The 144,179-nt window shown below is 40.1% G+C and overlaps 2 protein-coding genes and 2 pseudogenes across 3 annotated transcripts; 2 read left to right on the top strand and 2 right to left on the bottom strand.

The window, feature by feature from the left end:
* The first annotated feature begins 72,102 nt into the window (after nucleotides 1–72,102).
* cdon (cell adhesion associated, oncogene regulated) lies at nucleotides 72,103–136,467 on the top strand. Of its 2 annotated transcripts, none has more exons than XM_088345950.1 (19): nucleotides 72,103–72,530; nucleotides 94,339–94,471; nucleotides 99,089–99,367; nucleotides 101,734–101,880; nucleotides 101,952–102,095; nucleotides 102,304–102,597; nucleotides 102,663–102,935; nucleotides 116,018–116,274; nucleotides 116,362–116,536; nucleotides 117,486–117,605; nucleotides 119,662–119,865; nucleotides 121,007–121,188; nucleotides 124,971–125,076; nucleotides 127,437–127,559; nucleotides 128,628–128,819; nucleotides 130,065–130,285; nucleotides 130,380–130,459; nucleotides 132,036–132,277; nucleotides 135,822–136,467. In XM_088345950.1, exons 2-19 carry the CDS (start codon nucleotides 94,396–94,398, stop codon nucleotides 135,962–135,964), a joined length of 3,258 nt encoding a protein of 1,085 aa, XP_088202076.1. In that variant the 5' UTR covers nucleotides 72,103–72,530; nucleotides 94,339–94,395; the 3' UTR covers nucleotides 135,965–136,467. The 2 variants fall into 2 exon arrangements, with proteins under 2 accessions (XP_088202076.1, XP_088202075.1); XM_088345949.1 differs by having other exon boundaries at nucleotides 135,819–136,464.
* Nucleotides 84,921–85,070, bottom strand: LOC148357578 (U2 spliceosomal RNA; annotated as a pseudogene).
* On the top strand, nucleotides 123,186–123,275 carry LOC148357577 (U2 spliceosomal RNA; annotated as a pseudogene).
* A 2,296-nt stretch (nucleotides 136,468–138,763) lies between the features above and the next one.
* LOC148357575 (V-set and immunoglobulin domain-containing protein 10-like 2) lies at nucleotides 138,764–141,710 on the bottom strand. Its single transcript, XM_088346094.1, has 2 exons — nucleotides 141,653–141,710; nucleotides 138,764–139,116 (listed from the first exon to the last, which is right to left on the bottom strand). The coding sequence occupies exons 1-2, from the start codon at nucleotides 141,708–141,710 to the stop codon at nucleotides 138,764–138,766; spliced, it is 411 nt and encodes a 136-aa protein (XP_088202220.1).
* Nucleotides 141,711–144,179: the final 2,469 nt, after the last annotated feature.

The following is a 144,179-nucleotide window of genomic DNA, read 5'->3' as shown; positions in this document are numbered from 1 at the left end:
ATAACAAGTGCTTCAAACGTTTTAAAACCAGTAGGGGTATTAGGAGTAAATTTCAACTTACCTTCCGATATAAGAGCAACACCTCCACCTTTTTTGCATGGTCGTGCCAAGTGCGTACTCACAAAGTTAGGGGGAGAAGCCTCATTTAACACTACAAACTCATTTGGTTTTAACCAGGTCTCACAAAGGCCAATAAGGTTAAGATTGTGTTCATTAATAAGGTCATTGACAAGTAAAGCTTTGGAGGCTAGTGATCTAATATTCAGAAGGCCAAGCTTCAGCACTGTGGACTGAGCTGAAACCTTTCGCGAGTTTTGAACCTTAATGGCAACCTTAGTGGTAACCTCCACAGGATTATACTGCCGGTCCCGGGTCTTGTGCCTTGCATGACGGCAGATGCGGCCTGAATTCCATACCACAGGAATATTGTTGACAGGTGGAGTAGCAGGATGACTATTGGTAGAAAATAATGTTATTTCTTCTCCCTCCTCGCCTAACAAGGGATAAACAGAGGTAAGAAGCACAGAAGAAGATGCTATAGAAGAGTACAGATCAGGGTGTGTGGTGCAGCCAATAGAACGCTCTAAACTACAAAAAGTATGTGAATTGCATGAATCTAGCATAGCGCTAGTTAGGTCTAGCGTTACAGACTCCACACCCGTGGTTACAGGTTCACTAATCACCTGTGACCTGGCCTGCACTAGTGTCCCCTGTCATGGAAGGCTTAAACAGTAATCTATATTTTTAGAAAGAGTGACAGCACCTTCCCAGTTAGGGTGAAGGCCGTCTCTCCTCAGCAGGTCAGGTCGGCCCCAGAAAGCAGGCCAGTTATCCACAAACCTAAATCCCTACTGACTGCAAAAACTAGCCAGCCACCTGTTTAGCGAGACTAGTCTGCTAAACCTCTCATCATTGCCTCTCGCAGGCAAGGGTCCAGAGACAATTAATCGATGCCGACTCATCTTTCTGGCGAGATTACAGGTCCTAGCAATATTTTTTTTTGTAATCTCAGATTGCCTCATTTTAGTATCATTAGAGCCAACGTGAATGACTATATCGGTGTAGCTAGCCCTGTCCTGGTGTCTAGATTTGCATGTCAGCTCCCTCAAATTAGCCTCAATGTCAGGTGCTCTGGCCCCAGAAATACACATAACCGTGGCTGGGGTGCTAAGCTTTATGTTACGGGTGATGGAGTCACCTATAACTAGGGTGCGGGAGCCAGTAGACCTGGGTGGAGTGGGACTAGCTAGGGGGCTGAACTTGTTATGCGTCTGAATTGGCTCACCGCAATTAGCATGTCGTTTAGGGCTAGTGCTAACCGGACTAGCAGGTTCGCTACAACCCACGCTAGCAGTGGTGTCCGAGGCACATAACATTTGCCGTTTAAACTGCTCAAGCTCACGGACACGTCCCTCTAGAAGGGCTACTTGCCTACAGAAGCGGGAGCAACCTTTACAGCAGCCCATACTCACTTGTGAGCAGTCGGATGCCGAAAGAGCGTCTTAGCAGCCGTGCGAGGGGATGCCCTTCAACAGCAACCGGCAGCAGCTTCCAACTGTAAAACAATTGTACACGGCACTTACCTTGCGGCAATTGTCCGAGATACTTACCCGAAACTTTTCAACTGTTCGAGATAAAAAGTCTCAGTCCAGAATTCTGCTATAGTAGGATTCTGAATCAATCTCTAAGTCGCGCCACACAAAAACTCCTGCCACTCGAGATGTTTTTCTGATTTGCAGCACGCAAAATAATTCGATATTAATGTCCATGTGCATATATATATATATATATATATATATATATATATATATATATATATATATATATATATATATATATATATATATATATATATATATATATATATTGGGGAAACGGCCTTGAGGCGGGGTTGCTGTAACCCGGGTTGGCACGTGGGATTCTCAGAACTTCCTGCCTTCCATCTGTCACTGCGCCCCCCTCTTCATATTCTTCAACACTCTGCTTTGAAGATGACTACCCAGGAAATTGAAAGCTGTTTTCAAACAAAGCCGAGCACCGTCACAGTGGAGTGGGATCACCTTTGCCCCACCGTCGCTGTTCTCCACTTAAACCAGTCGGAAACCAGTTGGAAACCAGTTAAGCGCCTTTAGTCACGAACCGAGCAGACGGAATCTGAGTTCGTACAAACAAGAACCCGGTGACGAGCAACATGACCTCCGTTCGCAGCCAACGATCAGTCACTTTTTGGGAACGATTTTCCTTTCACGTTCCAGGTTAGCTCACTTTTACACTTTTGACATGAGCGAAAGCCAACGTTGCAAAGCTCGAGCATTTATATTCTTCTTTTTTTTTTTTTTACAAGATGTCAGCGCCTCCAGGAGTGCTCCCATGGCCGACGTTCAACTAATGATCCAACAGAAAAAAGTGAAAACACGTGTTTGCTTTGCTGCCCGACCTTCAATGTACAGCATCGACACCATTAAAAGCGACGAGATCATTCAGTGCCATAGAAGTATTTTTACATCTTTTATGTTTTTATTTTTATTAAAAAAAAGGAAACTAATTTTAACCGCTAATCAGAAAATGTGGCTTTTTTTGTAACCATGCACAATTTCTACTTCAAATAATAACTATTTTTTTAAAACTTACATTTTTATTCATTTTTTTCCACTGGTCATCATGTACAAGGTTCAAATGGCTTTGATAGACAATCGCAAAACAAGAAGGAAAAAAAGGGCAGACAGGAAAAAGGCCGGGGTTTTCTGAGTCTTGTCCCCTTGACAACCAAAACACTTTTCACATTATTCTAGTTATGTATCAGTTTTTTATAACAAGGCACTTTGAGTAACATAAATAACATCTCATCATCACACGAGAGAAATAGTCATATGCTGTATGTAAAACAGCATAATCATATTTAGCATTGTAAGTCGATTTCATGTTTGTCTTGATATATCGCTCTCATTTTTTATTCTTTTCATTTTAATCTATATGAGAAGAGCCAAAAGTCAATCTTAATCGGATGCAACCAATCTAGCTCGTCTGTCAGTCAGTAGTTTTTATTTTGACGTTACCGACCTCCAACATGTTGTTGAACTTGTTGCGGAGGTCAGCTTTCAGCGTTTCCAAGGTGTTTTCGAGCGTGATGGTCTGTTCGGCGAGGTTGTTTTCATCACAGTACTAAAGTAAGACCTCATCTGCATCAGTCTGGTCTCTGATCACTTGGTCAGACATTTTTCTTAGCCGCGTCCACAAACTCCACATAAAAACCCCCACAGAAAAATTCCTCCGATGAGAATGAAGAACGACCGTTCAACCTCCTTAACGTCTTCGATGTCCAGTTGTGTTAAACACAGGGATTTCCAATTATTCTGGGAATCTGGATATTTACTCGCTTTACAACATACATATAATATATATACAGTATATATTTTTCACCCAAATTCATATTCTTACTCCACGGTCGGTAAATGTTGCTCCTTTGACTTTTACGTAATTATACAGTATTTAAACTTTATTTTCTAACTACATTGCACTCACCTTACAAAAATAACTAATTCACTGCGTTTTCAGCAAATGTTGCTTATTTAGTTTTTTTTCTTGTATTATTACTTTAATTTATAACAAAATTAACTTAAATTGCAAAAGAAAATCAATATTCTTACCCCATTGCCATAAAATGTGGCTTTTTTTCTAATTTTGTTATGTATCTACTGAAATATAATAAAATAAAACCCAAGTGCAAAAAAAAAAATCAAATTTCTTACCCTTTTTTTCTGAAAATTACATTTATCATAGATTTTCTTTTCTAAATTACGATAATTTTGCCAGAATTATGACAAAAAAATATGAAAATCTTACAAAATTGCAACAAAATGTCATTATTCAATTTTTTTTATCTTAATGTTATGATATTTTCACTGAATTTAATAATTAATTTATACTGTTTTTTAAGGAAATCATCTCACTCCGTTGTCGGAACATGTCGCTCATATACAGTATATATATATTTTTTTTGATTTTACGATCTTTTTACAAAATTTTACTCAATTATACTTAGAGAAAACATTTTTTTTCTCTTTACCAGATTTTCTATTGAACAATGCATATTTGGATGTTTTGCTTTTTTACATAGAATTTTTTCATTTTGGTAGATTTTTTTCGATGATGAGCAAAATGTCACGTTGCTTATATTAAGTATGATTTTTCTCATTTTAAAATATTTTTACTTTAATTTATAACTCAATTGTACTTTAGAATAGAAAAATTGGCCTATCCTAACATTTAAAACATTTTTGGAGTGTAGGCAGGGAAGGCGTAAATAACGTAAGAATCCGTCTTTCGGACCGAAGGAGATCCATAATTGTGTATCATCTGTCGTCAAGCGGGCACTAAGGATTATAATTGATATTTTTAGTGAGGACTTAGGTGGTTAATGTACGGTGTTCATGACAAATTGAACATTCGTGCATCCTGATTGTTGTCATCTATTGAATAAAGCAGTGTATTTGCAAACTTTTTTGACCAGAAATATCCTTTTTTATTACAAGATCTGGAGGCGCATTGTCCACTAAAAATGTTTGAAAATGTATTCTCGGCACTAGTTTTATGTGTATTTTAAAGCTTCAATTGTAACGCAAGCCAAAATTACAGCAATACATTTTTTTATCATTTCTGGTCACGGTTTTCCTGTAATTTTTGTTTTGTTTTTCATTGAAAAACTAAAATAATATCAAAACCGAGCAAAAGAAAAGATATGCCAGAGTAACAAATCGTTATTTTTAATATGTTCGAGCTTTTTCTTCTTTTTTATTTTAGTTTGAAAGAAATATAAAAAATCCGCAAAAAGTTTTGACTTGATTTGCTTTATCTAATTGTTTTTTGTTATGCAATTTTATTCGGATTCCTCAAACAAAAAAAGTTATTAAATGTTTATGTTTAATACTTAATGAGAAGATACTGTAATTAGTATATAAAAAGAAAACAAATTGTGATACAGATGAATGTGTCTGTTACACGTCAAGAAACTAAACTAATCACACAGTGAACCATATACAGTATAGATATTAAAATACCAAAAAAGAACACAGTAAGTTCTACGTATGTGTATTTTCCGAGCAAATGACTAAATAACAATATAAATAAGGATACATGTAAAGGAAAAATAAAATTGTATTTACCTTTGAGGCAACGTGACTTAAACTGGTTGAGTGGAGTTGCAGGTGGATGGAGAGGAGGTGGATTCAAATTAAAATGGATTTGGAAACTTCTTTTTGCAAGGATTGACATGACCTTCGAAGAATTTGTTGTTTTAATCGCCTCTTTATTTAAATAATGTTCCCAATCGTCCATCAATTACGGCCATACAGTGATTCTTGTGCCTTTTTCGTATTTCTTTCTTCTTCCTTCAGCATCACAGAAAGACTTTGAGCCTACACTGCAAAAAATATTTATTGTATCGCCGACTCGCAGACTTTACGAAGCACACTAGATTCTGAACCGAACGAACAGAAAGGCATTGTGGGAGGTAGTTCGGCCAATAACATATACGCATTTTCATTTGTAGTGGTTAGATCATTTTGATGTGGTCATTTTGTAAGTAGTCGCCATGCTAAAAAGCTGTCCTTAGCCTCTATTATACAAATAAAATGAATTATAAGAAATGAGTACAGGGCTCCCAGTAAGGAAAAACCATGTTCAATACAAATGTTTTTCTTGTATGTCGTCATGGAGATGGTCTGAGCGCCCGTCAAACTCCAGGGCTCCACTTGTGTCGGGGTTTGCTCTGGAATAACATTTTGATGATCCGTGTCTGTGGGGGCAGACGGGCGGTGTGTGGTTTGGCCCCAGAATGGGCTTGCGGGCCCTCGGCCTCCCCCAGGGAAGCCAAACAAATGGTGACGGGCAGGTGGCGGGTCCAAACCGAGGGCGGCACGTTCAGAATGGCATCTTGGCATGGACTTTAGCAGGCACGTGCCAAGAAAAACGTCTCATTACAAGAAGATTGGGTGAATTGGAGCCGCTGTTAGGGATTGTTACCATGCAAATCGCTTTTGTTTTGAGCTCGCATACATTGCAAAAACTGCTTGAAAAGATGTTGAAAGCGTTGGAAACTGGCCATGGTTCCATCCAAAAATTAATGTTCTAAATTAATCACTTTTGTTTTGAGCTTGCTTAGGTAGCAAGAGCTGATCGAAAAAAAATGCTGAAAAGATGTTAAAAAATTACCATGTTCCAATGGGTAAAGTTCCGTGTAAATCACTTTAGTTTTGATCAAACCTACCTAACAAAAATGGCTGAAAATATAAAAAAATTGCCAAGGTTCTGTCTATCTAATGGTTAAGGTTCTGTTTAAATTACCTTTGTTTTCATGTTAGCCTACCTAACTTATTATTAACAAAATTATTCAACCCTTTTACTTTCAATGCAGCAAACTCTGTCCAGAGGTTCAGTGAGGATCTCTAAATGATTCAATGTTGATCTAAATGACTAACGATGATAAATGGAATCCACCTGTGTGTAATCAAGTCTCTGTATAAATGCACCTCCACTGTGATAGTCTCGGAGGTCTGTTTAAAGCGCAGAGAGCATCATGAAGAACGAAGAACACACCAGGCATGTCCGAGATACTGTTGTGGAGAAGTTTAAAGCTGAATTTGGATACAAAAAGATTTCCCAAGCTTCAAACATCCCAAGGAGCACTGTACAAGCAATAATATTGAAATGGAAGGAGTATCAGACCACTGCAAATCTACCAAGATCGGGCCGTCCTCCTAAACTTTCAGCTCATACAAGGGGAAAACTGATCAGAGATGCAGCCAAGAGGCCCATTATCACTCTGGATCAACTGCAGAGGTCTACAGCTGAGGTGGGAGAATCCGTCTATAGGACAACAATCAGACGTATACTGTACAAATATGGCCTTTATGGAAGAGTGGCAAGAAGGAAGCCCTTTCTTAAAGATATCCATAAAAAGTGTTGTTTAAAGTGTACCACAAGCCACCTGGGAGACACACCAAACATGTGGAAGAAGGTGCTCTGGTCAGATGAGACCAAAATCTTTTTGGCAACAATGCGGGACGTTATGTTTGGCGTAAAAGCAGCACAGCTCATCACCCTCAACACACCAACCCCACAATCAAACATGGTGGTGGCAGCATCATGGTTTGGGCTTGCTTTTCTTCAGCAGGGACAGGGAAAATGGTTAAAATTGATGGGAAGATGGATGGAGCCAAATACAGGACCATTCTGGAAGAAAACCAGATGGAGTCAGCAAAAGACCTGAGACTGCGACGGAGATTTGTCTTCCAACAAGACAATGATCCAAAACATAAAATAAAAGCTACAATGAAATGGTATCAAGGTGTTAGAATGGCCAATTAAAATCCCGACCTTAATCCAATTGAGAATCTGTGGAAAGAACTGAAAACTGCTGTTCACAAACGCCTTCCATCCAACCTCACTGAGCTCGAGCTGTATTGCACGTAGGAATGGGCAAAAATATCAGTTTCTCGATGTGCAAAACTGATAGAGACATACCCCAAGCGAGTTGCAGCTGTAATCACAGCGAAAGGTGGCGCTACAAAGTATTAACTCAATGAGGCTGAATAATTTTGCACACCCACATTTTCATTTTTTATTTGTTAAAAAAGTTTAAAATATCTAATAAAATACGTTTCACTTTATGATTCTGTCCCACTTATTGTTGATGGTTCACAATAAATTACAGCTTTATATCTTTATGTTTGAAGAGTGAAATGTGGCAAAAGGTCGCAAAGTTCAAGGGGGCCAAACAGTTTCGCAAGCCACTGTATCTGCGACTGGCTGGCAACTAGTTCAGGGTGTCACCTGTCCAAGATTGCTGGGATGGTCTACAGCACTAAGGATCAGCGGTGCAGGTAATGGATGAACCTCTTTAACAATTTTCATTTGGCCGGCCAGATTAAAAAGTCCATGGACTGCAGTTTTCCCAACCCTGGGCTAAACGCACCACAATTTTAGACTGCTATTCTTGTACCAAACCGTATCTAAAACCAAACAGACCAAATAAAAAGAAATAATGTATAGATTATCCCGCACAATCACATTTTCAGCAGAGCTCCTATAATACATTGTGTTCTTGAAGACCAAAACAAGTGGGGAAAAGAATGTCCAAGTTAGGCCAAAAAATGTCCAGCATTCTTCAATTGTTCCTCCACACCTACTTTAAGATAATAAGGTTGAAATATGTCCTCCTGTCAGATGTTCCAAACGGATACAAATCAACTGGGATCACTACTCAAACTGTCATCTTCTAACCGTTTCAAATGCTAAATTAGATGTTTCTAAAGTATAGCCCGTGCTACGCTGTGCTATGTTAAGGTTTGACCTTTAACGATGCCATTACAGTAAAAAAGCAGGCTGATAAAAGTCAAGAATTCGCTTTTTTCCGTGTTTTTGTCTTTACAGAAATCCTTCAACTCAAGATTTTGATTTGGTTTGTGTTTTGGTAGATTTTTTTTTCCAGAATGGCAATGCGAAGATATTTTCTGCAAGAAAATCAAAATAGATTGAATTCCTAAATAAAATTTCAACGTGAGATAGTAAAAATGATGATGATAATAATAATAACAATAATTATAATAATAATAAAATCTATACATATTATACATTGGTAACAATATAGTATATAGTGAGTAATACCTATGTGTAATAAATGTGCAAATAAATAAAAATATGAATATATATTCATTTAAATAAAAAATGAAATTTGCTTTAGCTCTGATGTGATGTGACTTGAGCTGTCGAATGGAGTAGCGGGTGGATGCAGAGAGTGGAGTAGACTATGAATTACAGTTCAAACTGGTGTTTAAACTTTTAAACTTGTGATTGGTTACGGCCAGGGTTGGGTAGGGTTACTTTAACTTGATTAATTTCAATTACTTTTGATTACTCCAATACCAAATATGCTAATAAAAGACAAAATAAACTAATTATGAATAAAATTACTAAATTTTGTGCAGGCCTGGGGAGTAACGAAATACATGGAACGGCAAAAATGATGTTGGCAAGCTGTTTGGATTTATTTTCATTTTGTTTCTGTCGCATTTTATGTTAGTTTTGCCAGAGGTCAAAGAGATCAAAGCCAGGAGAGAAAGCTTACCACGTGTTGTGAGTCATAATTGTATTCATATTTAGTTTCTTTTGTCTTTTATTAGCATATTTGGTATTGGAGTAATCCAAAAGTAATTGAAAGTAATCAAGTTAAAGTAACCCTACCCAACCCTGGTTACGGCCATATAATGATTCATATCCCTGATTTATATTTCTTGCTTCTCCCTTCAGCATCACTTTAAGACTCGAAGCCCAGAGTTAATAAATATAGCACAAAAATACTATATTGTATTGCTGACTCACTAAGTCTTTACTAATCACACGCGATTGAACTGAATCAACAAAGAAAGGTGACGCAACGATTTAAAAATCTATATCTACTGTATATTAAACATTGTTAGCCAAATTGTATATAGTAAGTGCTACTTTTGTGTAATATATGTCTGTATGGTTAATGAATATGATAAATAAATAAATATACATGTAAAGGAAAAATCAAATTTGATTTACCATACCTTTGGATTGACCTGGCTTTAGCTGGTACAGTGGAGTTCTGGGTTGAGGTAGATGAGGTAAGGAGATAGCAGATTAAAATTGAAATTGATTTTAAAACTTAGACTTATGAGGACTGACATTCCTTTACAAGACTTTGTCGCTTGAATCACCTCCTTATTTTTACTAATCGCCCTGATTGGCAATTGGTTTCGGACATATCCCTTGACAAGGGTAACGATGCATTTGCCCTCTTTGTTTTTCATTATTTTCTCAAGCATTTTTTTCCTGCAATATGTACCGTAATCATACCTGTCAACCTCCACAGCTCCATGACCGTACAAACTGTCGTATTTTCCCGTACAAAGTACAAAATAATCGTACACCATATTTTTTTTTCCGGAATGATGCATGATGGGAAATCCCCAGGCGGCAGACGCATGCGCACAGTAGCATCAAACCGCTCGCTTTGTTTGCAACGCAAAAAAACGATACTGAGATAGAGGCTTCTGAGGCGAACTCCTTTGACTTGATTGATTTGCCCACCTCACGATGATGTTGTATCCATTGGGTATACTGTATTTTTTGGGGGTTGAATATGCTTAAACAGCCTGCAGATTTAAGAAGGTGTGTCATTGATTGTAGGGTGGTAAAAATAAGACAGTTAGCTGGGTGAAGCATCGGAGAAAGAGGGTTCAAAGAGGGGGGAGTCAGGGGTCTCGGCTAATCTCTCCACATCTGGCTTCTATTGGGATGCGGAGGCCGCTAAAATAATGTTTTTCACCCGACAAGCCTTTTTGTGCTATAAATTACCCAGCAGCCACTCAGTGAAAGCCATCGGAGGGGGCCACTTTAAGTTTCTGCTCAAGACAACTCAACCTATCCACCCCAACCCAGATTGAGACCCCGCCGTAACAACCCCCCCATCACCCTGCAGTAAAAACGGGCCTTCCTTCCTGTCGTCTATCAACAGAGCACAATGTGCAGCTGATGCGCGGACTCTTACAATTAATACCTTTATTTATACTCACAAAAATTGGAGTTATTCATGCACGGTTTTAATTAAGATATTTAGTATTCCACTGAACTTGACACTATATGACATTTTGTGCTAAATGTGTTTTTTTTAACTCTATTTCTAATTTTTTAACCTTTCTGATTTTCTAAAACTGTTTTGTACTTTCTAATTATTTTTCTTTCTAAATTTTTTACAAAATATATTTTTCTTTTTTTCAAAGTTTAGTTTTTTTGTAATTTTTTAAATTTCATTATTTTTTTTAGTTTGTGATATACACTTTTCAGTCCGCTTTTATTTTTTTATATTTTACAATATTTTTCATTTTTTGTCGTATTAATCTATTTTTAATGGTTTTTATTGCATATATTTTTTTTAACATTTAATACTATCCAACAGTGTTGTTTTCCTATCTTTTGTTTTTTATTTTATAAAGAACCTTTTATCAATACTATTTAGTTTCTCTTTGAATTTGAATATTAGCTGTGTATTTTAATATGTATTTGTATTTTTTTATTTAAACATTGTTTTTATCATTTGTATATCATATAATAAAATATTTAACATGAACTTAATAAAGGAAGTACACCATATGAGCACCATATGACGTTCAGGATTAAAAGTGGGTTGCATTGACTCAATTCATGTTATTGAGGAATTTTAATAATGGGGACAAAATAAATTGAAAATTACAATAAAAATATTAACCTTTTCTAGGTTTTTTTTACTGTTTTATCATTTTATATAAGTATACAGTATATATCAATAATATATTGTATTTTTGTCATTATGTTTTTATTATATTTTATCTACAGGTTACATGTTATTTTCCAGGTTTTTTAATACACTCTGTGATTTTTTTTAAATACAAAATTTCTACTGAATACCTCATTACGTTATGTGATTGGCGTTTTTCTGTTTTCTTTTTTTGTATTTTTTGTTGTTATTTTATTTTTCTAATGTTTATATCATATTTTTATTTTATTTGTAGACATGTTATGTTTAATTTTTTTTTCAGATTTTGTGATTTTGTTTTATTGTAGATTTTAACTAATTTGGTTGTTGTCTTATTATTTTTTTTTTGTTATTTAAATGTAATATTATTAAACATTTTTTTAAGTTTTTTAAATTGTAATTTACATTTTTTTAAACATTTAGTAGCTCAGGTGGTAGAGCGCTCGTTTTGGAATCAAGGGATCCCAGTTCGAATCCCGTCCGTGTTACATGTCGAAGTGTCCTTGGGTAAGACACTGAACCCTTAATACCTCCAATAAGCAGGTTAGCGCCTTACATGGCTGCAAGGCCGCTATTGGGAAATGTGGAGCACATTGTAAAGCACTTTGGGAAGTCATTGACTTGAAAAGCGCTATATAAATGCAGATCATTTCATTTCATTTCATCTTTATGTCAGGTTTTCAATGTAAATCTCTTGAATTTCTTTCTCAAGGTAATTAGCTTGTTTTTACATTACTAAATATAAAAACAATGTTTCTCATACAAACACACACACGTTTCAACAATGAGTGTAATTATATCTCTTGTACTTTTATCAATCTTGTATTCTTTTATTTTGAAGTCGTGTTCTTGTCTGTACTGATTCCTCTGACGTTAATAAACACTCTCTCTCTCTGTTCGGGACCTCAGCCAAGAAGCCACTAAATAGTTTTAATAATGTCTATCCCTGACACTTTATCCGTAGGTTCACTATATGATGATGTGCTACGTACATATATATATATATATATATATATATATATATATATATATATATATATATATATATATATATACGCTTGTATGAATTGAATGAATGAATTATAAAATTAAGTAACGTTGAGCATTATATATAGTGTATAAAATGAATGAAATATTTATTAATATAAATGACATGACATGATCTGCACTAAATTGCATTATGAAACTGTTTTCAGATGTTAATGTATGTTTTTTCTTTCCGGAACACATGAAGTCAAATCCTGACTAAAACTGTCTATTTCAATCTTCTTTACATTAATACGTCTAGATTTTAGCCATATCTTATTTCTTAATAATTTCAAAATGCACAGATGCAGAGACGTTAGGAATTCCACCAGCAAAGAAGATAAGAGAAACTGAAAGGAGCAGACCTGTTGATTCCCAAAGCATTCTGAGATAAACGCAGAAACTCAAAGCAGATTTATTACGCTTCGTGGAGCTGGTTTTCGTCCCAACAGTGACCCCGCTCAGCCACAAACCATAAACCAGGTCCAGATTCCTCCCCTTGAAAACCTTCCATCTTTACTTTTGGCAGGAGTTGCCTTTTTTTCAAGGATGTGGCCCTAAGGACCGAGAGGTAATTGCTTCATAAAAAAACAAAAAATGGCATCTCTGCCTTTGAGCAAGGCAACAAACTCTCAAAAGTGACAACTTAATATGATAGTATCCTTATTTTCTGTCTATATTTGACAAAATCATAAAAAACAAAATTGGGAGCAAAAGGACAAGCGTGCATGCCATTGAGCGACGATAGAATTATTATGAGATTCCAAAGTCTCTGTCGCTCAGGGCCACGTTTTATGTGAATGTGGACGGGCGCTGCGCATCTGGCCAAACCGACATTATTTGTACCATTTTGCACGTATGCGAGGCCAGGAAGGACGTTTCGTTCAAACTGAAAAACAAGACAAGTACTACAAAAGTTCACTTGTCGGTAAATAAAACACGTTGCTAATAGAATGCAGCACAGTCCTAATCAGAGGCAGATTCAAACAAAAAACGAACCTGGTGACGTTTTCTTTTGGGCTAAAAAATAAATATATTTTTCTGTGCAAGAAAACTGCTTCTCTTTTACCAAAAACGTCGCATTACAACCCAATAACCAGAGGTGGGTAGTAACAGAGTACATTTACTCCGTTACATTTACTTGAGTAAGTTTTGGGACATTTTGTACTTCTAGGAGTATTTTTAAATCTCTATACTTTTACTTGAGTAAAATTTGTGACCAAAAAAACGGTACTTTTACTCCGCTACATTAGGCAACATTGAAGTCGTTACTTAATAAATCCCCTCCACGTAAGTACGCTTCTGTCTTTATTATGACGGAGACCTCCAGCAGGCTCTACCATGTTTAACCAATCAAACGTAGCAGCATTGTAACGTGACCATATTCAATTTTAGCGGGGAAAAAGTTGTCTACGGATGAAACAGATGGAATATATCGCTTAGCAATAACGACTATGAAAAGACATAAGAGGAGGATCACCCCTGTTCTCACCTCAGAAGCATGTTTCCGTTTAAAAGGGTGCCAAACACCGGCTACTATATGCAATGTCTCCTTTTGTTCGAGTTCATGAGCTAACTTGTCGTTCTACTTCAGTTGTGCTTCTTGGTGCTACATCTGCTTAATTCATTTATTTGATTTATATTTTATTTTTTATTAAAGTACTTGAATTGATCATTCGATGATCTGAATAATTGTTTTGAGAAGAATCAATAAATACGACGTTGCTACAGTTACTCGGTACTTGAATAAGTTTTTTTTTTTACTTTTACTCAAGTAAATATTCAGATGTCTACTTTTACTTCTACTTGAGTAATATTATGCTCAAGTAAGTGTACTTTTACTTGAGTAAAATCTTCGGCTACTCTTCCCACCTCTGCCAATAACTAGCTTCTTCTACGTTAAAAATTATCATCATCTTCCTCCACATAAAAAAATAGCTTATTCTACTCCAGAGACCTGCATTTTATTTTTGCTGAAAACTAGCATTTGTTTTTTAGACCTAAAACTAGCTTCTTATTCCAGGCCAAAAACCTTATTCAAAACTATCTACTTCCAGACCCGCACCCTATTCTTGCCATAAACAAGCATTTTCTTCTTCTACACAAAAAAATACCTTTATCCCAAACCATGTATTGCAAGCTAAAAACTAGCTTCCTCCACGCTAAGTATTAACATTATCTTCTTCTACATTGAAAACTATCTGCTTTTACACCAGATACCTGCATCTTGCGCTTGGCAGAAATGAGCATTTTCTTATCCGCTTAAAAATAACTTCTTGTTCATCAAAAACACAGAATCTTCTTTTTCTAACTAAGAAAGACAGTAACTTTCATTTATCCATTGCCTTCTTCTCAAATATCAATTATTCTATTCTTGAAACTAGCAACATCTTGTTTTATGCCAAAATCTAGCATTATCTATTCTGAAAACAAAAATAAGCTTCCCCTACGCTGGAAAGGGGTGTTCCTCCTCTAGACCGAAAACGTCAGTAACAGAAACCAGTGTCTTATTCTTTGCTGGAAACTGGTTGTGTTCTTATTCCAAAAATCTATTATGTCATACATTTTCTATGAACTAGCATTCTCTTTTTTGCCAAAAACTAGCACCGTATTTATCAGTGACAAAGACCAGTGTTGTCTTCTTATTAATCCGAATATATGTTTCCTTGGTTATCATGTTTTTGGCTTCTACTTTTAGCACCACTGTAAGTCCTGGGATTCATTGTGAAGAAAGATAGTACAGAAATACAGTATTGTATTGCTGGCTTTCAAAGTCTTTACAAATAGCATGAGATTGCGAATTGAATGAAGAGAAAGACATTGTGGGAGATAGTACAGTCAATGGCATAATGACATTTTCATGATCTGGGTGAGATTGGGCTGCATCAGGTTTGATAAAAATATGGCACTCTCAAATTTCTTTCACTGAAAACAATCAATAAGATATACGTTAAAAAAACGGAGAATTTGTAAGTATCAATCAATCAATTGGCAAAGAATACATATGAAAGTTACAAATTGAACTGTTCTAATTCAGATTCTACTGTATGTCCTTATCCTTTAAGTTTCTGAACCAGAACTGTTCTTAACATGGTTTCATGCAAAATAAATTACCGTAACATTAAACTTTTGTGATGTTGGACGAAGCAAAAACAGCCACGTTGTGTTGTATGACCACGGTTAAGCAGATAAAGTGTGGCAGAAAACTCACTGTAACTTATTTGCTAGGTGCATCCACTGTCCTTTAAACTTCAGTTCATCAGCGATGACCATCTATTCTCTGAAGGGAAACATCCATATTGAACCCTTACACTGCATGTCTGAGACCCCTGCTGTGAAGTAAAAATATTTTATGATGGGGTCGCCGTATCCTGGGGTCTACTGTATTATGTAGCATTTTTATATTTCACATAGGTAAACGTTTTACAATGTGAAACTGCAGTCACGTTTTAATGTCGCCACAGATGATTATTTTCTCCTAACATTTGGCCTCTTTGTGGACCTTTCATATTTCATCTTAGGCACCTGTAGGAATTTGACCCCGGTCGGGCCCCTGCCCCCCCAGCGGCGTTGCGACGGTCTGCCTGGTCGGGCCTGTCACTGGTGATGAGCCGATGCTCATCAGTGTCGGGGGCCAAGCAGAGTTCAAGCATAAAAGCGCCGCGTGGACGGCTCCGCAGCAGACATGAGGTCTCTGCCTGGGCCGGGGATGGGCGTTTTGCAAGGTCACGCCTCTTCGCCATTAAAACCAATTAGATGAATACGAGCTGACAGGCGGCAGGATGAAAGGAAGAAGATCGACTATTGCGGTGATGTCCCACCGAGCCAACTCGATTTCATAGCCATTAAGCACCTGTCGTGGGCTGACGCAGGTGATTCAACACACACTGGAATTACATCACTGAAACCGAAACCTTGCGGGATTTCGCCCAGCAACTCGATGATGCCATCTGTCCGCACTTGTGGCTAGCCAGAGACATAAATTTGATGTCCGTCCTTTCTTTCATTTCCCCTAGAATGTATTGTCAAGGTCATCGCTCGGATGACAAGGAGAGATTTACACTAGGTGAAAAGAAGTTATTAGTTAAATATGCTTACATATGGAAAATGTGGCGTTCCACAGGGTTCCATTTAAGAGCCCATTATTTTTCAATTGTTATATTTAAGTACAGGCAATGATCTGATGAGAAACAAACTATGGACAGTATTCCATAAATGTAAAGCTGTGTAAAAGTGAGAATGGTTGGGTTAGTTGTTTCATTTTCCCGTTACTCATGCCTTCAAGTGATCAGATTGCTTGTGCACAAAGGCAGTTTGTACATCTGGGGTGTTTTTTGTCGCATAGCACTGTGGAACTTTTGCTGCAGAGATGAATAATACACGCAAACTCTAGTGCACTCGCTAGAAAAGCCTCATGTGTATGGGTTAATTTCTTTGGAATGTTTCAGTTTTATTTTCTACCCCCAATAGGAAAATGCTACAGTCCAAATATATTTGTAAGTCTTACATGTCCATACTTATGGAATGTCGCAATTCCTCAATGTATGCAATATATATATATATATATATATATATATATATATATATATATATATATATATATATATATATATATATACATACATATATACACACACCGTAAATTCCGGACTATAGAGCGCACCTGATTATAAGCAGCAACCACCACATTTTAAGAAGAAAACCGATTTTGTATTCACACTAGCCGCACCTGTATATAAGCCGCATGCGCCCACATTAAAACATTAAACACAATCACAAAATTAGCCCAAACCCGGCTTTGAGTCCCGCGATTGTAACTAATTATAAAGTACACAGTCCAAAGACCACAGCCGGCAAAGTGAAGGAAAATGGTACCGGTACTTAAGGTTTGATGCAGACCTGCAGAGTCCGGGTACCCGTTGAAACTAATCCAAGGAAAAAAAATCTATATTTCCAAAGGTAAGGGTGGGAAAAATGTATATCCACTATTGTCCGCCGCGACAACAGGTCTCACTCACCTTTACCCCACTTCCCGTCAGCCCGCTTTTGCTCCACCCCTCTTTTTTAATTCGCAAAACATATCAGAATAAGTGTCTCAAATAAATACATTATAAAAATATACAGGTGCAAATACATATTATACATCGGTTACACATATTTACAAAGAAAGACGGTACACCGAGAGAGTTTTCAAAGCTTTAATAATAATTTTATAACTTTCATCCCAAACCGTGCCTGTGAAGGGTAGCAAAACGCTACTAGCAACACGCTCGCAACATAGTAAACGACTCTGTTAAAAAAACACACCGTTCATGGCTGTGTTTTGCTGCTGTTGGTGTCGGTGGATTTGTTCAGACCGAGGACAATCGACTTTGGCCTGGACGGATCTATTGACACTAACAAAGATGTTGTATAATGAAATTGTGAATATGTTTGATTTTCGAGAAGGTTTGTTCAAACCTCACCTTGTGTTTGCTGTTAAAAACGTAATATTGGAATATAATATTGTGAATGTGCTTAATTGCTGTTGAGATTGTCATGATTGTTTTCTGTTTTTAGTGTCAATAAATTTGTTCAAACCAAAAAAAATCCACGGTAAACCGTCCTCATCTTCCTCCTAATAACTGACGTCACCAAAGTCGTATTCCCCAGTATGGGAGAGAGAATATGTCATATAGACATCGTCCCACGCTCCCTTATTCAAAAACACGCTGGCAACACAAAGTAAAGTTTACGTGCAGTAGCTCTGTTTCCTTCTTTATCGGACTGATCGATTGCATTTAGCTCGAAAGCTGCGTCATGTACCTTTCTTTTTGCGATTTGCATGGTGAGGATATTTCTACGCTAATTTAGTTTGTGCACAAGCTAAGAAGTTGCAGTCTTTCTCTGCGCATATATTCCACCGGTCTAAATCTTACCTTTTGTACTCAAGCGCCGCTGGCGGCTGTTAGAAAAATTACATAAATGGGCCGCATCACTGAATAAGCCGTAGGGTTGAACGTTTGGGAAACAAGTATATATATATATATATATATATATATATATATATATATATATATATATATATATATATATATATATATATATATATATATATATATATATATACTGTATATATATATATATATATATATATATATATATACTGTATATATATATATATATATATATATATATATATAATATAATAATAATTTCCTTTGTATTGTCATTCTTTGTAAGAACGAAATGTCGATACACCTGACCCGTTGTAGCGAGCCGATGCAGCCGCAGCCAACAGAGGGCGCCGCCATTTTACCAATGTTATAAGTCTTAGGTATGACTCGGCCGAGGCGCGAACCAGCGACCTCCCAGTCTCAAAATATATATATATATACATATATATATATATATATATATATATATATATATATATATATATATATATATATATATATATATATATATATATATATATATATATATATATATATATATATATATATATGTATATATATATATATATATATATATATATATACTTTTTAAAAGTAAAACAAAACAAAAACAACGCAGTGTCAATACTTATTTTATTTATTTTTGTAGTACTACTGTAGTTTTATTTATTTTTTCTATTTTGGTAGAATTTCTGTGGTCACATTTATTTCAGTATTTATGTATTTTCTTGTATTACTGTAGTTACATTTTTATAGTATCTTTGTAATATTTCTCTAATAGTATTTTAGTACAATTTCCATTGTGGAATTTTTGTAATATATTCGTAGTATCTTTGTAATTGTACTGTAGCAGCATTTTAGTAGTATGCCTGTAGTAATATTTAAGTGGCAGTATTTTTTTATCATAGTCTTACTTTAGTGTTTTTTGTGGTATTTCTGCAGAGGTATTTTTGAAGTATTTCCATACTTATAATCTTTGTACTATTTCTTTAGTATTTTTTTAGTATTTATGTAGATAGATAGATACAGTGCATCCGGAAAGTATTCACAGCGCTTCACTTTTTCCACATTTTGTTATGTTACAGCCTCATTCCAAATTGTATTAATTTAATCTCTTATCTCAAAATTCTACACAAAATACTCCATTATGACAATGTGAAAAAGTTTTTTTTTTTTACTTTTTTTAAAATTTATTAAAAATAGACAACTAAGAAATCACATTTACATAAGCATTCACAGTCTTTGCTTAATACTTTGTTGATCCACCTTTGGCAGCAAATACAGCCTCAAGTGTTTTTGAATATGATCCCACAAGTTTAGCACACCTATCTTTAGGCAGTTTTGCCCATTCTTCTTTGCAATAAGTCTCAAACTCAATCAGGTTGGATGGGAGACGTTTGTGCACAGCCATTTTCAGATCTCTCAGGGGGTGTTCGATCGGATTCAAGTCTGGACTCTGGCTGGGCCACTCCAGGACATTCATGGAGTGGTTCTGAAGCCAATCTTTTGAGATCTTGGCTGTGTGCTTTGGGTCGTTGTCCTGCTGAAAAATGAACCTTCGCCCCAGCCTGAGGTCAAGAGCCGTCTGGAGCAGGTTTTCATCCAGGATATCTCTATATATTGCTGCATCCATTTTTCCTTCTATCCTGACTAGTCTGCCAGTTCCTGCTGCTGAAAAACATCCCCACAGCATGATGCTGCCACCACCATGCTTCACTGTAGGGATGGTATTGGCCTGGTGATAAGCGGTGCACACCAAAGAGTTCAATCTTTGTCTCATCAGACCAGATAATTGTGTTTCTCATGGTCTGAGAGTCATTCAGGTGCTTTTTGACAAATTCCAGACGGGCTTCCATGTTCCTTTTACTAAGGAGTGGCTTTCATCTGGCCACTCTACCATACAGGCCTGATTGGTGGATTGCTGCAGAGATGGTGGTCCTTCTGGAAGGCTCTCCTCTCTCCACAGAGGAACGCTGGAGCTCTGACAGAGTGACCATCGGGTTCTTGGTCACCTCCCTGACTAAGGCCCTTCTTCCCCGATTGCTCAGTTTAGAAGGCCGGCCAGCTCTAGGAAGAGTCCTGGTGGTTCCAAATTTCTTCCATTTACGAATAATGGAGGCCACTGTGCTCATTGGGACCTTCAAAGCAGCAGAAATTTTTCTGTATCCTTCCCCAGATTTGTGCCTCAAGACAATCCTGTCTCGCAGGTCTACAGACAGTTCTTTTGACTTCATGCTTGGTGTTTGTGCTCTGACATGCACACTCAACTGTGGGACCTTATATAGACAGGCGTGTGCCTTTCCAAATCATGTCCAATCAACTGAATTTACTGCAGGTGGACTCTAATTAAGCTGTAGAAAGATCTCAAGGATGATCAGTGGAAAAAAGATGCACCTGAGCTCAATTTTGAGCTTCATGGCAAAGGCTGTGAATACTTATGTAAATGTGATTTCTTAGTATTTTATTTTTAATAAATTCAAAAAAAGTAAAAAAAAAAACGTTTTCACATTGTCATAATGGATTATTTTGTGTAGAATTTTCAGATAAGAGATTAAATCAATACAATTTGGAAAGAGGCTGTAACATAACAAAATGTGGAATAAGTGAAGCGCCGTGAATACTTTCCGGATGCACTGTAGATAGATAGATAGATAGATAGATAGATAGATAGATAGATAGATAGATAGATAGATAGATAGATAGATAGATAGATAGATAGATAGATAGATAGATAGATAGATAGATAGATAGATAGATAGATAGATAGATAGATAGATAGATAGATAGATAGATAGGTACTTTATTCATCCCCGCAGGGAAATTCACATGTACTGTATTTTGCACACTATAAGGCGCACCAAAAAGCCTTTATTTTTTTTAAAAGCTGACCATGCGCCTTATAATACAGTGCGCCTTATTTAAGGATCATAGTAAGTCGCAAAGTCTTGCAACTAATGCAGCAGCCGCCGGCTAGATTTTCCCCCGAACGCCAAGTAGTCCGCGGTGTATGCTGGGATTTATTTACCGGCGTTTCATTGGCTAACCAATGTGTCAATCATCATTTGAATCGATCACTATTGGCTAAAGTTATTCTGAGGTAAAGGGGGCGGATCCTTTTTATCATTTACAGGCTGGCATAGGCTAAAGCGGCAAAACAAAGCCTGCAATTGGCCGAAAAAGATGAATGTGAATAGCAAGTGTGGTTTGTTACAGCATAGAGGAAACATGTTTTACCATTCTGTATTTGTAAATATTTTACTCTCCTGGATTTACTACACTTACGCATATAAGAGGACCATGGTTGCACATTATTATTGAACACAACGACTTCGGTGAGCTACTCTGACTATATATTTTCCCAGTATCTTGTTTCAGAGTGATATCGATGTTTCTGTGATGGGTCTTTTTTTTAAATTAAACTTAATTCCAAGTGTTTATTGTCATATGCACAGTAAAGTTGCGAGCGAAAAAGAAAATAGAAACTAAGGAATGGTTGGCATTTCTTGAATCCCAAGACTTTAACCTTCCGAATGATATTTGGAACAATGCATTTGAGTGACATCGTACGGACACCGCATCCGCACGTGTCTACGACACGTATTTGGTTCTTTGCAAGCTTTTGGAATGTTAAGAGGGTAATAAGTTTGACTGAACTATCTGACTGTTTTGTCGACGTTCCCATTGTAGCGCCTTATAATCCGGTGCGTCTTATGTATGTCAAATATAGGACCAAAAACTATTTTTTCAGGGTGCACCCTATAACCCTGTGCGCCTTATAGTGCGGAAAATACGGTAGATGTATTTTGTAGTATTTATGTTGAAATATTTCTGTCATGGTATTTTTTTAATCGTAGTATAACTTAAGTAGTATTTTAGTAGTATTTATGTTGCATTTTTTCTCATCAGAATGAAGACAAAATAATTCCCTGTTTTCAAGCACTAAATTAGTTCTGTAGTATTTTTTTAGTATTTCTGTAGTAGTATTTTTATTGCAGACACACAGAGGGACAATGGTGACAAAGTTGGCATCAAAAGAAATATATTTTTATGAGCAGTACTATATTTGCTATTATACTGTATATATTGTCTTGGCAGCACGGCGGCGCAGTGGTTTGCCCTTGCAGTTCATGTCATAAGAACCTGTCGTGGGTTCAAATCCAGCCCCAGACTTCCTGTGCGGAGTTTGTATGTTCTCCCCGTGCTTGCGTGGGTTTCCTCCGGGCACTCCGGTTCCCTCCCACGTTCCAAAAACATGCATTTCAGGTGAATTGGCCGGTCCAAATTGTCCCTAGGTGTGAATGAGCGAATGAGTTGTCTGTCCCTGTGTGCCCAGCGATTGGCTGGCAACCAGTTCAGGGTGTCCCCTGCCCACTGCACGGAGATGGCTGGGATGGGCTCCGGCCCCCCCGCGACCCTAATGAGGATAAGCGGTACGGCTAATGAGATGAGAGATGAGATATATTGTCTTTATATATTGAACATTCTTTTTTGGCGGGCCTGCTGAGTTTGCCCACTCCTGTTCTGGGTGCTCAGCACCCCCAAGGTTCTGAACCTAAATTCGCCCCTTGTATCGGTCATTGTGAGGTTGAGGTGCCGGGTGAATGCTGTTATATTTCATCACGGTGTAATTCTATCCAGTCTCGGCCCATCTTGTCGTCTTCTTGTCAATAGCGGCCTTTGCCACATATTCGAGACAATCCCCCTACGTCTGTCTCACCGCTACTTCATCCCATAATTATCCCCGGTGCACAAAATCTCGTTCATCATTTGCCAACTGCTATGTTGTCATCGGCCTGTTGAGAAAAGGGCAGATCGGTGGTTGAGCCGCTGTCCAGACGGGTCTTACGGAACCGTCTGGTTTCGTAAACGTACACGGGATTGCTTTACAGAACGGAGAGAGTCGAGTGAACAGTTTGTCTCTACAGGGACCGTGTGTAAGAAAAAAAACACTTTCTTTCAAAACCAGAAACTATTGATTTGAATAATCAGCAAAAATATAGGAACTATCATGTTAATTTGCATGAAAAAATAGAAGGTAGTAAAACATAAGATAATTTTTTATCATTTCAAGTATTATATTCGTTTTTTTTTTTTTCATTTTTGGACTGTTTTTTCATTTTTGCATATTTATCTTTCTATTTTCACCTTTTCCTTCTTCTTTTTCCCCTTTCTTTTTTCCTTTATTTGTACTTTTCTCATAATTTTCTTTTGTTTCCTTTTTCATTTCTTTTCTTTCCCTTTTTTCTTTCAACGCAAAAGGCTAAGCTAACAACGAGACGTTCAATACGTGCTTCTATGGTTAAAATTATCAACAATGTAAACTTTAAAGTCAAGTCAAGTCATGTTTGTTTGTACAGCCACTCCAATTGGCCAGTTAAAGTCATGTCACACAAAAGGTAAATAAAATGTACTTTTTCCTTCACATTTGTATTTAATTATAATGTTATTTAATCTTATTATATATAAGTTGTACTTCGAAACATCTACCTGTGAAAACAAAGTTTATATTTGTCGCTCATTAAACACAACAACATATGCATATTTCCCAATTCCAATGACTAATGTTTCCGTCTTTTTTTTCCCTTCAGTGAACAATTTAGGACAATACACAACCGCAATACATCCATCCGTTATCTGCACTGCTTATCCTCAGTAGGGTCGTGGGGGTGCTGGAATCCATCCCAGGAATCTTCGGCAGTGGGCAGGGGACACCCTGAACTGGTCGCCAGCCAGTAGCAGACTGCAATACAATTCAGAGTTAATATCCTTTAAACTTGGTGCTGCTTTTGACACAGTGCACCACAATATCCTACTAGAACGGTTGGAAAAATGGATTGGTCTCTCAGGAACCGTCCTCTCGTGGTTCAGATCCTACCTCTCAGATAGGACGCACTGTGTTAAATATGGTGAAATGACATCTGAGCCCTTTAATGTTACCTGCGGTGTTCCGCAGGGTTCAGTGCTTGGCCCCCTTCTTTTCAACATTTACATGCTTCCATTAGGTGACATTATTCGCAAGTACAATATCAGCTTCCACTGCTACGCAGACGACACTCAACTCTATCTTCCGTTGGAGGAATCTTCCACACTAAACTGTGGAAATTTGGAGGCCTGCCTCACTGAGATAAAAGAGTGGATGTCACTCAATTTCTTGCGTCTTAACTCTGAAAAGACCGAAATGTTAGTCATTGGTCCATCTAAATGCCGTGACTTATTCTCAAAAACTGCTGTGAACATTGACAAATGTCACATCACACAGAGTGACTCAGTTAAAAATTTAGGTGTCATATTTGACCCTGATCTAACCTTTGAGATGCATGTAAAGAAAATTACTAGAACCGCTTTCTTCCATCTTCGTAACATTGCCAAAATCCGTTCAATACTGTCTCAGTCTGATGCGGAAACTATAATTCATGCATTTGTTACCTCCCGTCTCGATTACTGTAATGCACTACTCTCCGGTCTCCCGAAGTCCAGAATCAAGTCTCTTCAGCTAGTACAAAATGCCGCAGCGAGGCTTTTAACTAGGACAAAAAAGTACGATCACATAACACCGATTTTGGCTAACCTGCATTGGCTCCCAGTTAGCCATAGATGTGACTTCAAGGTTCTCTTAGTATTGTACAAAATCATACATGGACTTGCTCCCTCTTATCTTTCAGATCTGATCTGCCCCTATGTCCCGGTCCGAAGCCTACGATCTGAGAGTGCCGGTCTTCTGGTGATCCCGAGAGCAAAGAAGTGTTCTGCTGGATCGAGAGCGTTCTCCATCCGGGCACCGGTGCTGTGGAATGCTCTTCCCCCTGAGATCCGATCTGCAACCTCAGTGGAAATGTTTAAATCTAAACTTAAAACTCACTTCTACTCCATTGCATATGAATAATAACCTACTCTTCTTGTCGGCTGAAAAATAGTCTGTGTAACATAGTGTACTAATCTGTGAAGCCCTTAGAGACTTATTGTGATTAAGGGCTATACAAATAAAAATGACTTGACTTGACTTGACTAAACTCGGATTCATCGTCAGATACACCAAAGAGTTGTTTCCTTTGTGCTTTTTTACATCTATTTCTATTTTTCAGGACACCTTTTTGTTTTCTCCATTCTGTAACAGTCTCTGGTACAGTGAATAAAAAATTGTGTCACAATCAGATTAAATCTTATGCCTTTTGTATGTCATCTATACAACTGGTGGTCTAGTCATTACGATTCTGCGCTTTCACCGCCTCTGTATATTTGGCATTGCATCCAATGATTTGCATTTGTGGTCGGCGATATTTTTAATTATTGCATGAATACAGTAATATACTACGGTAAAAGCTCGTGTTTAAGTTCGGGTTCTTTTTTTTAAAAAAGAAATTAAAAAAAGGGAGTTATACATGAATAAATACGGTCAGTGAAGCAGTAAAATCTAAGTACAGTAGATCCCCGAGATACAACATTAATCTGTTCCTAGGTGAGGATCGCAAGGTGAAAACGGTGGGGGATAGAAACATATGGTAACTGGCTAATGCATTCTGATCATTGGAATTGTATACAGATATTAAACATGAGTTGTCACGACCGGTATAGGCAGTGGACCCATCTCATCTCATCTCATTAGCCGTACCGCTTATCCTCATTAGGGTCACGGGGGGGCTGGAGCCCATCCCAGCCATCTCCGGGCAGTGGGCAGGGGACACCCTGAACTGGTTGCCAGCCAATCGCAGGGCAGGCAGTGGACCCAAATGCGTTTAACACAATGCTTTATTGAGGGATCGGGGACGTCAGAGCGAGAGGAAAAAAAACGCAATCTGGTGCTCGCTGGGCAGGCGGAGCGGGAAGCTCTCGCGAATAAGGCGTGTTTGGAGATTGTAACAAGTCCGGTAGCCGGGGCGGGAAACCTGAGCATGGATCGGGGATCGGAACAAGTCGGGCAGCCGGGACGTGAGACGGAACGTGGATCGGAGATCGGAACAAGTCGGGCAGCCAGGATGGGTGACGGAGCGTGGCGTAGAGATCGGAACAAGTCGGGCAGCCGGGACGGGAGACGATGCATGGATCAGAGATCAGAACAAGTCAAATAATCAGAGACGATCGGGAAGCCAGGGAAAGGGGATCGATACAGGATACATGACAGGTTGGGAACAGAACGGGAGCCAGAGTCAAAAATGCTTGCGTTGCAAGTGCAGAGGTTTGCTGATGGACCGACCAGGAGAGAACGAGGTTGACGTGCTTAGATAGGAGAATGACTAATTTGGGAACGAGTGGCAGCTGGGGCTGAAACCGTCAGCACAGGGGAGGGCAATTGGCAAATCCTGACATGAGTAACCAAATATTGGACAAAGGGTACTAGTTAAATAAAATATACTGTATGTCTGCGCAAAAAAATAACATTATAAAAAAATAAATAATTACCTTAAATGTGACATTACTTGATCTGGTTCAGTAAGTGGGTGGATGCAAAGGGGAGGAATGGTTGCATTAAAATGTAAACTAATTTAAAACATTTCACTTGCGAAATTTTTCTTATCCTCAGAACAGGGGTGGTCAAACTATGGCCCACGAGCCATATGCAGCCCATCAGGCTCATTCAGTTTCTGGGGGAACGTAAAATTACAACCCCTAGCAAAAAGTATGGAATTACCAGTCTTGGGCAAGCCCTCACTCATTTTTTTTCTCACAAAAAAAAACTCAAATCACAAACGTAAAATAATTGTAAGGTCATTTCAAAGTGCAACTTATTGGCATTCAGAAACACTAAAAGAAATGAAGAAAAAACATTGCAATAGTAAGTAAATATTTATTTTATAGAGCAAGTGCAGAGAAATGAATTTGGAATGATTGTTATTTCTTTCTCTGTTTTTCATGATTGCATATTTTTTTCCTCAGAATGGTGTGATTCCGTATTCATTTCCCTGTGCTTGGTCTATAAAAGAAGCATTTACTACCACTACAAAGTTTTTTATTCGTTTTTTTTTCAGTGTTTCTGAATGCCAAGGAGTTTCACTTTTGGAAAACTTTATTATTTTTCATGCTTATTATCTGAGTTTTTTTTCTACAGAGTTAAATGGCGGAGTGAGTATTTGCCCAAGACCGATGATTCCATATTCTTTGCTAGGGGTTGTATTTGTTGTTGATGTCATATAGTTAGCAAAAAATGCTGTACTGGGGCCTGTATAAAACATCTTATTCCACATTCTGACGTGAAAACATCGTAAGTTAGGGACGCTGTAACCCGGGCGTCTTTTGTATATTAAAAATAAAAATATTCTGTTGTTTTTTGTCAGACTGATTATGGTAAGATTGCATAAACTCTTTAAAATGAAAATCCATTAAAAATAATCACATATGCCCCTGCATTCTATAAGCACTAATCATGGTTAACTACTTTGTGAAGCAGAGCCGTCATTGGTCTTATCTTAAATTTAAAAATGGCCACCCGAAGAGATGGATAAAATCAGGTATATATTCCTTCTTAACTCATATTTTGTGAAAACAAAATGCTATAATCAGACCAATAGCCTGTAAGATTATGGTTTATGATCGGCTATAATTTCTAAAATGTTTTTGTACTGTACATTCCCACATTGATACTCTTTTCTAGTGCCATGCTAGCCCCATCTGTGGAGTTAATCTCAAACAGGGTCAAGCAGATAAGAGGCAACCCTGGAATTCCAAAGAGGGAGCGTCTCCTTTCCGTTGAAGGACGAGCAGTTTTCTTGGAGACGCTGATGTAAACTTTCCATACTCAGCTTTGAGGAAGAGGGAGGCGCTAGCTTCTCCTCAACACAGGGGGCTAACATATCAAAGAACATAGATGCAATAAGAACCTGCGGGGGCGGGTGGACGTGATTTGGCTTTTGTTACCATTTCTTGGGGCAAGATTCCCTGAAAAGATTCCCGAGTGGGCCCGATTGGTCACGGCCAAGATTGCCCCCCTCTGATTGGACACGGCGGACCGGCAGATGTTGGATCTCCGGCAGGGGGGCTCGGATGCCTATGGCTTGTTGAAAACTCGGGAATGAAATTGGCCGTCTTGTTAAACAGGGTGATTGCATGCACAGCTTTCAAAAGCTGCGTTTATTTTCAGGGGTATTATTGGTAGAAGTGATTATTCATTTGAGTATTATATTTTTAGAGTAGGTGCGGATATGTTCAAGTCACGTGTCTGAGAGCATAAAAAAGCATTTTTAGGTTTTACCAGGAAAAAGTTACTGGATCGGTTTAAAATGAACAAGAGCGTAGATTTGATCTCGGCATTGGTGAGGACAAAACAATGATTACTCGATATTGGTGGGGACATGTTTCCTCCGTCCGAGCCACAACTATAAAAGAAAAAAATGTTTGGGCGTATTTTTTTCTTGATAAACCACATACATAAGGCCCTTTTGAGGACAACCATAATGCTTAGGTGACTCTCGGTGAAAATGCGTTTGACACCTTTGTTGTAACGGGAAAATAGGCTAGGGACGTTGTAACCTGGGCATTTACTGTACTGACCCAAAAAGAGTTGCTTGAAGGCTCCCATCGCAGCTCAAGGAGTCTAGATCCCGATCCAAGGGCTTATGACTTAGTCTCACATTGGCTTTGTTTCTGCAAACAATCCAGATACTGTGAACGCTTGTCAAGTAACTACAGATGAGATGTCTGAGATGTCTGTTGATTCTGTTTCCCATCCAGATAAGACGTGGCTAGCGTTTGCACAGTCCACTAAGTAAGTGTAATTGCTTTACTTTGTATCACCAGACGCTCTCCAAAAAAAAAAAAAAAACGAGCCAGAGCAGAAGATAAATTTGAGGCATCTGGCAAGAAGCCTTTTCAACTTCGGCCTGCCTTTGCTTGGCCTGTCCTGCAGAGGAACGAGGCATTTGGACCGCAGTCCTCTTCCTGACATCTAACTGTGCAAAAAAAAAAAAAGATCTGAAGAACTGAAGAACTGAAGAAGAGAAAGTAGGAGATAAGAAACTCTTTAAAGGGCTGCCACGGCCAAACTGAATAGGAACAGCAATGGTCGGACAGAGGTTACTTCGGACGAGGTCAGAACAACAACATGTTGATTTATTTCAATAGTTTCCAGTCAAAGCGTCCATATGCAATGACATAAATCCTTTCTTCACATTTGTGCATCATCCAAAACTGTCATCAAGGGTGGGAGCCTCTTTTTTGAGCTGTGTGGGGAAATACATTTCTCAAGAGGAAACCAATTTTTAAGTGTTGTGCTGTGGATGAGGCAGTAGCGGACCTTACATTTTACACCTAGGCTTCTAGTAGTGTTATCTCGGAATCACTTTAACTTTCAATCACTAATTAATGGCTATAACACATCTACTGGAGCTGAGAGGTAAAATTTTGGGCCCGAACCCCGCCCAGATGTCGCAGTTTTTTTCCCCTTCTTCGTGGAGGATTTGCACAGCATGCACGTTGTTCGATTTTTTTTCAATTTGAACTTGAGTAATATTTTTCTGAAGTAACGGTACTTTTACTTGAGTAACACTCTTTGGCGCTTTACTTCGTCGCAACGCTTACTTTGGTGCCGAAGTGCACGCTTGAGCAGCGCAGAAGCGCTCACTTGAATTGAGAGACCGAGCCCAAAGTAAACCCGAAACTGCACTTCCGCGCAGCACTTTGACACCGTGTGTACTTCTAAGTATTGACCCGTTTTTCAGTGAATAAAGAAGAAAATCCAGGCTGAGTTGACATTTATTCTTCCAAACCACTGTTACAAAGATGTGTGGAAATTATAGCCATGTCAAAAAAAGAAAAAAAAAGTGGTGACCAGAAAGGAATCATCTTTCGGATGTGTTCACCTTCTGGATGCGTCGGTATCCGGACAATATTTTATTTTGAACCAGAAGTCATCAGATTTCTGCTTTTTTCGTCTCCCATTAAATACTTGCCATTTTTTTCTTTTTTTAAACTTCATAAGTCATGACTTTAGTCTGTAAGCGTTATTGAAATCCTTTCGCTTTAGTTATTTGTTTGATCCCAGTCTCATTATGATTCACAATTTTCGCAAAATGTATTTTTAAAAAGTAAACAGTGTGCAAACGTCCATTTTTCTTTCTAAACATATTATTTTTTTATTCCTGGTTTATTTCTTTTGACTTCAATCATGTCGTTAGACAATTGTAATTCTAATTCTAAAGGTCCTTTAAGGCTGGATTTTTAGTCAGGCAGGTTATTGAAAAGCTAAAGGTCCTAAATGTGGAAGTGTAATTGTATGTGAGAAAAATAAATAAAGTACTTGAGGGCACTTTGAGGGTATAAGAGATATTAACAGTAATATTTCAAAAAGTAGCAAAAATAATGTAAAAAAATGAAAATTAACACTTAAAATATGCAAATTAATCCCAGGGACGGATTAGATTTTTAAAATTCCAATTATATTTTATTTTATTTTATGCATCTCATTTCTTTTTGGAGACATTTTACCAAATCTCTATATTATTTTTTGTATACATAAGTAAAAACACACATATGATAATTGGATTTCATGTTTTTTTGGGGGATTGATATTGGCCTACAGAGGCACGATTTTCTCGGCTATCAGTATTTGTAGAAAATATTTTATCCTGCATCCCTGGAATATTGGCGGTTTAATGATGCCTGATTTTGATGAACAGTTGCTCAGAATTCACTGAAACACTCAACCTCTGATCCAGAGTGACACTTTTCAGGAAGTGGATTGGATCAAACGTAAACTAATAAGCATCATTTTCATCATTACCCTCATCATCATCATTATGCCTGAAAATATTCTCAGGTCTGGATGCATTCAACGAGAGGCCTGCACTTCTTCCGCACGTCAGGATTTTGCAGAGGCTCGATGGATGGATAGTGACGGCCGGGCAGTTGGTTCTCATTACGTCCTCCGCACTTCAAAACTACTCTGAGAACCCCCAAGCCCCCCTTTTCCTCCTGCGTCCTGCCCCTGCCCCATTTTTCTTTTTCATCCTGGGGTACGAAATTGTTCCTGAAAGCAAAAACGGTTGCCAGAGGCGACTTTTTTTTTTTTTTACTCCGCTGTATATTTCTAATATCCTCTTCAAACTTGATGCATTCGTCCGTCCAGCATGACTCGTGTTTTTGATTAAGTCCTGGCATATGTCGTCAGAATCTGGCTTCATCATTACTGGGGGCGTTTTTGGAGGGTGAATGCAGCCATTGGGCTGTCTACATGTCAGTCATTTGAAGCTGATTGATTGCTTGTGTAGTAACTAAATGTAGTTCATTCATTAAATCCACTATGTAATCCTGAATTAAAAGATAATCAAATAATTGGGATTAATATGTCAGATTCTGGTATGGCAGGTGAAGGGAATCCCAATAATGTAGACCCTAAACAAAATTTTGGTAAAGGATTTTTTTTCACAGAAAAGGAATTGACAGTCTACAGAGACAGAACAACAAAGTTTACCAGGATCTTCGGAATTTATCTAAATGCATCAAAGCTACTCCAACAGGGTCATCCACACATCCCTGCTACAAAAAAAAACTAGGAGAGGCTTGAAACAGGATGCGTTGAAAAACAAAGTAGCTCTTCCTGAACAAATTATGACAGTATAGGAACCCCGAACACATACTAGGTATAACTTAAAAAAAGGAAGACAGTGCAGAATATGTAAAATACTAACTCGTTCTAAATGAACAAAACATAAAAGAGCAAGACAGTGTGGGATAACTTGGAATACTAGCTAGTTCTAACTAAACACAACATTAAATGGGAGAACTATCTGGAATTTATTGGAATACTAACTATTTTAACTAAACCAAACATGAAACGTGAAGACAACGCATAATATGTTGTAATACTCACAATCCTAACAAACATGAAAGTAAAAGACAATGCAGAATATTTCAATTACTGGCTAGTTCTCAATAAACAACACATAAACAAGGGAGAAAACGCGTAATATGTATGAATACAAGCAAGTTTGAACTAAACAGAATATGTAGGTAAGACAACGCAGAACATGTTGGAATACCAACTATTTCTAACCAAACAAAACAGGAACAAGGAAGAAAATGTGGAATATGATGGAATACAAGAAAGTTTTTACTGAACAAAACATAAAAGTGAGAAAATGCCAACTTTTGGAATACCAACTACTTCTAACGAAACAAAACATGAAGAGAGAATGTGAAATATATTGGAATAATAGCAAGCTTTTACTAAATAAAACATGAAAGAAAGAACCCGTGAACTATGTAGGAATACTAATTTGCCCTAACTAAACAGAACATGAAAAAAGGACGCATAATTTGTTAGAATACCAACTAGTTCTAACTTAACAAAACATAAACAAACAAGACCATGTGGAATATGGTGAAATACTAACTAACTTCTAACTGAACAAGACAATAAATCAAGGTGATGGAGGAACCTAACGTATAGATAGAAGAACTACATAAAATTCCAACACCAACCAGCTCTAAAAGAACAAAACCTGAAAAATAACAACACAAGAAATATTCTGACATGTGGAATGAACAATGATGGACCATGAAATATAATGCAGTGCCACTAACTACAGTAGCTTAGCAGAACAAAAACATGAAAGTAATGCAGTTTGTCGGAAAACTAAAACTGAACAAAACAGGTGCACATTATAGTCTGAATGTAATGCCTGTAAGGTTCACCAATGAACCTTAAAAACCAGCTTACTCAATTACAATGTAAACAAAAGAAGACAACAGTTTTATTGCACATGCAGTAAAAAATAAAATATCACGCAGAAAACAACCTTAAGCTTAAACGTTTATTTCAATGCTAAAATCTGCTTGCTTATTGCTCGCATATTATGCAAAGAAACGTCGGCAGCTTAACATAAAATTACCGTAGTCTACATTTTGTTTAGGGTTAGGGTTAGGTTATGATCTTTTTTCCAGATGAATATAATTATTATTGATGCCACATACGAATACCATTACTACAGAAAATTCCCCATTCGTTGGCCAGAAAAACAGTATCATATACTGTATGTGTGATAGCTAGCTAGATATACTGTATTTTAACATTTGAGGTATTTAATCGAGGTGAACGAAGCTTGCCAGAGGCGCCTTTTTCTTTTTCCTCCGTTGTATTTCTCTAATATCCTCTTCAGACTGAACGTCTCCCCCCTTCTTCATGCCTCTCCGCTTTTAAGTAAAAGGCTGTCATGCAGCCCTGCGGGAGCTCGACCGGAATGCCGCCGCAATATATAGAAGATCCGTACCTCGGCTTGTGTCCGAGTGGGACTCGGATAGCGGGGTGGGGTTTCAGGGGCCCGATGGGGGTCCTGGATATGGAAACAAGATGAAACTGTGCTTTGTTTGTTGGCCCTCTGCGCATAAATTGGAACAGCAACAAAATAAGGCACAGATGTGCTTTCCTGGCTCCTGCTTGCCTTGTCCCCAGTTTGGGGCTCACATGGTTTGGAAAGCAAGATGCTAACCCGGGCAACGTCCATGTGCACACAACCATGTACGCACACAAGTAGCATATTTCTACATGAATAAACATGTGAAGAGACAAATTTATTTGATTTACCTTATGTGTGATCTGACTTGAGCTGGTTCAGTAGAGTAGCAGGTGGAAGCAGAAGAGGTGGAATGGCAAATTAAAAATATAATTTTCATGTGCTTGGAACATTTTTAATCGACTCCTTGTTTTTAATAATAATCCCGAACATCATGTAGTCATGGCCATGAAACTTAGCGAGAGTAATGATGATAATCACAATCTTAGTTTCTACGATTATTATGTTTTTACTTTACCCGTTAGCATAACTGCAAGACTCCCCAAAAAAATACGGTAACAGGCAGTCTTTATGAAGCACACAACATTTAGTTCTGAAGGAAGAGAGCAAGAAAGAGGCATTGTGGGAAGGAGTTTAGCCAATAGCACATGAAAATTTTCATGATAGCATATTAATTTCTTTAGATTTTTTAGTAAAATAAAAAATACTTTGAAAAAGAGCTTGAGGTGTCCTTAAAACTTTCAAATAAAATATTTTCTGAATGACGGCCCTAGTGAGTTCAATGATCCTTTATATTTTGTTTCCCACCGCGTCTATCTGCTTTAAACTTTTTTTTTATCATCAGTGTTTCTGCCACAGAGCACATTACGCTGGAGTAAAGGATTTTACGCGCATGCCCGCGGTTTTCTTTTTTTCTTGGATGAAAGTGGTCAAGTAAATAAAGGACTGTTTGTTTGAGATACAGTCCAAATGCCAACCATGATGATTTCAGGCAAGTACAATATTTTTAACTTACGGACACCAACTCTAAGTATATATTTCTTTTATTTTAGCGAAAAAGAATTGCTTAATTCATTGCACATATTTGGAAACATTGTCTTAATCAGATCATTGATTAATGTTTTAAGAGTTTATTAGTCAAGTCAAGTCAAGTCAAGTCAAGTCATTTTTATTTGTATAGCCCTAAATCACGAAGAGTCTCAAAGGGCTTCACAGATTGTTACACTATATTACACAAACTATTTTCAACCGACAAGAGGAGTAGGTTATTCGTATGCAATGGAGTAGAAGTGAGTTTTAAGTTTAGATTTAAACATTTCCACTGAGGTTGCAGATCGGATCTCAGGGGGAAGAGCATTCCACAGCACCGGTGCCCGGATGGAGAACGCTCTCGAACCAGCAGAAGACTTCTTTGCTCTCGGGGTCATCAGAAGACCAGCACTCTCAGATCGTAGGCTTCGGACCGGGACATAGTGGCAGATCAGATCTGAAAGATAAGAGGGAGCAAGTCCATGTATGATTTTGTACAATACTAAGAGAACTTTGAAGTCACATCTTTGGCTAACTGGGAGCCAATGCAGGTTAGCCAAAATCGGTGTTATGTGATCGTACTTTTTTGTCCTAGTTAAAAGCCTCGCTGCGGCATTTTGTACTAGCTGAAGAGACTTGATTCTGGACTTCGGGAGACCGGAGAGTAGTGCATTACAGTAATCGAGACGGGAGGTAACAAATGCATGAATTATTGTTTCCGCATCAGACTGAGACAGTATTGAACGGATTTTAGCAATGTTGCGAAGACGGAAGAAGGCAGTTCTAGTAATTTGCTTTACATGCATCTCAAAGGATAGATCAGGGTCAAATATGACACCTAAATTTTTAACTGAGTCACTCTGTGTGATGTGACATTTGTCAATGTTCACAGCAGTTTTTGAGAATAAGTCACGGCATTTAGAAGGACCAATGACTAACATTTCGGTCTTTTCAGAGTTAAGACGCAAGAAATTGAGTGACATCCACTCTTTTATCTCAGTGAGACAGGCCTCCAAATTTCCACAGTTTAGTATGGAAGATTCCTCCAACGGAAGATATAGTTGAGTGTCGTCTGCATAGCAGTGGAAGCTGATATTGTACTTGCGAATAATATCACCTAATGGAAGCATGTAAATGTTGAAAAGTAGGGGGCCGAGCACTGAACCCTGCGGAACACCGCAGGTAACATTAAAGGGCTCAGATGTCGTTTCACCATATTTAACACAGTGCGTCCTATCTGAGAGGTAGGATCTGAACCACGAGAGGACGGTTCCTGAGAGACCAATCCATTTTTCCAACCGTTCTAGTAGGATATTGTGGCGCACTGTGTCAAAAGCAGCACTAAGATCCAGCAGCAGCAAAAGTGATGATGCGCCAGAATCCATTGACATTAGGAGATCATTTGTTACCTTGATTACATCCATCCATTCATTATCCGTACGGCTTATCCTCAGTAGGGTCGCGGGGGTGATGGAGATCATCCCAGCTATCCTTGGGCAGTGGGCAGGGGACACCTTCAACTCGTTGCCAGCCAGTCGCAGGGCACACTGAAACAAACAACTCACTTGCTCATTCACACCTAGGGACAATTTGGACCGGCCAATTAACCCGACATGCATGTTTTTGGAATGTGGGAGGAAACCCACACAGGCACGGGTAGAACATACAAACTAAACACTAGGAGGCCAAAAGTAGCTGGACTTGACCCTAACCTCTACACCGTGGGGCTGCGCGCTAAAGACCCAGCCGTCGTGCCGCCGAGTTTATTACATTTTTTTTGTGAAATAGAAAAATGGCAAATTATCAAAATTGTAAGAGATAAGGGTAAATGTCAATTAATATGTATTTATTACGTTTGTAAATGTCACTACCAGAACAGAAGTAGGACCCAGATGCATAACGTTACTCACAAGTTTATTGAAATATAGAGGAAAGGTACCGCAAGCGATCCGTTGCTTGCTGGATGCGGGAAGCAAGCCGCTCACGGGATCGGAGCGAGTTCTGAATGCGGGAGTTGATCTTCCGGTCTAACTACGACCTTCCGAAGCGGGAGGTCGTAGTTGGACGAAAAAACAGGTCGTTAGCCGGGACGGGAGATCAGAACGTGGTCGGGGTCAAAAAACGGGTCGTAGCCGGACACAGACGGGGAAATCGGGAATGGACGGGTGGAAAACGGGTGAAAACGGGATTTACTGGAGTCAGAGTCAAAAATGCTTGCCTTGTGAAAACAGAGTTTCGCTGACGGTCTGACAACAGGCGAGTGAAAGGACTGAGCTTAAGTAGGACCAATCAGGTAGCCAGCAGCAGCTGGCGCAAAACGAGCTGGCACAGGTGAATGTACTCAATCATCATGACAGTGAAAATGAATTGCTCTCTTTATAGGACTATTTTTTTATTTAAACACACAAAATGTCTTCTAACTTAAATATATATTAAACGTGGTAATTACTGTATAAAACTACTAATAACAATGCTATTTAAAATTAGAAAATGCAAACTGTTTCTTTTCGTTATTTTTTTCTGTAAAACAAGAGAAAACTATCTTTAAAATTTGAAAAAATATCTACAGAGAGGCTTTACACTAAAGCCATTAAATAGACCAGTTATTCATACCTCACCATCAATTGTGGGAACCACCGTTCTTTTGGGCCAGCCCTCCATTACAAGGCATGTTTAGTGTGCAAAACACTCCCATCTGCTTTCTAAAATCTTCGTTATTTGAACGGTTCTGATTTGTGGCTGCTTTGAATCAAGGCAGGAGTGGGAATCGCCGGAGAAAGCCAGGGAACACAAACGCGCCCTGGTAGCGTGGCCCTCGGAGACCATGCCAGGCTGCTCTTCATCCACCGAGCGGCACACGGCCAACTTTCTTCTCGCTTGGAAGCTTTTCTTAGCTCGCAGGAGCCCCCCTCTCCCCCTTTTTTTCAATAAAATAAATCCTCCCTGAGGAGCGTGATGGACTTCCATCTGTTTTTTGTCGGTGAAAAAACAGACCTCAGAAGAACATCCATCCCTTGGGATGTCTGACTGCAAATTTTTTGTTTATAACATCATTTCTGAAGAAGTCTGTATCATGGAGGATTTGAATTCACCTTTGTGGCTAGTGACCAGAATTCCTACTTTTTGGGGCCTAAGATAAAACAGGCCATGGTTTTTAAAATGCATATTCGAGATGAAATCTCTGCATTTTCACTGTAAAACACACTTTTGGATAAGTTATTTTCTGTTGACAAGAAGTACTCTTATTTTTATTTTTATTTTCTTTAAAAAAAGAATAAAACATACAATTGGAGTGCTTGAATTGGCTTATACAATACTTCCATTTAGTGACCATGACAATAAAATCCATCCATTCATCCAATATCTGCACCGCTTATCCTTAGCAGGGTCGTGGCGGTGTTGCAGCCCACCCCAGCCGTCTTAGGGCAGTGGCATAATTAGAACAATCGATACCACTTTTGTGTGCACGGATAACAATGCATAAATCTTGGGTTCTCATCATTGTGGATACCGCCGGAATATGAAATCAATCCATTCTGAGGTGGGGTTCGCAAGGTGAAACGGCAGAGATAGAAATGTATGGTTTTAGCTCATGCGTTCCAAGTCTCTGGTACCCCAGGTAAATATATTAAAATTGTATAACCATATAAAACATTAGAGATAAAATAGTATAGTAAGTACTACATATAAGTAATGGTGAATACGTGTATATGGTTAACTAAGTAAACATGTAAAGGAAAAATGACATTTTATTTAACGGTGGTGCAGTGGCATAGTAGGACGGATGCAGTTGGGGGGAGGAAACGATGCCTATGAAAATGCTGTTTGGTCAGAATTGGAACGTGTTCCAAATGCGGATGTGGATCTTCCGGAGCAGGATATTGTAGTGTAGTAGACAGAAAAAACAGATCGATAGCCGGGACAGGAGAGCAGAACGTGGTCGGGTCAAAAAATCGAGTCGTAGCCGGAGACAAACGGGGAAATCAGGAATGGACGGGTGGAAAACGTGTTAAAAAGCGGGACCGACGGCAGTCATTGTCAAAATGCTTGCCTTGTAGAAACAGAGGTTCACTGACGGATTGACAACAGGCGAGTGAAAGGATGGAGCTTAAGTAGGACAGGAAACCAATCAGGAAGCCAGCAGCGGCTGGCGCCAAACGAGCAGGCACAGGTGAAATTAATCAGTCATCATGACACAGAGATAGAAAAACATCTACTTAGCTTGTATTATAGGAGCCTTTTGGAGATAAAATGAAGTGTTTGCAAAAATATGAATAGTTTTGGAAAGCTTTATGAGAATGTTATTACACTGACTTAACTCTCATAAATCCAGTCCAGGCTTCTATACAAATTTTACACCCAGAATAATTGCAAGACTGAGCAATGGCCCTTAATGACTATGTTAGTGTGAAAAAAGGCAACAACAAACAACATTTTGAACACTTTTTAGAAAAAACAAAAATGTTGTAATTCTTGACAACGCTGGGTCTTACAGGACTTTTTATGGTACAGCAAAACAGCCGGCTACAACCATCCCTGAATGAATGAATGAATTAAGTTTTTATGAGTGAGACCTTGGACTAAATTCTGTTGTTTCAAGGCAGGGGTCAGGAACATTTTTGACCCAGCAATGAAAGCAAAATATTTTTATTGAGAGACATACTTTAGATTTTAAGACAAAATTCAATAAACCTGCCAAACCCGCTCTCCAGACAAAAGCTAAGTCTTTAGCGGATTTTATTTCACCGTCTGACGTTTAATAATTTGATAAAGTTCGTGAAATAATAATCATGCCAGAGCCTTTGTCCTACAATAAGAAAATCATACCACCTAAAATTGTCTCCCTTCCACAGTTAACTTAAAGAGTGTTGAGGCTTATTTTGCCATTCATTTTTGTCCTAAATAATGGTTTCAAATTGAGGTGCAAGCAAAGTTCTTTGTAAAAATGTCACAAAATGCTGACGTATTTACCTTCAGCGCTGACGGCGCTGGCCAGAGGGAAGGAAGTGCTTGTGCTTTGTGCTTAGCTCTCCTCGTCCTTCCACTCACAGAATCGAATTGCTTTTGGTGCTTGACTGGCGTTTTGGGGTGTTTACAGTTTGCTCTGTGGGTTTTTATCATAAGGTGTCTCAAAAGTGAACATAAATTGTTAAATGAGCTTCCATATAAGGGATTCCTTGGCTAAGAACAGCCATCTTTTGACACCCTGGCTGTAAACTGTAGTTGAGATTGTGCCCTATATATACTAGACGAAATCTTCAAGAAATTAGTGCTCCTTTGGCTTTGCATGTACAAGAAGATTGAATTGATCTGAATTACCAAGTGAAATATACTCGTGAAAATTATATTGTTTGCTAGCCATAGGTTCCCGACCTCTGTTTTAAGGCTATGTTGTTTTGCTTATTAGCGCACAACATCCATGGCAGGTTTTTCCTCTGTTATTACGTCAAGGCAGAGCTTTTATGACCCCTGCTGCCCTCGGACGTTAGTTAACACTCCATCCAGCTTTTTCCTCCTCATCCGTCATTAGTCGAGTGTGACGGCCTTGTCTTATTAGCCCCCGAACTTCTCGGCGCATGTTCTTCCCGGCCCCTTTAATGAGCACTTGAGACCATCGCACCTCCTCTCGCTGATTTATGACTTTTTTTCCCCTTTTTCCAGATCAGAGGCCCCTGCCAAGTCACCAGCCCTTTTTCCCGACTGGGGCAGCTGCGGGCAACATGGCGAGAGGTGTGAACTACTCCGAGTTTAATGAGCCCGAGTTTAAGGCGGATTACACGGCAGGTCAAAGGTGAGAGGACGCCGGCCAGAGAGGCTGATCCTAACATCCGTCAGCTCGATTAATGCCGGGGAGATTACGTTGTGCCGTGTCCATGAGAATTTCAGACGGCCATCACACCCATCCACAGCCCCCAAAAAATAAAATAAAACTAAAACGGCTTTGCATCACCTGCGTTGAGACACAAAACCATTTTGGGTGGCATTTCCCATTTAGCAGGGTCATTCACATCTGGACTGACCTTCTTGACAGGTGTAAAATATTGTGATACTGGCCAAACCTTTTCTGGCCTGAGAGAGTAGAATGTCGGAAGTAGGCAGTAGCTCAGGAGGTAGAGCGCTCGTCTTGGGATCAAAGGATCCCAGTTCGAATCCCCGCTTGTTCGTGTTACATGTCGAAGTGTCCTTGGGTAAGACACTGAACCCCCAATACCCCCAATAAGCAGGTTAGCGCCTTACATGACTGCACAGATCGCGGCCGCTATTGGGAAATGTGAAGCACAAGGTAAAGCGCTTTGGGAAGTCATTGACTTGAAAAGCGCTATATAAATGCAGATCCTTTCGTTTCATTTCATGTCTTTCTGGAAAAGCTGATGAGCCAGCCAAACCAGAAATATCATGTCAGCTTTTTGGGGCAGTTTTCCCATCTGGGGTAACCCATTTGACTGCCTCTTAAAGATGGTGTTGGTATTCAATGTTGTTCTATGTAAAACCAGATTCTCACATTGTATTTTTATTTCATCATGGTATTTGTATTCTCCAGTTTCAATGAATTGTCCCTTGATAATCTAACACAGATGGTCAGTAGGGCCAAACAAACTACGTGCCTGCTTGATCCGTTTCCAGCTTCACTGGTGAAGGATCTGTTTGAGATCTTAGGACCATCAGTTTTAAATATTATTAATATATCGCTATCCTCGGGTGTTGTTCCTGTAGCCTTCAAGTCTGCCGTCATTAAACCCACGCTTAAGCGACCTAACCTTGACCCAGAAAGCCTAGGTAATTATAGGCCAGTGTCAAATCTGCCATTTCTTGCGAAATTACTCGAAAAGGTCGTTGCACAGCAGCTAAATGACTTCATGTCAGAAAATAACCTTTTTGAAACTGTCCAGTCAGCATTTAGAGCAAATCATTCTACTGAGACAGCCCTTGCAAAAGTAACCAATGATCTCCTTTTAACAATAGATTCTGGTGCCTCATCAATGTTACTGCTGCTGGATCTCAGCGCTGCTTTTGATACGGTCGACCACAACATATTATTGATTCGTCTAGAACGCATTGGTATCTCAGGAACTGTACTCTCGTGGTTTAGGTCCTACCTGTCAGACAGGATGCAATGTGTTAACTATGGCGATATGACCTCTAAACAATCTAATGTCCCTTGTGGTGTTCCTCAAGGCTCTGTACTTGGCCCCCTTCTTTTTAGTATTTATATGAGTATAATATTAGTTTCCATTGCTATGCAGATGACACTCAACTGTATGTGTCACTGGAAAAAACTGGACATTTAAGTTTTAGAAATCTGGAGGATTGCCTTACTGAGATTCAAAGATGGATGTCAAATAATTTTTTACGCCTTAACCCAGAAAAAACTGAAATGTTGATTATTGGTCCAGCTCACTGTCGTCATTTGTTTTCAAACATTACCCTGAACCTAGACAAATGTAATATCACCCATAGTGACTCGGTCAAAAATCTAGGTGTTATATTTGATCCTAATCTGTCGTTTCAGTTACATGTGAAAAATATTACTAGAATAGCTTTCTACCACCTCCGTAATATTGCGAAGATTCGTTCAATGCTGTCCCAATCAGATGCAGAGATTTTAATTCATGCGTTTATTACTTCTCGGCTTGATTACTGTAATGTATTGCTTTCTGGTCTCCCGATGTCTAGCATTAAAAGTTTGCAGCTGTTTCAGAATGCGGCAGCTAGACTTTTGACTAAGACTAAAAAGTTTGAGCATATTACACCTGTATTGGCCAACTTGCACTGGCTCCCAGTCCACTTAAGATGTGACTTTAAGGTTCTCTTATTAACATATAAATGTTTGCATGGGCTTGCACCCTCTTATCTCTCTGATTTGATTTCCCCCTATGTTCCTGCACGGAGTCTGCGCTCGGAAAATGCCGGTCTACTTGTGATTCCGAGAGCCAAGAAGTCTGCGGGCTCGAGAGCGTTCTCCATCCGGGCCCCGGTGTTGTGGAATGCCCTGCCTCTGGAGATAAGATCTGCAACCTCAACGGAAGTTTTTAAATTGAGGCTTAAGACACACTTCTATTCCAAAGCATATGATTGATGCCCACCTCGTATTCTGTTTTGTCCTGTCTTTTTCTGAGGCCTGCCTGGCTGATACGAAGGAGAAGGATGATTTGGGATGGGTCAGCGGACCGGGGTCTGACCTGCAGCATGTCAACCCCTGCATTTACCAGCTGGCGTCGTCGTTGATGTCATGCTCTTTCCGGACATTTTCAACATCTTACCTAGTGTTTACTATTCTGTGTACAGTAATGCTAATTGTAATTCACCCTGTTCAATCCTGGAAGGGGGATTACCACATGTGAGGTCCTTTCTCAAGGTTTCTCTTTTCTCCTCACACTGAGGTTTTTGAGTTTTTCCTTGCCCGCATGCTGGTTTGCTAGTTTAAGATCAGGTAATTGTGTAATTTTGTAACTGTAATCCTGTGCAGTCCTTTGAGACATTTTTGTGATTAAGGGCTATATAAATAAATTTGACTTGACTTGACTTGACTTGACTTGATTTGTACAGTTTTTTTCTGTGTGTTTAAAAAAGAATAATTTGGTATAAAGAAAAATCAATTTTACAACATCTAACGGCCCAGATGAACTCCCCAAATCTCATGAGCAGAACACACAATGCATAAAAGTAAAGACCTTGAAAAACTTTGGTAAGTCAAATTCCCAGAAGAAGGCCGGGAAAAATCATAAATCTGCGCTCGAACGGCCATGAAAGTATAAAGTTTGAAATTAAATTCACCACAAAAGAGCAGAAGGAGCCAACTTTGCTTGTAACTTCTCTTCACTGACCAGGGGCAGCTTTTCCTTTCTTTTTTAATATTGGAATAGCAGTTGCTTTCAAAAGTCAACTGGGAAGGGAGTATTTATTACAGTCATTCATCATTTTGTCTTTTACAGGACACCTCTGGGATACATTTATTCGTTTGAGGTGGTGTTTGTAAAGTAGGATTGCCTTATAGCAGGTGAATTACCTTGAGTCAAAACATTAAAATTGTCTATACACATTAAACATTAGAAATAAACATTTACATATGAAGTACCACTTATGTGTAATAAAGATGTTTAGATTAAGTAACATAATAAATAAGTGTAAAGGAAAAACCTTTATCTACTTTCGGTGTGATGTGACTTGAGCTTGTGGGTGGGTGCAATGGAGCAGGATACAGATGACTTCCCCTTGTGAGAAGAACACTGTTGCTTTAATCGCCTCATTATTCTTGATAATTGTTCTGATTGTCAAACGGTTACAGCCATACTCTTAAGTCAGAGCAGCGAATCATGTGCCTTCTTTGTATTTCTTAATAATTGCAAGCTTCATTTGCGTGGTTATCAAATTTTTGCTACTTTCTTTAGCCTCTCTGCTCGTCTTGTGACCCATAAATACAGTAAACGTCAAAGACATCTTCTTGCACGCTTAAGACTTTTGTTGTCATATTTGGCGCAGAAAGCTAGCACTGTCTATTTTGTGGTGAAAGTTAGCTCAGTTTTGATTTGTTGACAAAATGCAGTTTATATTTTTTGCTACTCTGTAAACGTGTGTCATTTTGTCTGTCGTGTATTAGCATTGTCTCCTTTGCAGTTTTTTCGTTGATGTCAAAGACTAGTGTTTCTTCCATGCCCATAACTAGCATCATCGTTTCTGCAAAGAAAATAAGCATCATCTTTTATGTGCTAAAAGTTACCACAGATTTAATTTTGTTGTGAAAGCACAGTCTGTACTCCAGGGTGATTATCCCAGTTTATTCCCATACTGCTTCTTCATCAAATACACATGCTTCAGATTCTTTCAGATTCAGATTCAGATCTACTTTATTGTCATTCTAGTACACGTGTATACAGAACGAAATGTCGATACATCTGACCCGCACAGTTTCCTTGAATGTACAGATATAAATAAAATGTTGTATTGAGTACTAATAATATACTAAATAATTATGGCTATGAATAGTATTTTACAGTAGCGCAAATAGTGCAAGAGGAGCAGCTAACCAGACGTGCAAAATGGGCAGTCAGGTAAACAAGTCAGGTAAACAGTAACAATAACACTGTAACAATAACGCTGTAAGTACAATAGTGCAGAGAAACAGATGTGCAAGGAGTGGCTAGCTATAAAGAACTGCCAGTAGTGCAAAAAGTCAAACAAAACCAACAGATGTACAGATTAGCAGCAGTTTAGATTTACTATGTGTTCGATTGACCATTTAACAGTCTAATGACCAGGGGGACAAGACTATTGTGGAACCTGGTGGTCCTGCAACGCACACTGCAGTACCTCTTCCCAGAGGCTAGCAGAGTGAACAGTCCATGATGGGGGTGAGAGGGGTCCCTGATAATGTTCTTAGCTTGGGATAGGCAGCGCTTCTGGCCAACTTCCTGAATGGAGGGGAGAGAAGTCCCGATGATTTTCTCTGCTGTCCTCGTCACCCTCCTCACACTACCCCAGTCGGAAGCGCTGCAGCCTCCACACCACACAGAGATACAGCTGGTCAGGATACTCTCTATGGTGCCCCTGTAGAATGTGATGAGGGAGGGTGGGGGCAGGTGGGCTCTCCTCATCCTCCGCAGGAAGTACAGGCGCTGCTGTGCCCTCTTAACCAGTGATGCAGTGTTCACGGACCAGGTGAGTTTGTTTGTGATGTGCACCCCTAGGAACTTGATGCTGCTGACAACCTCCACAGCCTTGTTGTTGATGAAAAGTGGGGCATGGTTGGGCTGGTTTTTCCTGAAGTCGACAATGATCTCTTTAGTTTTGTCAACATTCAGGACCAGGCTGTTGACCCTGCACCAGCCCACCAACTGCTCCACCTCCTCTCTGTAAGCCAGGTCGTTGTCGTCCCTGATGAGGCCCACCACTGTTGTGTCGTCCGCAAACTTCACGATGTGGTTTGTGGCGGACCTAGGGACGCAGTCGTGTGTCATCAGGGTGAACAGCAGGGGGCTCAGGACATAGCCTTGGGGGGAGCCCGTGCTGAGGGTGATGACATCGGAGATGTTCTGACCAATCCGCACTGACTGGGGTCTGTCAGTGAGGAAGTCCAGCAGCCAGTTCCGCAGGGGGGTGTTGAAACCCAGGAGTCTCATTTTGTCTACCAGGTGTTGTGGGATGATGGTGTTGAATGCTGAACTGAAGTCCAGGAACAGCATCCGCACATGGGTGTTCTTCTCAGCTCTGTTCTAAGCTACAATGATCTCTTTTTGCCATTTTTTACACACCATCACTCATATATTTTTCATATTGTTGCTCTTCAGTTATGTCTGTTTGTTTCACATAGTGAGATTTTTTTATTTACAGTAAATACATTGACCTAATTAAATACAAGACAATAAAATAACTAAAAATAAATTGTGATGCTGTTTGTATTTTCAAAGTAAAATAAATATCAATTCATTTTAAAATATAAATATTCATTCATCCATCCATTATCTGCACCGATTATCCTCAGTAGGGTCGCAGGGGTGCTGGAGCCCATCCCAGTTATCTTCAGTGGGCAGGGGACACCCTGAACTGGTTGCCAGCCTGTCGCCCGTGCACACAGGGACAGACAACTCACTCGCTCAGTCACACTTAGGGACAATGTGGACCGGCCAATTAACCTGACATGCATGTTTTTAGAATGTGGGAGGTAACCGGAGAGCCCGGAGGAAACCCCCACAAGCACGGGGAGAACATGCAAACTCCGCACAGGAATGTTCGATCTCATGACCTCAGAACTGTGCCGCACACGCACTCACCACTGTGCTACTGTGCTGCTGTGCTGCCTTAAATATAAATATATTTATGTAAATACTATGAAATAGAAAACAATTCTTGATGCATTTCTGTAAATATTAAGCAATATAAAAATTGTAAATACATTTCTATTTTATTGTGATTTTATATTTTTTTTACTTTGACAAAAATACAAAAAAAACCATAAATATGTTATTATCTAAAAATATTAAATCATCATAACCCTTGAAAAACAGTTCTGAAGCAATTGGGGCCTCAATTTGTTATTTAGTCTTCAGTAAAAGTCTTTTGACTTTCTGCTTTTGTTGCATTTTTTCATTTATTTGCTAAGTTTATTTCTTTTTTAATATTGGACGAATTTAAAAGAGATTTCATACGATGATAGTTCCTTATTTTCACTATTAATGTGTACAGTTGTTTGTTGTTTTGACTAATAAATTGTTGTTGCTATTGACCAATCAAGTTTCTATTCTTTAATACCCGCACCCCCCAGGGCTGATCTGTTTTTGTAACCTTAAAAAATTAAAAACAGAGGTCTCGGAAGAGGGCTTTACATAGGGATGGTATTTTCTTATCTGAAGGCTCCTCCTTGTAGGTTCAAAGTCCATTGGTGTCATAGCTCCTTATTTTGCATGTCTACTGAAGTTTGAATTTAACTTAAGCCTATACAATTTATAAATAGGATAAAAGGCAGTTAAGAATGACTCGCACAGTCAGAATAAAGGTAAGCTGACATGAATAAGATCTAATTGGCTCGTGCCATGCCGTAACAATTCATCGGGCAGATTGTTCCCAGGTGCTGTCGTCGTCTCATTGCCACAAGGACAGACTTTTGTGGGGGAGGGGTGCAACATCATGAAGACATCAGTTGTCTGTGTCTTTACTTCACATCTGCCTCCAAATCTCCCCACAAAGCTCATCCTGTTCCGGGGAGAAAATCACACCTCTGGGAGTAGAAGAGCTGCAGCACATATTTTGTGTCTTGTCACCGATTTCTGCTCTAGCGGATTGTGGGCTGTGTCAAGACGAAGACAAAACACAGAGAGCGCCTTTGCATCACCCGTTCCCACCCCCCCTAAAAGAAAGTGTCTTTCTTTGTTGACATATTCTTGTGGCTCCACGCTGATTATCTGCTGCCGATTACGATTTCCGACTCGTGGCACATCACAAGGAAAGCACAAACAAACTGTTGCACTCAGGGCAAAACAGTCATTGCAAACTTAAAAATAAAGAAATTTAGCCGTCTCCTGGACATAAATCTGTTTCTAATGGAATAGAAAAAAACTACAGTAATCCCTCTTTTTATGCGAGGATGGCATTCCAAAAACGTCCTGCAATAGTCAAAAACATGAGAAGTAAAAAGCTTTATTTAATAAATTAACCCTTTGCAGGTTTCTGACTAGGGCCGCACGGCGGATGCGTGGTTTGCGCGTCCAATTCACAGTTCTAAGGTCATGGGATTAAATCGGGCTACCAGCCTTCCTGTGGGGAGTTTGCATGTTCTCCCTGTGCTTGCGTGGGTTTCCACCAGGCACTCCGGTTTCCATTCCAAAAACATCCATTTTAATTGGCCGTCCATATGTGTAAATGAGCGAGCGAGTTGTCTGTCTTTGTGTGCCCTGGGACTGGCTGGCAACCAGTATATTTATATTTAAGGCAGCACAGCAGCACAGTGGTGAGTGCGTGTGCGGCAGAGTTCTGAGGTCATGAGATCGAACCTTCCTGTGTGGAGTTTGCATGTTCTTCCCGTGCTTGTGTGGGTTTCCACCGGGCTCTCCGGTTTCCTCCCACATTCTAAAAACATGCATGTCAGGTTAATTGGCCGGTCCAAATTGTCTCTAGGTGTGAATGAGCGAGTGAGTTGTCTGTCTCTGTGTGCCCTGCGACTGGCTGGCAACCAGTTAAGGGTGTCCCCTGCCCACTGAAGATAACTGGGATGGGCTCAAGCACCCCTGTGACCCTGCTGAGGATAAGCGGTGCAGATAATGGATGGATGGATGGAGGTTTTTGACTAACCTCTAGTTACTGATTTATCCACAAAAGCGCATCAAAGACCACTCTATATGTTTTTCAAAGGTAGAACAATTACTGTATGCAGTATAATTTAATTGTATTTATTTCCAATGTTATCCACCTTATAGTCCATGATATACTTTAAATGGTTTACAAGAAGACATGGGACTAGAGGATAAACATGTCAGGATTACTGATGCGAGGCACCTGTGCACGTTCCTTGGCGCCAACAGCCCTGGGCGCTGATTGGTTCCCTGCCACGGTCCCCGGTTGCCGGCGTCAGACCATCTGCGAACCTTCAGCTCCCGCTAAGGCAAGCCTTCCGACCCCGACTCCCTCCTGTTTTTGGCTCTCGTACGTTTCCCAGCTTCGACCTGTTTCTGTTTGACCACATCTCTGCTCCTCCGCCCCGGCAACCCGACCTGTTTTCCCGCATTCGACACCGCTATCGCTCGCCACAGAAGTGCCACTTCCGCGTTCCGAGAGATCTGCCCCCCGCAACCAACGATCACTGGCTTGTGGGTGCCAGCCTTCGCCTCCTTCTCAATAAAACTAAGAAACAAACAAAATTGGGTTCTGTCTACGTTTCTGGTGCCTGACAAAACATACTTTGAGGGGTTTATAGCTTAGTAGACACTTAAAAATTTGAAAAAGACAATAATGGATTTTTAACTTGCTAGTAGAACAGGGGGAGAGCCCCAACCTCAGATAAAAAGAATCTGTCTTTAAAAGCCATCCCATCAGCCCTTTCTTTTTATTACAACTTCCTGGTTAGAGAAGCAGATCCCCCAAGGTGTGGAAATCAAACAACAGCAACATGATTGGGTGATCGTGATAATAATGTAAAAAGTGCATAATTATCAAAACAACCAACTACAGTGGGCAATAACAGGCAGAATAATAATCTTTCATCCTATGCATTCGCCTTTGCCGCTGTCTAATATTATACCCAGAATGTATTTACAAGACTTACAAGGATACATAAGTAAGATTTAGCAGTTTTGGCGGCTGTGCTTTTAAAGGGAATCTTGAACACTGGGCACTGTGTTGTGTAGTGCAACTGAAAACAAGTGCTACAAGGCAGAATACAAACTAAGGAGACTCTCAGTGACAAAAAAAGCACTCATTGCCCTTACCTTACCCGCTCGTTTGGCGCCAGCTGCTGCTCGTTGCCTGATTGATTCCCCTCCTATTTATACTCAGTACTCCAGTCACTCCTTGTCAGTCCGTCAGTGAACCTCCGCATAAGCAAGGCAAGCACTTTGACTCTGGATCCCGTCTGTCCCGTCCTCATCTGTATCCTGCTAAACTGCTCCTGATTTCCCGACTGTCTCCGGCTCCCTGATTTTTCCCTTCCTTCGGCACGCTTTGATCTCCTGCTCCGGCTAGCGTTTTGCCTATTGACCACGCTCCAATCTCCTGCCCCGGCAAATCCCCACACTTCCGCATTCCGATCACGCTGTGATCCCGTGAGCTGCTTGCTCCTCCTGTCCAGCAAGCACCAAATCGTTGACGTTTGTTTCCCCGCACTTGACTTCCACAAAATCCCAATAAACTTCTGTGTGAAACATTACGCGTTTGGGTCTACCATCTGTTCTGGCTCTGACAAACAAATATTTTTCTCATTTCTTTGCCCATCCTTTCTCAAGGCTTTGCTTTTCGGGGTACCCTTAGCATTATGATGGCGAACAATCATGTAAGCTCCCTCTAGGTGAAGCCTTAAGTTATGTTAAATAAATAAAAACCTACAAAAATGCACGTTTATATGAGTGGATTATTGTACGAATCAATATATTTTTATTTTGATTAACTATGTTTTTTTGTTACCTCTAAGAGACGCTAAATATACACATTGTCCCTTTAAGTCAAAACTAGGACAGCACAGGTGGGATAAATCTGACTTCCAACCTTCCTCGAGCGCATCATAAAGAGAATGAAGGAAACCATCGTGATTGGCCTTGTTTAAAGTCTTTTATAACCAGTCCCACCGCGGCGCAGCCCTCCCTATTGTAGACCAACTGGCAAGCTCTTGTCTGTGGAATGTAAACATCTTGTTTACTCTTCTAAGAAACACAGAAGACTGGAATCACTTTCTTGTCACAATCTTGCACACCATTTTCCCCCTAGAGGGCACCAGATTGGGGTGGCTGGGTGAAGGGAACCCATCTGCGCTCCGAACCAGTTATTGACTGTTTTTGACAATAAAGGTGGTCAGGTCATTGTTATGGTTACATCCATTTTGTTTCTTATTTTGACACTTTGTTGGTTATTTTGAGACCACTTTTTTATTTTGTACCTTGGTTTTTAAATTTAACACAATCTATTTCCGAGAGCGCCTGCCTTTGTTTTGGTTCGCTGAAAATTCAGTCCACCTCCTAATAGTGATATTTCTTTAAGTGTTGGGTAAAAATAAAACAGAAAAAACATGAAATTTTATTTACCTTTGGTGTAACCTTGCTTGAGCGTTAGAGTGGAGTATTTGGTGGAAGCAGGGAGAGAAGAGACAGCTGATAAAAATTAGAATCGATTTTAAAATCCTTATTTTAAAAAATGGTCTCTATTGTCGATTATTTACAGCCATATTCCCTAGGGAGGATATCAATGCCTTCTTCATTTTTCTGATAGCTGCAAGTTTTGTTTCCGTGGTTATTATGTTTTTGGGATCACTATTAGCTTGGGACCATAGCTAGACAAATTCAAGTTTGTTAATTCCAAACTGAACAAATACAGAGAAAGGCATTGTGGGATGGAGCCAAGCCAATAATATATTGGCATATCCATGATGCCATGAGACAAACCAATAACAGACCAGTACGTTATATGACGTTGACCAATAGCAGGCAAGCAACTAAGAGATGTAGAAGGCACATAATTCACACAGTCATATATACAGTAACACCACAAAGTTTGAATATTGTATATTTTTGGGCATGTGAAATAATCTGTTGTTGATGTCGTATGGAGGGGAAAATTCCATAACAAAGAGGCAAAAAACATCGTATTCTACATTGTCATCTAAAAATATTATGACCTAGGAACTCCGTAACCGGGGTGGTGGTGGTGGTTGGGGACAGGTTGCTAGGAGTGATTTGGGTGGCGGTTGTACTACAATAGTAATAATAGTAATAATACAAATAAAATGTAATTGATCATTTCAACATCCATTGTTTCTAGTGTATATGAAAATTCCTCAAAAGGTTTTTGCTAGTTATTTTGTTCCTAAGAACTAATGCAAACAGTGCAAAACGTAAAGCGACAATGTGTTATATTTAGTCCCTCCTAGAAGTATACGAAACTTTAATTTTGTAAAAAAAACACATTGATTTGAATACTAGGCAAAAGTACAATAAACTATAATGCTAATATTAATTTTTATAAATAATCATAGGTGGGGAAGATTGTAGTTCTTTTACATCGTGGAAACACTACCTAGAAGTCGCTGCAATGTTTATCTGGCATCTTGATGCTACGCTGTGATCTTGGCTCTGGTTTTCCTTTGCATTGGACAGTACATTGCCATTTGGTGGTCAAATATTACACACTGGGGCTTTAAGAAGATGCTCGAACACGAGTTAAGCATCTTAGCAGAGATTTGATCCTCGGCTACGACCTCAACCACAGTAGATGCATTTTCAAGAACCGAACGCGCATCCGCAAATTTTTTATAGTGAGAATATATCTGGTGGTTTTTATTCCTTCTTGTGACAAATATGAGCGGATGTCCAACATTTGGTTTTTCATTTTTGTACGTTTTGGTCTGAGAAGAATGCTGCACTTTTAATGTGACTGAATTTCATCCAGATTGAATCTTAATCATCACTCCTTACATTTTCAAAACGGTTAAAAGAAATAGATTGTTTTCCAATTTGTTTGGTCTAGGAGCTATGTACTGAATAATTGAATGATACATCTACCACGATTCTTTTTTTCTATTCAGGAACCCAAATTGCTTTTTTTAAAGGGACAGTGTTTTATTTGCCCTCTAGATGTAATTTAACTGAAAACAAGTGCTAAAAAGAACAAAGAAAAAAACAACTGAGCAGACTGAAAGTGATCAAAAAACACATTTTTTTCTTTTCTTGGGGGGTGTTCAGTGACCCGTAGTACTAAGATGGCAGACAAATATGTCACCGCCCTTTAGGTGTCGGGCATGTTTTGTAAAATACATGCATTTTTTACGACCCACGTGTACAGTATTTTTTTTTTAAATGCATATTAAAACTACTCTGAAACGACCCAACCTTGATCCATATAGCTTATGTAATTATAGACCTGTGTCAAACCTATCGTTTCTTTCTAAAGTACTTGAAGAAGTTGTGGCACTGCAGCTGAATGATTTTATATTCGAGAACAATCTTTTTGAATTTATGCAATCAGGATTCAGGGCTAACCACTCTACTGAGACAGCACTGATTAAGGACACCAAGGATATTCTACTGGCAATGGAATTCAATGCTTCATCACTCTTGTTGCAGCTGGAACTTAGTGCTGCCTTTGACACAGTGGACTATAATATCTTGCTAGAACGGTTGGAAAAATGGATTGGTCTCTCAGGAACCATCTTCTCATGGTTCAGATCCTACCTCTCAGATAGGACGCACTGTGTTAAATATGGTGAAATGACATCTGAGCCCTTTAAGTGTTAGCTGTGGTGTTCCGCTGGGTTCAGTACTTGGCCCCCTTATGGTCAGCATTTACATGCTTCCACTAGGTGATATTATTCGCAAGTATAATATCAGTTTTCATTGCTACGCGGATGACACTCAACTATATCTTCTGATGGAGGAATCTGCCCCACTAATCTGTGGGAGTTTGTAGGCCTGCCTCACTGAGATAGAGGAATTCTTGCGCCTTAACTCCGAAAAGACCGAAGTGCTAGTTATTGGTTCATCTAAATGCCGTGACTTGTTCTCAAAACGGCTCTGAACATTGACAAATGTGATATCACCCAGAGTGACTCAGTCAAAAATTAAGGTGTCAAACACACGTTATAAATATAACTAGAACAGCTTTTTTCCATCTTCGCAACATTGCTAAAATTCGCCCCATGCTGTCTCAGTCAGGGACAGAGATTATAATTCATGCGTTTGTTACCTCCCGCCTCGATAACTGTAATGCACTACTCTCCAGTCACCCGAAGTCCAAAATCAAGAGCCTTCAGCTGGTACAAAATGCTGCAGCGAGGCTTTTAACTAAGACAAGAAAGTTTGATCACATTACTCAGATTTTAGCTAACCTGCATTTGCTCTCTGTTAGCTTAAGATGTGATTTTAAGGTTCTGTTGGTAGTATACAAAATCATGCATGGACTTGCTTCCTCATATCTTTCAGATTTCATTTCCCCCTATGTTCCAGTCCGGAGCCTTCGCTCTGAAAATGCTGGTCTACTCGTGATCCCAAGAGCCAAGAAGAGATCCACAGGTTCGAGAGCGTTCTCCATTCAGGCCCCGGTGGTGTGGAATGCTATTCCCCCTGAGATTTGATCTGCAACCTCATTGGAAATGTTTAAATCCAAGCTTAAAACACACCTCTATTCCAAAGCATATGAATAAGCTATATTTTATGTTGACAATATTTGTGTATCTGTGTATTATTTGCCCTCATGTAGGTTTTAGATCAGGTGATGGTGTCATAATAGCCTGTATTAATAATCTGTGGTCTGTGCAGCCCTTTGAGACTCTTTGTGATTAAGGGCTATACAAATAAACATGACTTGACTTGACTTGATTTTTGCACATTTTCTAAATCAATATGAATCAACTTTCATTAACAGTAGAAGACGCTAAATTATACACATTGTCCCTTTAATGTTTTTTTTAGAACATAGTTCTACACACATTCTGAATTTCACAAAGAAAATATATGATACTTGAAAAGTTTATTGTTTTGCTCATTCAAGTTTTTTCTTTACTCTTCGTTTCTTGCTCTGAGAAAACACACGAGGGCACAGGGAGAACATGCAAAACTCTCACAGGGACACTGCTGTAGCTGGAATTAAACCCTGGACCTCAGCACCATGGTGCTGTGCGCTAACCACCCATCTGCCGTGCCAAAATTTTGAAACCAATTTGATGGAATAGTCTATTGAAAGGACATTGTGTATTAGCTTGAACCTAAGCAATATTAATTCAAACAATAAGCAAAAATGCATGAAATACAATACAAACACGCATTTTTTTAACAACTCGTAGGCCGAGAATAAGCATTTTATGAATTTGACCTAAAGTAAGCTCACATAATTGTCTGCCATCTTGCTGCTAAGAATACTCAAAAGCTTCAATAGGGCTGGGCAAAAAAGACAAATCAAATGGTGTGTTTTGGTCACTTTGAGTCTTTGTGGCTTTAATTGTTCCTTGTACTTTTATAGCACTCGTTTTAATTTGAACGACATCAAGTGATCAAGTGTCCAGGTGATACACACTGTCCCTTTGAAATAAGAATGACTGCACTTAAAACCAGAAAAATAATCTGCCATTGTAGTAAAATGTTGGTAAATGGTAAATTTTAAATCTGTTGGCTGACTCCGCTATTGGTGTGTGAGTGTGTATGTGAATGGCTAAAGTGTGAAGTTCATTGTAAAGCGCTTTGGAGGTTCTCAGTGAATGGTTAAAGCGCTATATAAATGCAGTCCGTTTACCATATGAAAATTTTTTTTGCTGTGTAGATTTCTCGCACGTGTTTCAAAGTATTGCATGTGGCGTCAAAAATGCGCCAAATCGCTATGGCAACGGGACGCAATGGCCAGGCTCCCAAAATGGCCGCTTGCTAGTGAATGGCAAATTCCTTAACAGTGGGGTGTCTGCTTGTAGGGGTGTTTTGGCCACTGAACAGGGGTGTTGATGGTGGTCGGTAGGGTGTTTACTCCCAAAGGGGACTGTCTAAATAGTAGCCGGTGCTGTTTTAAGGACTTCCTGTCACTCGCTATTCCATAAAAGACTAGTTAAACAAACAATCGCTTTCCCATTGGGGGCCAGGCCGGTGTCTGCGAGGGCTAGGGTTCATTCCAGGACCCTCAACATGTGGCTTTTGGGGGGTGGGGAGGTGGGGAGAAGGACTTACAACACTCTAAATGGTCACCTCACTCTCATACACGTTCATTTGCAACAAGTTACTTGAGACAGAAAGACTTTTCTGCACCTAAACGTAATACGTATTAAAAAAAAAATACACAGATTCTTAACAAAAGTAAGTCAAAAATTACTTTATTTGGGTGCAAAATGGATTGATACACTTTTTGATTTTTTTTTTATTTGTTTGGTAGTTTTTAAGAGAATGACCAATCTTTTATTTTAATAATCCATAATTGTGGGGAGCTTGTCTATAAACACAACCCAATTTTTGGGAGTCAATTTAAAGAAATGTAATTTATCTGGTTGGGGTAATTTAAACATGTTATTTTATTCAAAACAACCTCAAAAGTGTGAACTTTGGGGTTGCTGAGAACCAACTGAACCAGTCTTTGAAGGGCTGTTTTGTACAATATGAAGCCATTTTGAAGGATTTTCAATGCAAGATTTAATAAATAAGATTCTCCAGTTTGGGGTAATTCAAACAAATTGACCTATTTATACTAATAAAAAAAAATAAAGTGTATGAAAAACTAAGGGGCAGCACGGCGGCGCAGTGGTTAGCGCATGTGCGGCACAGTTCTGAGTTCATGGATTCAAATCCAGCAACCAACCTTCCTGTGCGGAGTTTGCATGTTCTCCCCGTGCTTGCGTGGGTTTCCTCCGGGCACTCCGGTTTCCTCCCACATTCCAAAAACATGCATGTCAGGTTAATTGGTCGCTCCAAATTGTCCCTAGGTGTGAATGAGCGAGCGAATTGTCTGTCCCTGTGTGCCCTGCAACCGGCTGGCAACCAGTTCAGGGTGTCCCCTGCCCACTGCCCGAAGATGGCTGGGATGGGCACCAGCACCCCCGCGACCCTACTCAGGATAAGCGGTGCAGATAATGGATGGGTGGATAGATGGATGGATGAAAAACTGACCCAAAAATAGGGTCAAACTGATCCCCAAAAAATGGGTTCACTTTCAGTGAAAATTAACCCAAATTATTCAATTTAACTTAGGGCAGCACAGCGGCTGAGTGGTTAGCGTGCAGTCCCATGCCATGCACATCAGGTAAAGTGGCCGGTCGAAATTGTCCCTGGGTGTGAATGGGTGAGTCAGTTGTCTGTCTCGGGTGCCCCCTGCCTACTGCCCGAAAATCGCTCAGATGGGCTCCAGCATTTTTTCAAAGTAATACATTTTGGGGGTTGAATTTTGTTTTTGATTTTGTAGGTCCTTTTTGGAATTTTTTTTTAAAAGCAATACGATTTTCAGGGTTTGTTTAATACTTAATAGACCAATTTGTTTGCTGATTTTTGGGCATTTTCTATGCAGATACCCCAGACGTAGGGTCGGACAAACCAGAATAATATGTGGGTTCACTGCAGACCCATATCAGGTTGGATATAATTCTTGCCCAATAATTTACAGCAGGGGTAGGGAACCTATGGCTCGGGAGCCATATATGGCTCTTTTCATGAGTACGTATGGCTCCAAAATAAAATGTAACTATTGCACATCTCTATGTGGCACTCCAAAGTCAAGTGATTTTATCCCGATTTTGGTCCATATAAAGCCGAAGCAACTTAATGCAGAAGTTTGATAAGAAACCATTTAAACTGATAAATAAAAACGCTGGCAAACGACTTTGATTGGGTGAGCAGTACAGGTGGGCGGATCCCTGCACACAGCGCAAGGCACTTCCTACTCTCTCTCTCGCTCTGTGCAGTCTACACCGAAAGTGAATATGACGATATGCTTATAATTTGCATTAATTTGTGACATTTTTACAAAAGAACTCTGCATGCACATTGTTTTGAAGCCGTTATTAAGGACAAATTTCATGAAAAAAAATTGCCTCAACACTCTTAACTGAAGGTGGAAGACAAATTGTAAATGGCATATTTACATTGATTTGGGACACAAGATTTAATGTGATTAAAGATTAAAATGTGCTGGAGAATTTGCTTTTGTCTAGAGAGCGTGTTTGCCAGTTTTTTCAATTTTGTCTGAAAATATATGATGTGGCTCTCTCAATTTCTTTTTAAAACATTTTTTACTTTTATGGCTCTTTGGGTCAAAAAGGTTCCTGACCCCTGATTTACAGAGTGAGCTAATACCAAAATATGTTTTCATATTCATGCAGTGGCCACTTTAGTTGATGGGTTTTACATTTCAACTTCTTTTTCACTTCCGATCTGGTACACGGGAGTGAGACGTTTCACACACTGCTAAAATTCCCTGGGAGTTTGCAAAGGATTGTGTGATCCCAACGCTGTGATGGAGAAACCAGATGGGGTGAGGTGCTAGATATAGACACACACACACACACACACACACACACACACACACACACACACACACACACACACACACACACACACACACACACACACACGCACACACTCAAATACCGGTGTGCATTTGATGATATATATATATATATATATATACACGTACACCCTCTGTGTTGAGGGATTTGTTGAGTGAACGCCATAAAAGAGTGACATTTTCACACCACGGCTGTATGTCTTCACCTGCATGGAGTCAAAGGGAAGAAATATGATGTCAGAGACTAAGTTTACATGCAAGCAATATCAAAAGTCCGATTTTTGGAGAATCTTTTACATGCCTAGAGACAAACAAATAACTCCATACACTTTATGAGTATTTCGATTACAAGGGCGAAGCTGGACAGGCATAATCATGCAGATAGAAATAGTTTTAGCACTGACATTAACTAAAGGATGATTTCATTCATGACTCTCGCCAAATTCAACAAAGTACTGTGCTTAATCAGTGTGCTTTATTGCTGTATCTATAATTGTATCTATTTGCAAGTTGTGCTCGTATGAGACTTGCCAGAAATATAAACATACACTGAAATACAGTGCCGTGAAAAAGAATTGCTCTGTTCCTGAATTCAATGTTTTTCCACATTTATCACTCGCAAAGGATCATCAAATCAATTTTAATACCAGAGACAGTGACAAGCCAAGAAAAAAAAAATGGCATTTTGAAATGCTGATTCCATTTATTAAGGGACAAAAAACATTAAAACTCATCTACATAAAACACAGAACTCAGCAACAGGGTAGATACTTTTGCACGGCACTGCATTGGTTGGGTGCAATTCTGGCATCCACTGTTTGTGTATGGCTACAACAATTCTAATCAACATTTTACGTGTTAGACTAACACTTTTCTCACCTTAAAAACGCTTATCAATTGTATTTTTTTGATCTACTGCTAAAAAATAAACAAATTTACCTCAAGACTAGTATTTAAGTCAACGGCAGCTCTATTTTAAAGTATTTGTGCGTGAATAAACCGCTCCATTAGATTTTTGTTTAGGTAAAAGTTTGCCTCGTCCGGTTTTAAACAGGCAAATGGTGTTTTTTTTCTTTTTTTTCTGGAGGCAAATTGTGTTCCGTGTGTTAAGTCTTCCGGCGTCTAATGAGAAAGGACGCTTCTCACACTTGCTCCAAAATTTTTCCTTCTTCACTTCCTTGTAGAGAGGAGAAGAATGGGGAAAAAAATTCTTAGAAATTGTAAAATACTGTACAGAGACCCCTCGTTACTTCGAGCTTCAGTTATTGCTGGTTCACTCCTTTGTGGGCAAAAAACATATAATTAAAAAAAAGATCAAAAAAAAAAAAAAAGACTGTTTCTTGCACTACTGAGGTATTTTTCGGACAGCCAAGAGATCTCCTATGCCGTTTGGCCAATTCATGTCATTACGTCCTTTCTACTGTACTGTCACCGGACACCTGCTCTGTCTGCGTCTTGAATCTCGCTGGGAAGAGTTTATGTTCTGCCCCTTTCGTTTTGTCATGTCGCCTAAGTCGTAAGTCATTCAGTCGGAAAGTAATTTTAATGTAGGAGCACCCAACAATAAACATTGGCTAATCTCTCTCTCTCTCTCTCTCTCTCTCTCTCTCTCTCTCTCTCTCTCTCACCAATACACGTGAGGCTTTTATAGCTATCTTGCCAGAGTTTCTGTGTATTATCCATCTCTGTACTACAAGTCACATAGTGCTCTGCAGCGTAAATATGAGTGAGGTATAGAGGTCAAAATAACGAACTGGCATACTATGCAATTTCCTTTCCATGTGTTTAATATTAAAACTGAATAAAAGTATCAATTGGCAATAGGAAAATAAAAGGACTAACCCAACAATTGCAATTTGAATTCTCACAGTCTAACAAAAACCTTAAATACATTTCGAAGTTTACATGGCTTTACATAATCAAAATACTAAAATAACTGTGCGTATTTGGATTATAACATGCATGTAAAGGAACCTTGATGTGTAAATTGAGAGCTGCAATGGGTAGTGGGTGGAGGTGTTCTGGTTATCTCCTCCTAAGTGTCTTATAATAGTGCGAGAGGTGAGAGAGTCAACATAGGGCCAGTGCTGCATTGCTCAGCTCATAAACACCCGGTTGACGCTCCTTGGCAGCTCGTTATCCTTGTGACAAAGGATGGCCAGGCTCATGAAACCACTGCAGAACACAATAACCTCAGGCACTCTTTACAAAAGGAGAAAAACAAAACCCAACAACATTTTATTACTGATACATTCCAAAAGACGCATTTTCATGTCAGGTACATGTTTGCCCAAGACTGAGTGGTGAAGGTTTGAATTATTATTGCATTATTAATTTTGCTGATATGTAAGGATTAAAATAACTTGGGGTCTTGAGAGATTTTCAAGTAAAATTTTCTTATTGTACTGTTCGGCAATACAATACTGTATTTTTTGCATGGTGTTTATTCCTAACGGGTTCCAAAGCTTTCAGTGATGCTAAGGCAGAAAGCAGAAACGTGATAACCATGTAAATGACGCTTGTGAAAATCAAGAAACAAGAAAGAAGGCATGCAAAATGCTACCCTTGCTAAATTGCATTGTCGTAACCACTCAACGATTGGGATTATTTTAAAAAATGAGACATTTAAAGTATGGAAATCTTTTCAGGACATGACAATCCTCGGAAGTGTAAGTTTTAAAATCAATTTTGATTTTAATCTGCAATCTCTTTCCCCATCTGCATCCACCAATGAACTCCACTGTACCAGCTGAAGTCAAATCACACAAAGATAAATCAAATTTCCTTTCTTTTTCTATTTTTATTCAAAATGCTATTTATCCATATACACTTATATTACACATAGCAAGTACATAATACACATTTTTGGGGGGGATATGAGGGGTTCGGAAGGTATTATCTAACTACCATAGGTTTCTATCCTCGCTATATGGCAATTTCATTTTGTGATGACAACTTGAGAATGGATTAGAGTTGTGTTGCAGGGTCTATTGTACCTTGATTTTCCCTTCATAAAGGTTCGGGAGGCACAGGCCTCACATTATCATAGGTTTCTGTCAACCACTATGCAACAATATGAGTTTATGATCCCCACCTCTGAATGGATTAATATGGTATCCCTGGGTCTACTGTATCTTGAATTTTCTCTCATACTGGTTTGTGGCGCATTAGCTAAATAATTGTCAGAGGTTTGTATTCCCCACCAGGGTTGGGTAGGGTTACTTTAACTGGATTACTTTCAATTACTTTTGGATTACTCCAATACCAAATATGCTATTAAAAGACAAAAGAAACTAAATATGAATAAAATTATGACTCACGACACGTGGTAAGCTTTCTCTCCTGGCTTTGATCTCTTTGATCTCCGGCAAAACTAACATAAAATGCGACAGAAACAAAATGAAAATAAATCCAAACAGCTTGCCAACATCATTTTTGCCATTCCATGTATTCTGTTACTCCCCAAGCCTCCACAAAATTTAGTAATTTTAACCTACCCAACCCTGTTCCCCACTATACGGCAATTTCACTTTGCAATTTCCACCTTAGAATGGTTTAATGTCATATCCCGAGGTTTACTGTATTTTGAATTTTGTCTCATAATGGTCTGGTTTTTCTTTCCTGATCAATTACATTCTCTCCCTGGCATGCACTCATGGTGGACAATGAGGTGCCCAAAACTGGACACACCAACACATCAGTGATGCAATTCAAGGAAAATAGACGGTTCAATTTTATTTTTTTGTACTTTTCAGTGCAGTCCTTAAACACAACATGAGAGCATTGTAATTTATTGACAAGGACCAAACAAGGCTCCTATCAGTTAAATGTGGGTCAGAGGTCCCGGCGCACATACGTGAGTAAATACGGCTGAGATTGTGGGAGGCTGAGTGGAAGGGTGAGGGCGGTGTTTGTGCTGTCAGCTTGGGTTCCCAGCGGTGGCCCCTCCTGCACGGCTGGCCCCTCCCCCGCCCTTTTGTGTGCGGGCCCCCACTTACCCCGTGGGCTCTCTGGCCTTTCACATGCGACTGTGTCCAATCAACGCCAACCTCTTTCGCCCCCACCAAACTTCAGACATCGCCCGTCACCCCAGGAGAAGACGCAAAAAGATGGCGCTCTCATAAAACACGCCCCCCTTGTAAGACACGACAAACTAGCTGATAATGGCCTCTGGTGTTTTGTGGTAACTTCCTTTAATGCATCACACGGAAAAAAAAGTTCTGGGTCACGGGTGAGCTGGAAGTTTATCCCGGCTGACTTTGGGAGAAAGGAATTTGGTTTATCTCTTTTCTCCACGCTGGGCGCACCTGACAATTCATCGATTGAACTGCAACTCAAGTTTTTGCATCATAAAGCAACGTCAAGATCTCTTGGTTGTAACTCTAGCATTAAGAACATGCTTACCAAACTAGTTTTACTTCAAATCATTAAGTCCAATAACATTTTCATCCTCTGTGTCACAGTAGATGATCTTCCGCTTTTGCCTTCCGCTTCTACGTCATTTACGTCATTTATTTCACGGGAGTGGGTGCGTTTTTCGGAACAACACGGCAGGGTTGAAATTATCAATACAGGCCTTCTTGCGTTTTAGTGTAAAAATAACATGTGAAATGATATACCCTGTAATAATGTGGTAGTAATTTCACATACCTAGAGCATAAATCGCACCCCCGCCCAACTATAAAAAAAATTGTGACTTTTAGTCCAGAAAATACAGTAGTGAGTGACACTTTTGTGTGATATATATGCATATGATTAAACCACAGAAATAGATATGGATTTTTTTTCTTAACCTTTGGTGTAATGTGAGCTAAGCTGGTACGGATGAGGTTGATGCAGAGGGGAGAGGAGATGGTAGATAGAAAATAGAACTGTATTTTTGACTTCCATTAGTCAGGATTGTCGTGCCCTTAGAAGATTTCTTTAGTTATCACGTCTTTGCTTCACCCTTTGGCATCACTGCAAAGCTAGGGACCCCTAGCGACTAAATGCAATGCAAAAATTACGGTGTTGTATCACTGACTTGCAAAGTCTTGAAGAAGCACAAGAGTTCCCGAACTGAATGAAAAGACAGAAAGGCATTGTGGGAAGGTAGTTTAGCCAATGGCTTATAGGCATCTTCAAAATATTGAGACGCAAACCAATACCGGATGGGCATCTTAGGACGTAACTCGACATATGCAAACACATGACAAAGTTTGAAAGGTTTTGGGCATGTGAATAAAGCAAAGACGTCATAAAGTGTGAAAAATACCGTAATATGGGAAGCCTCTTATTCCACACGGTAAAGTAAAAACATCGTAAGGCAGGGATGCCGTGTTCCGGTGGTCTATGTGACATTTGCAAAGGCGCACAAAAATACACAAAAGCCTTCATTTTTATTATGTCCCTGTCAATGTTTAGGGGAACATGAAGTCAATTGTTGCTCATGTCATATGATGGTAAAAATACTGTAACAAGGGCAAAAAAAAGTCTTCCACACAATAAAGTTAAAACACCTTAAGGCAGGGATCTACTGAATAAAATTGCAATGACTTTATTTTTTTATTATATCCATATCAATGTTTTTGGGCATGGAATTTTGTTGTTGTTGATGTCATATACTAGGGAAAATGTTGTAACGATTTGATCTGCAACCTCAGTGGAAGTGCTTGAATCTAGGCTTAAAACACACGTATATTCAAGCTTATGAATAACGTTGACCTCAAAAAGCTCTCAACCAGACATTCGGTTATTAACTATAGTTGATCTTCATGATGCCTGTCTGTTGATGCCCTTGCAACATCAATTGCAGCCTGGTCATCCTGGAAATGGGATTACCGCATATGCAGCCCCTTCTCGAGGTTTCTTCATTCTCCTCATCCTAAGATTTTTAGGTTTTTCTTTGCCCTTATGTAGGCTTTAGATCAGGGGATGGTGTAATAGTAGTCTCATACCTCCATTTAAGATTTATTGCGATTAGGTGCTACACACATGCAAAAAAACATGATTTGACATGGCAAAAGTCTTATTGCTCACTGTACAATGTGAAAACGTCTTAAGTCAGGTTAAGTAAGGCAGGGACGCCGTATCCAAGGGGTCAACTGTATTTTCTTAAAATCATTCGAATGACTCTTCAAATTGACATTGGAGGTTTTTACACAAATGATACATTTACAATTTGCACCCAATACAAAAATAAAGCTCAGAACCAAGGTCCCTGGGGTAGATTTGCTAACCCTTCGAGACTGTTTGCTTTAGATAAGGCGGCAAGGGGCCCACGTCAACGGGATTACATGGGCCGAAAACCCATCACTGCTGTTTTCTTTTGTGCAAATTCAGGAAATTGATTGCCATCCAGGCTTTGATTTCCTCCTGTGGCCTTACTGGGAAAGCGTCTTTTTTGCTCAGCTGGAAAAAAGATTTCTGTGTTTTCTAAAGCTGGAGTGCGGGGGCTGTAGGTATACTGTATATGAAAAAAACATAACGGGCCCCAACGTAGAACCCTGTGGGACACCCTTTGAAAGTGGGGCAGCTGGGGACTTTAGCAGATAAAAAATGTTTGAGTGTTATCAGTAATGTGGAGAATGGAAAATGCACTGATTTCGACCAAATATATGACAACCACAAAAATGAACCTAGCTTGGTGTTTGTCAGAGACCAGAACAAGCACTCGGATCCAATCAGGAAAGCGCGTTCCAGCACGCCAGCTGATTACCTCTGGTGGCTCCAGTTAGGTAATCACGACAGGTGTTAACCAATTATTTTCATATTCTACAGAAATCTTGAAGAAGCTTTATATATGAAAATTGAGTAAGTGGACCCCTGCTTTACAACATTTTCACTGTAAAGAGGGTGTGGAATAAGATGTTTTTTTGTTTTTCGTGCATATGAAGAGTCGCGTCCCCAAGACACCTGCCTGCTTTTGGTCTCCATTCTTTCAATTGCTGGTCTGCTATTGTTTTGCGTCACAGCATCATTAAATGCCGATATGCTTATTGGGGAATTACCTCCCACAATGCTATCTTTTTTCATTCAGTTCCGGATCTAGTGTACTTTGTAAAGACTTTTAGAGTCGGCGATACTCTACTTTATTCTTTTGTACTGTATTTATTATATGAAGAAGGCACACAATCACTATACTGGCTAACTAGCATGGCCCAAACCATCTATTATTTAAAATGAAGAGGTGATTAAAGCAAGTACATTTAGTTAGGGCATGAAAATTCTCACAAGTAGAAGTTTTCAAATCAGCATCTACCTACTACTCCACTCAAGCAAAGTGTTATTTAATCCAATGGATATATATTTAATAAACGTAAGAAGTACTAAGTTTTAATGTTCTTGGGGTCCCTATCTGGAACACATTAGCTAATTAGCAGAGGTGTCTTTCTTTTACTATATGGCAATAACACTTTGCTGTAATTGTCTCAGAACGGATTGTCGTTTCCTGGGCGTCCACTGTAATGTGATGTTTGGTTGCCACAGTAACAAAGTTCTGATAGTTTTTTTTTCCTTTTCTGTTCGGTTGCCTTTGTACTGGACCAACCCTAGCATGTCTGCACCTTCCACAGAAAAGTGCCTCGTAATGACCGCTGTGATCATGTTTTTAACTCATGTCCCTATGCACAACACATGCTTGAGTCAGAAACTTCGCCAAACGGCATTCAGTTTTGCACCAGTGCCAAAAAAGTGAGCCCCCCTCGCCACACCCATATAGAGTGTAATGAGGCCGGGCAAGAACACTATTGTGATTGTGTGCTTTGCACTGATGCAAGTGACAGGCGATTTGTTCACTCTTTGCCACTAATTATGCCTTAATAAAAACAACTTGGGAAAACAGCATTCATCCATCCATCCATCCATTGTCTTCCGCTTATCCGAGGTCGGGTCGCGGGGGCAGCATCGTTAAAAGGGAAGCCCAGACGTCCCTATCCCCAGCCACTTCCTCCAGCTCATCCGACGGGACCCCGAGGCGTTCCCAAGCCAGCCGAGAGACATAGTCTCTCCAACGTGTCCTGGGCCGCCCCCGGGGCCTCCTGCCGGTGGGACATGCCCGGAACACCTCCCGAGGGAGGCGTCCAGGAGGCATCCTTATTAGATGCCCGAGCCACCTCAACTGGCTCCTCTCAACGCGGAGGAGCAGTGGCTCTACTCCGAGTCCCTCCCAGATGACTGAGCTTCTCACCCTATCTCTAAGGGAGAACCCAGCCACCCTGCGGAGGAAACTCATTTCGGCCGCTTGTATCCGGGATCGAGTTCTTTCGGTCATGACCCAAAGTTCATGACCATAGGTGAGGGTAGGAACGTAGATCGACTGGTAGATCGAGAGCTTTGCCTTTCGGCTCAGCTCCCTCTTCACCACGACAGACCGGTACAGGGTCCGAATGACGGCAGACGCTGCACCGACCCGTCTGTCGATCTCCCGTTCCATCCTACCCTCACTCGTGAACAAGACCCCAAGATACTTGAACTCCTCCACTTGGGGCAAGACCTCCTCCCCGACACGGAGGGAGCATACCACCCTTTTCCGACTGAGAACCATGGCCTCGGACTTGGAGGTGCTGATCCCCATCCCGGCCGCTTCACACTCGGTTGCGAATCGCTCCAGCGAGAGCTGAAGATCACGGGCTGAGGAAGCCAACAGCACCACGTCATCTGCAAAAAGCAGTGACGCAATGCTGAGGCCCCCAAACCGGACTCCATCCCCGCCAAGGCTGCGCCTAGAAATTCTGTCCATAAAAGTTATGAACAGAATCGGTGACAAAGGGCAGCCCTGGCGGAGCCCAACCCTCACCGGGAACGAATCCGACTTATTGCCGGCAATGCGGACCAGACTCTGGCACCGGGCATACAGGGACCGCACAGCCCGGATAAGACTGTGCGGTACCCCATACTCCCGAAGCACCCCCCACAGGGCCTCCAGAGGAACACGGTCGAATGCCTTCTCCAAGTCCACAAAACACATGTAGACCGGACAGGCAAACTCCCATGCACCCTCAAAGACCCTGAAGAGTGTATAGAGCTGGTCCAGTGTTCCACGGCCAGGACGAAAACCACACTGTTCCTCCTGAATCCGAGATTCGACTTCCTGGCGGACCCTCCTCTCCAGTACCCCTGAATAGACCTTACCAGGGAGGCTGAGAAGTGTGATTCCCCTGTAGTTGGAACACACTCTCCGGTCCCCCTTCTTAAAGACGGGAACCACCACCCCAGTCTGCCAGTCCAGAGGCACTGTCCCCGATGTCCATGCGATGTTGCAGAGGCGCGTCAACCATGACACGCTCACAACATCCAGAGCATTAATGAAGTCTGGGCGGATCTCATCGACCCCCGGGGCCCTGCCACCGGGGAGTTTTTTGACAACCTCGGTGACTTCAACCCCAGTGATACGAGAGCCCAACCCAGAGTCCTCAGGCTCTGCTTCCCCAGAAGAAGACGTGCCGGTGGAATTGAGGAGGTCTTCGAAGTACTCCGCCCACCGATTCACAACGTCCCGGGTCGAGGTCAGCAGCGCCCCATCGGCACTATACACAGTGTCGATGGCACACCGCTTCCTCCCCCTAAGACGTCGGATGGTGGACCAGAATTTCCTCGAAGCCGTTCGGAAGTCGGCTTCCATGGCCTCGCCAAACTCCTCCCATGCCCGAGTTTTTGCCTCGGCAACCGCCAACATGGGCGAAGTTCTGCCGGAGGTGTGAATTGAAACTTCTTCTGACAGGAGATTCTGCCAGCCGTTCCCAACAGACCCTCACAACACGCTTGGGTCTGCCGGGTCGGGCCGGCATCTTCCCCCACCATCGAAGCCAACTCACCACCAGGTGGTGATCAGTTGACAGCTCCGCCCCTCTCTTCACCCGAGTGTCCAGAACATGCGGCCGCAGGTCCGACGAAACGATGACAAAGTCGATCATCGAACTACGGCCTAGGGTGTCCTGGTGCCAAGTGCACATATGGACACCCTTATGTCTGAAAATGGTGTTCATTATGGACAGACCATGACGAGCACAGAAGTCCAATAATGAAACACCACTCGGGTTCAGGTCAGGGGGGCCGTTCTTCCCAATCACGCCCTTCCAGGTCTCACTGTCATTGCCCACGTGAGCGTTGAAGTCTCCCAGCAGTACGAGGGAGTCCCCAGGGGGCGCGCTCTCAAGCACACCCTCTAAGGACCCCAAGAAGGGTGGGTACTCCGAACTGCTATTTGGTGCATAAGCACAAACAACAGTCAGGACCCGTCCCCCCACCCGAAGGCGGAGGGAGGCTACCCTCTCGTCTACCGGGGTGAACCCCAACGTACAGGCGCCGAGCCGTGGAGCAATTAATATGCCCACACCGGCTCTGCGCCTCTCACCACGGGCAACTCCAGAGTGGAAGAGAGTCCAACCCCTCTCGAGAGGACTGGTACCAGAGCCCAAGCCGTGCGTAGAGGTGAGTCCGACTATATCTAGTCGGAATTTCTCAACCTCACGCACCAACTCGGGCTCCTTCCCTGCCAGAGAGGTAACGTTCCATGTCCCAAAAGCCAGTTTCTGTAGCCGGGGATCGTCGCGCCAAGGACCCCTCCCTTGGCTGCTACCCAGCTCTCTGCGCACCCGACCCCTTTGGCCCCTCCTACAGGTGGTGAGCCCATGGGAAGAGGGTCCCACGTCGTCCCTTCGGGCTGTGCCCGGCCGGCCCCCGTGGGTAAGGGTCCGGCCACCAGGCGCTCGCCAGCGGACCCCACCTCCAGGCCTGGCTCCAGAAGGGGGCCCCGGTAACCCGCGTCCGGGCGAGGGAAATCGAGGACCAAAGTTTTCTTTCATCATTAGGGGTCTTCTGATCTGCGTTTTGTCTGGCCACTCACCTAGGACCTGTTTGCCATGGGTGACCCTACCAGGGGCTTAAAGCCCCCGACAACATAGCTCCTAGGATCATTGGGACACACAAACTCCTCCACCACGATAAGGTAGCAGATCAAGGAGGAGTTTTCAGCATTCAGTGTAGTCATAATAATAAAGATGCTAATGATGATTGGCTAGGCAGCACGGCGGCGCAGTGGTCAGCACGTGTGCGGCACAGTTCTAAGGTCCTGGGAACCTCCTGTGTGGGTTCAAATCCAGCTACCGGACTTCCTGTGCGGAGTTTGTATGTTCTCCATGTGCTTGCGTGGGTTTTCTCCGGGCACTCCGGTTTCCTCCCACATTCCAAGGACATACATTTCAGGTGGATTGGCCGGACAAATTGTCCCTAGGTGTGAATGAGCGAGCGAGTTGTATGTCCCTTTGTGCCCTGCGATTGGCTGGCATCCATTTCAGGGTGTCCCCTGCCCAATGCCCGATGATTGCTGGGATGGGCTACAGCATCCCCGCGAACCTACTGAGGATAAGCGGTGCAGCTAATGAGATGAGATGAGATGATTGGCTACGTCAGAAATTCATGTGATACGAAATAATTTGCTGATGTTGTATAAAGGGGAAAATGTTGTAAAGAAGGTAGGGTGGGGGGACCAAGTCAGAACCCACATCTTGTGGGGCTGAAGTTCGTTGACGGGCTACCATTGAAGCAAGAGAGCGCTGAGCCTTATACACACTTAAAGTCAATCTCTAAACGAGCCGCAGCTGCACCACACGGGCGGGGTCAATTGGGCACCATGGCAACCGTGACACACACAAGCGCGGCAAAGTGGGCGCCAAGGCACCCATGACAGTGTACTTTTTAACGCATAAGATTTCATACAATTTTTGGCAAAATAGGTCCGTATTTATTTTCGAATACATTTTCACTTAACATATGATTTTCTTTTTTGCCCAACCTAATAGAATATGAGTTTATTTACTTAAACTAAATTTTATTTCACTATTCTTTACACCTATTCAATTGCATATGAAAATATTTAAATACATTCATATTTCCAAATACCATTTTCATTCAGCTTTCTATATATTTTTGCCTACCTTAGGTAAGAATTCGATTAATTTTTTAGAGGTCGGTGTGTCGTTTCAGGTATCTTTAAAACATTGAAAGTAGAACAATTCTCCCATTAAGTATATATTATCAATGCTCAACCTAGTTTATAGAGCCCAAATCCTTTTTTTCCACCTGTGCCTATCGGGTTTTATCTTACTTTTAGCAGAGCTGTTTGGGATGTTACACATTAGGTAGAGAGAACCTCATCCCCGCAGTTTTTAATTGGTTTCTATTTGTTAGTGTGGCTTAAGAATGATGAAAGTAGGAAATGGCCAGTTTCAAGTATGGTTCAAACGGCAACCCAATCTTGAAGAAAGATGAAACTGGGAAAAAAAATTCAAGCACACCTAAGAAATGCACGTATTTGCACGTGTAACATAAGGAGCTTGACGAAGGCTGCAATGAGGACACAAGCGAAAAGATAGTGTCAGTAAGTTAAAAAAAAATCCATATTCCATACAGCTCCTTTAAACGTCATTTTCGTTGACCATTATTTACAAAAATCGCAGTGTGAGATCAAGCTTCTATCCTAGCAATATTTGGCGCGTGCCTGCGCAATGGTTTTCGTTGGCGCAGATTTTGGAGGTCATGGAAGTCGTAGTTGTTGTAATAAGTGAAACATTAAATATAGATATTTATTTTTTATTTTTTTAGTTTTTTCTTTCAATGTCGATTCATATTCAGCGCGTGACTTTGTCGAATGCGTAATTTTGTTTGGCCGTTGTTTACACATATATCTTAATTTCGGAATCTTGTAGTGACATATCATCACGCTCCCATTTTATCGAGATTTTGCATACGCAAGCGCATTTGTTCACTTTCGACTATAGGTGACGCTTAAGTCAAGTCATGTTTATTCTTATAGCCCTTAATCACAAAGAGTCTCAAAGGGCTGCGCAGGCCACAGATTATTGCAAACCACAGACTATTATTACACCATCTCCTGATCTAAAACCTACATCAGGCCAAGGAAAACCTGCGGAAAATGAAGAAACCTTGAGAAGGGTCAGCACATGAGGTAATCCCCCTTCCAGGATGAGCAGGCTGCAATGGATGTTGCAATAACAAATAATACACAGATATTGTCAACATAAAATATAGGTTATTCATATGCTATAGAATAGAAATGTGTTTTAACCTTAAATTTACACATTTCCACTGAGGTTGCTGATTGATTCACAGGGGGAAGAGCATTCCACAGCACCGGGGATCTTCTTGGCACTTGGGATCACCAGTAGACCAGCATTTTCAGAGCGAAGGCTCCGGACCGGAACTCTGAAAGATACCGTTAACAAAAGTTGATTCATATTGATTTAGAAAATGTGCAAAAATCAAGTCAAGTCAAGTCATGTTTATTTGTATAGCCCTTAATCACAAAGAGTTTCAAAGAGCTGCACAGACCACAGATTAATACAGGCTATTATGACACCATCACCTGATCTAAAACCTACATAAGGGCAAATAATACACAGATACATATACAGTATATTGTCAACATAAATTATAGCTTATTCATATGCTTTAGAATAGAACTGTGTTTTAAGCTTGGATTTAAACATTTCCACTGAGGTTGCAGATCGAATCTCAGGGGGCCTGAATGGAGCGTTCTCCATTCAGGCCACAGCACCGTGGCCTGAATGGAGAACGCTCTCGAACCTGTGGATCTCTTCTTGGCTCTTGGGATCACTAGTAGACCAGCATTTTCAGAGTGAAGGCTCCAGACTGGAACATAGGGGGAACTTAAATCTGTAAGATATGAGGAAGCAAGTCCATGCATTATTTTGTATCCTACCAACAGAACCTTAAAATCACATCTTAAGCTAACAAGGAGCCAATGCAGGTTAGCTAAAATTGGGGTAATGTGGTCAAACTTAGTTAGTCTTAGTTAAAAGCCTCGCTGCAGCATTTTGTACCAGCTGAAGGCTCTTGATTTTGGACTTTGGGAGACTGGAGAGTAATGCATTACAATAATCGAGACGGGAGGTAACAAACGCATGAATTATCATCTCCGCATCCGACTGAGACAGGATAGGGCGAGTTTTAGCAATGTTGCGAAGATGGAAGACAGCTGTTCTAGTAATATTCTTAACGTGTGTTTGGAAGGACAGATTGGGGTCAAATATGACACCTACATTTTTGATTGAGTCACTCTGAGTAATATTACATTTGTCAATTTTCAGAGCAGTTTTTGAGAATAAGTCAAGGCTTAATTTGTACATTGTGCTGGTAAATTACTAGTAGAAAGTTAGCTGATATAAATAAGATAAAGTAAAAGAATGGTAAAATATGTATGTGTTTTACATAATTTGCTTTAAAAGTCAGTTTAGATGCAAGTGACTTTGTCAAACGTGTTCAATTTGGGTTAACAACTCCCCTCTTATTCGTTTTTCAAGATTCGACCTTGTCTCCCAGCCCCACCTCCTTTCCAGCGTACTCCCTCCCTCCCCTCCTACCGCCTCTCCTCTCTTAAGTGTGCTGAGAAGCAAGGCTTGCGTGGGACATTCCAGCCCGGTCGCCGCTGCCACGATCCACGGAGTCACTTCAGTGGAGTGATTCCACACTAGCAGCTTCCAGAGGTGTGAATGTAGCAGGAGAGCACCTTTCCTCAGTGGGTCCTAACAAGCAACCGCGTGTCGCCAATCCACTGGGATTAATTTGCCTTTGAGAAAGAAAATAAACTCTGTGGAATAACGTCACACCTGTAAAAGTTTCACACTGTCCACTGCTGGTCCCTCCCCTACTTCAATTTCTCCGTTCCTCGACCGCACTTTGCCCCCGTAGCCGACGACATTTCCGCGGGGGGCTGAGAGGCGCTTCACGCTTCTCTGGAATGGAGGCCCCCGCGCGGATTTTCCACGGGGGGAATGCGTTTGGCTGTTGAGAGAGCCCACGACAACAAGCGCTCCTGGGATCAAGGTAAGGACACTAGCGAGGGCGGGGAGAAGAAGTTCGTCGAAGCCAGGAAGGCTCGCTAGGAAGCCGAGGAACCTTCCGAAAAGGGACGGGGGGAGTTACGAGGAAAGCAACCGGGGAAGCCTCATCGGAAACCGGGAGAAAAAGTTGTGTGGTTTTGAGTGGAGATTTTTAAACACCAGGCAGCTGGTTAATGTTAGGATAAAAACCCAAGAGAAGGTTGCTAAAGTTTTTTTTAGAGTGGTCGCTTAGTGTCCCGGTAAAGGTGCATTGAATCCTGGGGAAAGATGTCATAAGTATCAGGACAAGGCTGAAGCTTGGTTAGTGATGTGGCTGTATTTTAAATTAAACGGTGTCTGCCTTTAGTTATTTTCTACTACAACTGTTGTTTTGGTAAATCCAGGAAGATAAACTAAGAAGCATCAAAAACAATTTAGGGAATATTATTTAGGATTAGAATTGTCTTTGTCATTCATAACAAAGTAGTAAACATGTTTTACATCGAGATTATACGTGGTACGTCAGTCTTTCGTTGTAATAAGAAACTTAAAATACTGAAATGAGAAAAAAACGAATGTAAGAATAGACAATATTTACAAGGTGGTGCTTGTAGACTGACTTAAATTACAAGTGCATCAGAAAAAAGTAGCACAATAATATTGAGGCATTGACATTAACAGCAAAATGTACAAAGTACAACGGTAAAGAAATAAAATAAAACATTTGCTACCATTAATTATTTTTTTAATATGCATCCTGTTTTGGTAAGATAAAAAACCCTGTTGAACTATCCAGGAAATATTATTTTTAATTCAAAAACGGGGATAAAAATGATCAATTCTTCATTATATGTATATATTCATGTCAACATTTTTGTTGTTGTTTATAACGGAACAAGACAAGATTGAGTTTGAAAAAACAAACTTATTTTTATGTTGCTGATCATATCAAAATAGAATTGCCTTCTGTTCTGGCACAGAGGTAAATAACCACATCTGATGTAGAGTTAATATCTTAACAACTCTTCTTACAATGTTTTTTTTATTGGTAATAGAATAGCGTTATCTTTATTGTCCTTTATATCATTGTAGTGTACGATGTTCACGATCAGACATGGCACTCCATCATAAACATATAATAAAGATTAATAAAAAAAGACATTAGGAAACATATTGCATTTATCTACTTAGAGAGCAGGTCCAGGTGTCTGAGACACAGGAGAAAGTATTTCTGCTCAAGAAAACATGTCTAAAAATGGTGATTATGTCCTAAGTTGGTTTGCTGGTGTCAACAACATGTTAAATAAAAAGCCGCCAAACATGGAGCTTTGAATCATCACATTGTACCAAAAGAAAACTTGGAAGTTACACTTTGGGGAGCCATATTTCCGCCACATTAAATCTGCTGCAGATACATTTTGACTTTTTCTCTCAGCTCATAGACTTGTGATTGTTTTAAATCGAGTGTGTGAGTGCGTTCTGCGTCCAGAGAGCAGTTTTCCTAGCGTTAAATGTGAAATTTGCAGAGTAGAGGATATCTATTATTCATATTTTTGCACAATGTTGCTGCTAATGTCAGTGCACTGTTTCTCATTGTACTATTTTCTGATGTACTAACAATTTAGACTGGTCATGTAAATATTAACTATCCAAATATACCTTTTGTTTTCTTTTTTCCATTTATCACCATATTGATTCGCATATAATTCTTTATTAAAAAATTGTATTGAATTTTGTGTATAACGCTCACCCAACCTTTTAGTTCTTTTTTTGGTTAAAAAAATGTGCGGCATACAAAAAAATGCTAGATATTTATTCTGGAGAGCCACGTCTAATCTAGTTTTAAATAATGTATACCACGTAGTAATCAATGAAAATAAAGACAGTTCTGTTCTATTTACTATAAAAAGTGTAAACAGCATTTGTCAAATATTTACTGTACATCAGATTTTGAATCTTTTCCAAACCAAGGGGCCACTTGTGCCATAATTGTGAAGGAGGAAATAATGTTTAAATCCACTCTTTTTCTTTTCTTGTGGCAGATGATTATGTCACACTCTTATAATTGCTTTTCTGGATTAACTACTTTGCCAGATAATTGATGAATAGCTATCCACATTCATGTTTTCCAAATGGTACACTCTAAACAAGTGATTGGGAACAAAAGAACCAATGGGAGCAGAGCGTCGGCATGACACACATGATCGCCCGTGCATAAAAAACGCCTCAGAGTTCAAACGCTGGCCGCCGCTTTGTGATGTCAATGGGCGACAAGCAGACACTTCCGATGCCTTTCAAATCCTTTTAGGGATTGCTGATATCGGCCAGTTGCTCTTTTGTGTCGCGGAATCACGTAGAAATCACCATGATGACGTTTTTCTGGAGTTTATTCTGTGACTTTATCGTCAAGTAGCACATCTAATTCACCCTGCATATGTGTTACAAAAATAAAAAAGCAAAACAAAACTCATCTGTATGGAGGAAAAAGATAATTTTGTCCTATCCAACTTTTCTCGTTTGCATTTAAGTATTAAAGGATCGTTGGGCCGTACTTGGTACTCCCGCTGTAGTTTGCCCATCCATGCTATTTAAAAACAACAAAAATGCATTTAAGTGCCTAAAACATCCAGTAAGACAACACAGTTATAGAATATTGGGAGATATATAATAAAACAAACAATTTTTCATACTTTTATTAAAGTGGCTGCTTATAATAAAAAATAAATGGCTTTTTACTGTTCCACTGCATAATCTGGCTCAATATTTACATATATTTAGGGTATTTCAATTGTAATGGACAGAAGTGTGAACAGTGACAAGAAAACTGGAGCATGTGCAATTTAAGAATGATGAGAATGATGAGACTGCGCAGTCTCATGCAAAAAACGAGTAAAATAATTAATAATATTGTCGGCGCACATTGCTTAGCGCCAGCCAACTTCAGGGACGGACGTAAAACAATATTTTTCTTAAATGTTGTATAAGTGATTTTAGCGGCACGGTGACTCTGTGGTAAGCGCGGCCGCGGCACAGTTCTGAGGTCATGGGATCAAATCCAGCTACCAACTGTCCGATGCGGATTTTGCATGTTCTCCCCGTGCTTGCTTGGGTTTCCTCCGGGCACTCCAGTTTCTTCCCACATTCAAAAAACATGCATGTCAGGTTAAATTGGTCCCAATTGCCTCGAGGTGTGAATAACCAAGTGAGTTGTCTGTCTCTGTGTGCCCTGCGACTGGCTGGGAAGCCAGCTCAGGGTGTCCCCTACCCGCTGCCCGAGGACAGCTGGGATGGACTCCAGCACCCCTGCGACCCTACTGAGCATAAGCGGTGCAGATAATGGATGGATGAATAGTTATTTTTATTCTATTACCCATAAAGATGTTATTTTATACTGGTATTTTAGATTGTAAATGTTCCTGCACAATCAGGATGACAATTTTTAATTTCAGTGTGCACTTAACATGTTACAAGATAAAAAAATGTGTTCTATTCTAAAACAGCTTAACAGTAGTAAGTTATGTCTGTAGTGTGAGCATGTAAACACTAGCCAAAGTCCGATAAGTAACTTACAAGAACCTAAAAGCACAGAGCTACTCGAGAAAATGTCTTGTTGTTAAAAACTTTGCAAGTCCTCCATTTTTACAGCGTCCTCAATCTCCTTCCCTCTCACCTTCAAAATCAAAAAATAAGCACGCGCTTTGTGCACAAACTCTTCCCCTTGTGAAAGCTAGCTTCGTATAGCTCGCCTCAACTTAGACGTGACCTTTTTTTTTCTTCCACCCAAAACTGAAAATTCACTTCTGGTTGTTTTAAGCAAATAAAAAAAATCTGTGCAGAACATTTTGTGCATCCCTACTAATTAGTTAAAAACAGCTCGAATTAGATGTAGATATGCCAATCTGAAATCCGGAGAAAGATGTATCAAGCTGCTACTTTGTCTGCATTTTATATTATATTTTGGCCACTTTTAGTTATTTTCTACTATAGATCAGGTTTGTGAATACCCGTGTGTGAATGTCATCAAATTCAAAAGTCACCTAATTTTTTTTTATCCACTAGCACAAATGCTTTGTGTGACGTTCATATATGTAGCGTTGTGATGCTAACATCACGATTAGTGGGCCCTCGGGAATCGTTTTTGATTCCACGGGACCATTAATAAGCCATTAGCGGACCCACTCTTATCGAACAGTCCGGGAACAAAGCACAACGATGCCATTAAGGGCGCGTACATCCACTTTTTGACTATTAGTATACCCGCTAACGACAAACACATGTTTCTGTGGCAGAGCTATGTTAAGTGGGCAATTTTCAATGGAAGCGTGTAATAGTACCGAGTTCACTCAGGCACATATGCGCCATTAGATTCAAACAGAACTTAAAGGTTCACCCGTTGTGTTCCCATTACGACATAGTACTGCTGCCCTGTACGATAGCTGTTAACATTACTGCTGTAACCACCAAAATGTAATCTGATAGCTTTTAAGAGTAAATGTCTAAGTGTTAACCTAGAGAGTAGTCAAGCTATCTTTATACAGTGGACCCCTTTCTGAGGTGGGGATTGTAAGGTTAAATTCTCTTATATTGTGGGATAGAAACCTATGGTAGTCAGCTAATGTGTTCCGAACCCTTGGTACACCAGATAAGAATATACTTCAGGGTTGCACAGTTACCCGAAATCTCATCGATACTTCAATGTGACGTAGTGCGATTGTGTAATTGAAAGACACTGCGTTTTTTTTCAAGGATTTATAGTTCATTGTTTGTGTTTTTCCCCCCTGTTTTATATTGGTGATGATGTGTTTGGCCAACCAGAATTCTCACAGTCCAGGTTTTAAGAAAAGGTGCAGCTAATCAGAGGCAAGTTTTAACAGCACTAGCCAATAAAGGCGAGGCAGTCTGGTAGCAGCAGGCTATGCCATACACTTATATGTGTGCCTCGTGTGAGCAGACAGCAACCCTAACAAAGCTCCCCAAAGAGGGCGCTGTTTTCATAAGGTTAAACAATTTCACTACTTTAACGTACTCACAAACAAACAAAACAAAGCACAGAAACTCGCATCGGAATTTGCAGTCCTGGTTTGAAATCTTTTTCCAGAATAGTGCAGCCCTAAAATACATGTACATAATGAAATAACATTACCTACAAATACATATAAAGGAAGAACAAAAACGTATTTGCCTTTGGTGTGGCGTCATTTGAGCTGGTCGAGAGGACGCAGCAGGGGGCACAGCCTGTGATAGCAAATTAAAATGTTTGATTGGTTTCAGCCATGTTTGTTAGTGAACATAACAATCCGTATGGCTTCTTTGTATTTCCTGATAATCAAAACCTTTGTTTCCATAGTTACCATGTTTTGCTGCTCTCTTTAGCATCACTGCAAATACAAATACAGTCAAAAAAAATACAGTATTGAATTGCCAACTCACTAAGTCTTTACAGAACACACAAAATTCTGAACTGAATGAGATGAGAGAAAGGAATTTTGAGAGGTAGTTCAGCCAATAGCATATCGGCATTTTCATGATGCAAACCAATAGAAAACCAGTATTTATTAACGCGTCTACCAATAGCAAACGGGCTTCTTTGAGACATAATTTGTCATGAACACCACATAGTTTAAATTTTGTAAGTTTTGGGGGCCTCAAAATCGTTTGTTGTTGGTGTCTGTTTAGTGGGCAAAATCAGTGTCTGAAACTCATGACAAAAAGTTACCAGACACCGGGGCAGACAACTCTGAAAAGTTGCCTGCCCAGCCATGAAGCTGCCTGCCCCATTTTTCACAACTTAAAATGCAATAAGACGACTAATCGCAAAAAAACCCCAAAATGTTGTTGCAAAGTATTAAGGATTGATAATCAGAATATATAACAGAACAACACTTTAAATTTAAGGTTATTATAAATCTACTTATAACATTCATTGCATGTATATGACATCTCTGTTTTCCATCTGCCATCAGTATGTACCTGTATTTACTCATCTTCATTCATGCAATGTTTGCGTTGCGTCGTCTGCTACAAGCCACATGAACTCTTTCCACGAAACTTTTAACGTACGTTTACATTTTATAGCGTCATCAATTTTGTTAGCTTCTTCTGGGGCTGAGGTTTTGGCTTGATTCCTAACCACTTATCCATTTTTCTTCTGCTCTCTGTGCATCATCATTGGAAAATGATATGCAAATGCACGACCATATAACATTCGGGAAAGTCCGGAAGCACGAAGTTATTCGATGCAGGCTTCTGATTGGCTGCAGAGTATGCAAATTTGCAAACGAACCGAAATTCCGAAATTTCCAAACCGAACAAAGATTTCAAAATCGTGATAAAGCGTTTGATTTGAAAAAAAAAATGTTTTTTTTTCTTTTTTTCCCCTTGAAAAAGTTGTCGGCCACCTGGGCTGAGACGTTTGGTAAGTTGTACGCCCGACATAAATGATGCACGCCCTGGGCGTCCGGGCAGACATTATTTCAAACGCTGGCAAAATGCTGTAAAGAGGGCCCAAAAGCACAATTTACCCCATAGAGTGAAAACGACATTGGTGAGGTTGCAGTATCCCAGTCAAGTCAAGTCAAGTCAAGTTTATTTATATAGCCCTTAATCACAAAAATGTCTCAAAGGACTGCACAGGATTACAGTTACAAAATTACACATTTACCTGATCTTAAACCAGCATGCGGGCAAGGAAAACTCAAAAACCTCAGTGTGAGGAGAAAAGAGAAACCTTGAGAAAGGACCTCACATGTGGTAATCCCCCTTCCAGGATTGACCAGGGTGAATTACAATTGGCATTACTGTACACATAATAGTAAACATAAGGTAAGATGTTGAAAATGTCCGTAAAGTGCATGACATCAACGACGTTTCACCTGTTTGTCACTTGAAAATCATGCTAGCATTCTATGCTAGAAAAAAGCCCACCATGATATGCCATTCTGTTTCTGTCTACTAATTACAATTTGCTTAGACATGTTATTGAATTTGTAGCCTCCAGTGCTAATGAAGAAAATGAACGTATTAAGAAACAAAATGGTCTATTTTGCAAACTCTATGATACTTGTTTTAGCATCAAGTTAGATGATTATCACATTAATTTCACTGACACTTTTTGTCTGCAAACACGGTGGTATTGAAAAAGCAAAGATAAAACCCATAATAGCTATTTAACAAATGAGTTTTATTATTAACTGATTTCTGTCAGGACACTCAATTCGTAACGCAAGGTTCTAAATCAAAGCCTGTTTATTTGAGCTTGCACTTCATTCTGTCGCTAATTCGACCTCTGCTTCAGCAAAGTCCAGAGTCGTAAAAGTACAGAGATAAATCTCGGATTTTTTTCATCACTGTCACAATATTTAGACGTAGGGAATAACTGGCTCTCCAAATCGCCTTCTGGATACAAAATGGCAAAACGATTAAATTTAGTCTCCCGTGTTTTGACTTCAGCTAACACCGGGCGCTCATTTGTCAAGTCCCAGGCCCTTTTCGGGTGGAGCCTGAGGGCGGGGCCTAAAAAGACCATGCTCAAGTAGCTTCTGGGTGCTGATTGATGACACCCAGGGTTGGGTAGGGTTACTTTAACTTGATTACTTTCAATTACTTTTGGATTACTCCAATACCAAATATGCTAATAAAAGACAAAAGAAACTAAATATGAATAAAATTACTAAATTTTGTGCATTCTTGGGGAGTAACGGAATACATGGAACGGCAAAAATTATGTTGGCAAGCTGTTTGGATTTATTTTCATTTTGTTTCTGTCGCATTTTATGTTAGTTTTGCCGGAGATCAAAGCTAGGAGAGAAAGCTTACCACGTGTTGTGAGTCATAATTTTATAAAGAGGGAACTGTAATAAGTTTAAAGAATGAAAAACCATTTAATAAAAAAAACATCAACTGAGTGTTCGTAGAGGAAATATCTGTGAAAAAAAACATTCAACGCTAACCTAGGAATGTTCGAGAGGATTAAGTTGCTCTCAGTTTGTGGGGGAGTTACTGTAATGGCTTTCAGGAAAAAAAAAATTAAAAACATGGGCTTGAGTGATTGCAAAGGCAAACAATCAGCTTCTTTCAAGCAGCAGGAACAGATGTTCTGCTACAGCCGCTGGAAGGCAAAGGAGAGCGAGGCGGTACCGGCTGGACCCGGGCCCGGCTCAGAAGTCTGCTTCTCCTCTGAGGTTTTTCTTGCTGGTGTAATGAAAATACGGACTTGCTCTAAATATACACAAAGTCTGATAAGAGGATGCAAACCACCAGCACACAAGTCAAAAACTGATCAAGGAAGTCTACGTCAAACCGGGTCTTCTTCAAGCGGCTGCAAACTAGACTGAGCTGCGTGAAGCCACCTCCTTAAGCCACGCTATTTGAAGTGACTATAAATACACTTTATTATGTACTTGGAAGCATTTGAGGGAGCGCCTTTTGGCGAGCTATATTGCGCCGTATGTTGGTCGAACATGTTGCAGAGCGCCACACGGACTAGACCGGGGTGAGCCAAATGGCGGGTTTTGACGCAAAGCAAAATACTCTGACATTTTGGGAAACGGACGGTGCTCATTGTATCTGTTGTGGATTTTAATTATCCAGCATCATCAACATCTTCCTGAAAATACCCTGAAAACAGAGACCACAGTTCTCCTTTGTAAATGTTTCGAAAACCAGCCAGTCACATCTGACTTTTTCAGCAGGGACGAAAAGGACTATATTAAGGTCTAATTGAGCTGACATTGGTGATTGGTTTGAAGGGACTTTTTTGACCCGCGTCATTCTGGATTTGAACCAAGCTTTAGAACCAATCAAGAGTAGATGATCTTACAAAAATTGTTTGGCACTAATTTATGGAATATAGTCTTCTCTTTATTTTTGTGGTTAATCCGTATCACAACCACCTTTATTAAGTGAATTCACACGAAGTACATACCGTATATCTATTAGAGGGTAACACAATCCATCCACTAGAGTGCACTACAGCTTCTGTTTTTCACCAGACCGAGAACCATACTTTGTCGATACATATATATGTATTTTTTACATTCTTTACAATATTCACTAAAAGAAGCCCGTGGCAGAAAATGTCCCAGTTTTCTAATGTTTTATACTTACTTGTCCATGAGAAATGAGAAAAAAAAATGATACGAACGCTCTATTCTAATTGCTCCAATTACCCTCCAAAAAACAAATTAGTTTTTGATTGGTGACGCTGAAATTCTGTGATGTATCCCAAACTTGCAAAACAAATTCTTAAAAAATATATACAGTAATCCCTCGGTTATCGCGGTTAATGGGGACCAAAACCACCCGCGAAAAGTGAAAATTGCGAGCATGGAACCACGAAGTAGCGACGCCCCTTCAAAAATGCTTAAAAAAAAAATATATATACTGTATATATTATTATTATTTTTTTTATTATTTTATTTAATTCTTATTATTATTTAGACCCGCGAAGCTCTGAACCCGCGAACGTGGAACCACGCCCCTTCAAAAATGCTTATTTTTTTTTAATTATTTCTTTTTTTTTTAATTATTTTTTTTTATTATTATTATTTTTTAGACCCGCGAAGTTCTCAACCCGCAAACGTGGAACCGCGAAGTAGCGAGGTCCCACTATATACCATGCACCGAGGACACGAGATTTGAACTTTGATATGGTTAGGAGAATGCTGTACACACAGTAAGCAGTTTGTTTATCTCTGCTCAATGTAACCAGGGTTCATTGGCAACGCTACGCACAATTATGGCCTACTCCGACAATCAATCACAGTCGTCTTTTGGGGTCCACAGTAGCAGCCCACAAAAGATGGCACGCGCTACACGCGTTCTCTCTTATTATGTTTCGTTTTTTGTCTCGTTATTCTTGGCCGGGGACCGAAACATGTTGGACGTTGTAGACATTCTGAGGCAGTGCCAGGAAGCTGAGACGGGGCTGATGTGGCTGTTTATTGACACCAGCCGCTCAGTTTTTTTTTATCTCTCGTTCGGTGCGTACAGAGCAAGAGCAGGGATAAACATTTAGACAAACTATAGGGAGGTTTTGCTCACTCTGTTTAGGAATGCGTATTTGTCTTTGGGTGCTGGTTTGTTTGGGTTTTTGCAGTAGATTTGTGCGTTATTGAGGGAGACTAATTATATTTAACCTCTTAGCTAATGTTTGTTTTGTTCAGACGTGCCAACCGGAGCGTTTACAGTGCAGGCTCTCTATTTTGTAAATCTCCACCCCCCATTTACTCTCACAATGTGAGTGCCATGAATCCGCTAGACACAGATTCTCCGGCAAACCTGAGCCTCCCTTTGCTTCAACGCCTTTTCCTCATCATCTCCGGAGTCCAGGCTGGCTTGGAGGAATGTCTCACCTGGTGCAGAGAATCGGACTCTTGGCACATGTCCGGGTATTATAACGCTCCCCGCGGGCAGGAGGGCCCCCTCGGGCATTCCTCTCTTACATCGGAATTACCTTTTGCTCTGAGCAGGCATCCCGCTGTGGGCTGAAAGGGCTGTGAAGTCAGCTGGAAGGACCCGGGGCGCACTCACAAAGCTGCCAGGTTGTTAGTTACTTTGCAAAAGGTCCGGAGGTGGCCTTGTATGGCGTTGATACCCTGGGATCTGTTTCCCGTGTCCGAGGCCCTTATTGAGTTTCGTCACTGTTGGTTAATCCGGCTCTCGGAGGACCTTGGGAAAGGAGTCTACCTCCTACTGGCCCCCCGTTTCTCCCTCCCTTGCAGATTCCCAAGGGAAACGAGACATTGCTGAACAATCTCCAATTAAGAGTAGCCTTACATACTGTACCATTCAGCTTTGCTTCTTGCCGTCCTACTCCCCTTCTTTGGCCTCTCTCGACCAAAAAGCCAGAGGGTAGAATTAGCGTTGTCTCCCGGGTCTCATGGTTGGCACTTACGGGAAGGGTTGGTGTGTTCATTGGACGTGAAGGAGGCTGGGGACTGTGTGTTCTTGGTAAACAGAGCTTTGAGGGATGTGACTGTCTGATCCCTCTGTAGCCTCCCCTTTTTTCCGTCTTGACTCCGCATTGCAGTCACGATGTCAAGGCCGCGACATGTTTGGGCCCTGGGACTCGCCTGACCTCGCCACCACCCCTACATCACCTCAACTATAGACTCTTATGTCCACCTACAGCCTCCACTGGTTTAATGACTTTCCCATCTTACAGGAAGAGCTCATCTTCCTCTGCAGCCAATTCCCTACTCAAACTCCAAATCAAGTCTCTTTGTTAGAGTCAGCGGGTATGCTAAAATCCGATTGAAAACCGGACTGACAGTATTCAGATTATTTAAAGTTATGTAAAGACGCACAAAAATTTGATTAACGCTGTGAGTTTTCCATTGCAATGGTTGGATTATTCTGCTGTTTTTATGCCACAGAGCACTGTGGGACTTGTAGTATAGAGACAAATGATATATGCTAACTAAAGCTAACTCTAAAAAGCGTTGTCCATAGTGTTTGATTTCTCTAGAACATTTCCATTTGATTTTCCTCCCTATAGTAAAAATGATAGATAGATAGATAGATACTTTATTCATCCCCGTAGGAAAAATTCACACTTTCAGCATTCGTTGTTTATTGACAGATTAACATGATGCCCTAGAGGTGCTTGTAGAGGAGTGGATGACGTCACGCCAGTCCAAAAGTTCGACATCCCTGCGGCAGATGGAAAACTTTTCTTTGTGAAAATCCAGGGATACACCACCTCGTGTTAGCAAGTCCGCCTCCTCTCCGATTCCCCCCCCGGCTTTCGTGTCTCTGTTTAGCGGCGTTGAAGCCGGATAGCTCCGGGTGGCTACACGATACTGCTGGAATGCTAAACGTGAGCCACGTTTCCGCAAAACACAGCAACTGCGCTCCCTGTGCGCTTCGATGTTTTCCACCAGCACTCGATGATCTTATTTGGTCGTGAGTTCGCATTTACCATGATTACGGATGGTACCGAAGACTTATAACGCCGCTAGCCGCTTCGCTAGCTCCGGCTCTTCTTCCACGATAGGCCCCTTCATCACGCCGGCACGAGAATTCTTCAGGGCAAGGAGTTGAAATTCCTTGAATACACGCATTTTTTGTGCGCTAAAACCCATGTCCCATAGGATAGAAGTAATCCATAGTGTAGTTGTCAAAACGGGAAGAAAAAACACCGAAGATGGGAGCAGACAATAAAACAATAGGGCAGCTGCTGGAAAAGGCAGCCGCTCGTGGCAGCGCCGCTTGTCACAGGTTTATCCATTTACATATGGGGTTTTTATGGGTTATTGATCTATCTTCGTTATTCATTATCCATTATCCGTTATCGGTCAGTTCATAATACGCTACAAAGCCTAGGAGCCGGGACACTTACTCTCATCCAAAAGGCCAAGCTAAGGTCCTAGCCCTAAAGCCTTGCCGCGATCATTGCGAATGCACCGTTCCCGGTGGTACTGCAATACCGGGCCGATGCGTGGAGTGGACAGAGCAAGCTCATATTCCATCTCCGAAATGCAAAAATCAAAGAGGCCAAGCTAAGGACCTAGCATCAAATGGCCAAGCAAGGCCAAGAGCATAAAGTACTCAGTTCCACAACTGTATCGGTATTGACCAAGACCACGTTTACTCTCATAGTTACGGGACGGCTATTTCTAACAGCTATTTACATATATATAAATGATGTCACAGTTGTTTCTATCCGTATATATTGCAAGTCTATTCGTATGGCTAGCCACTTACTGTATGAGCACATCTTGTAAACAGACGGGGACGCAGCAAACGATTCAATCGGATAGCTCCAATCAGGAAACAGAAGGAAATTCTCTGATTCATTTGAGTGTACTGGCACTCTGTGGCGGCAGTGGCTCAGGAGGTAGAGTGCTCGTATTGGGATCAAGAGATCTCAGTTCGAATCCCGGCTCCTCCGTGTTACATGTTGAAGTGTCCTTGGCTAAGACACTGAACCCCTAATACCCCAATAAGCAGGTTAGCGCCTTACTGGGTGCACGGCCGCTATTGGGAAATGTGAAGCACAATGAAAAGCGCTTTGGGAAGTCTTGACTTGAAAAGCGCTATAGAAATGCAGATCATTTCATTTCATTTTAAAGTGCCACCAAAATTCTTTGATGTATGCAAAAATCCGCAAAAAAATAATGCAACATGGACACAAAAGTCGAACCTCAGAATGGCGAGGGAACACTGTGTGCAGTATGAAGAGCGGGATGGAGTTTGAACTTTGCAAATTTACTCATTGCACCCTTATCAACTTCTGCTGCTTCTCATTTTATCATTTTGCATTAATCTTCCATCACTACTTCTGTCCTTTCCGCTGGCTTTGCTCTATTGTTGTGTTCAGGAATGCAAAATCCATATAAGGATCTGAGGGGCAAGTGTGGGCAAGTTAAAGGTATAGCACACTGGTCGGTTACTCCTCGCAGGTCATCTCTGTGTTACACCACAAAGGACGCAACCTAAAGAATCAGCGATATTAAAAATTGCTAGTTGGGTTCTTAATTTTTTTAGATTCAGTTTCTGTATTGGTGCAACAAGGAGATTTGATCTCCTTCCGACTGGCCCACATTGTTTGTCGTTGTCTTTCAGTCGGCTGTGGCGTCTTGTGAAGCTGAGTGAAGAGCACCAGTTGCGACGTGTTTTGCTCGTGCCCCGCGGCTCTTTGATGCCTCGCTGCATCTTCTTTTATTTGTCCCAGTTTACCCAATAGGACAGGGATATGGGCCGGGCCCACATCGGGGCTTTAAGGAGTTCTTGCAGGTGCTTCAACCCCCTACACTTGAACCCCCTTCATCTGCTCTCCCTGAGGGCAACCTGTCAGTGTGTTTATTTTCTCCTGTGTCGGGAACTTGGTCCTCCTTATCCAATAGCTGAGAAAGGGTGTCAAGGGAGCGGGGCGAGATGGATTGTGTTATGCCTGCATTTAAGTTCTCCAACAGAGTAAATAGAAGGTGCAACTCCCCTGACGCTTCATTTAACACCCTTACAAGATACCAGTCCTTTATGGAATAGCGGCATAGCAGATAAATCTTAAGATTTAGTTCTTTCCTAAAATAAAAAAAAATAAAAAAAAAATAGTGATGCTCGATAAATATTTCTTCCATACCGATAAGCAATTTTTTCTGCTTTTCCAGACTGTGTGTACATTTTTAAGTTGTACACACAATTCACTGCAAGAAATTCATGGCAGAATTAGTTTGACATTTCCTTTATTTTTACTAATATATACCATCTGTCGTAGCTACTAACAATCTTGCATTTTTTATAATAATAATTCAATAATTCAAATATATATTCAGATAAGAAAAAGTCTAATTAAAATCATGTTTGTCGAATTAGATACTTTTTTGCCTTGCAAATGTTTTTATCTTGCACACAATATTTATAAATTATGTAGTATCTAAAGATTTTAATTATAGCATGTTGGCAAATTACATATAATAACAAAACAAATAATCTGACTTCTTCAGCTGTTGCAACAGTCAAGCCCGAGAACATCTGCTTTTATAGATCAAGATGGATAATTCTCTTCTGTGATTGGTCTTAAAAAAAAAAATTGCTTAGGTACATATCCAATTTTTTTGCGCTACTTTAAACATTAAATTGCAGTTAGGTGTCTAGTTTTGAGTGAAATAAAGTTGTTTCAGTGGTGATGCACAAACATTTCAAATTAAATTACTTTTAGCCTTGAACACCTCTTCTGTGTTTTTTTTCATTAGCTTTAGTTCAGTTGTATATAGGCTTCCCAGGCTCGCAGGAATTTTTAAGTGGCTTGAGGGTAATTAACAACACAGAAATTATTTTATAAAAAAACGATACTAGTTACATCTTCTGTTATCGCTTGCAATCCAATATGGCAGCTGCTTAAACTTCTGCAACCCTAGGAAACGTCTATTGGAGGCATGTCAATCATGGATGATACAATTAGACCCGCCATAAATTTCTGAGTAGTATGTCAAAAAACAAAGCAAGTCTCTAAATTATTTCTATTAAAAGTCTTCAAATAAATGCAAACCAACCAAATGCTCTCTCCAGCTGCTAGATGGCATTATTGAGTTTGTACAGCATGGTGAGTTGGTTCAGGTGTAAAACTGCATTCACTCAACTGTTAAAAAACTTGTTAACACAATCAGTGACAACCATTTTTAAATTTTGTATTATAAATAAAAATAAAACATTACGCACCAACTTACTTAGTTTGATTTTTGTACACACAGTACTTTTTTGCCTTTCGTATTCAACTCCAATATTACCCAATACCTCTAGAGCCTTTTCCTTGTTTGTAAACAAGTGGGACATATTGTAGATGCACATGAATTTTTAGGCAGAATGGCAGAATTTGTGTCCGTTTATAGCTGCCTATTGATCCAAAAAGATCATAGATGGGAAAGTATGTGTGAAGAGCAAGATAGTGACTTTAATTTAGTCATCAAAGTCAACCTAAAAATCAAAAGTTATTTTGATCAATGCTGGATTTCTTCTTTCGAAGGTAATTTGATGTTTAAACTTTGCTGTTGAAGTATGCAGATATTGTATGCTTAATTGTCCATTTGTATTACCTGCAGGATGTAAAGAGTGAAATTACTTAACCTTCGTTAGAGACAAAACACAGCAAGTCAATAACTCGTCTTGACAGGACCAGTAGCCTCACCCGCCAGCAACACATGGACCTTTTGCTAATGGGATTTTGGAATTGACACCAGATCTCCAAACGGTGCGTGTGTTTGTGTGCCTTCATAGTGGCGGATGTCAGAGAAAAGTCAAACAGATAAGCTGGAAGATGGATGCCCTGGTGTGTTTCCTCGCAGCGCCAGATGGACGTGCCCGATAGGCAGCTGTGTGTGTGTTTACACAAAGCTCTGTCGCCATAGTGCTCGGATGAACGGATGGGAGGTGGTAGGGGAGGGTAATTAATCAAATTAATTTGATTAATTTGTCATTTCATAAGTTGACAATTAAAAAATGAGCTGCTGTGAAATGGAGTACATTTTTTTGTACAAGTGGCAGTATGCCGAAGGGGGATGTTTACAGGATATTTACAGTAAAAGAATGTTGGTTAGATAAAATCTCCAAATACGTCTTTTAAAACTAATTAAAACCAGTTATTGCTTTTGAAACTTCTTTTGAATCGATTGTTTTTGTATTTTGATAACCAATTCAATTTCAATTTTAAATTGAAATTTAATTTTGGGGTTTATCGCCCAGCCCTATGAGGCGGTTGTAATAAATTCTAGTACTTAAAGCCCAGTGTTTATTACAGAACAACATCTATTGGTGTAAAAATAATTCATTTCTTTTTTCCAATGTTTCCTTTTCTTACCACTCATGTTAGCCACCCGGCTGCAGGCTTTCGCTTGCCGTTAGCAGGTATCTTTATTGTCGGCGGCTCCTATTTTGTCTTTTACTAGCATTTGCAAACCACAACGAATGTCGCTTAGTTCTGATTAAGGGTGGCGTTTACTCGCTTTTTTAGTAGCTTTTCCTAAGGTTAGCCATTTACCAGTTCTGACCAACTCCTGCTCTTGGCCCTTTTTAGATGCTTAATCTTTTGTTGTTGCAGGGTTCAACACCAGGTTTTATGTCCTCTTGGCCACGCAAGAAAGTATGTAATTGGGTTCCGAATTTAACCATGTGGTATTGTAGCTTCAATAGTACATTTTCTTTAAATGCACACGCTTGAGCTCCATTCTAAGCTGCAACAACCTCTAGTGGAGTATGACACACTATGACATGTCTTACCAATTTGATTTAATTTTTGAACGTGCTCAATTAAAACAACCCATTGCTACAATAATTCTTAGAACTCAAATGCTCAGTGCCTAAGGACAAACAAGAGTAAGCCCCCCCTTCCCGTTTTTGTATACAATAAAGAAGTGAATTTGAGTTTCTCCCTACCCTCATGTCGTTTTAGATCAGGAGTTGTTATTGTGATCTGTGTAGCCCTTTGAGATTTTTTGTGATTAAGAGCTATACAAATAAACATGACTTGACTTGACTTGACTAGAAGAGGTTAACTATTGTCTTGCCTACATGAGTGCAGGAACCACATCAGTATCCTGGAGACGTGTTATAAAAATGCCTCAGCAGAAAGGTAACATAGTGCCAAAATAGTTATTTTAAAATACAAACCTTAGCATAGATGAATAGAAATTAAAGTGTTGCATATTAATATTGGCCTATTTCTTGCAGAGACGCTGCGTTATTGGACGCATGTTTAGTAGGCCCCCCGTGCCTTGTTATTGTAATTATATATCGCAAATGCAGTGAGCTATGGGGCCTGTCGCAGCATGCGGTGTGGAGATTGCGGGTTTGATGTGAGACGCCACAAAGTAAACTTAAATCGCACGGTAGCAAGTTGAAAACCAAACTCACTGGCCTTTAGCACGTTCCTTGTTTCTCTAAGCACTTTTACACCTGTTTTTCCAGGAATGTGTGTCTGCGCAAGTGCGTTTTCAGGAATGTCTGAGTGTGTGTGCTTGTAGCGAAGTACAATGTCTGTTTTTGCTTAGGAATATTAAATAAATGATTAAATCTTGCTTCTGCAGACAGATAGCTTTTCAAAACTGCACTCTATATTAGAAAAATAATGCAAACACTCACAAAATGCAATTATTCTTATGTGTGTCAGTATTTTTGTTTACAATTACTATAACATTATAGAGTTTTAATGTTGAAGAGACGAGAGCTGGACTTTTTCAATCAATACTTTGTCGGTAATGACTAGATTGAAAAGATATTGTATGTTGCAATAAGTGCATATGATTATAGATCTAGTCTTTTTGTAAAAACATGCCACAAGTGCCCTGGGTAAGAAAAGCTTAAAAAATATATGCTGGTGCACTGAGGGGAGAAACTACCTGGAGGAAATACCTGGTGTTTCACAAAATTTGATATCCTTTGAGATGTACCGTACATATCACAGAAAGTACATGATAAAGGTAAATTAAAATAAAAAGCTTTTATGTTGGAGATCATAATATTTATTCCCTCAAAATCTGAATGAGAAATTCAAAAGGAACATTCTGGGCATATCTTAACAGTCTCTAGCAAATTACTTTATTTTCTTTTTATAAAAAAAGTATCTGCTCATAAGTTCTTACAGAGAAATATAAACATTAATCATAATAATTACCGTATTTTCCGCACTATAGGGCGCACCGGGTTATCGGGCGGACCCCCAAAAAATAGTTTTTGGTCCTATATCTTCCATAGATAAGGCCCACCGGATTATAAGGTGCTACAATGGGAACTTCGACAAAACAGTCAGATGATTCAGTCAAACCGATTACCCCCTTAACATTCCCAAAGCTTGCAAAGAAGCAAATACGTGTCGTAGACACGTGCGGATGCGGTGTCCGTACGATGGCACTCAAATGCATCATTTCAAATATCATTCGGAAGGTTAAAGTCTTGGGATTCAAGAAATGCCAACCATTCCTTAGTTTCTATTTTCTTTTTCGCTCGCAACTTTACTGTGCATATGACAATAAACACTTGGAATTGAGTTTAATTCACTCAACTCATCACAGCAACATCAAGATCGTTCTAAAACAAGATACCGGGAAAATATAAAGCCGCATAGCTCACCTAAGTTCTCACGTTCAATAATGATACGCAACCATGGTCTTCTTACAACCGTGAGTGTAGTAAATCCAGGAGAGTAAAATATTTACAAATACAGACTAATGAAACATGTTTCTTTATGGCGTAGTTTAGCAAACTTGCTATTCAGTCATCTTTCGGCCAATTGCAGGTTTTTTTTGGCCCTCTAGCCTATCCGAGGCTCCGAATAACTTCAGCCAATAGCGATCGATTTAACTGATGATTGACACGTCTTTTTCGGCCAATTGCAGGGTTTGTTTTGGCCATCTAGCCTATCCGAGGCTCCGAATAACTTCAGCCAATAACGATCAATTTAACTGATGATTGACACATCTTTTTCGGCCAATTGCCGGGTTTGTTTCGGCCCTCTAGCCTATCCGAGGCTCAGAATAACTTTAGCCAATAGCGATCGATTCAAATGATGATTGACACATTGGTTAACCAATGAAACGCCGGAATATAAATCCCAGCATACACCGCGGACTACTCCACGTTCGGGGGAAAATCGAGTCGGCGGCTGTTGCGTAAGTTGCGAGACCTTGCGATTTAATATTGAGCCATATATAAGGCGCACTGTATTATAAGGCGCATGGTCAGCTTTTGAAAAAAATTAAGACTTAGGTGCACCTTATAGTGCGGAAAATACGGTAATTATTGAAATTCAAAGGATACCAAATTTTTCAAACACCCAGTGTATAGTCCGGCCAAACACGCCTTAAGATGTCTCTTACAGCATAACTTGTTAAGCAAATGTATTCATTTGCCAAAGGAGAAAAAAACATTAAAACATGTACAGTACACTGTCAATCCCTAAATCATCGTTCTTACACAAACATAATGTGACAAAAATGTTTAAAAAAAACAAAAACATCAAAACAAATGATACATCCGCTTAAGTTAAGAAGCCAGTACAATAAGAATAGCATGCACCTGTCCTGAACCATGCAACTAATTATGGCCAAGCACTCCAGTATCGAAGAAGAAAAGCAGCTCAACCCAGTTGTACTATTACTTCCTTAGAAAATTAAAATATATTCCAATAAGGAAAAAAATGCTTCGACTCTTTTCTAACAAGTAGTGTTAGTTGGCGTGGCATCAAGTGACTAATTATTGGTCTTTTTTTTTTCTTTTCTATCTAACCGATAACTGTCACTCCTTTTTGCCCATCATCCTGCATCCATAATTAATACTGTACTATAACTAATCACTTTTGAACCACAGCAAGAGTATTATTAGATACCAGCTTACATTTTTCCAAATGCAGCTTTTAAGTAGCGTTACATAAATCACCGTGGCTTAGCCTGAGCACCCGCCTCTTGCACACTGCAGGACACCCGTCATCTTTTTAATTTGCCCCCTCGGCTCGGCTATTCCGCTGAAGCGCCGGCGTCAATATCACAGCTGGGCGGCCATTGTGGGCCCTCGAACCCTGGTTACCGAGCAAAAACCCCGTCATCAAAGCCTGGCCCGGATTACCCTCGGAAAGAGGAGGGTGAGCAGCAGTGGGCGGGTCCGGCTGCTTGAAAAGGATGGAGTTCTTGTTATTACATTTGGGGGTGAAGGGGTTCCGGTGGGCCCGGTGAGGCACGTCAGGCTAGAAGAGGCAAATCAATGTGACATAGTAGTGACATAAACAGGGTTTGTATGGGTCCTTGAAATCCTTGCAAATGCTTGAATTTTATTGTTTTTTTGTTCAAAGATTGAAAAGTTCTTGAATTTTGTGTGAAGAGCATGTAAATGATTGAACCATTTGTTCCTCATGTCTGCTTAAAACTGACGCCATCACTGCTCTCCGTTTTTTTCAACACACCAATGCATTTCGTCTTCCCTTGTGATTCCCTTGTGCCAGACGCTTTTCTCAATTGGGAAGTGCTGGTTCCAGATACATTCTGGGCAATTTAACTCATTTTTGATTCTCCACAGAAAATATAGCTCTTTTGCTGTATAGGCATAGGCCACATAAAAAGAAAGCTTGAACCCTCATCTCCCATTAGAAAAAAAGTATTCTTCTTCGTTGAGGTTGGCCGATTAGCCCGTCGGCCAATTATTGGCACAGATATTTGGGAATTTGATGGATATCTGCATCAGCATAGGCCTATTATTAGGCCTATTAAGCCAATTATTAAACACCAAACTTTTCACTTACTCTCCTGCCTTCTGTCTTGGACCCTACCCAACCCGTACCCTCTGATTGGATAAACTACTGGGGCCAGAGCCACTGGAGTAGGAAGCCCTCTCCCTAGTCACAGACTGGAGCAAAAGATAGGACTGTCGCTAATATTTTTATATTCCGAATATTTCTATACTCGCTAATATTTTTTACATTTACTGTAAATGAGATCCTGGTTTTATTGGATTTCCTTGTGTAAACATATGTTTGAACTGAATTTCAAATCTGACCATCTGCTGTATGGAAAGTAAGACGCACTTCAAGCATAATGTGTTGTGGTGCAATAGATAGATATATAGATAGATAGGTAGGTAGATACTTTATCCATCCCCGTAGGGAAATTCACACTTCCAGCAGTATCCTTGTGTTGAAAATAAAACAACAATAAGTAAAAGGAATATGATACATAAATACCCAATGTATCTATAGAAGTCTACAGAGGAATTACCACACTTATTATTCATGTTATTTGTGTTGACATTTTAATGTATTTAAAGTAAAGGTTTCAGAGCGCTATTAAAGTTCGATTTGAATTTATAACAAATATTCTATGTGTCTTTTTGCATTATTATAAAGGTCTTTTCTGTTATTATACGTCAGGTGGGGTTTGTTTAAAATCATTTGAAATTGCTTTCATCCTTATCTACTGCTCAAATTCACACTGTATTTTTCGCTTCAATTATCAATACAAAAAAAATATTAATAAATCATATCATATTTTGTATTGTCCATGGTAAGTGTAACTAGTAAAAATATCACAAATATTGTCTACTCTTAATAACAAATTTGTCATTTTACAAAATGTTCATGCCTTCTTTTTAAAGAGCCTTCTGTGATGAACTGTTGATATCGCAAAACACAGAATGAAGTGGGCCCCTCTATCTCTTTCCTTTTATTTTTGTGGACCCCAGTGGGGAAATTGCAGCCATCTTTGCTGTATTGGATGTGAAGAGGAGGTCAAGTGTCACCACATGAGGATTAGAGAGATTCTCGGCATTATCTTAGTTTGTCACGTTGGTTACCAGCTGGTGTCTGATGTCTTTTTTTTTTCTTGTTCTTCCAGATTGGCCGTCAGCAGGAGGACGGGGGAATACGGCTGCCGGTGGGGGATCGGGACGCCATGGACACTGGCTTTGGGGTTTTCTTGTCCATTCTGTTGTATCTCAGCCAATCCCTGCTCATCAGTTGCACACCACGTAGGTTATGTTATGTTTACTTACCTCTAACCAGGGTATCTTTCTAAACGCATATCTGTCCTTTCACTACGCAACCACTCATTTGTCTTTGTATAGTATAGGGCTTTTCAATTAATTTTTGTCACGCCCCCCTCAGAAGAAGAAATCCTCTCGCTCCCCCCAAGATGGATACATTTTTTAAGTGATCACATAATATTGGTGGGGACAAAACCGCTATTGATCGATATTGGAGGTAACTTTCGTCCATGCCAAATATACCAGGGTTCCCGCAAATCCTTGAAAAGAGCTAAAAGGCATTGAATTTAGTATTCTAAAAATAAGCCTCTAATTAGCCCTAAAATGTCTTGAATACAATTTTCACAAGTTCTAAAAATGTATTATTTGGATTTATATTTGGTGAACTCAAAAGATGTAGTACATTTATTAATTGTCTTTTTTAATAATTCACTGATTTGCTTTGGTGGCAACATTGCGTGACCAAAAAATGGAACAATCAAAACTGTGATGTGGTTTCAGTCAGGCCTTTCAGAGCAGACACATGTTTTAAGCTTACCCACAATATCCATAGCAACTTGGGACAGGGAAAGGGTTTATTTTTAGACCATGGGAAAGTGTACATTTAATGAGAAGTGGCTGTTCATCCAACGTTTTTAGCCATAGCTAAAAGCTGTGCCAGGAAATGTGTACGAGGCACGATTTATTGTGTGCGAGAAAGATTTTTTTTTGTTGACTTAAATCTGATTTCCAAAGGCATTAAAAAAATATTAATTAGTCTTGACTTTACCTTAAGCTGTAGAAAACCTGTCTACACCTTTTGGCACATTTTGGCTGAAAAATATTTTAAGTGTCTTATGGCATGAAATGACAGCTTTATTCATTTGGCTTTGAGCTGTCCGCTGCCAACATTTTCAACATGGCAAGCACACCGCATTTTACTTGTCTCCCTCGATGGTTGCAGTAAAGGGCAAAGTACGCTTTGTCAAACTTCCCCTTCTTAGCTTTCGGTAGGACACTTTTGAATGTCTCTCCATCTGTGTTCATTATTTTTTCATTGGGTCACTTGAGGGTCTGCTTCTCTACTCTTCATTTTCAAAGTTTCTATTCTGAGCTTTTTACACTATGTGCAGGCTAAATGTAAACAAAACCCCCTGTCAATGAAAACGCCAATGCACCCTAGTGTAGTGGCTGTGCAATTACACATTATTTTAGGAAAGTTAAAAGAAAATCTCCAATATTAAGAACGCCCACCACCTACTTGACAGAGCCTCGCGCCTCCCAGGGGCACCCACCCCACTATTTGAAAACCACTGCTATAATCGAACCCCAGGGTACAGTGTCCCCGCCATACAACCTTTTCACTTTGCAAAAAGATGTTTTGGCATTTTCCTTGCTATAACATGCCCAAAAACAAAACAAAAAGTTCAACTTTGCGGTGTTTGTGTGAGTTATGTGTCTAAAATGCATGTTTGCTATTGGTTGATGGCATATAAAAAGGTGGCCTCAATTTCACCTTCCGATGGCACTGTGAGCTCGATGAGGTGGACCACTTTTGCTTTGATGGACCACAACACAATGTTGGGGAGAGAGAGGTTATTGTGATCTCTGTGGCGGCGCGGAGCTGCCTTTTGAGATCGTCATTCATGTTTAACTCCTGGTCCGGGGAAAAGAGCCTTAGTGTTTCTCGCAACCTGGTGCTCCTTTGTTCCACCTTTCTTTGACAAAGATGGTGCAGGTTATTTCTTGCTGCCCTGTCAGCACTCCCCCAGCACCTCAGCTAGTTTCTGAATTGAAGGAAAACAGCAAAATGAGCGCTGTGGGTTGGAGTTCAGACAATAGCATATCATCGTCTTAATAAAGCCGTAACGCAAACCAATGGCAGACCAGCATTTTAAATGATTTCAACCGATAGCAGACATGCACTTTAAGACATGGTCATATGTATGAACACTGCAAAATTTTTTCATTAGGTTTTTGGGTTTGCAAAATAATTTGTTGTTGACATTGTATGGTGGGGAAAGTCCCGTAAAGTGGTGCCAAAAAAAACTCATCGTAACCCAAAAATGTGGTAAGGTAACGTCATAACCAGTGGTCTTCTGTTTCAACATTTTAAAATGTATTTAAAACAACATTGCACTTGCAGTAAAGGAATTGTAAAGATAAAAGTTTGATGAAAATATTTTTTTGTCTTCCCAAACCTTCATCTCACAAACGACTTTGGATGAATTGGACCCAGTTTGAATGAATGAATGTTTTTTACCGTCATTATACAAGGATATTGAGTAGAGTTCCACATCAAGGTTGTGGTGGGAATTGGATTATCATTGAAATTCAAAGTATATTACTGTGACTTTTATATTTTGGCATCAAGACAGATTTACGCTGATTCTAAAATCCTATCTGTGCATATAAAAACATTGTTGTAGAGTATGAAATTCCTCTAATGAACTAGTTTTATTCCTACCTCACAGTCCGGCATTTCTCAGTAAGTATGAATCAATTAAATGTGGCGTCACATAAGGTTCTATTTTAGGCTTGCTACATTTTAATCTATAAATGATTCCCCTTTGGGATGTCATCAAAAGACATGGAGTCCATTTCCATAGTTACTCAGACACCCAGCTGTACATTGCCGTGTCCCCTGATGACACAAATTCTCTTGTCTAAATACTATTTAAAAATGCATTTTAGATATTAAGTCATGGATAACAGAAATTATAATCTATTTCTGTTCCTATTTTCTTATTGTATTTTAACCATTGTGTGTGTCAGGTGGTTTAGGTTGTTGGGTGGGGATAAAGGAGGGCGGTTCATTGTCCTATTGTACACTAAATGTTTTAATACAGCACTTTCACTGGCAATTCATTGCCTTAGGATATGTAAGGGTGCTTGAAATCCTTGAAAATACTTAAATTTTGGATTAAAAAGTGCTTGAATTTTGTGTGTAGTACTTGTAAATGCTTGAAATTGTTGCCATGATTCTCAACGAGTCTGGCAAAGATGACGCAGACACTGCTCTTTGGTTGCTTCACTTTGTCATTGCATTTCTTCCTCTCTTATGATTACTTGCAGCTGGCATTTGTTTTTACGGCATGGTCCTATTAAGCATGATTGCCCCCTATGGTTTGCGCCCAAGAAGACCGGTGCATGCTACACGTAACAGGGAAATGACATGTGTATTACTGCAAGGATTAGTTATCAATTATGGACATGTGTTGTGGGCCATGCAGAAAATAAAGCGAGTGTTAACCAGTGGTAAATTGTAATGGAAAAGAACTTCCTGCAACTGAAAATGTAAGCTACATATTACTGTCATTTTACCAACACCTACGTGGGGAGAGATTTGTTTAAAAAATAAATATATATGCGTTTTTTCGAGATCTAAAAATCATGTCACTCGCAAGATCAGAAATTGCACATGTAAATCACTGATACATTGGTGTATTTGCAAAATACATGATTAACTGTGGATTTTGTATTTATTGATACTGTAAAAATTGAAAAATTGGCTTTGAAAGTGTATGCGGCGGCACAGCTGATGAGTGGTCAGTGCGTCTGTGGCACAGTTCTAAGGTCATGGGATCAAATCCAGTTACCAGCCTTCCTGTGCGGAGTTTGCATGTTCTCCCCGTGCTTGCGTGGGTTTCCTCCAAGCACTCCGGTTTCCTCCCACATTGCAAAAACATGGATGTCAGGTTGATTGGCCGGTCCAAATTGCCACTAGGTGTGAATGAGCAAGTGAGTTGCCTGTCTCTGTGTGCCCTGCGACTGGCTGGCAACCAGTTCAAGGTGTCTCCCGGCCACTGCCAGAGTATAGCTGGAATGGACCCCAGCACCCCCATGGCCCTACTGAGGATAAGCGGTGCAGATAATGGAGAGATGGATGGCTCCGAATGTCTTTAAAATGTGCTTGAATTTTGCTATGAAAAATGTGTACTTAAAGGCATGGTCACACAGCCTTTCACGGGCATATCGCAGCTGAATCACGGCCAGAAGTTTCTTCCCGTGAAGCAGACGCGGTGGAGAATGTGCAGAATTGGCAAAACCCGCTGTTTACCTGTGGTATGCCCGCGAAACAGACGCCGGCGACTGTTCCGCGTCCTCATCGCAGGTAACCGCGGCTGCATAGCGTTTGACCGTGCTTACACGCGGTACACACGCTAATGCACGTGATAACACCGCCATACAGGCACAGAACAAACGTGCTATGACCGTGCTCCACCCGCGATTACCCTCTAAAATTTCGCGTCCTACCCGCGTGTAACCATGTCTTGGCCACAGCCGTGCACGTCCTAGCACGTTCGTACCGTGTCTTTACCTTGTGTGTACCACGTGTGCCGCCCGCGGTTACCCGTGGTCTAAAGTTTTGAGCAGCGCAAAACTTTTTCGCGCGGCCAACCGCGTGTGAATTTCTTACCGCGTGTAAAGCACTGCTGTATCTCGTCTGTATCGCGATCTCAAAGCGTCCAACAGCGTCTGCTTCACGGGCAGTAATTTCTGGCCGTGATTCAGCCTCGATACGCCCGTGAAAGGCTGTGTGACCATGCCTTAACAGCCCTTGTACATCACACTTATTGGTTTTACACCCTCCGTTCATCATCCATTCTTTCCACCCTTTAGCTCAACATCCGACGTTCCGCTCCGAGCCCGCCTCATTGGTGCAGAGTCCAGGTTCCGTGGCTCGCCTGCTCTGCTCCATTATCCCCCCTTCTGCAGCCATCTCTTGGCGTTTCAACGGCAAAAACCTGCTCCTTGATACACTGCCTGGCATAGAATTGGATGGCGGGACGCTTACTATTGCCTCCTTGCAGAAAGCACATGCAGGAATCTACCAGTGCCTGGCACGCTCTGGTCATGGGCCAGCCATCGCCAGCCGGTATGCACGCGTGCAACTGGCAGGTACGTGGATCACACTTCAAGTAAAGGGAATACTTATATGCTGCTATACTTATTTAAAGAGTAGAAATAGTGATCCAAGTTCAATAGTTCAATTAAAAATAATACAGACTGAACGTATATGCAAGGTAGAATAGTAAAGAAAAAATAGTATGTGTATATAGACTTTTAAATATTTGAATAATAGTAACGAATGTTTCAATCATATTTTTGTAACAATAATATATAATAATAGTAATGGTAATAATAAGAATAATTACTAGGAATTAGATAATTTAAAAAGAAAGAAATCAATAATAAATAATTTAAATGATAATATTTTGATATAATAGACAGATAGATAGATAGATAGATACTTTATTCAATGCAGTTTTTTGGAAGGATTTTTCCCACTCTATATTTAAATGGACTATGGAATCATTGTTATAATGATGTAAGACATTATAATTTGTTTAAATGATTGATAAATTATTTTGGGAATGGGTCTTTGTCTTCAACCTGTCATCCCTTATTTCTTTTTTGGTGATGTGTTAATTTTGTGGTGTGGTGTTTGTTGTAACATGATTGAAAAAAAAAACAAAGAGAAATACCATACAAAATATTTTCTGTTTTATGCATGTTGATTGATTCATTCATTTCCTTAATGAAAGAAAGAATCAACAACAGCCATATCGGATAATTGGTTCATATTAAATATTATTTAACTAATTTTAAATAGTAAATACGAAGAGTAAAATAAGCAAAATAGTTAATATGAGCATTTTCTTTTTTTATCTTATGTCCTTATTTGCCCTATTGCATTGTTTCTTATTTTTCCTGTCTCACTCTTTTTTTTAGTTAAACTATATTTTTTTACATATTTTCTAGGAAAATACAAAAAAATTAAAAAAGCATTATTTTTATTATTTTACTATTTAAAAAAATGACTGGTTTATATATATATATATATATATATATATATATATATATATATATTCTATTTTATACACCCGTTTCTAGTAAAATTGTCATACTAATTATAGATTATTATTTTTCTTGGATATACTTTTTCTACGAAGGTGTATGTATCAAGTAGTATTTTTATTTATTTAATGCGGTGTGCTATTTTATTTACACTAGAATTCTTTTTTTCTTAATTACATTTTACGAGAAAAAGGAAAAAAATGTTTTCATTTTACAACTTAAACCATTCCGTCTTTGTTTTTGTTGTGAACGTAATCGAACGGTAAATCCTCCCCCCCTCGCGTGAACGCGCATTCTGCTGCGCTTCCAACGAAAGCGATCGTATTCTATATAAAATGCTTATTAAAACTATAAAGCGAGCTAATTATAACAATTGGGAGATCCTAGTCTATATAACGCGTTTATTTAAACAATAAAGTGCGATCGTATTCTACAAAATGCGTTTGTTAACGTGGATGAAAAAGTCACGCGAGGGGGTGGGGCGGTGTGGGTGTTGCGTAGGAGTCGGATTTGGGCACAACACCGGCTCGGGAGCTTTTATACCCGTGGTCCACACGAGAAAATGACGCAGAAATGACGCGATGAGGAAGCGGAACAGTCGCCGGCGTCTGTTTTGCGGGCATACCACCGATGAACAGCGGGTTGGCCAATTTTGCGCATTTTCCATCCCGGGCAACCACGGGCAAAAAAAAAAACGCAAAATTTTAGCCGTGATTCAGCCGCAAACGGCTGTGTGACCGGCCCCTAAAACAGTCTTGTTTTAAGGTCTAATTATAATTTTATCCTAAAACTTTTTTATCTTATTTTTCTTTGAAGTGGTACATGTTTACCCTGTTTAACCTGGAGTGTCATGTCTAATCTCGTTGCATACAATATTTTGCAATTCAATTAAAATGGTAAACATTTTGGATATATATATATATATATATATATATAGCGCTTTTCAAGTCAATGAAGACCTCCCAAAGCGCTTTACAATCTGCTTTACTCTTACCCATTCACACACACACTCACACACCAATAGGGAGTCAGCCATGCAAGGCGCCTAACTGCTTATTGGGGGCATTAAAAATGTATTGTAAAAGAACACAACTATTGTCTTAAATGAACACAATTTCTGCTAACAGAGACATCAATTATACTACAAAACTACTTTTTCCTACTTATTTCTGTAAATGGAATTTCCTGGCAAGGTACAGTATTTTTCATTTACTCCTACCAAACTGCACTCAAGTAACAAGGCAGGAAGTTTCTTTTGCAAAAGGGTGACGACGCCTGCTGCTGGCTGGCGGCGGGAAGGAAGCTGAAGGACTTTTGACATCCTTAATGAGCCTTTGGGTTTTCCTTTTCTCAGTCATAACAACACTCCCCGCTTCCTAACCTTCGCTTTTTGTATTTTCTTGCAGAAATCTCCAAATACGAAAACAGCCGGCGCCACTCGCTCTCTATCCGAGAAGGTGACGCCGCCATCATTGAGTGCCCTCTACCCGCTAGCGTGCCACCAGCCTTGCCAAGGCTACGAGTGCGAGGCGAGCGCTTGGACGCATCTACAGGTTTGTCTTTTCCGACTGTGAACATTTTGGTGGAATTTTCAATTTTTGTTACATTTAATCTCTCTTTTTAGATGACTACTTGGTCCTTCCTTCTGGTAACCTGCATATTCCATCTGTCTCGGCGCGACATCAAGGCGTCTACAAGTGTGGCTCGTACAATCCTGTCACTGGGGAAACTGTCACACAGGCCCACGGGACCAAAATCTCTGTGCGACGTAAGTCTAATAAGAATTGTAAAATTTGTATCTGTTCTGATAGTCACCAACTGAATGTACACAACAAAACCTTGCCGCCTAATTTGGTCGAAATTTGACTTCAAAAGCCATAAAAAAGTCTTGAATTTACTTGCCTTTAGATGTAGGAACCCAGTAAAATGTCCCTTCTACTGATTTAATTCAGTCCTATTGGCCTCTTATTTCTTAGATGCAGACTCTTCCACCAATCAACTACGGATACTTTACCCCACCCACCCAATGATTGTGACACTGCAGCATTCCCAATCGTATACCCTGGAGTGTGTCATTTCTGGAAGTTCGGCACTGTCATCTACATGGTTCAAGAATGGCGAGCCAGTCCAACTGGGGCCTTCCCTGCGACACCTGCATCACAATTTGGAATTAGTCTCTGTGACTGCAGACGATAGTGGAGTATACTTTTGTGCTACTGAGAGTGAACGAAAAACTGTGATGAGTGCCAACTACACCATCAACATTCTCGGTGGGGACCTGAACATTTTGGATAGAGAAAAAGCCGTTTTCTAATCGGACTCTTCCCTCTCGCAGAACCCGTGTCCATCTTGGAAGGTCTGCCTGACCTGCAACGTGTTTCTCTCGGTTCCACCGTTGGTTTCAGCTGCATGGGCAGGGGCATACCTACGCCGAACGTCACCTGGCTGTTTAACGCCGAGCCCGTGTCTGCCTTGCACCGGGTACAAATCTCTGATGACCAACTTATCATTGTGGATTTCGGGCCTCAAGATCAAGGGGTTTACCAATGTCTGCTGGATAATGGCATCGGTTCAGCGCAGGCATCTGGAATGCTATTGCTGGAGTCAGGTACGTCTTTTATATAAGAAATAATATACAGTACGATATCCATTATCTGCACCGCTTATCCTCAGTAGGGTCATGGGGGTGCTGGAGCCCATCCCAACTATCTTCGGGCAGTGGGCAGGGGACACCCTGAACTGGTTGCCAGCCAGTCGCAGGCCACACAGGGACAGACAATTTGCTCGCACATTCACACCTAGGGGCAATTTAGACCGGCCAATTAACCTAACATGCATGTTTTTGGAATGTGGGAGGAAACCGGAGTGCCCGGAGGAAACCCACGCAAGCACAGGGAAAACATGCAAACTCCACACAGGAGGTTTGATCTCATGACCTCAGAACTGTGCCGCACACACGCTAACCACTGCCGCCCATAGTACGATATATTATATATAATCTAACTATATTTGTATGATAAATTATTGAAATAATAAAGCCCCAGTAAGTATTTTCTGAGATAGATGTATGTGTTCGATATAGTGATATAACTTCTGAGCCTATTAGTGTTACCTCTGGCATTCTGAGAGGCTCAGTACTTGATCCCCTCCTTTTCGATATTTATTTACTCCCACTACGTGATATTATTTGGAACTATACTATGAGTTTCCATTGCTATGCAGATGACACTCAATTGTATCTGCCAATGGAGGAAACTGCTTTGTTAAATTGTGGAAATTTTGAGGCCTCCCTCACTAAGATAAAAATGTGGATGTCATTTAGCTTCTTGCGTCTTAACCCTGAAAAAAATCAAAAGTTAAGCCTGTCTGTTGTTGCCCTTGCTACATCTATTGCAGCATTGTCATCCTGGAAGGGGGATTACCTCATGTGCGGCCCCTTCTCAAGGTTCTTTCATTTTCCTAGTAATGAGGTTTTTGAGTTGTGCCCACGTCTCAGATCAGGGGTTCTTGTAAGTGAGACTATTTGTGATTAAGGGCTATAGAGTGCTTCGAGGTCCTAAGATTACCCACAATGCATTGCTGGCGCCCATTTTGGAAGTCCACAAAGCTTTTCACTTCATTATTGTTCAGCGAACCAGTTAGATTCTACATTGTAATGCCGAATACGTGCGTTATTGTTGGCTGTTGTAGCCGAGGGGAAAAGGGTGGGAAGGGCTTCTTTAGACTTCCGAAGTATGTTTACAATCAGGGGATTGAAGCTCAGGAGAAAAGTGAACGGCGAAGACGAATGTGGCTGGCAGCTATCAACCGGTCGAATTTGCCAAAGCTTGACTGTGTTCGTGTTTGTTCTGACCACTTTCTGACAGGTAAATTGAATTATTTATGATGTAGAAATAAATTTTAAAAAGGTTATGGGACATGTGTACTTCATGACAACAGCTCGACGACCCCAAACTACTTTTATAACATATATGTGAGGTATTTCGCCGAAAACGACATTTAAAAACCGAAGAAAACTCCGTTTCTCATTCGTACACTATTTTGGTGGAGAAATTCAACGCGGTTTCAGGGAAAGAGAGTCTCCTTTCCTCAGTCAACTCGCGTCAATAGAGGATTTAAAGCACCCGAAAGCTAAGCTAACTTAGCCACCGGTGCGCCGTTCGGAGAAGCGTTGCCTTTCCCGGGTTGTTCAACGTAGAACAAAAGGGAAGCAACATGAGAACAACATTCCCCTAAACCTGCAACACAGTTGCATTGGGCACACAGAATCGATGATGACTTGTCAACAATGATCCATGGTTGTAAACTTGGCTGAGACAAACTCTGAGAATGTAGAACTTTCCCTTTCACGATCTTGTTTTCATCACCTTCGCTTGTGTGCACAGACACATCCCGAACCCAACCAGACACAAATCTGTCGTAGGCTTCCATACTTTTGTAATTTTGAAAATCCTTCAGTTCACAAAAGGGACTTGGGTGGAAAATAAGATAGTTAACAAGTTCGATGTAAGTCACACACGGCAACAAATCGGGATCAGACTTCCAGTCCTTGTTTTTAATTTTGTAGGGATCCAATTTTCCAATAAAATGCAACTTCGCAGCGTACCGCTCGCGTGCTTGCTTGTCTAAACTCTCCACGTAGTTTTCCATAGTGTTGATGAACAAAATCCGTACACAAACGAAGCTAGTTGAGTAAATAAATAGACAAACCGAGTAAATATTTGCTCCTCTCGCTATCACCGCTTGTAATCGACAGACTTCCAAGATGGCGGCACGAAGCCGTGTTACTATTTTTAGCACAAAGCGCGGAGCCCTCTATACAAAAAACATGACCTGACTTGACCTTCATGTTCTGTCACTTGTAGAAATCAATTTTTATTTACTCTAGAAAATCTGGAACCGGACTTAATGATTCAGATCTATTCTACAACAAACTGGAGTGGTGAATTATTAAAATTTGTCACTTTAAAAAAGTCAGCTTTTATGACAGATTTATCACATTCTAACAACCACATGTTGGTGAAGTTCAGTACAGGTGGATATTTTCCATTCTTTGACCACCCGAAAATCCTGGAAATTTTTAACTAACCTTATAGTAATACACCAATTCAATTAAGGAACAAAAACAAAAAAGAAAACATTGATTTTGATGTGTTTGGTAAAATGCATTTCTTGTAAAAAACAAAATAATTTCTATTACAAAAGTTTTGTCGTCCTATGGTGACAAAGTGACAGAAATGAAATTGCATTCCAAGAGTATGATCCATTCGTGGTTGGGGCGTGCCTCCAATTTGGAGCATGCAGTAAATAGTTGGTTTCCACACCAGTTTCGGCTGGTGCAGTCCTAACTGAGCCATGTAGCATAATTGAAAACCCACAAATATGGGGCACCAGTTTTCAGACAAAAAATATCAGCATACAAAATGTCTATGAGTGACTTTTTGGTTCCACCACTCAAAATGTTTAGCACAAAAGTACCCTCAGGTCACCAGGCACGCAGTGAAAGTAAACATCTAAAACCGTAAAGAGTTAGCTCGTCCACGTCCAAGCGTGAGGTTGCACCGTGCCAAGGCCGCCCTCCTTTTTCTCTGAGCTGGATCTTGAGAGTGATCTTTGTGCACGCACGCCGCCCGGGGATAAGCCCCCGCGGACCCTGGAATGCGAAGTGAGTCTGTGAAGGGTTAGGACGGGGAGCAGACCACCCGGTTGTCAACGTTCTACACAACCGCCTAGTATTTACGTTGTACTCCCACTCTTCTCGACGCTTCACCTTCCGTCCCAGCTTAGTTTTTCAAATTGAAGATGCGAGCGGGAAACAGGCCCAGCTGATAACGAACAATGTTTGTGTTAGGAGGTAGCAGTTAGTGGAATTAATCCGCATCCCTCCGAACATTTTACTGCAAAGATGTGCTCTATTGCCGGGTTTGGTTTCTTTACAAGTTGAGCTTGTACGTGGCTTGCTTAGAGCATACATGGATTTATACAATTGTGGAAGATAAAATGGAAAGGTCCTGATCAAAGATTCTTAAGTGAGTAAGCCGGCGTTATCATTTGTCTCTGTACTACAAGTCCCAAAGTGCTTTGCGGCATCACAGTATCCAAAATGAGAAAAAATGCGCATGCACAGTAATGTGTACCGTATTTTCCGCACTATAAGGCGCACCGGGTTATAGGGCACACCCCGAAAAAATAGTTTTTGGTCCAATTTTTGACATAGATAAGACGCACCGGATTATAAGGCGCTACAATGGGAACGTAGATAGTTAAGTCCAACTTATTACCCCCTTAACATTCCCAAAGCTTGCAAAGACGCAAATACGTGTCGAGAACACGTGCGGATGCGGTGTCCGTACGATGTCACTCAAATGCATCGTTCCATCATTCGGAAGGTTCAAGTCTTGGGATTCAAGAAATGCCAACCATTCCTGAGTTTCTATTTTCTTTTTCGCTCGCAACTTTACTGTGCATATGACAATAAACACTTGGAATTGAGTTTAATTTAAAAATAGACACTCCATTCCATCCATTATCTGCACCGCTTATCACAGAAACATCGAGTTCAGTCTGAAACAAGATACAGGGACAATATAAAACCCGAAGTAGCTCACCGAAGTCGTTGTGTTCATAATAATGTGCAGCCAATGTCCTCTTATATCCGTGAGGGTAGTAAATCCAGGAGAATAAAATAATTTCAAATACAGAATAGAAAAAAATGCTTTCTCTATGCCGTCAGCCACGTGCCATAAACATTCATCTTTTTTGGCCAATTGCAGGCTTTGTGTTGCCGTTTAAGCCAATGCCAGCCTGTAAATGATAAAAAGGATCCGCCTCTTGACCTTCGAATAACTTTAGCCAATAGTGATCGATTCAAATGATGATTGACACATTGGTTAGCCAATGAAACGCCGGTAAATAAATCCCAGCATACACCATTGTTTTGGCCAATTGCAGGCTTTGTGTTGCCGTTTAAGCCAATGCCAGCCTGTAAATGATAAAAAGGATCCGCCCCTTGACCTCCGAATAACTTTAGCCAATAGTAATCAATTCAAATGATGATTGACACATTGGTTAGCCAATGAAACGCCGGTAAATAAATCCCAGCATACACCGTTGTTTTGGCCAATTGCAGGCTTTGTGTTGCCGTTTAAGCCAATGCCATCCTGTAAATGATAAAAAGGATCCGCCCCTTGACCTCCGAATAACTTTAGCCAATAGTGATCAATTCAAATGATGATTGACACATTGGTTAGCCAATGAAACGCCGGTAAATAAATCCCAGCATACACCGTTGTTTTGGCCAATTGCAGGCTTTGTGTTGCCGTTTAAGCCAATGCCATCCTGTAAATGATAAAAAGGATCCGCCCCTTGACCTCCGAATAACTTTAGCCAATAGTGATCAATTCAAATGATGATTGACACATTGGTTAGCCAATGAAACGCCGGTAAATAAATCCCAGCATACACCGTTGTTTTGGCCAATTGCAGGCTTTGTGTTGCCGTTTAAGCCAATGCCATCCTGTAAATAATAAAAAGGATCCGCCCCTTGACCTCCGAATAACTTTAGCCACTAGTGATTGATTCAAATGATGATTGACACATTGGTTAGCCAATGAAACGCCGGTAAATAAATCCCAGCATACACCGCAAACTACTTGGCGTTCGGGGGAAAATCGAGTCGGCGGCTGCAAGTTAGTTGGAAAACTTTGCAAATTTAAAATTGATCCACAAACAAGGCGCACTGTATTATAAGGCGCATGGTCAGCTTTTGAAAAAAATAAAGGCTTTTAGGTGCGCCTTATAGTGCGGAAAATACGGTATTAGTAAACTGATTATGTAATGTTATTTTTAAGTTCAAGATTTTTGCTAAAATATTTTAAATTTCTTACATTTAGGATCAAGATATTTCCTGATCTAAGAAATAGCTAAAGGTTATTCTTCTCTTCTAAGATTTTGGTCATTCATTTGTATTTTCGACTAGCTGACTCATGTAGTCAGAAACCCCGAAGAAACTTGATATTGCAGGAAACTTTGTGCATACTTTACCTAAATTTGGCAAGCTGTTTTGTTTGTGTACATATAAAACAAAACATATGAATGTAACTACGGTTCCATGAGTCCTGTGCAGTGCTTTAAGCACTGAATATTCCCTGCATATAAGCAAAGGGAACATTCAGTGCTTAAGGTTCAAAGTCTGTGGCGGTCGGTAAGGACAAAGAAGAACCACAAAGTTATTGAAGCACAGGTATAGAAGAACTGGAGAGCCTGTTTAGCCTATTGGAATTAAGAACTAAATGCTCGATGCAAATCCGTGAAGTAGCGAGACTGAAAAGTGAACCGCGTTATAGAAAGGGTTCACTTAATTCAGATATAAAAGATAAAGCTATTAGGATGGTTTTGCTTTCTCCATCGCTATGGCAACAAGTTGCCCTCGTTACTTGATTGGTCATCCTGTTTAAGTGGCCGCAAAACCGCCATAGGGGTACTTTTGATTTTGTTTTGCAAGCTTGGTTGCTGAATAAATTGAAGTCACGTTTGAAGGCACAACCAGAATTCCCTTTATTTTTTCCCTGAGAATCCCTAATGGCTTTGTTCCGTTTTTCTGCCTCGAAAAACTTCCTTTAACGTTGGCACTACTTCCTCGATGTTTTTTTTCTCCATTACTAGAGATTCTCTCCGCTATTTCAATGGCTGGCGTGCGGAATGTGTGGCAGCTGGCGTCGTTCCCGGTAATCGGGTTTAGTGTTTCAGGCTCCCAGAATGTTGACTTTTGCAAAAGTGTAACGGTGCCACACACGTACGTTCATGCACTTGCACATTGCACATTGCACATTGTTGCTTGCAAAGTATGCCAAGTTTAGTGATCTAAAATTGGTTCTCGTTTTCTCAAACCAGCCTGCTAGTCTTAATTTGAGCATAGATTTTTGTGGCCTATTAAAAGCAATATTTTTCACTTTGTGGGAAAAAACTATAATACTCTCATTTTCTGACCGCCACCACATTTAGTTATTTTTTTACTACTTAGAGTTTCATATTTTGGCCATCTATTTTCTGTACCGCTTATCGTCATTAGGGTTGCGGGGATGTTAGTGCCCATCCCAGCCATCATTGGCCACCTGGCAGGGCACTCTCTGAACTGGTTGCCAGCCAGTAGCAGGGCAAATGGAGACATACTACCACTTACATGCTCGTTTACACCTAGGGGCAATTTAGACCGGCCAATCAATGTTTGATATTTATTTTATTTATTTATTTTATACAATAATATATGTTAATATACTAATATATAGTGGTAATACCGATACCATAATTCTTTTTAAATAAGTAAAAAACTGAAGTCATATATATATATAGCTTGCCAAATTTAGGTAAAGAATGCACAAAGTTTCCTGCAATATCAAGTTTCTCTAAAACACATAGTGTCGACAAAATATATTACTTTTCCATTTGAATAAATAAGGATTTCCATTTCTCAATTAAAATGAATGAGTAAAAAACTGTTTCTTAATGACAATTTTTGGAGGGAAAAAAAAGAAGAAAAAAACATATTGCGATTTTTTTTTTTTTAGACCAGCATTGCAATTTTGATACGATGTTTGACTTAAAAAACAAACAAAACATTTTCCGTGCCATTATTTTGTGAGTCCTTAATCATATGAGCATTGTTTCCCATGGTGGGTGGACAGTCTAGGGCAGGGGTGTATAACATGCGACCTGGGGTCCAATTGCGGACCACGGGGTCATCAGTCAAAAAATATTGCTGACCACAATCGCAAATCATTGAAATTTAACCCGGGAGATGGAAAGATACTCTTGGGACTTTTGGGTCTATGTGAGGGAAAAACTTTGCAGAAATGACAACTGATGAGGGCCATGCTTTCTACTATCATGGAGAAGCTATCAGGCACATGTATGGTGTGGGATTCTTGATGCACAAAAGCATCAAGGCCACTGTATTAGAATGTTGCCAAATCTCCAGCAGGCTCATCACAATAAGCCTTAGTGCCTCACCGTACAACATCACAGTCATCCAGGCCTATGCACCAACCTGAGAACACAGTGACAAAGAAACTGAGGACTTTTATGCCTAGGTAGAAGGCATCATAGGCAAAGCACCAAAGAAAGATCTCATCCTGCAACGCGACTGAAACGCCCAAATTTGTGTGAATGCTCATAGAGACTGGAAGAAAACATGTGGAACAAGCTCTAATCTACTAATCAATGAAAGAGGACAATGGCTTCTTGAACTAGCTAGCTAGAACAACTTGGTGCTGGCAAACACTCTTGGCTACAAGAATTCCAGAAAATGGACATGGCGGCATCAGGAAGGAATCCACCACATTCAGATTGACTAAATCATGTTTCTACAACATTTTAAAAGTGGAATCAAGACAGCAAGCATGCACATATATCCAGGAGCCGATGTGGGAAGCGATCACTACCTGGACATGATGAACTTGCGCGTTCGCCTCCAGAAGGTCAAGAAGTCACAGAACCCACGGATCAAGTTTGACCTTGACCGACCGACTAAAAGATCCACCGGTGGTTGAGAGCTTTCACCTATATTGGTGAAAAATTTGCTCCTTTGCTCACGCTGGACAAATATGTCCAAACCGTGACCACAAAGATCTCAGAGATGATGACTGAAGCAGCAAAATAAATCGTAGGAAAACAACAGAAGAAGATAAAGCCGTGGGTTACGAAGCAATTATCCAACAGTGGGACATGAGGCGAGATCTGAAGAAGAAAAGAAACAGCTCTGGAGGAGCAGCCAAGTATAAAGCAGCTAACAAGAAAAAATAGAAAAAGCTTTAGAGAAGCAAAGGAGAAATGGATCGAAGACTAATGCTCGGAGTTAGAAAAGTGCATCAATAAGACTGCATTCTCTCTCCAACTTTGTTCAACATCTTACTGGAGAGGTTAATGTTGGTACATGAAGGTACAGTCCGTATTGGGGAACACGACATCACTAACTTTCTTTTTGCTGATGAAATTGCCGGATTGGCATGAGACAAACAGGAACTCAGAGATCTGGTCAATCACCTGGACTAAGTATCAAACCAGTATGGGATGGAAATCAGCACAGATTGAAGTCAAGTCAAGTCACTTTTATTTGTATAGCCCTAAATTACGAAGAGTCTCAAAGGGCTTCACAGATTGTTACACTATATTACACAGACTATTTTTCAGCCGACGAGAAGAGTAGGTTATTCATATGCTATGGAGTAGAAGTGAGTTTTAAGCTTAGATTTAAACATTTCCACTGAGGTTGCAGATCGGATCTCAGGGGGAAGAGCATTCCACAGCACTGGTGCCCGGATGGAGAACGCTCTCGAACCAGCAGAACAGTGTAATGACCAACAATCCCTAAGGTATCACCACAAACATCACCATCAACCACAAAGAGCTAGAACCTCTCACCAAATGTACACATTTTGGAGCTGTCAAATCAGAAGAGGGGCCAGAACCATAAATCATGGCCAGGATACCTCATACCACAGCCACACTTGCCAGACTTACACCCATCTGGAGAGACAATAAAATAGCAGTGAAATCAAATGTCAGACTCATGGAAGCGCTGGTTACTTCCATCTTTCTCTACACTTAAGAGACATGGACTCTCACAGCAAAACTTGAACAGAAAATCCAGGCTTCGGAAATGTGATGCTACAAGAATCTTGTAGGCATCAGCTGATTAGCCCATGTGACAAACAAAATGGTGCGCAGCACCATCAGAGGGCACAATGGACCCTGCAAAGAACTGTTGCCAACTGTGCGCGGACGTAAACTTCAGTGGTATGGTCACGTCACAAGATCATCAGGACTGACCAAGATAATTCTTCAGGGCACAGTCAAAGGGGCCAGAAAGAGAGGAAGAACGAAAAAGAACTGGGCCGACAACATTAATGAATGGACTGGTAGCAACTTTGCCTCGACCCAAGAACAGGCTAGGGACTGTCAACAGTGGAGAAGACTGTCCAGAATGTGTTGTCATTAGTGCCCTGATGACCCATGCGGTTAAGGGATCCATGAACATAGTGTATACCGGCTTATAAGGCCCACTTTCAAATTTTGGTCAATTTGGGGTTATTGTGTGTGTCTTATAGTCTAGAACAGACAGTACTTAAAAACTAGCAAAATGTTGTGCCAAAGGGGTAAGAAACGTTTGTGAATCACTGTCCCAAGGGCTCGGTCACACAGCCGTTTGCGTCTGTATCGCGGCTGAATCACGACCAGAAATTTCTGCCCGTGAACCAAGACGCTGTTGGACGCTTTGAGATCGCGATACAGACGAGATACAGCCGTGCTTTACACGCGGCAAGAAATTCACACGCGGTTGGCCGCGCGAAAAAGTTTTGCGCTGCGAAAAAGTTTAGACCACGGTTAACCGCGGGCGGCACACGTGGTACACACGCTGATATGACGCGGTACAGACGAACTTTAGCGGGTAATCGCGGGTGGAGCACGGTCATAGCACGTTTGTTCTGCGCCTGTAACGCGTGTGACGGTCAAACGCCTTTCTCCGCGTATATACAGTGCATCTGGAAAGTATTCACAGCGCTTCACTTTTTCCACATTTTGTTATGTTACAGCCTCATTCCAAATTGTATTAATTTAATCTCTAATCTCAAAATTCTACACAAAATACTCCATTATGACAATGTGAAAACGTTTTTTTTTTTAACTTTTTTTGAATTTATTAAAAATAGAAAACTAAGAAATCACATTTACATAAGTATTCACAGCCTTTGCTTAATACTTTGTTGATCCACCTTTGGCAGCAAATACAGCCTCAAGTCTTTTTGAATATGATCCCACAAGTTTAGCACACCTATCTTTAGGCAGTTTTGCCCATTTTTCTTTGCAATAAGTCTCAAACTCAATCAGGTTGGATGGGATACGTTTGTGCACAGCCATTTTCAGATCTCTCCAGAGATGTTCAATCGGATTCAAGTCTGCACTCCGGCTGGGCCTCTCCAGGACATTCACAGAGTGGTTCTGAAGCCCATCTTTTGAGATCTTGGCTGTGTGTTTTGGGTTTTTGTCCTCCTGAAAAATGAACCTTTGCCCCAACCTGAGGTCAAGAGCCCTCTGGAGCAGGTTTTCATCCAGGATATCTATATATATTGCTGCATTCATTTTTCCTTCTATCCTGACTAGTCTGCCAGTTCCTGCTGCTGAAAAACATCCCCACAGCATGATGCTGCCACCACCATGCTTCACTGTAGGGATGGTATTGGCCTGGTGATGAGCGGTGCCTGGTTTCCTTCAAACATGGCACCTGGCATTCATACCGAAGAGTTCAATCTTTGTCTCATCAGAACAGAGAATTTTGTTTCTCATGGTCCGAGAGTCATTCAGGTGCTTTTTGGCAAATTCCAGACGGGGTTCCATGTTCCTTTGACAAAGGAGTGGCTTTCGTCTGGCCACTCTACCATACAGGCCTGATTGGAGGATTGCTGCAGAGATGGTTGTCCTTCTGGAAGGCTCTCCTCTCTCCACAGAGGAACGCTGGAGCTCTGACAGAGTGACCATCGGGTTCTTGCTCACCTCCCTGACTAAGGCCCTTCTTCCCCGATTGCTCAGTTTAGAAGGCCGGCCAGCTCTAGGAAGAGTCCTGGTGGTTCCAAATTTCTTCCATTTACGAATAATGGAGGCCACTGTGCTCATTGGGACCTTCAAAGCAGCAGAAATTTTTCTGTATCCTTCCCCAGATTTGTGCCTCAAGACAATCCTGTCTCGCAGGTCTACAGACAGTTCTTTTGACTTCATGCTTGGTGTTGGTGCTCTGACATGCACACTCAACTGTGGGACCTTATTTAGACAGGTGTGTGCCTTTCCAAATCATGTCCAATCAACTGAATTTACTGCAGGTGGACTCCAATTAAGCTGTAGAAAGATCTCAAGGATGATCAGTGGAAAAAAGATGCACCTGAGCTCAATTTTGAGCTTCATGGCATAGGCTGTCAATACTTATGTAAATGTGATTTCTTAGTTTTCTATTTTTAATACATTTTTAAAAAGTAAAAAAAAAAACGTTTTCACATTGTCATAATGGAGTATTTTGTATAGAATTTTGAGATAAGAGATTACCGTATTTTCCGCACTATAAGGCGCACAGGGTTATAGGGCGCACCCCGAAAAAATAGTTTTTGGTCCTATTTTTGACATACATAAGATGCACCGGATTATAAGGCGCTACAATGGGAACGTGGACAAAACAGTCAGATAGTTCAGTCCAACTTATTACCCCCTTAACATTCCGAAAGCTTGCAAAGACGCAAATACGTGTCGAGAACACGTGCGGATGCGGTGTCCGTAAGATGTCACTCAAATGCATCGTTCCATCATTCGGAAGGTTAAAGTCTTGGGATTCAAGAAATTATAACCATTCCTTAGTATCTATTTTCTTTTTTGCGCGCAACTTTACTGTGCATATGACAATAAACACTTGGAATTGAGTTTAATTTAAAAACAGACACTCCATTCCATCCATTATCTGCACCGCTTATCACAGAAACATCGAGTTCAGTCTGAAACAAGATACAGGGACAATATAAAACCCGGAATAGCTCACCAAAGTCGTTGTGTTCCTAATAATGTGCAGGCAATGTCCTCTTATATCCGTGAGGGTAGTAAATCCAGGAGAATACAATATTTACAAATACAGAATAGAAAAAAATGCTTTCTCTATGCCGTCAGCCACATGCTATACGCATTCATCTTTTTTGGCCAATTGCAGGCTTTGTTTCGCCGTTTAAGCCAATGGCAGCCTGTAAATGATAAAAAGGATCCGCCTCTTGACCTCCGAATAACTTTAGCCAATAGTGATCGATTCAAATGATGATTGACACATTGGTTAGCCAATGAAACGCCGGTAAATAAATCCCAGCATCCACTGCGTACTACTTGGTGTTCGGGGGAAAATCTAGTCGGCGGCTGCAAGTTAGTTGGAAAACTTTGCAACTTTAAAATTGATCCATAAATAAGGCGCACTGTATTATAAGGCGCATGGTCAGCTTTTGAAAAAAATAAAGGCTTTTAGGTGCGCCTTATAGTGCGGAAAATACGGTAAGTTAATACAATTTGGAATGAGGCTGTAACATAACAAAATGTGGAAAAAGTGAAGCGCTGTGAATACTTTCCGGATGCACTGTACAGCGCGATTTGCCGAGCACACGTCAGTTGTGCTCGAGACGTCAAGGGGTGAACATGGATCCCCGTCACCGTAGTGACCTCGTCTTAATCCATTTTTATTTCTTGGCATTTCTTTTCATTTCATAACAAGATAATAAAAATGAAAAACTATTACAATAATAACATATTGGCTTCTTCTTCGGTGCCATAGCTTGAAATCTTTATCTTCACGGGACTGTGTCTTGAGCTGTTATGATTTCTACAGCCCGGCTCGGCAGCTTTTATATCCGTGGTCCAAACGCGGAAAGGACGCGGAAAGGACGTGGAACTGACGCGATGAGGAAGCGGAACAGTCGCCGGCGTCTGTTTTGCGGGCATACCACGGATGAACAGCGGGTTGGCCAATTTTGCGCATTTTCTACCGTGGGCAACCACGGGCAAAAAAAAATCGCAAAATTTTACCCGCGATAGAGACGCAAAAGACTGTGTGACCGGGCCCTAACAACCGTGTTGCAGTTTCACTTTAAAAACGCCCCCTTCTCTTCTTTTTCTCAGAACCGAACCCTGACGCGAATGTTCGGCCCTCGCTGCCTCCCATGCAGAGCGACGAGGGTAGCGAGAGTTTGGTGACGGAGGACAAAGAGGATGCGGACGAGTTACCCTCCGATGGGGGAAGCGACCGTCTCACGCCAGACGCACCCATCATCACAAGCCCGCCCCAAACTCACAAACCTGACGTCTACGATCTTGAATGGAGGGCGGGGCCCGACGGGGGCAGCCCCATTAATGCCTATTTTGTCAAATACCGTAAGGTAAAATGCACACATAAAAAAATCCAAAGGAAAAGCAAAGAACAGATGCTCATTTTCATGTTGGTTTTCTTTTTCTATGTCTCTCAGGTGGATGAGATGGCAACTGTGATGGAAAGTTGGCTGACGGTGCGCGTGCCCGGCAGCGAGCGCTCGCTACGTCTTTCCGAGCTGGAGGCGTCCAGCCTGTATGAGGTGCTCATGGTTGCCAGGAGCTTGGCGGGCGAAGGCCAACCAGCCATGCTCACCTTTCGCACTGGAAAAGGTATGAAAGGCTTTACTCTGTGGCGGTAGCAGCTTTAGTAGAAGTTGTAGCTGGAATAAGAAGAGATGTTGTACAGTAACTTCACTGTAAATCTGCTCCATAACCCCCCATTTTAATTTAATTTCACTGATGTAGTGTTAGATTGTTAAAATGTGTTACTAATTATCTGGTCATGATTGCATGAGTTTTACAGCTATATTAATTTTATTATTTAATCATCACATTATTCATTTGGTTCAAATAAATGCACCTTTTAAGTATTTACTATTGTCTTTACTTGACACTTAACTGTATCAATCCATTCATTCAGTGTTTTTTTCAACATTGTTTCTCAGTAGTTTTCTGATGAGTCGATCCTAATATTACACCACCTGCAAAATTCAGAAAGGTTCAGTCTTAACAAAGGTCTGTTGTAAATCTTGGACTTCCTTAGTTAGTTTTCATTCTTGTTAAACCATGCCCCTTTCCTATAAAAACAAGGGTCAGACATTTTGCTTATTATCATTAACTTAACCAATGAGTGTGGTAAAATGAATCATAAGAAATTGTCTATGTCAATCTTTGATTTTTAGATGAGTCTATGCTTAAATTTCAATAAGACAAGGCTGCCCGATAGGCTTAATGTAAACATTTAATTGACATTGTGGAACTGTTTGGATTTTAACATTGACTTTGAACATTTTTTTGGGTGTGGACAACTGTGTTTTCTATCCTATAAATATGAAACTTGTCAATTTGATTTACGCGGTTACTCAGATTTCTTTTTTCATAACGAGAGAAGTTTCTCGTCCCTGTAGAACAGTGGCAGAAACCCGAGCCGTCTCCAGATCAAACAAGAGCGGCTCGGGGAACGTTGTCCGAGCGCTCTGGCAGGCGGGGGGCCGGCAACTGGGAACACGTGTAGGACTTTTTGTTTTTCTTGCTTCCTAAGACTTCCCTTCTCCTCCAGAAAAAAGCGCCCCGTCCAACAAGAATCCTTCCCACAAGCCGCCTGTCATCCCGATGCCTCCCAAAGCGCCTGAGGACAAAATGCCCAACACGCACTTTGGCGTGGTTATCCACGACAGAGGTATACTTAGGAATGTTTTGGATTTAAGTTGATACTTATTCAAGAGTGTGTTCAACTTTTTGCATGGTGGGACTTCTTTCAGCTGAACACTAACACACAATACAAAACACAGTAGACCAGGGGTAGTCAACCTGGTACCCGTGGGCACCAGGGTGCCACCTAAGGACAGCTGTGGTCCCCGCAGACCTGTTCTAAATACAGCTCACCAATGTTGGGTCGTTGTGATTTTCTGGTAAAATGATTTTTTGGGTGTATTTCACCCTACTCTCAATAAATAACTTGGCAATAACACAATACCGTATTAGTCCCACAGGCCAAAAAATACATGATTAAAAGGTGGGGAATTTACAATTAAAATAAAATAGAGAACACGATATACTAACGTTACACGTACGTGAAAATCTTGGTCAATAACAACCTAACATATTGAGAGTTATTTAGATAAGCATAAAAATCATACTTACCAAACTGTTATCTTTACTCCAAATCACTATATCCAATCAAATCTTCATACTCTGTGTCACTTTTCCCGGTCAACAATTGCCCCGCCTTGGGATGATAAGCTGCTTTCTCTTTCCACTTCGAAAAATATTCCTCCCACAACAGGGCAAGGTTGGAATAATCAACACAGGCCTAGAGCGCCCTCTTTGTAGTTCAGTGTGAAAATAACATATGAGGTGATGTACAGTACCTGTAATATAATTTAAAAACTCAATGATATAATAATGTGTTAATAATTTTACAGATAAGTCTCGCCAGAGTATAAGTCATGACCCGAGCCAAAATACGGTAATAACATATTAATGGCATGATAAGTTGTTAATTTAGAAATTCATAACAAACTGGGTGCCCTTTGCGCAAGTTATTAGCAAAAAGCTCCCAGCATGTAAAAGGTTGGAGACTCCTGCTGTAGACAGACTACCAAAGAGTAATGATAATTTTCTTTATCCTCTGTGAAGAGCAGCTAACATTTCGTTTCTTACTCCAGAACTCAGATATCGTTTTGTCCAGGTTTTGAGCACAACTACAGAGAAAAATATTTAAAGTAGACCCCCTGGATAAGACTTTAATCTGTTCTGAGGTGGGGATTAAAAAAGTGAAATTGCCGTGTGATGCTTGATACAAATCTATGGTAATTACCTAATGCACTCCAAAACACCCGGGACCCTGGATAAAAACATTAAAATAACAGAGTAGTGTACAGAGAGTACTACTTATATGTAATCTATGTGTATATGTTTAAATAACATTCCATATACGTATACATGACCTTAAAAGGCTTTGTTCCTTTATTCTTAACAAATGTCCCGATCGCCATTTGGTTTGGACCATATTCCTTGGTGAGCATAACAATGTGAGTTTTTTTATGTATTTCTTGATCATCGCAAGCTTATTTTCTATAGTTATCATTTTTTATTTCAGCTTTTAGCATCACTGCAAGCCTCTATTTAAGATTGTCTTTAATGTCATTAACATTAAATGCTAATGAAAATTATTTGGAACCCCAGTGTTGTATTTATAAATTAAGTTTAAAACAGGATACAATAAAATCAAATATTTATATGCAATAAGGGAAAAGGGTACGCACATATATTCTTAGCAATTGTCCCGATTGTCGGTTGATTCTGAACTGATCATAAAGAAAGGCATTGTTGGGGGGGAGTTTAACAAATAGCATGCGGGCATCTGTATCATGCTGTGATTCAAACCATTATCAGACTATTTTATCTTGGAGACGCAGCTAGCACAATCAAAGACAAAGATTCCACATTGTAAAATGAAAACATCGCAAGGCGGGGGACACTGTATCCCAGGGGTTTACTGTATTTTAATCTTTCAACAAACAATTCCAGTTTGGACAACAAAATACGACTAACAAGACTTTCTGAACCTTCCACTAACCCTCATATCGGTCTTTCTCTGCCGCGTGGCATTCAGCTTCTGCCGTAAGTACGCATTCCTCCCGTGATTTATCTTTTCCGCTTCCTGCTCCCCTAATTCCTTCCATCCTCACACCGGGCAAAGTTTCACAGTTGTCCTCGCCTTCCCTCGGCAGTGCCGGAGGCCCCCGACCGGCCTACCATCTCCATGGCTACCGAAAGCTCCGTATATGTGACATGGATCCCGCGGGCCAACGGCGGCTCGCCTGTTACGGCCTTCCGTGTGGAATATAAACGCAGCCGCAGTACCGAGTGGGGAGTGGCGGCTGACAACATCTCTCCACTCAAGCTGTCCGTAGAAGTTCGTAATCTGGAACCTGGTGAGCCTGACTCTGGTTTTCTGATGGTTGGAATTTTGTGCAGAGATTGTTCAGTTATTGAGGACATTTCAGAAGCCAATTAAATATAATGCTAATGTAGAGCAGAGGTCGTTTTTTGAGCCCCCTCGTCCACCCAAATTTTTTGGATAAATTCTTGTGCTTTTTTTATGTATATTTTATATATATATATATATATATATATATATATATATATATATATATATTTATAAAAATATAATCTTTTAAACTTCCACTACATCTTTTGTAATTTTATTAATTATTTATATTTGAATTAAAAATTAAAATATTATAAATATTAAACTTGACACTGCAAAAAATTGTCGATAATTTTGCAAATCTATGTTATTTTACTGTATTTTAATTGTTGTTTAAAAAAACAAAGGCAATATAATTCTTAGGTACTTAAATACTTGAAAAGATCTAAAATAGGATATGTATATTTGTTTACAAATACTAAATAATTAATAAGATCAATCATAATAATTAAGAAACATTATTTTAAAATATTTAACCACTAAAACAATATTTAAAATGATCTTAAGGGACAACAGCTGAACAAGACATTTTTTGTTATGATTACAATTTTAAACTTGATACTTGGCATTCTTTCTTGTTATAAATTTTCATTCAATTTGAACTGTTTACATTAAGAATATTCACTTCAATAAACATACTTTGGGTTTACATGTCTTGGTTCAGTTCACTGATCCCATAACACTATTATTACTTTTCCAGAATATCATGATTTTGAATTGGTACACTTTTATTTCAATTTTTAATGTGTACATTTTACACTATTAAAATTGGGCTTTACGTCCTAAAATAAAGCTTATTTTAATTTAGCTGTCCTGTAATTGGCTGGAATTTAGTCAGTTAGACAATGGATAAATTTTCAGACTCGCTCTCAGATCTACCGTATTTTCTCAAGTATAATCACATTAAATTTTAACATTCTTTGAAATTTTAATTTTTTAATCAAAATTACAACTTAAGATAACCAGAAGCTTGGCATTAAAGCATGAAAAGAACAGAGTTTCATCGCACAAAAAAGGCATATTTGAATTGTATTTTTGGAATGGTCACAACTGAGTTTCAATTTACTATAATCTCTGTGTCACAGGCGCCACCTACAGGTTTCGGGTGGCAGCACTGAACTTGTACGGCCAGAGTCCTCACAGCATAGCGTCAAGGCCGTACCAGGTACCCCAGGCTAGCCCTCGTATGGCCGACCGACCCGTTGTGGGCCCCCACATCTCTGCAACCGACGCCATCAGCGACACGCAGATCATGTTGCGCTGGACTGTGAGTGCACCCTCGTTCTTTTTTACAAGAATTAATTATGTAATTTTTAGTTGTTTTTATTTTTCATAGTATGAATCTTACTAGGCTATAAGGGAATAAATAAGTTAAAAAAAAAAAAAAAACACAAGTTGCAATGTTGTTTTTTGCTTCATTCAACATTCCGAAATTTGAAAAGACTTTTGGACAGTGGTGTCTTGGTATTCCTGTAAAGTTGTACCTCGTTATACGAGCACCTCTAAACATGACAACTTCGAGTTTTTTTTTTTCCATCTACATTACTATATGAAGAAAACGCATTTCACGAGCAGTCCCAGTGGCTACCACTAGAGACCCCTCACCGTTTTTGACTGCTAACCGCCAGAATTAGCTCCTCCAGTTTTTGAATGCGAACTATTACAGGCAATTGTGTTGCAAACATATTTTTGTGTGCTTACATAACATCATAGTGTTTTTCATAGAATTTTGGGAGACCCCAGTGGGCGGACAGCGGGGGTCCGAGAGCATGCAAAAAAGCTTGCTAGCGAGCACACCTTGTTGTTTCCGATATAATGAGATTTCTTAAGGTTATTTTATTAACTTCACATTTGTATATATTTAAAAATTGTATTATATTTTTTTCAATCGTACAAGTTTGAGACCCTGTCGGCTCGCCAGCCTCTTTCAATTGTATGGGAAACACTTTATCAACAGTCTCCAGATCTCATATCTGTCAACCTCCTGATTGAAAATGTTCCTTTATTAAGTGATAATAAACCTCACAAACACAATGTGACACCTACTAACAGCAAGACAGACAGTGTGTGTGTGAAATACTTAAATAGCTTCAATGATTTTGTCATCTGGTACCAGCTACAGACGCAATCGGATTAGAGCCGAAATAGGTAAGATGAGATGGGTCTCTTTAAAAAAAAAAAAAAAAAAGAAATCCCGTATAGAAATGGTTTTATGACATACACAATGTAAAATGATCAAATATTGTATAAAACACGGGCAAAATGTATACGTTGACAGGTATGCCATCTCATTAACTCTTCCTACCAAGATCCTTACATCTGCAGCAGCTGCACTCATTTGTTACGCCACTCATAATAACCTCATGTTTCATTTAGTTGAAATCATCTTATTACTGAATTTTTCAAATGTTTAATTACTATTTTAATGTGTTTATGTGATTAAAGGAAATGTTTTATGGCCAATTAGGGTTCACTTGTACAATTTTGTGAGGACAGGAGCGAACAGATTACCGTAAATTCCGGACTGTAGAGCGCACCAGATTATAAGCCGCACCCACCACATTTCGGGAGGGCAACCGATTTTGTACATACACAAGCCGCACTCGTATATTAGCCGCATACGCCCACATTTTAAAAACGTAATACAAACACGAAATTAACCCATACCCGATACAGTCCAATAAACACAGGCGGTAAAATGAATGGAAAATGATACCGGTACTTAAGATTTAATGCAGACCTGCAGAGTCCGGGTGCCCGTTGAAAATAAGCCAAGGAAAAAAGTGTATATTTCCAAAGGTAAGGGTGGGAAAAATATATATCCACTATTGTCGGCCGCGTCCACAAATACATCTCACCTTTACTCCACTTCCCGTCAGCCCGCGTTTGCCCCGCCCCTTCTTTCTCATTTACTGGTGCAAAACATCAGAATAAGTTTTCTAAAATAAATACATTACAAAAATATACAGTTGCAAATACATATTATACATGGTTACACATATTTACAAAGAAAGACGGTACACCGAGAGAGTTTCCAAAGCTTTAATAATAATATTATAACTTTCATCCCAAACCGTGCCTGTGAAGGGTTGCAAAACGCTACTAACAACACGCTCGCAACACAGTAGACAGCTCTGTGAAAAAAACATACCGTACTTGTAGTAAGCACAGTAAACAATCAACTGTGGTTCTTAATTTGTATACTATCAAAACCAATATGTGTCTGCACGATGTCACCAGTTGTGTACAATCGCAGCCATGATCATTGATTTTTGCAATCCGGAGATGGAATAAGAGCTTGCTCTGTCCACTCCACGCATCGGCCCGGTTTTGCAGTACCTCCGGGAACGGTGCATTCGCAATGATCGCAGCAAGGCTTTAAGGCTAGGACCTTAGCTTGGGCTCCTAGGCTTTGTAGTGTATTATGAACTGACCGATAACGGATAATGGATAATGAATAAAGAAGATAGAACAATAACCATTAAAAAATTCCCCCCTCTCATCTTCCTCCTTATAACTGACATCATCAAAGTCGTCATGGGAAAGAGACTTTGTCATATAGACGTCGTCCCACGCTCCCTTATTCAAAAACACGCAAGCATCACGCTTGCAAAGTAAAGTTTACGTGCGGTAGCTGTGTTTCCTTTTATATCAGACTGCTCGATTGCATCTAGCTTGAAAGTTACGTCATGTGCCTTTCATTTTGCAATTAGCATGATGAGGATATGTCTACGCTAATTTAATTTGTGCACAAGCTAAGAAGTTGCAGTCTAAATCTTACCTTTTGTACCTGAGCGCCGCTGGCGGCCGTTAGAAAAATTACATAAATTGGCCGCATCACTGAATAAGCCGCAGGGTTGAGAGTTTGGGAAAAAAGTAGCGGTCCGGAATTTACGGTAGTTTTTCATTATTTCATACAGGGAAAATTAGTTTGTGACGCAAGCAATTTGAGCTAGAAGCACGATTCTCAAACTAATTAAGTCTACCACTGCATTCATTTTTAAGTCTAAAATGCTCTCTTGTGGCTGGGTGTGAAAAAAAAGATGACATGCGTCCAGAGCCCTGGTGGGCAACCTACGACCTGTAGGCCACATAGTTTTTTAATCTGGTGTTAATCGGGCGGCAGTAGCTCAGGAGGTAAAGCGATCGTTTTAGGATTAAGGGATCCCAGTTCGAATCCCAGCTTGACCGTGTTACATGCCGAAGTGTCCTTGGGTAAGACACTGAAACCCCAATACCCCCAATAAGCAGGTTAGCGCCTTACATGGCTGCACAGATCAGGGCCGCTATTGGGAAATGTGAAGCACAATGTAAAGCGCTTTGGGAAGTCATTGACTTGAAAAGCGCTATATAAATGCAGATCATTTCATCATTACATTTCACGTTACAGTTTACCTTATTTGGGATATTTTTATGCCACAAAGGACCATGTAACTTGCAGTAGAGAGACTAACTCCAGCTTACTCACTAAAAATGCTTCATTTGTATTGGTTGATTTCGCCATGACATTTCTGTTTTATTCTTTGGCCCGACGCCAAAAATCCTACAGTCCATATAAAGTGGATGCAACAGTTGTATTCATCCATAAGTAGTATAGGTCTGTGCTTCTGCAAAGCCCCAAACGAGCACAACTTGCAAACCGAGGTAACCATAAGCCCAGCAAAAATGGCACTGTTGTGTCCACCCAGATGTATTGTAAGTCCATTCTTCTGGCATGCCACGTACGAGTACAACAAAATAAAAAAATATCACCTTTTATTGTTTAATTTGGGGCTTTATCATCCAGTCATAGTACCTGCTAAGAGCTCGGGGAAGGCTTAAAGAGAGTCTATTACAAAAGCCGAATTTTGAAGAGCTGATGAGCGCTCATAATTGTCGTCCTTTCCGTAATCTCCGACTCTCATTATCTACGGTCAACTTCCGCGCAAACAGAGAGCAGACTGCTGATAGTGGTTGTGCCATTAGTTTTCAGGGGAAGGAAAAAAAGGGTCATTACAGGCTAATGTGACAATGTTGCTTTTTTTTCTTTCTTTTATTTAACTCTTTCAGTACAGTCCCTCGAGTAACAACAACACTCCCATCCAAGGCTTCTACATCTACTATCGGCCTACGGACAGCGACAATGATAGTGACTACAAGCGGGATGTGGTTGAAGGTTTGTGGGGAAAAGCTTACCAGTGTTTTTTAAATTCTTTTAATTTTTTTTTTCCTCTAACCGGTAAAACCCTACTTCTGGAGACCAATACCGATAACTGATCGCTTTTGTTTAACAGCATTCTACATTTATGTAAAACAACAAACATGCAAAATCTAATCATGTTTACGTGTGTCTTTATTTTGTTTACAATTACAAAAGCATTATACAGTTTTAGTAAACAGGTCTCCTCAAAGTCCAGTTGAAAAGACTAGAGCTTGACTTTTATCAATCAATCAATTCTTAAGTTTGTTAGTAATAACTTTAATGTCAATATGTTGTTATGAGCACTATAATACTGACGTTTAAATATTGCAGAAAGTGCACATGATCATGAGTGTGTTCCTTATGGAAATACAGCATTTCCAAACATTATACAAATGCTCCAATGCTGAACGACACTCATGCCTTGGCTAAGAAAAATACATCACTCATTTATTATCAGATGACATTATCTTTATCTTTGCAAACTAATAAATACAAATACATTTACAAATGCTGATGCAAAGAGCAGAAACTACCTTAATTGATTAGTTATAGGGTATTTTGCTTATATTTGGCCCTAATCAGTTTAATAACTATCAAGCATCCCTATTTTTTTTTTTCAAATTGCAAGATATCTAGGGCATCATAATCATCCCCGCCACATATGCATTTGGCGTACATACAACTGACAGCATTGGCTTCTCCAGCCGTGGTTTTTGTGGAACGGCATCCGACTTAATTAGCCGGAGTCGGAATACGAGAGCGGGCAACGGAGCAATGCGGCGACTCGGGTTGCCGTCTGGAATGCTAACTGTCCATTGCGCCACAGGGAAGGAAGGGAACGGAAAGGAAGTGGTGGAACTGGTGGGTTATCTATGGATGGGCCATTTGCTTTTACCGCAGGTCAAACTTTAGTCAAGGCATCTGCGTCAAGTTTGGCCTTCATCTAAATGGGAAACTTATTTTTGGAACAACCAGACTAGTTACAAATATAGAAAAAGCGGAATGATAATAATTGATGAGTTTCTAATTTTTGCAGACACACAAAATAAGGAGAGAAAACATCAACGAATGTTGAACTTGCAAGGGAAACAGGAGAGATCTTTTCCAAAAGTCCAAATTGTTCTAAAGGTCATTCCCTAAACGCTTTCTTTTAAATAGATCTCCTTGGTTACAAAAAGCAAAAATGCCCAATACAGCAATATTATTGTCCAAATGGAAATAGTGCAAAATAGTCAAAACAACAAACAACCTTGGCATCCTATGCAATCTCCTTTGCAGGTGTATAGTATCCACAGAGCTCCATTCTTTATTGTAAGCAGGGAGAATAAACTTATATTACATAAAACGTTGATGCAAGTTTTAACCTAATGCATTCATTTTTCAACTCATTCAAAGCCAGATTTTTTGCTCAAATGGGAAATGCGGTTGACAGGCAATTATTTCAATTTTTAATTTTTGTAGTCCTTCAAGAAAAATTAGTTATTTAGCTATATAGGCATAGGATATAGCAAAATAAAGCTTCAACTCTCATCTTTCATCAGAAAAAAAGTCACTTGACTGCTGCCGACACACTCGCTGGATAGAGGAAGCAAAGCAACACAAAGAAGTAGAGGCTCCTCTACGTGTGGACATCTTTTCAACGCCTTTCCTGCCATCTAGTGGTGGTTTACTAAAATAATTCCTTGAGGCTTGATACTTACTGATCAGAACCAAAACCTTTAGAATATATAGACATACATCTCATCTCATCTCATTAGCCGTACCGCTTATCCTCATTAGGGTCGCGGGGGGGCTGGAGCCCATTCCAGCCATCTTCGGGCAGTGGGCAGGGGACACCCTGAACTGGTTGCCAGCCAATCGCAGGGCACACGGGGACAGACGACTCATTTGCTCATTCACACCTATGGACAATTTGGACTGGCCAATTCACCTGAAATGCATGTTTTTGGAATGTGGGAGGAAACCGGAGTGCCCGGAGGAAACCCACGCAAGCACGGGGAGAACATACAAACTCCGCACAGAAAGTCTGGAGCTGGATTTGAACCCACAACAGGTTCCCATGACATGAACTGTGCCGCACAAGCGCTAACCACTGCGCCGCCGTGCTGCCCATATAGACATACATTTATTTATTTATTACAAAACAATTACGTTTTGGCTCTCAGGGACAAACGTAGTCATAAATTATGGCACTGAATGACTTAATAATGGAATATAGTACCTTAGAATTATGTTATACAAAAGGCAGTACAAAACAAATTATATTAAAGGAATTAAAGAAAAATATTCACACATGTAATGAAAGTAATATAAGTAATTAAAACTCTTCTCAGGCGTAAAAGACTGGCACATGATCAGCCACCTGCAGGCTGAGACATCGTATGACATCAAGATGCAGTGTTTCAATGACGGCGGTGAGAGCGACTACAGCAACGTCATGATCTGTGAGACCAGAGGTAAAAGCCGTATGGCGGAGTAGAAACTGTTGATTAACTCATGCATTTCAAACCCCCGGTACCCTAGATGAAAACATCAAAACAACAAAATAATATAAATTAAGTACTACCTATATTTGATATACGTGTATGAGATTAAATATCATTAAAAAATATATACATTTATTTGCACTTGGTATGACGTGACTTGAGCTGGTACAGTGGAGTTAGTGGGTGTGTGGAAAGGGGAGAGTAGACGGCATAAATTAAAACTCATTTTCAAACTTCCACTATCAAGGATTGTTATGCCATAATAATTGTTTTTTTGTCTTTGATGGCCTCATTATTCCTAAAAGTTGACAATCTTAATAATTGTCCCTAGCGATGGTAATAATCTGTCTGTGTATTTCTTTATTGTCTCAAACTTTGTTTCCATGGTTATAATGTTAATGCTTTTCCCTTTTGCAATACAGTATGTCTCGGGACTCATAGATGATAAACAAATTACAAAGAAATACCGCATTTTTTCACACTAACTGGCAGTCTTTCTGAAGCACATGACATTTTGAATCGAACAAAGAGAAAAGAGCCATTATGGCAGGAAGTTCAGCCTATAGCATATCAGCATCTTTATGATGCCTTGATGTGAACCAATAGCAGACCAGCTTTTTACATATCGCCGACCAATGACAGATAAGCATCTTATAGAGATATGAGCCACTAAACCACACAGGATCAAGGCTAAGTATGAATTTAATAAAAAAATAAATTGTTGTTAATGTTGTATAGTGTAGAGAACGCTGAAACAATGGGCTAAATAACATCGTATTCCACACTGAAAGGATAATGTCATAAAACAGGGGTTTACTGTATTAAAATGCAAAGAAAGATCATGCATATGGCATGATGCATATGCCCATATTTTGATAAATGAAAAAAAAATGATTTTCCTATTCATATAGCAAAACTAATTGTAACATGTACAGCTAAAAATATATATTTTTAATTTTTTACAAATTTATTTTAAAACTTAATTATTATTTTTCTAGTGGAATTTACATTTTAAAAGTGTGTTTTTTCTTATTCCAGCTCGGCAGTCCCCAGGCGCACCCAGCCAGCGGCCGGTGACTCCCCCGTGGCATCACCCCCAGGATCCTGCTGGGCCCCCTGGGGGTCTTCTTTATCTCATCGTGGGCTGCGTATTGGGTGTGATGGTCCTCATCCTGCTCGCCTTCATCGCCATGTGCCTCTGGAAAAACAGACAGCAAAACAACATGCACAGTGAGTGTTGTTGTGTTATCAAGCCTTTCCAAACATTTGAATGCATTTGGAATAATCAGAAAAATAAAACGTAAGAATAATGAAGGGCATCATAAAGAATTGGTTAAAACATATGCTGTAAAAAAGTCTTGCTCCATCAGCAGAAATTGTGGTCATTTTAGATATTGTTTTTCTTATTTTCTCTTGTTTCAAACTACTCTGTAATTTTTGTTATAATGATGATTTGTTAGTTTAATAAGTAAAATAAGAAAAGAAAGTAATGATATATGTTTGTTCTTTTATACATATATATATAATATATATATATATATTATATATTTATATATATATATTATATATTTATATATATATATTATATATTTTTTATATATTTATATATATATATTTATATTTATATATATATATTTATATTTATATATATATATATATGTTTATATATATGTGTTTTTTAATGTTTTTTTTAAATAAATTCATATAACTTTGATATCAAATCAAAATTATTATTATTTATTTATAAAATACGTATTCATTTAAATAAAATGTAGAATTACTTTAAATTACATTAAATTAAATTTTACTTTTGTTGAAAATGATTGGTCAATAGAAAAGGGTAAAATATGCATGGTCATTTTTAAATAAACTTAACATATTTTGCTCATTATAGGTCAGGTATCTGATATATGGTTAGATATTGTATACGGTACCTATTTGTTTCCCCTTTTTATAGATATGATAATGCTTAAAACTAGCTACGTTATCTTCGATTTGACATCTCAGAGAATTTTTGCCATTCTTATTCTTTTTAACTACAAATATATTCATTTACCAATAAGATAAAATAAAAAATGGTGTTACTATTTAATGTGATGATTATGATGATTATTATTATTACTTCAGGAGAACTGGACAGTTTTGGAAAATTACTAATAATTACAAAGAATTTCTGATACGGTAGATGGCAGCTATTGTTGCTCATTTGAATATTTATTTTGCATTATGTTTTCGATAAAAAGGTTGAAAATAATGTATATTTTTCTCATTTTTACAGAAAAAAACATGTTCAAAATGATAGTAGAATATGAAAAGTTATAAATAACAAATACACAAATAAAATGGAGAAATTAAAAAAAAAAACTGTAATTGATGTTCAAAAAATGACATTTATTCACTTGAATTTGTAAATGCAAAACTTCGAGAGGATGAGACATGAGTCTTGTGGTACTCCTTTTGTTTTTTTCGCTTCAGAATACGACCCCCCGGGTTACTTATACCAGCAGGCCGACATGAATGGACACGTCCTGGACTACGCCGCCTTGAGCCGCATGAACGGGGCCGTGCACGGAAATTATGGCCACAATGGGGGAATTTTGCCTCAAGGGTGCCACCATTTGCTGCACAAACACCCAAACGGGATGCCGATGCATAATGGAAACGGCGGCATGCCCCACCCTCACCACCACCACAATGTGAGTTTGGCTCTCTGATTATTTGAATTGTCTGCCTGTTTTATTCACAGATCTTAAGATACTCTCTTGTGGGACCACTTCTCTTGATTTACAGGGCGGTGGCATGTACACAGCTCTTCCCCAGTCTGAATCTTCAGAATGTATGAACTGTCAGAACCTTTGCAACAATAACAGGTAGGTTTGGAAAGACCCAAAATGAAACGGTGATGCAAAAATGGGATTAAAACATTGTGAAACATAAATTTAAATTTTGATGTCGTATGGTGGGGAAATTTTGCAAAAAGAATAAACATATTTATCTACACCTTGAAAACATTTTAAATTAGGAACGCCATGACCCGAGGTTCTACTCTAATGGGATTAAAACGGAGCCCTGTGTAACGCCATATGCAACGATGCATCTTAAATGGTTTAACTGGTCTCCTTTCTGGTGATCTTCATTTTCATCCATTTAGGAAACATTCAGAAACACTATTACAGTACTAGTCATAGAAAAGGCTATAAATTTGAATTACAGGCTAGTATATGAACAGAAATGATATTTTTAAACTCGTTCAGCACCTGCTGAAGAAGCTTTTCCATGAAGTCCATCTGTTTAGGACTTTGTCACACAGCATGTCGTCAGAAACCAGGCCAGCTAACATAAACCCGTATCCCCCCTTACTCCACAATCCCTTATTGCTGCTGTTTATGTGCTTAAAGCTCGACTGCATCACAGTTTATCCTCTGTGCACCCAGCCAACACGCCGGCTGCTCTAATGACCCTCTTGTTTGTTTATTTACACAGCGGGAAAGAAAACCAAGATCCAAGTCTGGTATTTTTGTTCTGATGGGCCGTGAAACATGACAATACAGTTTAAATTGATTTTTGGGGGGATTTGTTGTTGACATACTCATAGGACAAGTAGAACTTTACAAAAACAATGAGGAATGCTCGTATGCCGAAATAAATCAAATAAATAAAAAACAAAGAATTTGTTCACGGCCTCCAAAAAGCGTCAGAGTTAAGCCTAAAAACCCATTAAACACATCTCCCTGATCATAAAAAGCACATTCAAACAGCAATTGAAAGTAAAAATACATTTGTAAGATGCATAAATTAATAATAAAATTATTTTAAAGCCGGCAGCACGGCGGCGCAGTGGTTAGCGCGCACAGTTCTGAGATTGTGAGATCAATCCTCGTGTGTGGAGTTTGCATGTTCTCCCCGTGCTTGCGTGGGTTTCCTCCGGGCACTCCGGTTTCCTCCCACATTCCGAAAACATGCATGTCAGGTTAATTGGCCGGTCCAAATTGTCCCTAGGTATGAATGAGCGAGCGAATTATCTGTCCCTGGGTGTCCTGCCACTTGCTGGCAACTGGTTAAGGGTGTCCCCTGCCCATTGCCCGAAGATAGCTGGGATGGGCTCCAGCTCTTCCCGCGACCCTACTGAGGATAAGCAGTGCAGATAATGGATGGATGGATGGATTTTAAAGCCCTGTTCTCCATTGGTAACATTTGGAATTTCTCACAACTTGGATATTCTTTCTTGTGTCTGTCATGAAAAAGGTTTATGAATCCTTTAGTACCGTTCATTTTATATAACAATTACATTTAGTTAAATGTATATGTTACAACAGGTCTTTCGGCGACAGCCTTATAGCCCTCGTTGAAAATGAGTTTGACACCCCTGATCTAGAACATTAGTTAGACTTACTTAAGTTAAATTGAACTTTTGCATTGAGTCAAAACATCTCTCTGTCCTTCCAGGTGTTACAACAAGACGAATGGTGTCCTTCCAGGCGGCACGCTTCCTCTTATGCACCGGGTGCCGCCCTGTCAGCAGGATGGGATGGAGATGGTCTCTCTAAATCGTGCGACGACATCTCCGTGCCACCTACGCGGCCCTCCAACGTCCGCCGGGACTGAAAAGCGGGCCGGCGATCTCGAACACCGATGTCCTTCGCCTTGTCTCGAAAGAGACAATAAGAAATGTCCAGATGATAAAACAGGTGATATAAAGAAGGAGTGACTAAACTTTTTGAGTCACAGGGCGCATCAGGTGGATAAATTTGTCAGAGGGATCAGGAAGAAAGAAAACTATTATCATATTATCCGGACTATAAATTGCACGAGCCAAAGGAAAAATCAAATATAAGCCACACTTGGACTATAAGTTGCATTTTTGGGGGAAATGTATTCAATTAAATCCAACACCACAAACATACATGTCATATTAATATGCAATTTATCTCAAAAAATAGAAAACACGCTCTAATACGTCAGTAAAAACATAACATATTAATAGTAATTCAAATAACTTGGCATAAAGTAAATGCTTACCAAACTAGCAGATTCACTCTTCACTACTTAATCCAAGGAAATATTCATCCTCTGTGTCGCTTTTACCGGTAGACGATAAGCCGCTTCCTCTTCCCCCTTTGAAAAATGTCCCCCCCACAAGACAAGGTTGAAATTGTTAACACAAGTGTATGGCGCCCCCTTGTGGTTTAGTGTGAAAATAGCATGTGAAGTGATAGACAGTACCAGTAATAAAAATTAAAAAGGCAATTATATAAGAATGTGTTAATAAGTCCCCATACAAGTCTCAACGTAGTAAAATTCAACTTTAACTTTTTTTTGTTTTTACTTTTTTCGTAGTAAACATTCATTTCATGCAAAAAAGCAAAACATAAACTAGCAGCAATGATATGCATGTATGAATAGATACAAATTCAGATATACAGTGCATCCGGAAAGTATTCACAGCGCTTCACTTTTTCCACATTTTGTTATGTTACAGCCTTATTCCAAATTGTATTAATTTAATCTCTTATCTCAAAATTCTACACAAAATACTCCATTATGACAATGTGAAAAAGTTTTTTTTTTTTCTTTTTTTGAATTTATTAAAAATAGAAAACTAAGAAATCACATTTACATAAGTATTGACAGCCTATGCCATGAAGCTCAAAATTGAGCTCAGGTGCATCTTTTTTCCACTGATCAGCCTTGAGATCTTTCTACAGCTTATTTGGAGTCGACCTGCAGTAAATTCAGTTGATTGGACATGATTTGGAAAGGCACACACCTGTCTAAATAAGGTCCTACAGTTGAGTGTGCATGTCACAGCACAAACACCAAGCATGAAGTCAAAAGAACTGTCTGTAGACCTGCGAGACAGGATTGTCTTGAGGCACAAATCTGGGGAAGGATACAGAAAAATTTCTGCTGGTTTGAAGGTCCCAATGAGCACACTGGCCTCCATTATTCGTAAATGGAAGACATTTGGAACCACCAGGACTCTTTCTAGAGCTGGCCGGCCTTCTAAACTGAGCGATCGGGGAAGAAGGGCCTTAGTCAGGGAGGTGACCAAGAACCCGATGGTCACTCTGTCAGAGCTCAAGTGTTCCTTTGTGGAGAGAGGAGAGCCTTCCAGAAGGACAACCATCTCTGCAGCAATCCACCAATCAGGCCTGTATGGTAGAGTGGCCAGACGAAAGCCACTCCTTAGTAAAAGGAACATGGAAGCCCATCTGGAATTTGCCAAAAAGCACCTGAATGACTCTGAGACCATGAGAAACAAAATTCTCTGGTCTGATGAGACAAATATTGAACTCTTTGGTGTGAATGCCAGGCGCCATGTTTGGAGGAAACCAGGCACCGCTCATCACCAGGCCAATACCATCCCAACAGTGAAGCATGGTGGTGGCAGCATCATGCTGTGGGGATGTTTTTTCAGCAGCAGGAACTGGCAGACTAGTCAGGATAGAAGGAAAAATGAATGCAGCAATATATAGAGATATCTCGGATGAAAATCTGCTCCAGAGCGCTCTTGACCTCGGCTGGGGCGAAGGTTCATTTTTCAGCAGGACAACGACCCAAAGCACACAGCCAAGATCTCAAAAGATTGGCTTCAGAACCACTCTGTGAATGTCCTGGAGTGGCCCAGCCAGAGTCCAGACTTGAATCCAATCGAACATCTCTGGAGAGATCTGAAAATGGCTGCGCACAAACGTCTCCCATCCAACCTGATTGAGCTTGAGACTTATTGCTAAGAAGAATGGGCAAAACTGCCTAAAGATAGGTGTGCTAAACTTGTGGGATCATATTCAAAAAGACTTGAGGCTGTATTTGCTGCCAAAGGTGGATCAACAAAGTATTAAGCAAAGGCTGTGAATACTTATGTAAATGGGATTTCTTAGTTTTCTATTTTTAATCAATTTTAAAAAAGTAAAAAAAAAAACGTTTTCACATTGTCATGATGGAGTATTTTGTGTAGAATTTTGAGATAAGAGATTAAATTAATACAAATTGGAATGAGGCTGTAACATAACAAAATGTGGAAAAAGTGAAGCGCTGTGAATACTTTCTGGATGCACTGTATGTACTTTGTATTTTTTTTTTTTTTTGCCTACACAAATTGTAGTGGTTATAAAGGAGAATGAACATGAACAATTGCTGGGTAATTGATTCATGTCTGTGTGTCTGTCTGTGTATGTACAGTATATATAATAATAATAATAATAATAATTTCCTTGTATTGTCATTCTGTGTAACAATGTACACAGAACGAAATGTCGATTGCACCTGACCCGTTGTAGCGAGCCGATGCAGCCGCAGCCAACAGAGGGCGCCGCCGACCACTTTTTAAGTCTTAGGAATGACTCGGCCGGGGCGCGAACCACATATATATATCCTTGTTAAAGTTTACATATGTCATTGTATGACTTGATATACATGTAGGATTGCATACGTTTATATGCATGTATGTCGGTGTATATATGTACATATATTTAGATTTGTTTTTTTTTGTAAAGGGGTGAGAGCTAATAAGCTATGCTTCTTCTCACTCCTATATGAACATGTCTTGTTTTTTATTACTTCGTTTTGTGGTTCATGTAGCTTCCTTATTTTTCCATTTTTACACGTTTTAATTTCCCCAAATTTTTTGACAAAAAGGAACCCTGCTTGTGATGCGTTTGCAGAATAAATAAATGACAACACCAACAATTAGTTTTATTTATTATTTTGTTAAGAATATTGTAAGAATATAGTACAAATAAGACAAATTAAAGGAGCTCTTTCTACATTTCTTGCTTCCTAAAATGAAATAATTAGTAAGAAATAAATCGGAAATATACGTGTTTTATTTTTGGTCAATTAAATTCAGCAAAATAATAAAAATAAATATATATACTCATATAATAAGTAAAAATCCCACTGAAACCCCCTCGAAAAATACTAGAAAATAATACTTTTAATTAGCTAAATTGTGGAATATTTTTTTTTCTTTTTTCCCTTAAATGATAAAAATAAATTACATCATGATAATATCAAAAAGTCAAAATTACGGTAACTAAATTAACTGCCAATGGAACAATAAATATTTACTTATGAATGTGATCATAGTATTCATTCAGTGGAAGAACATGTTTAAAGTTCAGTAAAATATGTAAAATAATATGTTAAATGTGTGAAAATTAACTGCAAGTGAACAAGATTTTTATGTATTTTTTTGTAGTGAAACCAGTTTTGTGTATGCGTTTGCAGCAGAGGAGAATCCAGACATGGTTGATCAGGAGGGTTCGGTTCTAAGCTGGGACTTTCTGCATCTCGTAGACTCGGACTGCGACGAAAAGCCCGGCTGGACGTCCAGCGGAGCTGAATTTATCCAGGCCGGACCCCAGGAGGTCTGAGTTTTTCCTGGTGCTGCTGTGGCGTGCCCGTTCAGAGGACAGCACGAGGACCTGAAAGAAGACTGCCAAAGGACCTAAGAGGACTTAAACTGATGGAGACTAAAACAGAACTCCAAAAGAACTCCCTAGATGACTTATTTATTTTTTCAAGTAGTAAACTATTATTTTATGTGAATGTATCTGTGTCAGAGAACAAAGTTGTCAGTTTTTATATTATTTATGCTTTTTTGTCTGATTTATGTTTTGCCTGATACTGTTTTGCGTTTTCGAGAGTTTGCGTTTTGTAAAGTTTTGTAATTATATAAAGAGAAGATGAGGAGGAGTAAGTCGGCACAATGTCAGTCTGCCTTTCTTATATTCAAACACACGGTCTTGAATCATGTAGTAGCCACGTAACGCGTACGACAATTCCAACAGCCGGCACACCAAATACTCATTTTTTCAGGCAGGTGATCATTTTGGGACTTTTTTAATACAGGCAACAACCAACGTACGACCTGCTTGACCTGTATCACCTGTACTTACATTCACGACGAGCAGATGCTCAATTGTTAAAATTCAATATCTAGCACTACAGTCCGTAGCTTGACAATGTGTACAACATTTTTGGCAGCCAGCTGACACAGAAGATGCTTATTTTTCCAGCAAGTGGTCATTCTTTCAAGCAGATGCTCAATATTTCCGGCAGATACAAATTTTTTTTTTAATCCAGTGTGATTTATTGATTGATAATGTTGTAATTTTTCAATACAAGTATCTTCCCACATATGAACTTCTCAATTTAGGCCCAACTACTTATGACCATAGCCAACAGATGGTTATTTTTTCTAGCAGATGCTCATTTTTATCAGAAGATGCTCACTTTTTAGTCTAATGTCTGATACTGCTGCGCGTAGCAGTTGGGTACGACATATTTGACAACCAGCTGGTATACCAGATAATGATTTCTTTCCCGAACATACTTCTTTTTTCTTGAAGATGTTCATTTATTTAATTTAATGGGATTTAAAGTTTGAAGATTTTGTAACTTTTAATAGAGGTGTAACATACAATTTACAACCTGCTTAACCTCATCCCTGCATCAGCTCATTTTTTCCAGCCGATGCTTCTTTTCCCATTTGATGCTCATTCTTTCTAGCAGATGCAAAAAAAAAAAATTCTAGCAAATGCTAATGTTTTTTTTTCAATGTGTGGCGCTGCAGCACTCAGCATCCTGTAAACATGTACAACATTTTTAGCAGCCAGGCGACCTATTAGACTTTTCTAGCAAGTCTTGTACCGCAGTGCATAGAAGCACGATGCTACATACAACAATTTTGGCCGTCAGCACAATAGAAGCTGATTTTTATAGCAAATGCTATAATTTTATTTTAAATGTCTGCTGTAGCACCGCGTAGCAGCCCGGCAACGTGTACGACAATTTTGGCAGCCAGCCAAAACAGCAGATGCTTACTATTTTCAGTAGATCCTATCCATCTATCTATCTACCCTGGTCATTTCCCTCTAGAGGGGTGACCGACAGCAATACAAACGCATGCAAAAAAGAAAATAAAAGAGAGAAAAAGAAGCAAAAAACACACAAAATGTTGTGGACCATGGCCAACCCAAATGCCTAAACACCCAAACAAGTTAAGCACCTCAACACCTAAGTCAGTCATGCTTTCGTCCCTCCAGATGAAACAGGACACAAGAAAGCGGCTATGTCACTCGGGCCAGGGTGATACAACACACTCTACTGTTGAACACAGGGATCAGAATTTTCCGCGGATCCGCGGATTTCCGCTGTTTTTGAACCCCAAAGTCATTCCGACTTTTTCACTTTTTCTCTTGCGTAGCAAACAAATTCAAAATCCGACTGTCTCACTCTTTCCTTTATTGCTCTGGCGCACCCTGGCGGCCGTTAGAAAAATTGGCCGCATTGTTGCTCAAGCTGCAGGGACTGAACTGCATTTGAAATTATCTTGCAGTATTTACAAAAAAATCAGTTATGTGGGCAAATTATTTTAATCTTCTAAAAATGTTACTTAAATGATAAATATAAGCATGGTTTTGGACAAGTAAATTGCCTAAAACCCAGGAGCTTTGGGGGGGTGGCGGGGGGCGTGGGCTCCGCCCTGCTTTATTCCTGGACCCTGGCTATTTCAGCTGAAAATGAAAATCTCCATTCTGATCCCTGTGAACAGCAGGGCTCGACAGCTTTCACTGGTTTACCCCTGCCGCATCATATAGGTGCCCTGCCCATCCCTTACAACGTGTCTAAACATCCCATTATCCTTTTACAACACCTCTCCACTCATTCCTATCCCCAACAAGAGCTCCAGCTTCTACTATATCAAGACCTCTTTCCAGTAGATCCTAATTTTTATTTATTTTCAGTCAATGCATATTCTTTTCATTGTTTGGTACCAGAACGTGTAGGAGTCCAGGAACTCGTACGACTATTTTGTAATACAGCTAGAACAGTAATTACCCATTTATTTTTCCCCATCAGATACTTTCTTTTTTTAATTCAATGACTCGTAACACATAGCAGACGGGGCAACGTGTACAATTTTGACAACCAGCCGGACCGGCAATCTACCAAATACATTTAGTAACTATATCCCTTTCAGAGACATTGTATAGGATTTTCAATTTTAGTTTGTCAAAACCAATCCTGGTTGTATTTGGGATGTCACCTGTAGTCGATAAGCAAGTGCTGAATTTCTTAGTGATTGTTGCAAGTTATAGAAGTAAAAAGATAAGGAAATACTGTATATTTGCTCTGTATAGTATATGTCTCCCAAAATGCAATAATAATCAGTCGTCCTCCACATCCAGCCTGGTGTAGTAGAAGACTACCCCGGCCTCATGGTAGAAAGCCTGGCAGGTGTAGGTACCCTCCGCCTCCTGCCGCACGTCCTCCAGCACCAGGGCAGAGGAGTTTGGGGGCACGCTGAGGCGAACTACGCCCTCTGGCGGAGCTTGCATCTTGGGCCCATGACCGTAGTCGCAGGCCAAGGCCACGCTGCTGTCCGAGCCAGCTCGGGTGAAGCCCCAAATGAAGATAGATGGCGGGTCGGTCCCGCAGTCCAAGCGCACCGAACCCCCTAACGGACCACTCATGTTGAAGCCCACGTACGCAACCTCTTCATGGTTGAATAGATCCAGAGCTGAGAAAAAAGAGGGAGGGAGGGAGTTCAAAGGTTGAGTGCAAATCAGAGTTACTTCTGCATGACTAAATTAGTTGAGGGAGTGAGTGACTGAGGTTCAGCGCTATCGGAGTTAATTATCTAACTAAATCAGTTGTCGATTGAACGACAACATGTTTAAAGAGTAAGTTAGGCCGGTCACTTAAGTTTAAAGGGTGAGTTCGTGTAAGTGTCAGTTTGTGGGTGACTCAATGAGTGAGTTTACAGGTTGAGTATCAGAGCAAGTTCTCTATGACCAAATTAATTGGCGAGTGAGTTAAAAGGTTGAGTGCGTTTCAGTTTTTTCTGTACGACTGGTTGAGTGGGTGAGAACTTTTTTAGTGGGTTAGTTTGTGAGTAAGTGAATTCAAAGGTTAAGTACGTATAAGAGTAACTTCTGTAAGTCTAAATCGAGTAAGTGAATGACTGAGTGAGTGAGTAACCAACTGTAGTTCAAAGGTTCAGTGCTATCAGAGTTAGTTCTTTGACTAAATTTGTTTTTGAGCAGGTTCAAAGTTTGTTCTCTACGGTTAAATTGGTTGGTGAGTGAGTGAGTGAGTGAGTGAGTGAGTGAGTGAGTGAGTGAGTGAGTGAGTGAAAAAGATTGAGTCGTTTTTTCCGTTTTAGAGTTACTTCTGTCTGTCTAAATTAAGTGAGTGAACAGGTGACTTAGTAAACAACTTATCTTTAGTGCTAAAATAGTTAGTTCTCTCACTAAATTAGTACTAGGGTGAGTTCAAAGGTTGAGAGTGTGTCATGTCCTGCACGGTTGTCATGGCGCCCAGCTGGCCCCGCCCCTTGACACCGGTTGAGACGCATTGGACTGACTGCTTTTGGAGTACTTAAACGCTCCTTTTGGAACTGGCCCGTTGCCAGACCATTGCTTTACCATGTTGAAGACCTGTTCATGCCTGTTTGATCTGAGTAATGCCTATTTTGTAATTTTGATTGCCTTTAAACCTGTGTTGTTTTGTTTTTGGTCTGTTTGTGTGTTGGACAACTTTTATTTCCTAATTAAAGTGACGGATCGTCTACGCATATGAGTTCCGACTTCCTGCTTCCCGGTCCGTTTCCTGACCGAGTGTATCAGTTAGTTCTCTGGGACTAAATTGGTTGGCGAGTGTGTGTCAGTTAGTTGTATATGAATAATTTGGTTGGTGAGTGAATGCTTATCAGAGTTAATTCTCATTGACTAAATTAGTTGTTTAGTGAGTAAAACCTATTTAGTGAGTAAGTTTGTGAGTTCAATCTGTATTACAGGTACTTCTATATGACTAAATTGGTGAATCAGTTGGATATTTTACTAAATTAATTGTTGAGTGGTTAAGGACTATTTTTGTGATTAATTGAGAGTTAGTCAGTGAGTGTGTGACCAAATCCAGCTCATAGGTCGAGTGCGTGTTAGAGTTCATTTTCTATGACCAAAAGATTTGTTGAGTGATGAAGGATTATTTAGTAGGTGAGTTATTTTTGGGTTACTTGGTTGAATGAGTGAGATGAAAAGGTTGAGAGCAAATTGAGTGAGTGAGAATTTTAAAAAGTGCATATCAATTAGTTCTCTATAGTTCTCGAAGCACGGGGAGAACATGTAAACTCCACACAAGAGGTTCAAGCTTGCGTAGGTTTCATCCGAGCAATCCGGTTTCCCCCCACATTCCAAAAACATGCATGTCAGTCAGGTTAATTGGCCGGTCCAAATCGTACCTAGGTGTGACTGGGCAAGTGAGTTGTCTGTACCTGTGTTCCCTGCGACTGGCTGGCAACCGGTTTAGGGTGTCCCCCGCCCACTGCCCGAAGATGGCTGGGATGGGCTTCAGCCCTGCGACCCTACTGAGGATAAGCGGTGCGGATAATAGATGGATAATAGATGGATGGACTTGGTTTGCGGGCTACTCACTCTATTGAGTGAGTAGCTTAGTTGATTGTCTATGACTAATTTGGTGAGTGAGCATCTTGATGCTGTGACACAAACCAATAGCAGACTAGCATCTTATAGGACATCGACCAATAGCAGAGAGGCATTTTGGAGACTAAGCAAAGTCTAGATATAATATAGTTTTTGGGCACAAAAACATGTGTTGTTGATATCAAATCGTGGGTAAGGTGAAACAACTTATTCCACATCGTAAAGTGAAAACATCGTACGGTGGGGATGCTGTATCGTGTACTTTCATGTGTACTTTTAATAGAAAGTATATAACGCTTAAAACATATTTAGGGAATATGTTGTTTTTCTTTTTAATACACAGTCCATGTTACTGTATCTGGCTTTTCATTGACATGACGGGATGTATGATTTCTCTCTCGGGCGTTCTGGCTCAGTTCCAACCTTCACAAGTGGTTTCTGAGAACTCGAGTTGAGTCACGTGTAAATAAGTATGGTATCTGGGCGAGGAGATTTCAAGGTCTGCCCGGAATGTGCCAGTTCATCTGCCTCTGGACTGTTTGATCGCCTTGGATGAGCTTCGTTTAGAGTGCAAGGAGTGCGGCAAAATCGCAAAGGTGGTCGAGCACTCACCTTGAACTGGAAAAAGAAGAATCCAGGTGGCCAACAGGTGCATTAGAGGAACCATCATATTGTCACACCGTTGTCACAATATCTCTGCTGCTGGGATGTGTTTGAGCTACCAGCTGAAATATTTAGTGTGGTCGTGGTGATACTTCATGTTTTATTCAAATGATTCTGTAGTCATGAGAGAACACTGCTTGACACTGAAGTAGTTCACATGCAGGGAATAATCCAACTGGAATCCGAAATAGAATTTTTAGAGTGAATTGTTTACATGTCTAGAGACTAATGAATAACTCCCTATGCGTAACATTTGTGAGTTTTCCAATTACATGGGTAAATAGAAGTCGTTCTTGCATATGATAATTGGCATTGATAAAGAATAAATGTTTTGGCCTCCAAACATTATCCCCAGTTGACTATTGCTGAGAGTGGGGACTAAAAAATAAAATTTGTATCATGCATAGAAGCTCTGCTTAAAATAAACAGCGCTAGTGCGGTCATGATTCCTTATCCTTGGTCGATAATTTCAGCTACCAGGGACTGGCAGAGCGCATGCTAAAAATTGGAGGGCTACTTGGTGGATTTTGCTTATGGCAGGGGATTCTGTTACAAACTGACCGAGTAAAACCCGGGGATTACAAGTGTGACATTATCTATAAAATAAATTGATGGGTAAAACACTTTACACTACATATGGATGGATACAACTGTGGCATTCACTACACATGGATTATAGCATTTAGACCATAGGGACATAAAATGTCAAAGAAATGTCCCTCAGAAATCAATTAAAACCCATGAAGCTTTTTAGTGAACAAATTGTAGTTTAAGTACCAGAACGCTATGTGGCCAGGGCTGGGTAGGGTAACTTTAACTGGATTACTTTCAACTACTTTTGAATTACTCCAATACCAAATATGCTAATAAAAGACAAAAGAAACTAAATATGAATGAAATTATGACTCACAACACGTGGTAAGCTTTCTCTCCTAGCTTTGATCTCCTGCAAAACTAACATAAAATGCGACAGAAACAAAATGAAAATAAATCCAAACAGCTTGCCAACATCATTTTTGCCGTTCCATGTATTCCAAGCCTGCACAAAATTTAGTAATTTTATTCATATTTAGTTTCTTTTGTCTTTTATTAGCATATTTGGTATTGGAGTAATCCAAAAGTAATTGAAAGTAATCCAGTTAAAGTAACCCTACCCAACCCTGTATGCGGCACAACAAAATTCCCGATGAATGAAACAAGTATATACACAAGTAATTAGATTACGAGTGTTCTGAAAAGAAAGGATTAACCCAAACATTACAACCAAAATACTAGCAGTGGGACTAAGACCTATTGTGCTTGTTCACACGGTTTTACATAATCGGAATACTGGCCATAGTCCGTTTCCAATCAGATGTTTCCTTGTGTAAAAATGTAACCAATGTCATGTATGTTGTATTGCAAAAGTTAACGTTTGACCCAATATTTGAAGCCTTTGAGGCGCCTCAGGCTGTAAACCTACGAGCAACCCGTAAACTTGCTCACATGGCGGCGGGCCCAGAAAGCAGTGAAGGTTCTAATTAGTCGCAGTTTGCCCTGCTCGGGGCCAGGTGGAGCTACCGCTCGCTATTTATAGACAAACATGTCGTAAACGTTACACACCGTACCACACGAATGCAGCTAGTGCTGTCGGCATGCTTAGCACATTTACAAGTGAAAATTTCATGCTGTGAAAAATGAGAAAATACACAAATATTTCTCTTGTTCTCTCGCCAGATATTTTAGCTCGTTATTTTAAAGAAAAAGTGTGTGTTATCTGACCGCTAGATGTTACTGTATCATGTTCACGGATCCGTAGACCACCAGGATCATTGGGGCACCACTTCCCATGGTGTGTCTTGGGCAAGTACAGCCTGGCAGCTCCCATCCCTATCCAGGTAAATTTTGGGGCTGTACTTTGCTCCCCGACATGAAACAGAGAGTATTGGTTTACTAGTAGCAGAAGGAGACTACTGATCTGACGCAGATACAGCACTTTTCTCATATGGTCACTGTGTTTGTCGGTGTAAATAGTCGTCCAACTCTTCAGGGATGAGTCAGCCTGTTTTGTTCATATTCTCATTGTACAAGTACACACACGCAAACCTAACACTACTCAAAGTCTTCCTCAAAATTTAACTCCACTAGAACCACATTTTAACTTTAGAAAAGGGTCTAACCACATTAGGATCACCAAAATGCACTATTATAGGCTGTTTGCCCCCCGTTGATGATAGAAATCCTAAGAATGTTCCGAAGAAAGACTGAAATACAAGTACACACACACAGACACACAAACCTAACCCTGACTAAAGGTAAGAGCGCCCTAAAAAAATCCAGCCCAACCCGACCTGGCCCACGGGTATAAAAGCTCAAACCAGCCTGAAACCAAACAACTCACTTGATTTGAGGGAAACCCGAAGCTGCCTTTCGGCGCCATGCGCACTTCGACGCCAAGGTTCACGCAGCCCCCAAGTGCAGCGCCGAAAGTACATGT

The sequence above is a fragment of the Urocampus carinirostris genome, chromosome 10 (assembly GCF_059441175.1).
Source record: "Urocampus carinirostris isolate Australia breed hairy pipefish chromosome 10, RoL_Ucar_1.0, whole genome shotgun sequence".
NCBI classification, from domain to species: Eukaryota; Metazoa; Chordata; class Actinopteri; order Syngnathiformes; family Syngnathidae; genus Urocampus; species Urocampus carinirostris.
This window is presented reverse-complemented; position numbering and strand designations above follow the sequence as displayed.

Coding starts and splice junctions, on each gene's coding strand:
- LOC148357575 (XM_088346094.1), bottom strand. CDS start 141,710: ATGATGGTTCCTCTAATGCACCTGTTGGCCACCTGGATTCTTCTTTTT. Junction 139,117..141,652: donor TCTTCTTTTTCCAGTTCAAG/GTGAGTGCTCGA, acceptor CTTTTTTCTCAG/CTCTGGATCTATTCAACCAT.
- cdon (XM_088345949.1), top strand. CDS start 94,396: ATGGACACTGGCTTTGGGGTTTTCTTGTCCATTCTGTTGTATCTCAGC. Junction 125,077..127,436: donor CAAGCGGGATGTGGTTGAAG/GTTTGTGGGGAA, acceptor AACTCTTCTCAG/GCGTAAAAGACTGGCACATG. Junction 127,560..128,627: donor CATGATCTGTGAGACCAGAG/GTAAAAGCCGTA, acceptor TTCTTATTCCAG/CTCGGCAGTCCCCAGGCGCA.